Source organism: Phyllostomus hastatus, unplaced genomic scaffold (genome assembly GCF_019186645.2).
Source record: "Phyllostomus hastatus isolate PE091 unplaced genomic scaffold, TTU_PhHast_1.1 phas_scaffold_385, whole genome shotgun sequence".
NCBI lineage: Eukaryota > Metazoa > Chordata > Mammalia > Chiroptera > Phyllostomidae > Phyllostomus > Phyllostomus hastatus.
The window spans coordinates 6637239-6751569 of record NW_025334026.1 but is presented as its reverse complement, the minus strand read 5'-3'; the positions used below and the strand labels follow the sequence as shown (position 1 = coordinate 6751569).

The following is a 114331-nucleotide window of genomic DNA, read 5'->3' as shown; positions in this document are numbered from 1 at the left end:
AAATATATGTCTAGTTTCCCCTCTAGTTGAAGAGACTGTCTTTACCCTGTTTTATATTCTTGCCTCCTTGTTGTAGATTAACTGAGCATATAGGCATGGATTTATTTCTGAGCTCTCTATTCCTTTCCATTGATCTACCTGTTTTTTTGTTTTTGTTTTTGTTTTTGTTTTGCCACTACTATGATGTTTTGATTACTATAGCCTTTGAGTAGAGTTTGATATCAGGTAGCATTATACCTCCAACTTTGTTCTTCTTTCTCAAGATTGCTATTGCTATTCAGGGTGTTTTGTGGTTCCACATAAATTTTAGGATTATTTGTTCCAGTTCTGTGAAAAATGCCAATGTTATTTTGATAAGGATTGCATTGAATGCACAGGTATAGACTGATACCACTTTGGATAGTATGGACATTTTAATGATGTTAGTTTTTCCTATCCATGAGCATGATATATGCTTTTGTTTATTTTTATCTTCTTCATTATCTTTCTTCAATGTATCATACTTTTCTGAGTACAGGTCTTTTACTTCCTTGGTTAACTTTATTCTTAGGTATTTTATGCTTTGAAACAATTTTAAATAGGATTATTTTCTTAATTTCTCTCTCTGATATTTTATTATTGGTATATAAGAAAGCAACTTATTTCTGAATATTAATTTTGTACCCTGCTAATTTACTGAATTTATTTATTAGTCCTAATAGTTTTTTTTTTGGTAGAATCTTTAGGATTTTCTATATACACCATCATGTCATCAGCAAATAATGACTGTTTTACTTGTTTCTTTTCCTTCTGGAATGCCCTTTATTTCTCTCCTTGTCTGATTGCCGTGGCTAGAACTTCCAACATTATGTTAAATAGAACTGGTGAGAGTGGTTTCTTGTCCTGTTCCCAACTTAAAGAAAAAGCTTTCACCTTCCCACCTCTGAGTTGATGTTAGCTGTCAGTTCATCATACATGGCCTTTATTATGTTGAGGTATGTTCCCTTTATCCCTGTTTTGCTGAGAATTTTTATCATAAATGGGTGTTGGATTTTCTGAATCTATTGCCTTTTATGCATCTATTGATATTATCATATGATTTTTATAATTCATTTTGTTTATGTGGTGTATCACATTAATTGATTTGGGGGCATAGAACCAACTTTGCATTACAGCAATAAATCCCACTTGATCCTGAGGTATGATCAATGCTTTTTTTGGTGTTTGCTATCAGGGTAATACTGGCATCCAAAAATAAGTTTAGGAGCTTTTCTTTATCATTTTTGGGGGGAATAGTTTGAGAAGGATCAGTTTTAATTCTTGAAATGTTTGTAAAATTCATGTTATGGTCATCTTGTCTAGAATTTTTGTTTTGGTGGGAAAGCAAAAGAAATTGTGACACATTTTATTGGGATATTTGTGTTATTACAGTTGTTTGGAACCAACCCTGTAATACTTTGAAGTATGCCTGTATAAAGTGAATCTCTTGTAGATATTATTTTATTAGATTATTATTATTACTTTAATCCATTTACCAATCTGTATTTTTCCAATAGTTTATTTTTATTGTGTTTTTTCCATTACCACTTATCTCCGTTATAACCTCCTCTACCTCCAACCACTCCTCCCATCTGCTTACCCCACAGTGTTGTCTGTGTCCATGAGTTCTTTTCTTTTTTAATCAATCTTTCCACCCTGACCCCTCCCTCCCAGAGCTGTCAGCCTGCTATCTACGAGTCTGTCTCTATTTTGCTTTATGTTTTTTAAATTTTTATTTATTTATTCTTAGAGAGAGAAGGGAGGGATAAACATCAATGTGTGGTTGCCTCTTGCATACCCTCCACTGGGGACCCAGTCTGCAACCCAGGCATGTGCCCTGACTGGGAATCAAACCAGCAACCCTCTGGTTCACAAGCTGGCACTCAATCCACTGAGTCACGCCAGCCAGGGCTATTTTGCTTTTTAGTTTAGTGTGTTTATTAGATTCCATATATGAGTGAAATAATATGGTGTTTGTCTTTCTCTGACTGGCTTATTTCACTTAGCATAATGTTCTCCAGGTCCATCCATTACATCGCAAAGGGGAAGATTTTCTTCTTTTTTATAGCCAAGTAGTATTTCATTGAATAAATGTACCATAGCTGTTTTATCCACTCCTCTGCTGAAGACACTTGGGCTGCTTCTAAATCTTGACTGTGAGTAATGCTGCAATGAACATAGCAGTGCTATTCTTTCAGATTAGTGTTTCAGGTTTCTTCAGATAAAGTCCCAGAAGTGGAATTGCTGCGTCATAAGGCAGTTCCATTTTTAATTTTTTGAGGTAACTCCATACTGCTTTCCACAGTGGCTGCAACAATCTGCATTCCCACCATCAGTGCAAAAGGGTTCCCTTTTCTCCACATCCTCAACAGTACTTGTTGTTTGCTGAGTTATTGATGATAGCCATTTTGACAGCTGTGAGATGACATCTTATTGTGGTTTTAACTTGCATTTCTCTGATGATTAGTGACATTGAGCATCTTTGCAATGTCTAAGATTTTGCTGCCTATATTTTCTTCTATGACTTTTATGGTTTCAGATCTAACATTTAAGTCTTTAATCCGTTTTTAATTTATTCATTACTTTTAATCACTTTTTAATTAAAAGTACTGTCCCAACACTTTTTATTGACTAGAATATCTTTAGCCCATTGTATGTGCTTGTCTCCTCTGTTGAATATTAATAGACTTTTAAGGTGTGGGTTTATTTCAGGGCTCTCTATTCTGTTCCATTGGTCTATGTGTCTGTTTTTATGCCAGTACGATGTTTGAATTATATGGCCTTATAGTATAGTTTGGTATTAGGTAGCATGATTCCTCTAACTTTGTTCTTCTTTCTCAAGATTGCTATTGCTATTCAGGGTCTTTTGTGATTCCATATAAATTTTTGGAATATTTGTTCTAGTTCTGTGAAATATGTCATTGATATCTTGATTGGAATTGCTTTGAATCTATCATTTGCTCTGGGTAGTATGGACATTTTAATGATGTTAATTCTTCCTATCCATAAACATGTTATATGCTCCCACTTATCTGTATCTTCTTTAGTTTCTTTATTTATGTTTTATAATTTTCTGAATACAGGTTTTTTACATCCTTAGTTAAAGTTATTCCTAGGTATTTTAATCTTTTTCTAGCCACTGTGAATGGGATTGTTTTCTTAATGTCCCTTTCTGATAGTTAATTATTGCCATATAAAATGCAACTGATTTCTGAATATTAATTTTGTACCCTGCTGCTTTACTAAATTTATTTATAAGTTCGAGTAGTTTTTGGTGGAATCTTTCAGGTTCTCTACCTATAGTATCTTGTTATCTGCAAATAAGACAATTTTACTTCTTCCTTTCCAATTTGGATGCTTTGTATTTCTTCTTCTTGTCTGATTTCTGTAGCTAGGACTTTCAGTAGTATGTTGAATAAGAGAAATGTAGGTGGACACCCCTGTCTTGTTCCCAGTTCTAAAGGGAATACTTATAATTTTTGTACAATGAGTATGATGTTGGCAGTGGGTTTGTCATATATGGCCTTTATTACATTGAAGTATGTCCCCTCTAATCCCACTTTGCTGAGAGTTTATCATAAATTGGTGCTGGATTTTATCAAATGCTTTTTGTGTATCTGTTGATATGATCATGAGGTTTTTATCCTTCACTTTGTTTATGTGATATATGATGTTTATTGATTTGTGAATGTTGTACCAACCTTGCATCCCCAGAGTATATCCCATTTGATCATGGTGTATGACCTTTTTGATATACTACTGTATTTGGTTTGCTAATATTTTGTTGAGGACTTTAGCACCTATGTTAATCAGGGATATAGGCCTGTAATTTTCTTTCTTTGTAGTGTCTTTATCTGGTTTTCAAATGAGGATAATTCTGGCCTTAAACATTAAGCTTGGGAGTCTTTCCCCCTCTTGATATTTTTGGAATATTTGAGGAGAGGTGTTAGTTCTTCACGGAATGTTTGGTAGAATTCACCTGTAAAGCCATCTGGTCCAGGGTGTTTTTTAGGAGGGGGGTAGTTTTTTTTATTACTGCTTCAATTTCACTAAGTGTAATCTGTCTATTGAGATTCTCTGATTATTCCTGAGTTAGTTTTGGAAGATTGTATGTTTCAGGAATTTATCCATTTTGTTCAGGTTGTCCAATTTGTTGGCATATAATTGTTACAATACTTTGTATTTCTTTGGTGTCAGTTGTTACTTCTCCTATTTCATTTCTGATGTTATTTATTTGGGTCCTTTTTTTTTCTAGATGAGTCTTGTTAAAGGTTTGTCAATCTTGTTTACCTTTTCAAAGAACCAGCTCTTGGATTCACTGACATTTTGTATTTTCTTAAGACTCTATTTCATTTATTCCTGCTCTGATCTTTATTATTTCCTTCCTTCTACTCACTTTGGGCTTTGCTTGTTGTTCTTTTTCAAGTTTCTTTAAGAGTAAATTCAGATTGTTTATTTGAATTTTTCTTGTTTCTTCAGATATGCCTGTAATGCTATGAATTTCTCTCGTAGGACTGCTTTCCCTGCATTCCACAAATTTTGGGTTGTGTGTTCTCATATTTATTTGTTTCAAGGTATCTTTTGATTTCTTCCCTGATCTCATTGTTAACCCATTCATTGTTTAATAAATTGCTATTTAATTTCCATGTCTTTGTGTATTTTTAAGTTTTCTCCTTGTGTTTGTTTTCTAGTTTTATGGCAGTATGATCAGAGAAGATACTTGATGTGATTTTTTAAAAAGATTTTTATATACTTATTTTTAACAGAGGGGAAGGTAGAGAGGGAGACAAACATCAATGTGTGGTTGCCCCCACTGGGGACCTGGCCTGCAACCCAAGCATGTGCCCTGACTAGGAATTGAACCAGCAACCCTTTGGTTCATATAGGGAACTGGTCCACTTGGCAATGGCAAATGTAGCCCAGCCCTACTGGAAAACCAACACGTGCAAGTTGACACACAGGAGCCAGACCCACAGATTGGCTTTCCTGTGGGAAACTAGGCCTGCATTATACCTAGGCTGCTTTGAGGCTTGCTTTTGCTAAAACTCCTTCACCCTGAATTGAAGCAGCAAATGTTTACTGTATATCTTTAAAGTAACTTCCTAAAGTCTGTGCTAATTCTCCCAAGGACAGATTGTAATCAGACCAATAACTCTTATCATTCCCTTACATTTGCAACATTTTTTCTTTGTTAATCAGTAAGAAGTAATCAGCAACATCCTTTCCTTTGTTAGTTGTAAAAAGTAATCATCTAAAGCAAACCTGAGCATAATGAATGAGAACCTTCTTTGATGTATGCTATTAGGAAGTGATAAAAGCCTGTCCAGGCAAGGCTCGGGGTGCTCTCTCACTCAAAGAGTGGCTATGCTGTCCCCTTTTCTCCACAGGACTTATGTAGTTCATGTGAATTTGTTCATCTCATCCACAACATACGAACCCCGCTGGACAGAGTTCTGTCAGGTTTGCAGGCTGGTGCTCAATCCACTGAGCCACACCAGCCAGGGCTGATTTCAATCTTCTTAAATTTATTAAAACTTGTTTTGTGTTGTACCTAATCTATGTATTTTGATGGGGTATCTAATCCACTTATATTTAGAGTAATTAGTGATAAAAGAGTATATTTTGCCATTTCGTTTTTATTTTCTGTATATCTTACACTTTTTGCTTTCTCATTTAGTTGATTTTTTTTGTAGTGACATCTTTTGATTTTCTTCTCATTTCTTTTGTGCATATTCTACAGAGATGTTCTTTGTGGTTACACTGGTAATTACATAAAATATCTTTAAAAATTAAAAATGTAATTTGAAATGATACTTACCTTTAATCACATATAAAATTATTCCTTACTGATCTCTTCCCACTTTATGTCACAAATTGCTTTATTTATATCTTATGTACCAAAAATATTGCTTTTTTACATTTGTCTTTTAGATCTTGTAGAAAATAACTATCAACTTTACAAATAAATAGGAAATTTTGCTTACTGGAAGTTTTTTTAAAAATACTTACCCAAGGATATGCATATTGATATTAGTGAGAGAGGAAGGGAGGACACAGAGAGAGACAGAGAGAGAGTGAGAGAGACAGAGACAGAGAGAGACAGAGAGATACAGAGAGAGAGATGTGAGAGAGAAACATGGATCACTTGCCTTCTGTATATGTCCCAACTAGGAATTGAACCTGCGACCTAGGTATGTGCTCTGACTGGCAATCAAACCTGCAATGTTTTAATGCATAGGATGATGTTTCAACTAGATTTAGCCACTCAGCCAGAGCTGGAAGTATTTTGATTATTGATTCAATTTCATAAGTAGTCATCAGTCTGTTTAGATATTCTGCTTCTTCCTGATTCAGCCCTGGAAGACTTTATGTTTCTATGAATTCACCCATTTTTTCCATGTTTTCACTTTATTGGTATATAATTCTTCATAGGATTTCCTTATAATCCTCTGTATTTCTGTGGTGTCAGTTGTCACTTCTCTTTCTTTTCTGATTTTATTTTGGCCTGCTCTCTCTTTTACTTGATTAGTCTGGCTAAAAGTTTATCAATTATGTTTATCTTTTTGAAGAACCAGCTTCTAATTTCATTGATGTTTTCTATTGTTTAGATTATATTTCATTTATTTATGTTCTGATTGTTATGATTTCTGTCCTTATACTCACTTTGGGACTTTTTAAGTTATACTGGGTTTAAGGTTAGATTGTTTATTTGAAATTATTCTTGTTTCTTGAGGTACATCTGTGTTGCTATGCATTATCCTGTTACAGCTCCTTTGGTTGTGTCCTGTAGGGTCATTGTGGTGGTTTTTTCTTTTTTTTTTTCATTTGTTTTAAGGTATCTTTTCTTATCTGCCTTGATATCTTTGTTAACCCATTCATTGTTTAGTGGCATGTTATTTAGCCTTTATGTGTTAGTGTGTTTTTTAGTTTTCTTGTTGTAATTGATTTCTAGTTTTGTACCACTGTGAATTTCATAATGGAAGGTGCTTGATATGATATCAGTCAGAAATTTATTGAGCCTTTTTTTGTGGTCTAACTTGTGGTCTATCCTGAAAAATGTTCTATGTGCATTTGAAAAGAATGCATATTCTACTTTTTTTGATGAATGATCTAAAAATATTAATTAAGTCCATCTGGTCTAATGTGTCATTGAAGGCCACTATTTCCTTGTTGATTTTCTGTCTGGATTATCTATCCATTGGTATCAATATGGTATTAATGTCCCCTGTCATTACTGTCTTACTGTTGATCTGTTTATGTCTGTCAATACTTGCTTTATATACTTGGTGCTCCTAAGTTGGATGTCTAGATGTTTACAAGAGTTATATCCTCTTGTTGAATTGATCTTTAAAATTTTTTTAAATTATGATTTTTGAGAGAAAGAGGAAGGAGAGAGAGAGAGCTAAAGATAGAGAGAGGAAGAGATAAAGAAACATTGACTTGTTGTTCCACTTATTTATACATTTATTGGTTGCTTTTTGTATGGGCCCTGGCTGGGGTCAAGTGTGCAACCCTGGCATATCTGGATGACTCTAACCAGCTGAGGTACCAGGTCAGGGCTGGACTGACCGCCTTATCATTATGAAATAACAAAATGACCTTCTTTCTCTCTTGTTACAGCTTTTGTTTTAAAGTCTGTTTCTGTCTGATATAAGTATTACTACCCCAGGTTTTTAAAAATTTTCATTGCATGAAATATCTCTTTCCATCCATTTACTTTCAGTCTGTCTGTGTCTTGATCTGAGGTGAGTCTCTTGTAGGCAGCATATACAGGGTGGGGCAAAGGTAAGTTTACAGTTGTTCACATGAAAAATAATACAAGAATTAATAAACTTTATACAAAAATAAACTTTGTGTTTCACATACAACTATAAACACACTTTGTTCCACTGTGTATACACAACTTTAAAAAAAAATACATTCAGTTACCCTATGTCTTTTGATTGGAGCATTTAGTTAATTAAAATTTAAAATAAGTTTTGTTATGTAGTTGCATATTATTGTTTTCTGATTGTTTTTGTAATTCTTCTCTGTCCCTTTCTTATTCTCTTGCTCTCTTGTATATTGATGACTTTCTGTAGTGTTGTATTTGGATTCCTTACCCTTTATTTCTTTGAAATCTGTTGTAAATTTTTGCTGTGTGCTTCATATATACAAATCTATGTTTATAGTAGTCTATTTTAAGTTGATGGTCATTCAAATTCAAACACATTGTAAAATAACTACACTTTTACTCACACTTTCCACATTTGTTTTGTCAGTTTTTACTTCTTGTGTGTGTACTTGTGTGTATGTCTTAGATCAGCAGCCCCTAACTCTTTGACCACTTTGACCCAGGGACTGGTTTTGTGGAAGACAATTTTTCTATGGACCATGATGGGAGGGACATGGTTTTGGAATGATTCAAGTGCATTACATTTATTGTGCATTTTATATTTGTTATTACTATGTTGTAATATATAATGAAATAATAATACAACTCACCATAATGCAGAATCAGTGGGAGCCCTGAGCTTGTTTTCCTGCAACTAGACAGTCAGTCCCATCTGGGGGTCATGGGAGACAGTGACACCTGAAGTGTGTTGCTTATGTCCAGTCTACTCCGTAATCTTGCTTTGGTTGTTGTCACTGCAAAAAACCCTTCTTCAAAAAGATAGGATGTTGGAAACAGAAGCAGGCTTTTCAGTACTTTTGTGACAATCTTAGGATATTCTGCCTTGTCTTTAATCCACACCGTATGGAGATTTGAAGTTGTCTCAAACGTATTTTTAAGGCCACTGTCATTTACGACCTCAGCAGTTTATCCTCTTTTTTAAAAAAAAGATTTTATTTATTTATTTTTTAGAGAGAGGGGAAGTGAAGGAGAAAGAGAGGGAGGGAAACGTCATTGTGTGGTTGCTCCTCATGTGCCCCCAACTGGGGGTGTGGCCTGCAACCCTGGCATGTGTCCTGACTGGGAATCGAACCGGCGACCCTTTGGTTTACAGGCCCACACTCAATCCACTGAGCTATACCAGCCAGGGAAGTTTATCTTCTTCTAGCACAGACAAAGTCAATTCACCTGGCTCATTCACAAATGGGTCACGGATCCAATGCTTCCCAGTTCAGGGCTCTTTTGTGGTTGGGAAGTAATCCTCAAACTCTTTTGAAAGCCAAGATAGCTGATATGCAAAAGCTGGGAGAAAGAAGGCCCTGGCACAATCTCTTTAAAAATCTCTGCTAATGTTTGAAACATGTCAAAAATCCCAATGTTCACTCATTGCCCCCATAATTCCAGTTTGGCTTTGAATGTAGCCACTTTATCTGCTGACTTGAATACAGTTGTCATTCTCCCCTGAAGTGACAGATTGAGCCCATTGAGCAGGTTGAATATATCACACAAGTAAGCAAGTTTTGTGATCCATTCTGTGTCACAGATGTGCTGCCAGTGGTGACTGTTTTTCTAAAAGAAATCTCTGGAGTGGCTCTCGTTACTCAAAAACTCTGGCCAGTGATCTACCTTTAGAAAGCCATCTCACTTCTGTGTATTAAAGAAGACATGTGTGCTCTGCATCCATCTCCTCACAGACCTGCATGAACAGGCTTCAGTTAAAGGCATGTACTTTAATGTGGTTGATAATTTTAATCACATCCTGCCAAACGCTGTTAAGTTCAGGTGACATTTTTTGGCTAGCCAGTATTCCTCCATGGATGACACCATGCAGAGAGTCACATTCAGAAGCGAGCTCTTTGACCCGAGCAGTGAAACCAGAGAGCCGTCCAGTCATGGCAGCCACCCCACCCATGCATATACTGACACAAAATGACCAATTCAATTTTCCTGATATGTAATCATTCAAAGACTTGAATAGTTCTGCAGATGTGGTGTTGGTTGGCAGCAAAAGTGCACATAACACATCCTCATGCACATCCTCCTGAAAAATATATCGCACAAAAACAAGCATTGTTGCCTTGTTGTCAACATCGGTAGACTTGTCAACCTGGAAACATACCACAGTGACTCACTCATTAATCCTCTCTAACAATTGTGCCTCAATATCTTCTGCTATTCCATCAGTTCATCTAGTTACGGTGCTAGCTGAAAGAGGAACATGTGCCACCATTTGAACTGCAGCCTCTCCTAAAATTTCACAACAGTCCTTAGCAGCAGGCAGGATCAACTCTTAACCAATAGTAAAGGGCTTCTTAGCTTTAGCAATATGGTTAGCTACTAAGAATGATGTTGTCAGTACAGACACATTTGATGGAGAGGTGGCCTTCAATAATTGCTTCTGTTCTTCATGTTCATATTTTTTTCTTTTGAAAAACTCCAAAGGTTTGTCTTAACGCAAGGTGCTTGGTCTCCATGTGGTGAAGCAGTTTTGAAGGTTTCACAGCTTCGTTGGATAGCCAGTCACCACATATTATATAAAGTTGGACTTGGATAATGTGAATTGCCTGTTGCAATGAACCTATAATTTAAGTAGAACTCTTGGTATTTTCTTTTAAATTCAGCTTTCTTTTTGTTGGCAGCCTTAGAGTCTTCTGCTGTCTCATCATTGGGTCTTCCTCCCCTTTTCAAAGAAGCTCTCCAGTGATGTTTGATTTTTACTTGTTTTGGCGAGGGTTAGATTGTGGGCTTGCTTACCAAACTGTGACCGAGACAAGTGCATGCAAGAGGCATGGATGGAAGTGGAAAATAAAATAATGGGCAGGACATATGCAGGCTAAAGTAAATGTCAGATTCTGACTTAAAGCCCGGCACCAGATGCAACTGTATAATTGAAGTATATCAACTCACTTGCCACTATAAGGCCTGCTATCTGATGCAGCTTAATTGTCACTTGCCACTCACTGACAGGGTTTTGATATGAGTCTGCAAGCAGTTGATTTATTATGGTCTCTGTGCAGTCAAACCTTTTCGCTAATGATAATCTGTATTTGCAGCTGCTCCCCAGTGCTAGTGTCACCACCCAGCTCCACCTCAGATCATCAGGCAGTAGATTCTCATAAGGAGCATGCAACCTAGATCCCTTGCATGTGCAGTTCACAGTAGGGTTTGCACTCCTCTGAAAATTTAATGCTGCCACTGATCTGACAGGAGGCAGAGCTCAGGCAGTAATGCCAGTGATGGTGAGAAGCTGTACATACAGATGAAGCTTCGTTTGCTCACTCACAGCTCATCTCCTGCTGGGTGAGCAAGTGAAGCTCACCTTGTTCCGAGGCTCAGTTCCTATCAGGCCCCAATGGCTCAGGAATTGGGGACCCCTGACTCAGATTATTGTTGTAATCACACATAGACTTTCTACTTTTGCCTTTTAACATTTGTGCTAGCTTTATAGTTGGTTGAGCCACTGCTTTTACTGTTTGCTTTTGTCAATGAGATTTTTTTCATTTCCTATGTCTTCCTTTTTTACTTTATTTTTATTGTTGACAATGTACAGGTGTCCCCATTTCCCCTTGCCCCCTTTGCCCACCTTCACCAAGTCCCTGCTCTCCCCTTGCCTCTGGCCATCACAACACTGTTGTCTCTGTCTATGGGTTATGCATGTGTGTCCTTTGGCTAGTCCCTTTACCTTCTTTTCTTCTTAAAGGAGTCCCTTTAACATTTCTTGTAATACTGGTTTGTTATAATGAACTCCTTTAGTCTTTTCTTGCCTGGGAAGCTATCTGTCCTTTGGTTCTAAATGATAGCCTTGCTGGGTAGAGTAGTCTTGGTTGTAGATTTGAAAAAAATATATCACTTTCAATGTTTTGTGCGAATCTCTTCTGGCCTATTGTTTCTATTAAGAAATCAGCTAGTATTCTATGGGAGCTCCCATGTATGTAACCAAATACTTTTCTCTTGCTACTTTTAAGACTTTGTCTTTAATTTTTGGCATTTATATATAATGTGTCTTGGTGTGAGCCTCTTTGAGTTCATCTTGTTTGTGACTTCCTGTGCTTCCTGGACTTGTACGTCTATTTCCTTCACTGGGTTAGGGAAGTTTTCCATTATTATTTCTTCAAATTGATTTCAAATTTCTTGCTCTTTCTTTTGTCCTTTTGGTATCGCTGTGATGTGAATATTGGTACACTTGATGTTGTCCCAGAGGTTCCTAAAACTATTCTCATTTATCAATTCATTTTTATTCTGACTGTAGCAATTTGATGTTTTTTGTTGCCTTGTCTTCCAGATTATCATTTGATCCTCTGTTTAGTCTAATCTTGTGTTCTTGACATCTACTGTATTCATTTCAGTTATTGTATTCTTCATTTCTAACTGGTTGTTTTTTATGATTTCTATCTCTGTTGAAGTTCTCACTGAGTTCATGTATTCTTTCCCTATATTCGTTGAGCACCATTATAACCAGTGTCTTGAACTATGTATGTATCTGGTAGTGTCTCCATTTCACTGTTATTTTTCTGATTTTGGCCTGTTTTTTCATTTAGGACATGTTTATTTGTCTCTTCATTTTAGTTGATTCCTGTGTTTGTATGCATTAGTTAGATCTGCTATGTCTCATAGTCTTGGCAGTGTGGCCTTATGTAGTAGGTGTCCTGCAGAGCTTGTGATACAATCTTCCTGGTCACCTGAGCCAGGTGCTTTAGGGTATCCCTGTGCGTATTGTGTATGCCCTCCTGTTGTAGCTTAGCCTTGATTATTTTGGCATGTCAGTGAGTGGACTTACCCATGATGCTGCTAGGTGGCCGTGACTACTGCCGACAGGCTGTTGTGTGGGTGCTGACCCCATGGATCGGGAGTCAATTTAGTGGGGTTTTGATGATGGCTGAGTCTGCCCTTTGGGTGTGTCATTTGTGGAGCTGGTTGGTAGTGCTTGGGTGGTGCTTGTCTGAAGCCAGTCACTGGGTATGTTGTTTCTGGAGCCTCTTAGGAAGGGGTTCAGGCCAATATCAGCTGCCACTTGTGCCCAGATTGGGGCCATAGTGGAGCTACAAAGTGATTTATGTAGGTTTCTGCTTGTGCTGGACTTGGGAGAGGCTATGGTGTTTACTGAGGCAAGCTGCCACTAGTGCCAGGATTGGGACACTTTGGGGCATCACAATGTAAGATGAGGCTAGTCACCACTTATGCTGGGCTCTACTTATTTAGTTGAAGCTGTGTTCTAAGTCAATACTGGCCACACCTTATGACAGGTTTGGGCTACCTGATGGTCACTACAATGCAAGTGGTGACAAATCACCATCTGTGCCAGCCTTCTGGCTACTTAGCAAGAGGTACAGAACATGCCAAGGCCAGTCACTGCTTATTTGCAGTTGTGGACTTTTGGGATATTTTAGTCAAGTCTGTAGCATTAGGTGAAGCAGGCCCCCTGTGTGTAAAAGCTGCTGTGAAGAGGTTTGGCCTGATACATGAGTTACATGAGTTGGGATCAGAGAATCACAAGAGTGGTGTGAATGGTGTTAAGTGAGGTTAATGAAGAGCGCAGATTCTGCATCCACCTGCACCTGGTGGTTGGGTGGGAAGAGTGCTAAACAAAGGAACAGTAATGCCTACCAGGCACCTCTGACCCAGAGAGAGCTGCCCTGACCCATGCCCCTCCAGCCCTCATCCTGAAGGTTGTTAATTTAATTCTTCCCTATATGTCACTGGTGCTTTTTGAGCTGCTATCCCTGCACTGGAGCCCAGAGTGAGTGTTTGTGAGCAAGTGAGTCCACATGCAGCCTCCTCAAGAAGAATGCCTGGGACTCAGGGAGCTATTTCACTCAAATGTAATCCCTGCTGGTTTCTACAACCAGATTAGGGGGACTCCTCTTTCCAACACTGGTGTCCTGGTCTGGGACTGCTCACCTCTCTGTGGGGACCTCCACAACTGAGATATCCCTCCAAATTCTTTACCAGCACTCTGTGGGTGTGGGATCTGCTCATTCTGCATACCCACCCCTCTTATCTCTCATTGTGGCTACTTAATGTCCTTAATCATGGGAATTCTGTTCAGCTAGTTTTCAGGTTGTTCTGTAATTTAGTTGTAATTTTCATGTGGTTGTGGGAGAAGGCAAGGACAGAGTTTACTGACTCTGCCATCTTGACTGGAAGCCCAGGTATGATTCATTATTGATCTCAAAAGGTACTATATATTGTCTTTCTTGTTAAGTGCATAAGTGCATATATATGTGAGTATGCACATTTCTGTTTAATCAGATTAGAATAACCATAGTATCACTTCTTGGCCTTTTGGCTAAGATCAAGTGTAGAATAAACATAGTGTGCTGGGCAGGCCAAATAATCCTGCAAAATATTGAGCCGTATCAAGAAATAGAAAGAACTGGATAGTCCCTTAGACAAAGTAGAAAGTTGGTTCAACAGTTAATCAGCTCTAACAGTCACCTACAATAACCAAGTAGAAACAGGATTCAAAAGTTTGTTGCAAAATGAAGAAGTAGCTAAATGCTCTGTAGAGGAAAATAACAAAACTGCATTCTTCTAGAAGGAGCTAGATTCCCTTGTTAATTATACTAATGAGGCATATATAAGGTTTAAATAATGCTAGCCAAGAAGATCACCAAAATGAGAGGACAATAGGCCTGATGGTTTTAGGAAAGCTAAAGTGTCAAAAATTTAAAATCTATACAAAAGGAAGGTCTAAAAATGCCCCATGATGTGATATTTTGTTATAATAGGAGACCAAAGAAGTTATTTGATCCATGCAACTAGGTTTTATAAATGACCTAAGGATCAGCCAGTTGATAATCCATAGATTGCAACTTGATTTGTCTAATACATTATTTTTATTTTGGGTCTGATAAGATTACTAAAACCCAAGGTAGGTATACGAATGATGCACGGTAGAACAACCTAACCCTAGGAACATGTGAAAAACTGGAACCCTGGGAAAAGGAATGTTGGCTACTTAAAGAATGTCAGTTGGTTCCTTAAATTAGTAAGTTGAACATTAATCAAATACAAATAATAGTGCTTTTCTCCAAGCACACAAGCCCTTTGGATGTAAGAGAGTCTATCAACACAATGCTCCTTTAATACTCTGAGGTTCTGAGAAATAGTCCCACAGATTATTTTAGTGTTGAGCAACAATCTTTCATTTTATTAACTTTAATGTTTATCAAATATTTTCAGAGTGTTATGAAACACTCTTTTAGGCACTGTCTTTATCTACTGGATTAGGAGTAAGATAACCCATGATTGAGTGACATTTCAGTCTGAGAAACCCTTAAAAATAAATAATTTATTATTATGTCTATGCTTAAGAATCTCTTTTCATAAAGGTATGGCAATAACACCTGGTTGGATGGACCAAATGAATCAAATTACCATGTATAAAATGGTAATGTTTTGCCCTCCTAGACAGAAGTAAGTCATAACAAAAGGTTTTCGAATGAGTACTATTCCTCTGGCTCCCCTATTCCAAGCAGCAGTATTTTGATGTAATTAACATATATTTCAGGCTCTCTCCTTACCTTGTACATTTTGAAGAGAACAAAAGACAACATGAGGATGAATTCACACTAGAATAACATGGTTTACTGTACAATTAACATAAGCATAATCACTTATGACCTAAGGAATACATAATAGACTCCTAATTTACATTCCTATTTATGAAGAATTGGTAAAAATCCTTGGCCAACTGTGGTCTGATTTAGTCCAGACAGTTCTTTTCTGGGATTGTCCAGATTGTGCTGATCCTCTTCTAAAAATCCCATATTGTTATGTTTTTTGCCCATCCTGAGACAAACTGCATCCTATGGACTCCTTAGTACTCTTTTGGGAATATTTAGGTTTTTTATTCTGATTGCAAAACTAAACTTTGATCAAAGTCTTTACCAGTTATAATTAATCATCTTTTATTTAATACATACCTTTGCTGTCAGACTCCACCTTGGCTGTCAGACTCCACCTTGGCTTACTCTCTTCCTGAAATCTAGTGTCCTATACTCTGCCTTCTTATGGCAAATGAATGTTTAATGTAGTTCCTTTTGGTGAAAAGATACTTCCAGAACTGATTCACCCTGAAAATGGATCTTCGCTACAATGATATTTGAACACAAAAATACTATTAGACATCCTCCATGACTACTGTAACTCAGGGTTTTATTAAATATTTCACATCTACCAATTTGTGGGACATACAAGTATAAGTACTTTGAAAAGTTTAACTTCCATGATGAAATGAGTTCACTTTATTGATTTTTTGGCTTTCAGTGTTTTAATTTGTAAAAGTCTTTAAATCATTTTAGCTTTGGCTTAAGAACTATAAAATCTAGCCCTTCACAGGAAAGAGCACCAGGGAAGTCTTGAACTGGGAGATGTATTAGAAGAAAGGTGGGAAACCAAGGATGCTTCATTCCTACCTCATCCTCATGGCCTATTTAGCCATGCTTGAGAAGACTGAGGGAAAAATGAAAAGCTAAGAAACTCAAGCAGCCTCATAGTTACCAGCTGTTTATGGCTTATGACAGTTTACAATGCTTTGTAACATCAAAATGTGATTTTTGTCAAACAAGGTAGTAATCATAAACATTAAATTAAATTCTTTTAGGAAAAAGCTGTTATATAAATTTACCTCAAAAAGTAAAGTGATTAAGCCAATTTGTAGTACTCCCTTAGTTGCTTATATAAGACACTAAGAATCTGTCCTGGTTCTTAGCCTCAACTTTGCAACACAGCTCACTCTCTGGTATAATCTGCTACTTCTGGTCTTCCACTGTGGTGCTGGAAGGCATAGGGAGTCATAGCCCCTGGTCATTATTAAAAAAGAAGATTTTTCTCTATTCAAATCTTTGAATATAGCAAAAACAACAATTTTAATTTAAAAGTTTATCTTTGCTATAGGGAAATTTAAAATTAGAACAACAGGATAGAAAAGTACACTTCTCTGAATCACTTTTCAAACTTCATCAACATAATCTTCAGTCTCCTCTGAGATTTTTAAAAGTGATCCTAGAATTCATTTGATGAGAATAATGAAAGGATTGCTTAAAAAATCCAATAGAATATTGTCACATTCTATCACATTGTTTCTCAAATAATGGAACAGAAGATCTAAGTGATAAATCAATGAATATTTTAAAATTCAAAGTTATAGCCCTGGCTGGTGTAGCTCAGTGGATTGAACATGGGCTGCGAACCAAAGGGTCATGGGTGGTTCAATTCCCAGTCAGGGCACATGCCTGGGTTGTGGGCCAGGTCCCTAGTGGGGGCCACATAAGAGACAACCAACATATTGATGTTTTTCTCCCTCTCTTTTTCCCTCCCTTCCCCTCTCTCTAAAAATGAATGAATAAATAAAAAATTAAAAAAACAACTTTATTCAAAAAAATTCAAAGTTATATATTTACTTTGATGGAAATTAGAAAGAATATAATTAGCATATAAAACTCAGTTTTCATAAATAACACTTCCTAGAAGAAGGCTAAAACTTGAGTCCCTTTATTACGGAAATACTAAATACGGTAAAAACTACAAAGGAAGCATACAAATGACTGAAACCATTTGGAAACCATTGCTCTTTTTGGCTTATTTCAAGTTTATGTGACTGGTTACACTACATTATTATCTTGATTAAACATTGTTTATATAATTAAAAAACTTCACATCATAAAACTAACAGGTAAATAATCACAGGTTATTGCCTACAAAATTTCTGGTCATTAAAAAAGTTTTGCCCTGGCCAAGTAGCTCAGTTGGTTAGACCATTGTCTCAGTAAGCCAAGGTTGTGGATTCAATCCCAGGTCAGGGCACATACAAGAATCAACCAGTGAATGCATAATGGGTGGAACAACAAAATTGATGTTTCTCTGTCTTTCTCCCTTCCTCTCTCTAAAGTCATCAATAAATTTTAAAAAAAGTTTGTATCAGATTTGAATATGACTCCTATAAAGTCTTGTTTATAAAATAAATTACTTTCACTTTTTATAACCTCTTTTGGGAATATAATATGCTACTACTTTAAGGTCTAAATCTATTTGGTTTCTATGCATTAACTATTTGTTAATAAACTTTCCACTATGAATAATTTGATATTGAATTGGATGGAAAGATATGACAGAAAATTTCCTACAGTTATATATTCATATGATTTCACCCCCATGAGTTATGTGCTGCTGACTAAGTGAAGGACTGTGGCTTAAAACATTCTCACATTTATTATATTCATATAATTTCTCCCGAGTATGGATTTTCCTATGTTGATTAAGGTGTGCACTCTGGCTAAAGGCTTTCTCACATTCATTACATTTATAGGGCTTCTCTCCTGTATGAGTCCTCTCGTGCTGATTAAGATGTGTCCTCTGGCTAAAGGCCTTTTCACAAAAACTACATGCATAAGGTTTCTCTCCAGTATGACGTCTATGATGTTCAGTAAGGGATGTGATACGGCTAAAGGCTTTGCCACATTGATTACATTTGTAGGGCTTCTCTCCAGTATGAATCCTTAGATGCTGAGTAAAGGATGAATGCTGACGAAAGGCTTTCCCACATTCATTGCATATAAAAGGTTTTTCTCCTGTATGAATTCGCTGATGTTGAATAAGATGTATCCTCTGGCTGAATCTTTTCCCACATTCATCACACTTATAGGGCTTCTCTCCCGTAAGGATGATCTGAGGTTGGGTAAATGATGAGTTGTGGCTGAAGGCCTTCCTGTATTCACTGGGTCTCTCTTCAGTATGAATATGACTAGTACAAAGAACATGCTGATTGAAGATTTTCCCACACTCATTATATTCATAAGTATTGTTTCTTATATAGTTTCCCTGATAGTAAATCAATTCTGAATTATGTTTGGTGTTATTTCCTTGTGTGTCTGAAGTAAGGGGGATTTCAATTGAAGAAATTTGCTGATGCATAATAAGATTTGAGTTCATTTTATAGTTTTCCCCAAATCTAGTACATTCAAGGCTTCTCTCCTTTGTAATCTTTTTTTGGGTGAAAGATACTTGACCTAAATGTCTCTGCTGGTTTTCTTGGTGAAACTCTAACTGGTAATCGAAATCCCAGAGTCCTCCTAGAATGGAGTACCAGAAATTGTCTCCAGTTAGCCTCTCCATTATCTTGTCATGGGTTTGATTTTCATCAGAAAAATTCTGGGTTGGAGTTAATTTTTTGACTTCAGACCTATTTTCCCCATCTAAAAGAAATGCAGAACAAATTAAGAAGTACACATTGGTAGTTAAAAAATAGTCATGGGGATATAAAGTACAGCATAGGGAATATAGTCAGTAATATTGTAATAACTATGTATGGTACCAGGTACTAGACTTATAAAAAAAACAGTAACTGGGGGTTTACAGTGTAGTATTTATGTCTAATAACATAAAACAAAAGAAATTGAGAACATACAAATACTTTGCAGCATATTCTATGTTTTGAAACTGTTGTTGAATAATGAATTACCAAATGAAACTGACAATAATGCAAACAAGACATTTGTGGCACTGGAAAGTTTTAAAATGTGGCCATAAAACAAGTGGAAGACTATAAAAAGATGACAAGAAGCAGTGAGCTGGGGGGAAATTTTAAAGCATGTGTGGTGACTGTGAAAAGAAGAGATCACCCAGGAGTACCTGCAGTTGAAAGGAAATGGGAAGGAGAATAAGCAATATCCGAGAAAGGTCTGTGCTCAGAGGTGGAAGATATTAGAGGAAAAATTGTATTTAGAGAAGATAGGTTTCACCTGTGGATTATTCTACTATAAGGACAGCTACTTGTGTATTTAAAAAGTATTTCTTCCTATTTTAATCTTTTGTTTAAAATGATAAAACTAATACTTGCTTATAGTAATATATTCAAATAATGTGGAAATACATAAAGTAAGAATTCCATACCTTAGAGACAATCATTGTTAATAGTTTGGATCTATCTTGCCATTTTTCCTATGTTCACACAAATGTAAATGTAAACCATATTTTGAACAAGTATGACTCATGGATATGATAGAAACAAAATTTCATTTCAATCTCCTACCACTTTAAAATTTATTTAGTTGGGGAATTATTCCGCTGCTTCTAAATGAAGATTTGAGCAGGTCCCAGGACTTTCCTCCTAATTCTTATGTAATAGGTATGCCTGTTACATTGTCACAAACAAAGTCTCTACTCACTAATTAAATGTTCAGTCACATGTAATAGTCAAGACTCCAAAATTAACCTCTTTCACCTCCTCTGGGTCTGTTAGAGTCATATTTCTGCTCTCTTCCTGCCTGCCTCTTCTCCCACGCTACTCTCTTCCTGGTGACCCCTCTCCCAACTCTACTCTCTCTATGCTCGTCTTTTCTCTGACTCTATTCTCTTCTCTCACTTCACTAGTTTCCTGCTTACCTCTTCCTTCACTCACTATTGTTGTTTAGTTCCATTCTCACAAGAGTTGGAGGGTAGAAGCTGTGTGTCGGGAGGAGGGATTAGGAGATAGGACAATTTTTGTGTAACTGGGTGGCTTCATATTCTCAGCCTAGCTGATGGTTGAACAGACTCCCTTTTGGGAACTCCTGTGACTCTTGGGAGGCTCTCTCTCCTGCCATTTCCATGATCTAGATAGATACATCTCTATATTGAGTTGTCCCTTGGGAGATGCCCTAGGGCATTAGCCCTATTGGACAAGGTCCAAGATCATGCTAGCTAACTCAAGAAAAACACCCCTGATACCCTGTCCCAACACACTTGTGTAGTACTGCACACTGATCCTAACTCAACAGCTTCTCCTGGCTCATCCACCAAAGCTGTTTCATTAGTAGTTCTTGGGCCTTGGACTGCTTTAGCTTTCTCAAAGGTGAGTCATGCACTAGTCTTGGTTTTCTGACCTCAGGGAATGTACAAGCATACCTCATTTTATTGTACTACACTTTATTGCACTTTGCAGATATTATGGTTTTTACAAATTGAAGGTCTATGGCAACCTTACACAGAGCATGTCTACCAGCATTTTTCCAACAGCCCTTGCTCACCTTGTGTTTCTGTGTCACATTTTGGTAATTCTCACCATCTTTCAACCTTCTCCATTATTATTATATTTGGTATGGTGATCTGTGATCAGTTTTCTTTGATGTTACCATTGTAACTGTTTTGGGGTGCCATAAACTGTACCTATGGAAGACAGTGAACTTAATCTACAAATGTGTTCCGACTGCTGCACCGACTGGCTTTTTCCCTGTCTCTCTCCCCTTGGGCCTCCCTACTCCCTGAGACACGTGAATCTTAAAATTAGGCCAATTAACAACCCTAAAATGGCATCTAAGTGTTTAAGTGGAGGGAGGAGTTGCATATCTCTCACTTTAAATCAAAAGTTAGAAAAGATTAAGCTTAGTGAAGAAGGCATGTTGAAAGATGAGATGGGGCAAAAGCTAGGCTCCTTGTGCCAGTTAGCTAAGTTATGAATGCAAAGGAAAAGTTCTCAAAGGAAATGAAAGTGCCACTCCAGTGAACACATAAATGAGAAAGAGAAAGTTTTATTTTCTCTTTACTGATACTTCAGTAAATATCTTGCTGATACTGAGAAAGTTTTAGTGGTTTGGATAGAACATCAAATCAGTCACAAGATTGCCTAAACCACAGCTTTACCCAGAGCAAAGTCTTAACTCTCTTCAATTTTACTGAAGGCTAAGAGAAGTGAGGAAACTCCAGGAAAAAAGTATGAAGCTGTCAGAGCTTGGTTCCTGAGGTTTAAGAAAAGAGGCCATTTCCATAACATAAATGTGCAAGGTGAAGCAGCAAGTGCTGACATAGAAGCTGCAGCAAATATCCAGAAGATCTAGCTAAGATAATTAATAAAGGTGATCACAGTAAGCAGATTTTCAGTGTATATGAAACAACCTTTCGTTGGAAGAAGATGACACCTAGAACTTTCATAGCTAGAGGAGAAGTTAATGCTTGGCTTCAGATCTTCAAATGACAGCCTCTCTTGTTCAAGGCTAATGTAGTTAGTGAATTTAACATGAAGCCAGTGCTCACTTACCATTCCAAAAACTTTAGGGGTCTTAAGGATGATGCTAAATCTACTCACCTGTGCACTATAAATAGAACAACAAAGCTTGGATGGCAGCACAGTTGTTTACAATATGGTTTACTAAATATTTTGAGCCTACTGTTCAGATAAAATGATTCTTTTCAAAATATTACTGCTCATTGACAATGCACTTGGTCACTCAAGAGCTCTGATGAAAATATACCGTGAGATTAATGTTATTTTCATGCCTGCTAACACAGCATCCATTCTGCAGTACATGGATCAAGGAGTAATTTTAACCCTCAGGTCTTATTATTTAAGTATATCTCATAAGGCTATAAGCTGTCATACATGGTGATTCCTCTGATGGATCTGGGCAAAGTAGGTTGAAAACCTTCTGAAAAGGACTCACCATTATAGATGCTATTATGAACATTCATGATTCATAGGAAGAGTTCTAAGTATCAACATCAACAGGAGTTTGGACAAAGTTGATTCCAACCCTCGTGGATGATTTTGAGGAGTTCAAGACTGCACTGGAGGAAATAACTGCAGATGTGGTGAAAAACTGAAAGACGATTGGAGTTAGAAGTAGAGCTTAAAGATGTGAGTGAATTGCCCCATCTCATGAAAACTTTAATGAAGAGTTGCTTCTTACAGATAAACAATGAAAGTGCTTTTCTGAGATGAATCTACTCCTGGTGAAGATGATGTGAAGATTGCTGAAATGACAACAAAGGATTTAAAATGTTACATAGGCTTTGTTGATGAAGCAGTAGTGGAGTTTCAAAGGACTGACTTAAATTTTGGAAGAAGCTCTACATTGGGTAAAATGCCATCAAAGAGCACTGCGTGCTACAGAGAAATTGTTTGTGAAAGGAACAGTCAATTGGTGCCACAAACTTCACTGTTGTCTTAATTTAAGAAATGGCCACAGCCACCCCTACCTTCAGCAACCACCACCCTGATCAGTTAGCAGCCATCAAAATCGAGGAAAAACCCTCCGTCAGCAAAAGATTACAACTTGCTAAAATCCCAGATGATGGTTAGCATCTTTTAGCAATTACCGTATTTTTGGGACTATAAGATGCACCCCCCCCACCAATTTGGGAGGAATAATGGTTGTTAATGCTGCTGTTGAGTTGTTTACATTTATGTTGGTGAAATATTATGTTATTTATGGTATTAAATATTTTACCACATTTTTTGCTTCAAAAATTTTTCTCCTATTCCTCTAGAACCTAGGTGTGTCTTATGGTCTGAAAAATATGATAAGTATTTTTAAATTTAGTACATACATTATTTTTTAGACAATGCTTTGCATACTTAATAGACTACAGTATAGTGTAAACATAACCTTCATGTGCACTGGGAAATCATAAATTTAGTGAGACTTGCTTTACTCTGGTATTCTGGAGCTGAGCCTGCAATGACTCGGAGGGATGCCTGCATATCAAAGCTCTAGGTGTACTTGAGTACTTGGTGTACTCAAGTAGTGTACTTGAGTAGTGTCCTCAATAGGTCACTTGACAGTAGAAGAGGGTACCATCAATAGTTATGCCAGGAACTGTTCTGGAAAAATAATGTAGAAATTATACCATAATACTGCTTTATATGTTGCTTTTTTTATATCACTGCACATCATGAATGCATTTACATGTCAACAAATACATTTCCATATACTTTTGAGGCACTGTAAAATATCTAATTTTATGCATTTACTATACCAATGTATTTTTAATCAATTCCCACTTAGGTTATATTGAACTTACTATTATTAAAAACATCGAAGCAGAATAGTTTATTGGCTGAACATGAAATAAAAAAGAAAAAAGTCCAAGTCAAAAAAACTGAAAAACAGATCAATATGCTCAAAGACACAGAAAAAGATAAAAAGAAATTACTCTGGTCTAAAAATTACTAAAAATAGTGATTTAGAATATTCATTTTAAACCAATTTATTACTTGAACCAAATGATCAACTGGACCACTTTCTTTTTGGTAAAAGCTTTTATCTGCCCAGGAACTTTGGCTCTAAAATGTTTGGAATGATTGGCTGGCTCTGAAGATTGTCTACCCTGTTCTCTTAGCACCAGTATCTGTAGGCTGCAGAGCTAGCTTCTGGAACTGCCAGTAAGTATGGTGCTCTAGGCTCCTACTGCTTGGGAGCAGATGTCAGGGCACACATTCCCTAAGGCCTAGCCTCCAGAACATTTGTTTATCTCTGGAAACATGGCAGCCTGACCAACATGCTCATGGCTGCTTTTGTTGATTTCATTTTTTTGGTGGCTTGCCTCTTTGAGGGAAAAGGAAAAACTCCCTTTTTAAAATTATGATAATCTGCTAGTCTTTCTATGTATATATTAACATATTCATATATTTTACAAAAGCAAATTTACTTGCCAAGCAGATTTTTCCATTGACATCATACCTGAAATATTGTCCATGTCCTTAGATATTCTTTCCAATTTAGCATTTCAGGTGCACAGCATACTGGTTAGACATTTACGTAATTTATGAAGTGAAAACTCCTACTGCTGGTTACAGACTTGCCACCTGCTGACCCAGGAGGACTGACTGTGCATGGACTGCGCAGGGATTGCTCCCTGCTGTGGGCCCCCTTAAGACACATCAGATCTTCAGCCACAGGCTACCTATCTACATTCCGGTTGGATGCCAAGGGACAGGGCCTAGACTCCAGACTGAGACCATGATTATCTTGGGCTTCAAGGCAGTTTTGAAAAATAAACTCTAGTCCGTTTGCCCAGGTTCTCACCTAACCTAAGCCCTCATGTAGTAGACATGACTGCAACTGCCCTTAAAGGAGGGTAGGCACTGATCACGCCACACATACGGGAGCATGTGGAGATGCTACTCAAATAGTTCCCCCATTTCTATTTAGTTTTTTGCTTTGCTTATTACTGTGTATCATGCAGACTTTGGGATTTGTGTGTATTGAATGTATAAATCTTTTTAAATGACTTCTAAATTTTGAATCACGGTCAGAAAAGATGTCCCCATTTTAAGGTTACAAAAGATTTCTCTTGTGTTTTCTTCCAGGTCTCCTATGGTTTCATATTTACATTTAAAATCTCTGACACCTCTGGAATTTATTTTGGTTTAAGGGGTAAGCTATGGATACAATTTTATCTCTTTCCAGAAGGCTACCCACTATTAATTAAAAGGTCTACATTTTTAATATCAGTTGTCTCAATACCATTTATTAAGATCTCTGCCTTTCTATCCTAATTTGAAATAATTACATTTGTCATGTCATATATCATATATCATGTTTTATGTCACCTCATATCATATGTCAAAAACTAAATTCCTGCATGTATATGAGCCTATTTCTGGATTTTCTATTCTGTTCAGTAGGTCTGCTTTGTTTTAATTCATGAACTTTTACTGCATATTATCTCTAGGGATAATCCCCCCTTATTGTTCTTCCTTTCAGAATTTTTCTGATTATTTTTTAGTTTTTTTTTTTTTCATGTGAACTTTAGAATGAACTTACCTAGATCCTCCCAAAACCTTGTAGGTTCTTTTTATGAGGTTACATTACATGTAAAGTAGAGCCACTGACATCTTGGTATGTCCATTTAGTCAAGTTCATTTATGTGTCAGTCAGAGTGTCTTAAGGTTTTCCTCATGTGTATTGCACACTTTTTTTATTGTTGTTCAAGTACAATTGTCTCCATTTCTATGCCCCCCCATAGCCATCCATACTCTCCACCCTTGATCCTATCCCTCTTTGGTTTTGTCCATGTGTCCTTTATAGTTGTTCCTGAGAACCCTTTCCTTGTTCCCCCCATTATCCTCTCCCACCTCCCCTCTGGTTACTGTCAGTTTGTTCCCAATTTCAATGTCTCTGGTTATATTTTGCTTGCTTGTTTGTTTTGTTGATTAGGTTCCACTTATAGGTGAAATCATATGGTTATTTGTCTTTCACCACCCGGCTTATTTCACTTAGCATAATGCTCTCCAGAATAGGATGCAGCAAAAAGAAAGAAGGAGCTCCTACCCTTTGCGACAGCATGGATGTATTGCACATTTCTTGCTGAATGTTTATTTCTAGATGTCTTATCTTTTTAATTGTTATTGAACGAGGCTCTTCTTTTCCATCTTATTTTTCTAACTGGTCGTTGTTTGTGCATTTACCTTCACTCTTCAACAATCTACTTACCTGGCTCGACAGTTATATTCTAACTTTGCTCCATTTAAGAAGTCTCAAACTCAGTGTCACACCTTCCTGCCCAGTGAGTGGACCATGCCCTATTCACATTCTACTTGCTTTCTGACCTCATCTAGACCTCTGTTTCTTTGGCTCTTTTGTTGTCTTTCAGTTTTCAGTCCTCTTCAGACTTTATTTTACTCCTTGCCACTTCTTGGGGTCTAGGTCAAACCACTTGAATTAACTAACTCTCAGTTTTCCTCCTTTAGTTCCACTAGTCAAACATGCCCTCAATTTAGGCTCTGCAAACCTATTCCAGTGATGAATATAACAGGAGAAATGTCATACACATGGAAATTAGAAACCACATATATATTGAAAAAACTCATTTGGGTCCCTGAAGCTGCTCAGTAATCCCTTTACTATTCTTTGACCAGCTTCCATTGACCTAAGTGAGCTACAACAAGTGCTCCTCAAGATCTCTCCTTGGCCTCCCAATTCCTTTACATTCAATAGAGGATCTTGTCTTCCACTTTGCCAAGGAAATAAAAATCACCATGTGTGAACTCACCCAAATTTGCCACAAACTTATTTCTGTACAAAATCACCCTAATCTCTTTATCTCCAATCCCACTCCCATGTCTTCTAGAACTGTAATCCATCTTTTGTATCTATTTCTCCTTACTCTTTCTATTGCCTCCTTCCCTTCAGCATTATAAACACGCTAAAATCATTCCTGCTTAGAACAATCTTCTTTTGACGCTACCATCTTATTCTAGCAAATATCCTCTTTATTGTCCTTTCTCATTCTAGCTTCTTGTGAGAGGACTGTACACATACTAGCTCTACATTTTTTTTTTACCTCTGTTCACTTGACAATGTACAAATTGATTGTTCTTCTAATCAGTCCTCTGTCATTTCTCTTAATATAATTATTAACCTCTTTGTTGATAAATCCACTGGACACTTTCTAGGTCTTATCTTAGCTAGGAAGAGATTTCTAAATAAATAAATATCAGCAGAAGTCAACCATAATGAGGTAGGTAATACCCCAGAAAATACATCAGAATTAGTTCAGAAAAGCCAGATCATTCTATGTGTCCTTTTTAAAAATGATATATTTGATTGATTATGCTAATACAGTTGTCCCATTTTACCCCCTGTACTCCCCTGCACACCCCCTCCCACCCACACTCCCCTCCTTTAGTTCATGTCCATGGGTCGTAAATATAAGTTCCTTGGTTTCTATATTTCCTATACTATTCTTAACCTCCCCCTGTCTATTTTCTACCTACCATTTATGATACTTATTCCCTTAGTACCTTTCCCCCTTCTATCCCTCTCCCACTCCCCCACTGATAACCTTCCATGTGATCTCCATTTCTGTAATTCTGTTCCTGATCTAGTTGTTTGGTTAGTTTGTTTTTGTTACTGTTTCTTTGTTTTGAGGTTTGGTTGTTAACAGTTGTGAGTTGTCATTTTACTGTTCATATTTTTTAATCTTCTTTTTCATAGATAAGTCCCTTTAGCATTTCATAAAATAAGGGCTTGGTGATGATGAACTCCTTTAACTTGACTTTATCTGGGAAGCACTTTATCTGCTCTCCCATTCTAAATGATAGCTTTTCTGGATAGAGTAATCTTGGATGTAGGTTCTTGCCTTTCATGGCTTTGAATACTTCTTTCCAGCCCCTTCTTGCCTGTAAGGTCTCTTTTGAGAAATCAGCTGATAGTCTGATGGGAACTCCTTTGTAGGTAACTGTCTCCTTTCCTCTGGCTGCTTTTAAGATTCTCTCCTTATCATTAATCTCGGGTAATATAATTATGATGTGCCTTTGTGTGTGCTTCCTTGGGTCCAGCTTCTTTGGGACTCTTTGATATTCCTGAAAGTGTATTTCCTTTGCCAGATTGGGGAAGTTCTTCATTATTTTTTCAAATAAGTTTTCAATTTCTTGCTCTTCCTCTTCTCCTTCTGGCACTCCTATGATTCGGATGTTGGAACGTTTAAAGATGTCCTGGAGGTTCCTCAGCCTCTCCTCATTTTTTTGAATTGTTGTTTCTTCATTCTGTTCTGGTTGCATATTTCTTTCTTCCTTCTGCTCCAAACCATGGATTTGAGTCCTGGTTGCCTTCCTGTCACTGTTGGTTCCCTGTACATTTTCCTTTGTTTCACTTTTCATAGCCTTCATTTTTTTCTCCATTTTGTGACCATACTCAACCAATTCTGTGAGCTTCCTGATTACCAGTGTTTTGAACTGTCCATCTGATAGGTTGACTATCTCTTCATCTCTTAGTTGTATTTTTTCTGGAGCTTTGATATGTTCTTTCATTTAGGCCATTTTTCTTTTTTTGTCTCGGTGTGCCTGTTATTAGTAAGGGGTGGGGCCTTAGGTGTTCACCAGGGCAGGGCAACACACATCACTGTGCTGTGATGCTGTATGTGGGGGAGGGGTCAGAGAGGGAACAGTGATACTTGCTCCACTCTCTGCCAACTTTCAGTCACTTCCCCCACTACCCACAAGCAAATTGGGCCCTTCTGGTGCTGATTCCCCCGGTGGGTGGGCTTGTGTACATTTTAGGACCCTGTGGGTCTCTCCAACAAACTCTCCTGTGAGGCTGGGAGTTTTTCCTGATGCCACAACCCTCACAGGTTTTTTTCAGTCAGAGGTTTTGAAGCTTTATTTTCCCACCCTGGGACCCTGGGCAGTGTGGTCTGTCTTACTCTGAGTTCTTCCTCCTGGTTATCCACACGCAGATGTGGGACCACCTGCTCCACTAGCCACCACCTTGCTGTGAGTCCTCTCTGCCTGGCTGCCCCTCTCTGCCCTCCTACCAGTCTGTGTGAATTTTTCTTCTTTAACTCCTTGGTTGTGGGACTTCTGTATGGTTTGATTTTCTGTAGGGCCATAATGGGAGACGGTGTGGACCCTACATATGGCCCCGCATATGTACCCACTGGATAGAATAGCTCTGACTTCTGCTGTAGGTGCCTATCCTGACAATTCACCTGAAAAGGGAGTTTTTAATTTCTTTTCTTTAGTTTCCTACTTACTGGGATTCAGGGTGTGTAGGTTCATAGAAATAATGTCACCCACTCTTGTCAAGGGAAGTGCTAGGGGTTCCTGACAAAATGCTTTTATTATTAGCCTCTACCCATGGCATGCCAGCGCTGGTCAGGCCAAAGTTCAGGTTCAAAGAAGCTGAAATAGGAATAAAGTTTCCTGCCTAAGATAATCTAGAGCACTAAAAGCAAGAAGGACAGCCAAGTCCAAGTAAAATTGAAAAAGCAGAAGTTTGAACGAAACAAAACCAAGTCCAAATGATGAAGCAAAGTGCCAGGACAAAGAATCAGAGTGGAAAATTAGACAGAGATGGGGCAGGTCAGGCTTAATCAACCAGAGTGTAATACAGCATACAAGTAGCAGTCAACTATTTGCTGATATAACCCAGGCAGAGCATTGTAGGTGTTATGCTAACAACAGAGAGCTATGGAGGGTTTCTTTGGGTTAAGAAGTCTCATATTTAGTGAAATGTTTTAAAGGAGAGAGTAGAAAGTCAACAGGTCCAGGCACTAAAATGCAGTGCTTAATTAAATAAGAGCATGCTATTCATAAATAAAAATATAATCTAAAATCTGGAAAGACAATGTGGGTGAAATACTTAGACTAGAAATGGGGGAAACTGACGTATAAGGCTATTTAAAATCATAGTACCACAGAATGGAACTCTAAGTCCATAGAAATACACACCTTTAGAAGACTAAATATGGAGAGAAAGAGTACAGGAGCAAGTAAAGATACAGGAGAAAAGCTGAAAGAGGCAAGTACAGTGTGTATCACAAGCCAGGGTAGAAGAAAATTTCAAAAAAGTAAAGTCAACACAGTCAGTACAAGGTCATAGGAGACAATAACTATGGTTTTTTAGTCACTGGATATGACTGGGAGGAAATCAGTGGTAATCTCTGAGAAAACAATTTTAGTACCAAGTAAGGTACATCACAAAGGTGAGCATGAGAACAACAACCAAGGCCATGGCTTTCAGACAAGTTTGAAGAGTTTGATAATGAAAGGAAAAAGAAAAAATGAAAAGTAGGTAAAAATGACAGAGGATTTTTGATATGGAAAAGAAAGACTTAAAGAATACCAAGAGAGAATGTGTGAATAAAAAATAGAAAGTGCTATGAGGAGATCTGCAACATCAAGATATTTATGGACATCAAACTAATATCTTCAAAATAACTTTTGTATTGTGTAAAATTTAAAATAATAAGTATATATTACTTGTTTAATCAGAAAAACAAGAATGCCATTTCCTCTTTGGGAAAAAGTCAAATATGGACCAGATTTTTAAAAAGTCTTCAGTATTCTTTAAATCCCAGAGAGAGATCTTATGAGTACACCCAGTTGAGTATTTCCAAAGTGACTGTGTCCCTTCACCCAGTAGCAAATACTAGAGTGCTTGCTTCTCACCTGGATGAGCGTCCAATGGCCTGTCTCTTTCCATCATCCACTGCTCTTCTTCCTCCAATTGAATGATCACCTCTGGCTTATGAAGTTGATGCCCTATTCATGGGGAAAAATGTATCTAAGAAGTTTATACTGGAAACAAAAAAAATTTCTCTCAGAACTCATTTCCAAACATTTTTAGTCTTTTTTTTTTCACAACCAACCTAAGTTATTTATTTAAGCCATCTCCTGCCCTAAGCAAAGAGACAAAAGATTAGTATACAGTAGTCATCATTTGGTATTAGAAAAGAAGATCACCTTGAGTCCCACAGTTTTCTGATCTGTGTGTACAGTAATGGTGCAAATCTTGCTCTATCTCACTCTATTCCGCCCACGAAGGGAATCACCCCTCAGTCCAGCATATCAACACTGTAGTGTAGAAACTCCAAGCCAGTCAGTCACACAGTAGCCATCCTGGTTATCAGATTGACTGTGTTAGTATCTAAGTGCTTGTGTTCAGGCAACATTTATGTTACATTATAATGACCCCAAAGCACAAAAGTAGTGATGCTGGCAATTCAGATATGCCAAATAGAAGGCATAAAATGCTTCCTTTAAGTAAAAAGTTCAAAGTTCTCAAGTTAATAAGGGGAGAAAAAAATTATATGCTGAGGTTGTTTAGATCTATGGTAAGAACGCATCTTCTATCCATGAAATTGTGAAGAAAAAAGAAATTCATGCTAGTTTTGCTATTGTACCTCAAACCACAAAAGTTATGGCTGGATTTTGTGGTAAGTACTCAGTTAAGATAGAAAAGGCATTAAATTTTATCACAAGTATGTATGAACAGGAAAAAGCATAGTACATGTAGGGTTCAGTACTATCCATGGTTTCAGGCATCTCCTGCTGATAAGGGGGGACTACTATAAACCCATCAGAATGATCTCCAGTTTTAGAAGGACACAACAACCCATACCAAGTGCGACCAGATTCCTATAGTTCTCCAGCATCACATCTCGGTAGAGGTTCTTCTGAGCAGGGTACAGCTGGTCCCACTCCTCTCTGGTGAAGTCCACAGCCACATCCTGGAATGTCAGTGACTCCTGAAACATCAAGTCCATCCCTGCTCAGCCAGAGAATTTTTTTTTTAAACTGGAGCCCTTAGGGGAAGGGGCAAAGGTACAGCAGTAGACAAAGGTTAGGATGTTTAAGCAGCTATTGTGCTGAGCATCTTCAGGGCTCTGAGTAATGTAGGTTAAAATTTTTGAAACAACAATCAGTGCCTGTCTTGCTAACATCTTTCAAGACATATATAAAAACACACATGAAATAATGCTTGCTTTTAAGCTTTTCATAACCTGTTGCAGGGAAAAGAATCTCATATCAGCCAAACAATTAAAAACAGCAATGGGAAATTCATGTTATATGATTTCAGAAATGATAGAATTCAGGATATACTGAAACAGTGAAAGGTATGGAGTTGGTACATCTTGTGTGATCCTTAAAAATTTTTAAGCTTTGTACAGAAGAGGAGAGAGAATATTTCAGTGGGTTATACCCAATAAATTCAATTTTTTAAAAATGAAAGCAACAAGGGCAAACAGGTTAAGAGTAGAAGGTACATGATACATGTTGAGATCAGTAAAAGAAACTGCCTTGAAACAGGTAAGAACATCAAATAAAAAAGGGTAACTGCTACATTTCCTCCATTGTCAGTGCTTCTTAAAAACTGTTTTGCTTTAAGAGATGCAGACTTATAGACATAGACATACAACCAATATATACACCTCCTTCTCCATCTTCACTACCTAACACCCTCCCATACTTCATGGGTACAATAACCCCTCGGTTCTTCAGAATGAGTAGAGTGTAGTGTTCTAAGTAAGTGCTCTTTCCCATAATTTAAGATTCAATATTTAAATACAATATTGACATTTCATTTAAATTAATTTTTATGTTTTGATAACATATCTTTCTAAAATATATTATAATTCAATGATGTGGGCAATTTAGAGATGAGTCACTGAGGCTGGAAAATTATCCAAGGACATACAGCTAGTAAATGGCAGGAACAGAACTTCATCTTAGATCTTATTCTAAAGCCAAGCTCTTTCCATCATATCACAGAGATGTCTTCTCTGCTTCTGTAATATCTTTCCTTCTGTGATTTTTATTTCTAATTTCCACTCAATTTTCCCCATGCTTTTTAAGCACCAGGGTGAGGAAAATTATGAATTACAGTTTACATTCTTTAATATCCACATCTGTATTTCTTTTTGGCTGGTTTAATCAGTACCTTGCCTGTAGTTTCTCCTTCCTTCTATTCTTTCTTATGATCTTGCACTTGTTCTCTATTTATTATGTTCTTTTTTCTTTATTTTCATATACTTATTTGAATTCTATTTCAAGGTAGATAATATATTAATATGGTGTAGAAACAAAGACATATTAAAAAGATTTAGTAAAAGTCATGTCTCTCAGGCTTCTTTCATCTCTGTCCAGCTCCTAGAACCAATGGATAATCTCTACTTAGAGTTTTTGTATTTTTCCAGAATTATTTTTTCTGCAAATATGAATATGGATTATCTGTCACTTTTTATTTTTATCTCAAAGGTAATATTTTATATACTGCTTTTTAAAAATGATTTTATTTATTTATTTCTAGAGAAAGGGAGGGAGAAAAAGAGGGAGAGAAACATCAATGTGTGACTGCCTTATTTGCACCCACAACTAGGGACCTGGTCCACAACCCAGGCATGTGCCCTGACCAGGAATCGAACCAGCAACCTTTTGGTTTGCAGGCCAGTGTTCAATCCACTAAACCACACCAGCCAGGACTATACACTGTTTTTTAACTTAACAATTAATGCTGGAAATTTTTCCATCTCAGACTTATTAGGACAGAGAGAGCTACCTCATTACTGTTTTTTAAACGTAAAAAATTTAGACATAATTTCAGACTTTAAGAAATGTTGCAAGAATAATGAAAGAAATTCTTCCCTCTCCTCTCCCTTCTTCTCTCTTTCTATAACTTTTCTGGACCATTTAACAGTAAGTTGCAGACATGATACCCCTTTATACCTAAAAAATTTGGTATTTATTTCTGAAAAAAACAAGGACTTCTCTTATAATAACAGTACAACAATGAAAATCAGAAAATTAACACTGGTACAGTACTGTTGTCAAAACTGTACAATTATTCAAATTCCACTAAATGTTCTGATAAGGTCTTTATAACAGAAGAATATTCAAGGTCATACACTCCATTTGGTTGTTTTGTATCATTTGTCTCCTTTAACCTGCAACAGTTTCTGTGCCTTTCTTTGTATTTCACAACACTGAGATTTTGAAAAGTACAGGCTAGTTCCCTAGAGAATAAACCTTAATTTGGGCTTGTCTAATGTCTCCTTCTGAATACATTCACGCTATGTACTGCTAGCAGAAAGAGTACACAAGGGGATGCTGGGTTCCCAATGAATCATGTAGGAGGCACACATTGTTGACTAGTTCCATTACTGGCAATGTTAACTTTGATAATTTGGTTAAGGTGGTTATCTACCAGTAATTTCCACTAGAAAATCACTACTTCCTCCTATAAGTAATAAGTATCTTGTATAGGAGATACTTTGAGACTGTAAATATTTTGCTCCTCCTCCAACTTTCATCCACTGGTTTTAGCATCCACTGATAATTCTTGCCTGAATCAATGGTAATTATGATGGCTGCTAAATGGTGCTTAGTTCAATTTCCATTATTCTTTGTATCATTTTAGTTGGCTTTCTACTGTGCTGAAGACATTTTACTTCTCGTTAATTCATAAATTTATATCAGATGGATTTATATACTTTTTATTCAATAAATTATAAACATTTATTATCACTATTTCTTTTTTTTTTTACTTAAAAAAATTTTTTAACATCAACGTGTGGTTGCTGGGGGCCGTGGCCTGCAACCCAGGCATGTGCCCTGACTGGGAATCAAACCTGCGATACTTTAGTTTGCAGCCTGCGCTCAATCCACTGAGCTATGCCAGCCAGGGCTTCACTATTTCTTTTAATGCTCAGATTACCCTAGGTTTAGCCAGTAGGAGTGTTCATATATATATATATATATGTGTGTGTGTGTGTGTGTGAACATATACACACACACACATAAATATATACATATATATATGAACACACATACACACACACAAATAACTCCATATCCATTTCTAAATGTAACTATATGTATTAATACTGCATGGATGTTAGGCTGTCTAAGCTGTTGTGCTAACAGTCTTCAGAGCTCTGAGCAATCCAAGTCAAAAGTTTGAAACAACATAACTTTCAGCCAAGATGGAGGTATAGGTAGATATACTTTGCCTCCTCACATACCACAAAGAAGGACAACAACACATTAAAAACAAAAAATAACCAGAACTGTCAGAAAATTGAACTGTATGGAAGTCTGACAACTAAGAAGTTAAAGAAGAAACATTCATCCAGACAGGTAGGAGGCGCGGAACTAGCAGCCAGATGGAGAGGACTTGGGGCAAGGGGGCAGCTGGTGGACTGGGAGAGGTGGTGGCTGGCAGACCAGGTGGTCCCACATTTATATGCTGATAAACTGGGAGGAACAACTGGGGAGTGAGGCAAACTGGGAAACCCAGGGTTGCAGCATGGAAAAATAAAGCCTCAAAACCTCTAACTGAAAAAAACCTGTGGGGGTTGCAGCAGTGGGAAGAACTCCCAGCCTCACAGGAGAGTTTGTTGGAGAGACCCACAGAGTCCTAGAATGTATCATGTAGTCCTAGAATGTACACAAAACTACCCACCCAGGAATCAGTCCCAATTTGGTTGTGGGTAGTGGGGGAAGTGTCTGAAAGTTGGCCAAGAGCTGAGCAGGCAGCATTATTCTCTTTCTGATCCTTCCCCCACATAGAGCACCACAACGCAACAACGTGGGTTGCCCTGCCCAGACAAATACCTAAGGCTCCACTCCTTAGAATGTAATAGGTGTGCTGAGACAAAGAAATATGGCCCAAATGAAAGAACAGATCAAAGCTCCAGAAAAAATATGACTAAGTGATGAAGAGATAGCCAACCTATCTAATGCAGAGTTCAAAACACTGGTAATCAGGATGCTCACAGAAATGGTTGAGTATGGTCACAAAATGGAGAAAAAAGTGAAGGCTATGCAAAGAGAGATAAAGGAAAATGTACAGGGAACTAACAGTGATGGGAAGGAAACCAGGACTCAAATCAATGGTTTGGAGCAGAAGGAAGAAATAAACGTTCAACCAGAACAGAATGAAGAAACACAATTCAAAAAAATGGGGAGAGGCTGAGTAACCTCTGGGACAACTTTAAACTTTCCAACATCCGAATCATAGGGGTACCAGAAGAAGAGGAAGAGCAAGAAATTGAAAATTATTTGAACAAATAATGAAGGAGGAATTCCCCAAGCTGGCAAAGGAAATAGACTTCCAGGAAATCCAGGAATCTCAGAGAGTCCCAAAGAAGTTGGACCCAAAGAGGAACACACCAAATCACATCATCATTAAGTTACCCAAGATTAAAGATAAAGAGAGAATCTCAAAAGCAGCCAGAGGAAAGGAGCCAGTTACCTACAAAGGAGTTCCCATGACTATCAGCTGATTTCTCAAAAATCCTTGCAGGCATGAAGGGGCTGGAAAGAAGTATTCCAAGTAATGAAAGGCAAGGACTTACAACCAAGATTATGTGGGAGAATGGGAGGGCAGATAAAGTGCTTCCCAGATAACGTCAAGTTAAAGGAGTTCATCATCACCAAGCCATTATTATATGAAATGTTAAAGGGACTTATCTATGAAAAAGAAGATTAAAAAATATGAACAGTAAAATGACAACAACATCACAACTATCAACAACTGAACCTAAAAAAAACAGTAACAAAAACAAACTAAGCAAACAACTTAAACAGGAACAGATTCACAGAAATGGAGATCAGAAGGAGGGTAATCAGCAGAGAGGAGGTGGGAAAGATTGGGGGAAAACGTACAGGGAATAAGAAGCAGAAATGGTAGGTACAAATTAGAGAGGGGGAGGATAAGAATAGTATGGGAAACTGAGAATTCAAAGAACTTACATGTATGACCCACAGACATGAACTAAGTTGGGGGAATGCTGGTGGGAGGAGGGGTACAGGGTGGAGGGGAATAAAGGGAAGAAAAAATGGGACAACTGAAATAGCACAATCAATAAAATATATTAGAAAGTTTTGAAACAACAATTGGTATCTGTCTTTCTATCATCTTTCAAGACAGACATTCTGTATTTTGCCAAGTATAATGCATACTTTTTTGCCCAAATTTTTGAGGGAAATATAAGGATGTGCATTATACATGGACATAATAATCCTATGTATAACGTGCACAAAAATGTGGTTATGCATTATACATGGTAAAACATGGTACAAATGTGCATAATAGAATGCTTGCTTTTCACCTTTTTACAATTTGTAATGGGAAAGACTCTCATATCGTTTAAATAACTAAAAAAACAATATTGAATAGATGTCACTGAAGAGGTGACATTTGAGGAAAGCCTTGAAAAGTTATTAGTACAAAGGTCCTTAAAGCAATAGTGTGTGTGGCATAATCAGGGAAGAAGAATGAGGCCAGGGTGGCTAGAGTGTAGTGAGCAAGGGGGAAAGGAAATGATAAAGTCAGAAAGGTCCAGATTCAGCAGTCTGTAGGTCTTACTTGGGCCATCATAATGACTTCAGGTTTTACTCTGAGTGAAATGGGATCTACACATTTCGAGCAGGAGTGACATAATTTGATTTATCATTACCCTGCCATTTCCTGGGATACATTTTTTTGAAATCATCTTTTTTCTTCCTTTGCCTTTATGCTTCTTGCTAATACCTATTTCCCAAAGCAAAGCTCTCAAACCCATGTATTTCTCTCCATCTTCTAGTTTTAAGCTACTATTTCTGTCTTCTAGAATACAGAAGTGTGATAACTTCCTAGGTAGTTCTGTCCCCTTTCCATTCTTGCCTCTCACAAGTCCACTTATTACATACTACACCCCAGGGTGATTTTTTTTAAGTGGAATTCAGTCACTTATTATGTTAAATCTTGCTTAAATTCCCTCAAAGGCTTTTCACTGCAGTTAGAATAAAACCCAAACTTCTCATTGTCAAAGGTACTGCATACTTGGCCCCTATGTGCTTCTCTAAGCTTACCCCTAGTGGTAAGAGTCCTTCCACTCCAATCACACTGGCCTTCTTTTAATTTCTCAAATATACCCATGGTTTTTACACTTGATGTTTATTTCCCACATGCCTAACGTGCTCTCTTCCACTTCCTTTTATAAATTCTACATACTCTTCACGTCTCATGTTAAATTTTGCTTCCCCAGAGAATTCTTCCCTGATTCCTTAGTGCACATTCACAGCACATTAGTCTTTATTTTGTATAATATACATATAAATTTTATTAGTATATTTGCTGAATGTCTGTCTCTATTAGACTGTAAGTGTTTTTGGTTTAGGACCATGTTGGTTTTGCTCATGGATATATATCTAGTGCCAAGCATAATTTCTGATACACAGTAGTAGCTGCTCAAAAAATATTTGTTGAATGAATGAACTATCTTCTCTCTTAATACAATAAATGGTTCTGGAAAATTAAAACAAATTCCTCTGGCTAGAATGCCAAGAGGCACATGTGCCAAATTAGTTCTCACTGTCTTTTTACTCCTGTCTGTGGGAGCCTTACAATTAAGAGTTAACTGAAAGATTCCCTAGCCAGGTAGCTCAGTTGGGTAGAGCATCATTCTTATACACCAACGTTGTGGGTTCAATTCCTGGTCAGGGCACACACAAGAGTCAACCAATGAATGCATAAATAAGTGGAACAACAAATCAATGTTTTGCTCCAAAACATCTCTCTCTCTCTAAAAGATCAAATAAAAAAAAAGAGTAAACTGAATGAATCTATTCCTTGCAGACCATGGATCCCAAAAAGCTAATGTACCAAATAAATGCTCAGCTCTAGCTGACGGTATTGTCTCATCTCTTTCTCAAGTATTATTTCCTGTTGGCAATGGTTTAGTTTTCTCTCAAATCCAAACCCTACCTGGTATCAGCACAAATTCAAACTCTACCTTCTTTGTGAAGTCTTCCCTCATCCCTCCAGTCTCAAACAGATTTATCCTTTTTCTAAGTACATCTTTTTTTAAAAATAATTTTTTAAAAAGATTTTATTTCTTTATTTTTAAAGAGAGGGAAAGGGAGGGAGAAAGAGAGGGAGAGAAACCTCAATGTGTGGTTGCCTCTCACATGTCCCCTACTGGGGACCTGGCCTGCAACCCAGGCATGTGCCCTGACTGGGAATCAAACCTTTGGTTTGCAGGCCATGCTCAATCCACTGAGCCACACCAGCCAGGGCTGAGTACCTCTTGTATTTGTTGTATTTCACATTCATAGCAACATCCAACATTATACTTATACTTTTTGAATATTGTGTTATATAGACTTTTAAAAATCTCCCCCAATGAGTTTATTTGCTATGTACAGATAATGATTACCTCATAGAATTTGGAATAATAGAAGTCTTCCTGTGTGAAGCAACTAAGACTGATGTCTAGTGTGTTATGCAAAACTCTGGTTAGAGATCCATAAAAGATATCAAATATTTTATTTTAATTTAAAATATGTAGATGTATGCTCATTGGCTCATCTTTTGATGTAAAGCTAAGCTTTTTCTATGAGAGTGATTTTAATGACTGAGTGTCCATATCCATAATACATCAGTTTCTGTTTTATTAAAGTGGAACAAGCAAATGACACTTAGGAAATAATGTAGGTGTAGAATCCTCTGAGATTTTTATGATTTTCCCATCAGTGTTTTGCAATTTTGCTCACACTTAATTTGATAGCAATTTTTTAAAAATAGCATTTACTGAATCTTTCTAAAATATCCAACTAGTTTTCATAGAAACAAAGTTACATCTTTTCAGTTTATATAACACTCAAATTACCGAGTTGTACCAGCAGGCTTAAACAGGTTTTGGAAAAGATATAGTAGGTTCTGGATAAAAATTAACTTGTGGCAGCAGATGTCCTCAGGCATACTTAGTAATGCCATTAGTTCCAAGCAGTCACAGTGACCTGGGCATCATTCATTGCTTACAGTGTGGTTTGAATTCTCGTGAGCTGTGTAAGTGAAGGGTGATTATAAGATAGTTTATGGCTTTTTTTTTCTTTCCTTTACAATATCTAGCACCAACGTGAGTATTTGACTGGTAAAAATGCTGGAGAGGAAAAGAGCTATAAAGGGCTATAGAAGGTGAATGGGAAACATTTAATTGAGATTATCATCTGTCACAAGAGTTTCAAGGGCTTTGGCATTTTGGGGTTTAGCACTTCTGAGAATTGAAAAATAACAGTACTCACATTCTGAGAACTATAATATCATTTTAGAGAAGAGTATAGCTAAACTTACCTGGGACTTGACTATGTGTGATCCATCATTCATTTCCTTCTTTTCCATGTTCCCTTCCTTAAAAAGTATAGCATTCTGGGAAGGCATAACTGAGGAAAAGAAGAAAAAAATAATCTTGTCAATGCATGGTATTAAGGTTGAACTCAAAACTTGGAACTTTTGCTTTGGGTTAGGATGGCACTTTAGAGAGAAGTCTTCAAAGACATAAGTTTTAAAGGTTGGATGACTTAATTGTGACATCCTTATTCTTCTATTACATTGAGGAATTTAATGCAGGACTTCTCTCTTCTGTGGTACAACTCCACTTATTGTGGTATATAGCAAGTTCAAGAGAGCTCAGTGATTTTTAGCCCTAGCTTCATACTTGGGGATATTTAAAAAGATGCCAATGTTCAGCTCCAAGTCCCAGAGATTTGGTTAAATTCAGTGTTACTGAAATTGGTGTAAGGCCTTGGCCAGGTAGCTCAGTTGGTTGGAGTGTTGTTCCCATACACCAAGGTTGCAGGTTCATATGGGAACCCACATACAAGAAGTAACCAGTGAATGAATGAATAAGTGGAATAAGACATCGATGTTTCTCTCTCTCCCTTCCTCTCTCTCTCTCTTCTCCCTTCCTTTCTCTCTATCTCTAAAAATCAATCAATAAAATTTTAAATGGTATGGGCAACAGCATTTTAAATTCTAAAGTCTTCAAATTATTCTGAGAGGGAGATGAGAGCCACTGAGATGAGGTGATGCAGAGAACCTCTGTTGAGGGCTTATTCTTACTCTTTAAGGGAATAAATTCAGCCCCAAGCTCAAACTCCGGAGATCTCTCCTCTGCTCTCTTTAAGATGACCCTTCTAACTGGTGTAAAGTGGTATCTCATTCTGGTTTTAATTTGCATCTCTCTGATAGCTAGTGATATTGAGCATCTTTTCATGTGTCTCTGGATCCTCTGTATGTCCACCTTGGAGAAGTGTCTGTTCAAGTCCCTGGCCCATTTTTTAATTGGCTTGCTTGTCTTCTTAGAGTGGAGTCGTGTAAGTTCTTTCTATATTTTGGAGATTAAACCCTTGTCTGAGGTATCATTGGCAAATCTGTTTTCCCATACAGTTAGTTCTCTTTTTATTTTAATATTGTTTTCTTTAGCCATGCAGAAGTGTTTTATTTTGATGAGATCCCATTTGTTTATTCTTTCCTTTATGTCCCTTGCTCTAGGGGACATATCGTAAAAACATTGCTGCATGAAATATCTGAGATTTTCCTGCCTATGTTCTCCTCTAGGACTTTAATGGTGTTGCAGTTTATATTTCAATCTTTTATCCAATACCACTTTACACCAGTCAGAATGGCCATCATAAACAAAGCAACAAACAACAAGTGTTGGAGAGGTTGTGGAGAAAAGGGGACCCTAGTCCACTGTTGATGGGATTGCAGACTGGTACAACCACTATGGAAAATAGTACAGAATTTTTCTCAGAAAGCTAAAAATGGATCTGCCTTTTGACCCAGAAATTCCACTGCTGGGACTATATCCTAAGAACCCTGAAACATCAATCCAAAAGAACCTATGCACCCCAATGTTCATAGCAGCACAATTTACAATAGCCAAGTGTTGGAAGCAATCTAGGTGCCCATCAATAAATGAATGGATCAAAAAATTATGGTACATTTACACAATGGAATTCTATGCAGCAGAAAGAAAGAAGGAGCTCTTATCCTTTGCAACAGCACGGATGGAACTGGAAAGCATTATGCTAAGTGAAATAAACCAAGTGGTGAAAGACAAATACCATATGATCTCACCTTTAACAGGAACCTAATCAATAAAACAAACAAGCAAAATATAACCAAAGACACTGAAATAGGGAACAGGCTGACAGTGTTCAGAGGGGAGAGGGGAGGGAATTTCAGGGGAGTTTCAGGGGAAAAGGGGAAGGGTTTACAGGAACAAGTATAAAGGACACATGGACAAAAACTAGGAGGGGGTGGAAATGGGAGGGAGGTGGGGAGGGCTGGGCGGTGAGCCGGGGTGGGAGTAAAAGATAGAAAATTGTACTTGAACAATAATTAAAATAAAGTTAAAAAATTAAAAAAAGATGACCCTTCTAATATACAAAGGAGATTTTACTGTTTTCATTTTTTGAGAATGTTCACTTTTTGAGTACCTGTATGAAGTCCTCCACTAGGATCACTACACTTTGCAGTTCTTAAGCTGTAATGTCACCAAAGCTTTGTTCACTTCTAGCAGGACAATCAGGAAATATACCAGTACTAATAGCTTCAGTATTCACGTCAGTCTCTGAAAGCTGTTTTTTTCAGTGCCTTATGGGGAGCAGTCACTCCCAAGTATTAAAGGTGCCTCATCTCTGATGAGAGCCCCAGGAACCAATGGATAGCAACAAGAATGATTTCTGCTTCCATGAGGCAGCCAGCCACTCTCAGAAAACTGCTTTGTTCAAGTTGGCTGTTACTTTTTTTTTTTTTAACAAAAAGAACCCTTCCATCATCTACATATTTCACTATGACTTCAAATCTGCCTCCTGGCAGGAATCTTGTAAGACACAACTTCAAGTTGAGCACCTATAATGACATGCACCAGAATAAGCAGAAAAAATCCAGCTGTTTCAGTCACCTGGGGATCTATAGTTTGTAAATAAACATATAAATTATTTATTCATGAAGAGAGAGCACAGTAGGATATAGAACTCTTTTTAAAAAGAATATTGTTCTTCAGTTATAATTGTCCCACCTTTCTCCCCATTGCTTACCTCTATTCATGTTCCTTTGTAACATGTTCCAGGCAACCCTTCCTGTTCTCTCCCCCCTTCCATCTGGTCACTCTCAGTTTGCTCTTTATTTCCAAGTCTCTGGTTCTATTTTGCTCATTTGTTTGTTTTATTGATTAGGTTCCACTTATAGGTGAGATCATATGGTATTTGTCTTTCACCCCTGGATCATTTCACTTAGCATAATGCTCTCCAGATCCATCCATATGCTGCCATGAAAGGTAGGATTTTCTTCTTTTTTTCTGCTGTGTAGTATCCAACTGTATAAATGTACTACAGTTTTTTGATCCACTCATTTACTGATGGGCACTTAGGCTGTTTCCAGCACTTGGCTATTGTAAATAATGCTGCTATGAACATTGGGATGCATAGGTTCTTTTGAATTGGTGATTCAGGATTCTTAGGGTATAATCCCAGCAGTGGGATCATTGGATTGGAAGGCAGTGTGGAATTCTTTAAAAGAATCAAAAAGCACTTTTAGAATTTCTCAGATTCACAGATTACAAAAAGCAGAGATGTATAGATGCATCAACTACAACAAACTTTAGCACAATCCTTTCCTATTCCCTTCTTAGGATAGAAAACATGTGGTCCTTCCCCAGTGAGTTTCAGAAACACCAACAACAGAGTGAAATGTATTGATTTGCTAATAATCATGAAAGAATACATTCTTTTTCTGTTCATAAAAGTTGGCCTGAAAAGTTGTTCTGGTGGAGAGAGGACAAAAGCAGACTATAGCTACATAAAGACAGTCTGGGGTTGCTGGCTCTGGGGAGAGAACTGAAGGGTCAGCCACCAGGATCCCTGTGCTCAGTCATCCGCCCATACTACAGAATCCATCTCTCTCAGGCAACACACTCCCATCCATGCAGCACCAGACTGGGGTGGGGAAAGCAATAGCCCCACCAGGAGGCATGTCTCTTACCCTACCCTGTGAAGCTTAAGTCCTGCTGAGGAGTACAGCCAGAGATTCTTTCAGTGATTATGCCTAACAGACAGCCTGCAGGCAGAGGTGGATCTCTGGGTCCTTTGAAATTTTAGCTGACCACTACCCCCAGGCACAGTGCTGGCAAAAGCTGGCCTGGGTGAACAGTTTGGTTCTTTCTGCATGCACCCAGGCCCAACAGAGTGAGCCACAAGCTGTGGATCACTGACAGCTCCAAACAGGTTACCCAGGGCCAGTCGCAGAAAGTGTCTGACAGAGGTCTGTGCAAGAGTCTGTGCAGATCTACCTAAAACATAGAAACAAACACAAGGAGGCAGCCCAAATGGGAAGACAAAGAAACAGGCACCAAATGAAAGAACAAGAGATTTCTCCAGAAGAAGAGCTAAATGAAATGGAGGCAAGCAATTTATCAGGCATAGGGTTCAAAGTAAAAATTATAAGGATGCTCAACAGCATGAAAAAAGACATAGAAAACATAAAAAAGGACCAGTCATAAATAATGCAATATCTGAAATAAATAATGCAATGGAAGGAATAAACAGTAGGTTAGGTGAAGCAGAGGATCAAATTAGAAATTTGGAAGATGAGGTAGAAAAAATACCTTATCAGAGCAGTAAAAATAATTTTAAAAAATGAGGATAGTTTAAGGAACTTTTGGGACAATAAAAAGCATAACAACACCTACATCACAGCAATACTAGAAGAAGAGAGAGAGCAAGGGTTCAAGAACCCATTTGAAGAAATAATGACAGAAAAATTCCCTAACCTGGTGAAGAAAAAAGACACACAAGTCCAGGAAGCACAGAGGGTCCCAAACAAGATGGACTCAAAGAGGCCCACACCAAGACACATCATAATTAAAATGGCAAAGATAAAACAATGAGAGACTCTTTAAAGTGTAAGAGAAAACCAAGTAGTTATCTACAAGGAAACTCTGATTAGACTGTTATCTGATTTCTCAACAGAAATATTTCAGGCCAGAAGAGAATGCTATGAAATATTCAAAATGATGAAAAGCAAGGCTTTACCCAGCAAGGCCATCATTTAAAATCAAAGCAGAAATAATGAGCTTCCTAGACAAAACACAGCTACAGGAATTTGTTACCACCAAACTGTACTGCAACAAATGTTAAAAGGTTTTCTTTAAACCTTTTAAGAAGAAGAGCCCTGGCTGGTGTGGCTCAGTGGATTATGGCATACGTGGGTTGTAGGTTGTGGGCCGGGTCCCCACTCGGGGGCATGCGAGAGACAACCAATTGATGTATCTCTTGCATATCGGTGTTTCTCTCCCTATCTTTCTCCCTCCCTTCCCTCTAAAAATAAATAAATACAATCTTTAAAAAGTAGGAGAAAAAGAAAAAACAGAAGAAAATACTTAAAAATAAAATAGCAACAAATACATACCTATCATTGATCACTTTAAATGTATATGGCTTTAATGCTACAATCAAAGGGTAACTGAATGGACAAGAAAACGTCACAAATGAAATAGAAGAGGTAACAACTGATGCCAAAGAAATAAAAAGGATTGTAAGAAAGTATTATGAACAACATACTAATGTTCCAAAAACTTCAGGAAGAATCAGAGAATCTGAATAGACAGATAACAACTAGCGAAACCGAAGCAGTAATAAACAAAACTCCTAACACACAAAAGTCCTGGGCTATATGGCTTCACAAGTGAATTTTACCAAACTTTCTGAGAAGAACTAACACTTCTGCTTCTCAAATTATTCCAAAAAATTCAAGAGAAAGAAAAGCTCCCTAGCTCATTTTATTAGGCCAGCATTATCCTAATTCCAAAACTGGATAAAGGCACTACAAAGAAAGAAAATTACAGACCAATAACCCTGATGAACATAGACTCTAAAACCCTCAACAAAACATTAGCAAACAGAATACAGCAAATACATCACAAAGGTCATACACCATGATCAAGTGGGATTTACTCCAGGGATACAAGGTAGTACACATCTGCAAATCAATAAATGTGATATAATACATAAACAAAATAAAGGATAAAAAAACACATGATCATGTCAACAGATGCAGAAAAAGCACTTGATAGACTTCCAGCCAAGACGGAGGTGCAGGCAGACATACTTCACCTCCTTGTACAACCACAGAAAGGATTACAACTAATCTCAAACTCAAAACAACCAGAACTGCCAGATAATCTAACTATATGGAAGTCTGACAATCAAGGATTTAAGGAAGGAATATTCATCCTAACAGGTAGGAGAGGCAAAGAAGATGCAGTGTGGCAGCAGCAAGGCTGTGGCGGAGGCAGCTGGCAGAATGGATGGTCCCACATCCAAGTGTGTGGTGGATAAAAACCTGGAGGAACACCTGGGGAGTGAACGATCCCAGCCCCAGGCCACGCCACACACCCCAGGATTCTAGCATCAGGAAAATAAAGCCTCATAACTTTTGACTGTAAAAACCAGTGGAGGGTTGGAAAGTGGAAGAATCACCAGTTTCTCAGGAGTATCCATTTAAAGGACCTACACAGTCCTAGAATGTATATAAACCCACCCACTCTGGGATTCAGAACCATGGCCACAGCTAGAAGGGTGCCAGTTGCATAGAGGAAGTAGGAGAAGTGACTAGAAATGGGGTGAGAGCCAAGCAAGTGGCATTGCTTCCTCTCTGACCCCTACCTACCCAACAATTAACTCATTTATTTAACACCCTTAAAGGGGACCCTGATCTTAATTCCCCCAGAAAATTATCCCCTGAGGCTCTACAAGAATTAACTATAGTACATCAACATATGCAGCAGTGGCAACTAACTAAAACTGATCTAGTTTCCTGTCCAGCTTTTTTGCTTCCCAACCTTAGGCACCCTAGTGGGCCTTAGAGAACAGCTGTCACCCTACTTAGCTATGATAGAGTGGCTTTTCCTGTCTCATCAGCCACAGTGCACTATTACCACCTATATAACTGCGCGGTGCCATCTTATTATAAAAGGGTGTGAGTGGACACAGTGCTTATTTGGATATTATCCTGCCTTTATTCACGTCCCTTTAACTCAGATTTATTTACAACAATTAACAGCTCAATCTTTAGAATTTCAGTGTGCTATAGCTGACTTTGTAGGAGGGCTAAAAATCCATCTTCCCTCAGACAGATTGCTTCAAAACATTCCATACCTTCAAATAAGGCTAGCAGAAAAAGTCAGCCCAACACCAGTACCTGGGGGGAAAACTGTGTTTCTTTTTGTTTCTTTTTTTTTCTTTAGATTTTATTTATTTATTTTTAGAGAGAAGGGAAGGGAGGGAGGAAGGAGGAGAGAAACATTGGTCTGAAACCCAGGCATGTGCCCTGACTGGGAATTGAACCCACAACCTTTTGGTTTGCAGGCCAGGTCTCAATCCACTGAGCCACACCAGTCAGGGCTGGAAAAACCAGATAGCCTGCTATTGCCTGGCAAGAAGGGAGAAACTGGAGAAATTTTGTATCCTCAAGACATTCCTCTACTCAAAGGGCCAAGCATTTCACTGTAATCATGGCCCTACAGCAATGGCCCCAGGAAGCTCTGAATATAGTCTGTGACTCAGGATATACTATTTATACTATTCTACATCTAGATCAGGCATAATTAAGACTTCTATTGACCCCAATCTACTTAACCTATTTTTGACTCTGCAGTTCCTTCTTGACAAGCGGGAACACCCCCTCTTCATTACTCATATTGAATCCCATTCAGGACTGCCTGGCGGCCCCTTGGTGGATGGTAACAATAAGGCAGATGCCTTAGTGTTCTTACTGCCTTCTAGCAGGCAGCAGCTTCTCATCAGTTTTTTTCATCAAAAAGCCAGGCACTCTGAAAGCAATTTAATATTCCTCACACCCAAGCTAGGCAAATTATTAAAGAATGTCCTGACTGCCAAGCCCTTACCAAGGCACCTCCATCAACAGCAGTTAATCCTTGAGGACTAAGTTCTCAAATAATTTGGCAAACAGATGTCACTCATTACCCTCCCTTTAGAAAATTCAAATACATTTATATTTCTATTAATACTTATTCCGGTGCCTTATATACATCTGCTTTGACAGAAGAATCTGCAAAAAATATACAAGCCCATTGGCTTGAGGCCTTTAGTCATTTAGGATGGCCTCAGCAAGTTAAAACTGATAATGGCCCCAGATACCCTGCCCATTCTACTTAGGTTTTTCTTCAGCATTAGAGTATCCAACATAAAACAGGAACACCTTACAATCCAACTGGTCAGGCAATTGTAGAATGGGCTCATCATACTTTTAAAAATCTTAAAAAACAAAAAAGGGAGTATCAAGAGTCCTCCCCCCAAATTTTGACTATGTTATCCATGTTTACCTATAATTTTCTAAATTGTGATCAATTGCTCTGTACTCCAATTGAAAAACATTTTCAGACAAAAGAGTCAAAACTGCCTTATCCTCAGGTTTTATATAGAGACTCACTAGGAGATGGCAATTGGCAGGGCACTGTAGATCTCTTAACATGGGGAAGAGGGTATGCATGTGTTTCCATTACTACAGGTCCTGTAAAAGTAAAGCCTTATCATGAGTGGGATATACGTCAAGCTCTGCTATCAGGAGATGAGAATCAATCAACTGACAGATCAGATGGCCCAGTTGACACTGAACAACCAGAAGGAAAGTGGACACCCATGGCGTCACACAGGTCTGGGCCTGCCAACAGAGGAGGATGGGGCCTGCCCCAGTGACAGGGGCTGAGGCTCAGATGCCTCCTGCAGAGGGCAACAACCCCCCAATGGCCCATAATGTTCCCTTCAGGTGTGTCCCCACTACATGGGGGAACATCAAGGCTCTTAATGCTTGAGCCAAAGAAATTGTTGCTGAAACAAGGGTAGAAGACACCCCAGAAAACAGGTTTACCGCTTACCTAGCACTGCTGTCAGCCAATTCGGCTAAAACTTTGCTTTTAATTGCCATTATACTTTGCCAAGAGGGGCAGGGCTTAGCTACTAAGGTTAATTCCTCTTATATCTATTGGGACCACATTATTGATCCACCAGTATTTTAGTTGCATACCTGGTGGAATGTTGAGCCTCCCTTTTCCACTAACGATACTCAGTGGACTGGAGGAGTGTGGATGTCCCCTGATGGCCCACTAGAAGAAAACAAACACTGGTTACTAGTGCCAAAAACTACTGTTTATGTTGCTGAACATTTACCAGTTTGTTTTTCTGTCCTTCTTAACATTTTGTGCTTTCCTTTAAAAGAGCAACTTTATGCTGCAAACAAAGAGCAACACAGTGATTACTAACAGCTTTCCATGGTAGCCACAGTTCGCTTGTGTACCCATGAGGGGTCTACTATATTTTCAATCCCCCTCCGGTTCCTCCTTGTACCTTAGACACTAGTCATAAGGACTCAGTCTTCTTGTTTTTATGTCAAGGACCAAATGCCACCATCGCTTTTCTCACCAAAAGTCTTTTGTAGTAGAGAATTGGGAAGCTAACTGGAAATATTAGCTAAGCCTGACACAACAATAGTTCTGGCTCAGCCTCAACAACTAGATACTAAAATGTGGTGGGAGGGGCCCGGCACTGGGGCACCTATTATCAGAATTGTTTCTCCTAACCACATTAGCCCATGGCATTATAACTCTTGGAAAATGGGCTTACCTTTTATTACTAGGAAGCATCTGTATATAAAAATTGGTTGTGACCCTAAAGGTGTCTTGGGATGTTGCTACCAGATTGACCTTCCAGAACAGGATTGGGTCACGGTTTGTACTTCTCACCCTTACCTGTCTTTAGCAACCCCAGGGACAGCCCAGGTCTTTTATAATGAATCAGCAAAAATTTATTCTCTGCATATCCCTGCAGGCTCCATATATGCCAGCTGCCTTACCCATCTCAGTATTACTCAGCTAAACCTCACTACAGTTTATATATAAACTGTAGTTAGAAGACAAACTCAAGTATGGGTGCTGGTTGATGTAACCAGAGAATGAGAGGATCCCAATGGCATAATAGTGCTTAACAATGCGCTGTCCTCCTTAAGAGTCCCACGGTCTCGGTCGGCACCCTAATTGCATTCATTGTCTCTGCTATAGTTGCTGCAGCTACTGCTGCCATGGCAACCACTGCCCTCGTTGACTCAGTTCAAACTGCTCATACTGTTGATGTTCTCTTAATCAACACTACCTTAGAAATGTTTCAGCAGGCCCAGATTGATCAAGAGATCCTGACTTGCCTTTCTGCAGTCGAATCAGCACTTGACTGGATTGGCGAGCACCAGGACACATTAGTGACCTGCCAACAGCTGACCTGTGACCCTGGATTCTCCAAGCTGTGCATCACCTTGCTCCAGTGGAACTCCAGCCAGCACTTCTGGACTGATATTCAACATCACCTAAGAGAGGCTTTTTTTTTTTACCAATTTAAAGGGACAAATTGATAAATTGCAGCTAGAGCTGCATCAGCAATTACGGGACATTCAACATGACCAAGCAGGAGGTTTTCCAAACCCTCCATGATAATCTTGTCTGGCTAAATCCAAAAAATTGGTTTGATGGACTTAACCTTAGAATGTAGGTTTTTGGAGCTGCCAGTTGATTATTGATTCTAATAATGCTTTGTATACTTTGATGCATTTGCAAATCATTTTCCCAGAGTTGTATAAGACACCAGCAAGTAGCAAGCTTTGTGGGAGTCCTAACTAAAAAGGCATCAGGCCCTGACTGGTATGGCTCAGTGGGTTGGGTGTCATCCTGCAAACCCAAAGGTCACTGGTTCGATTCCTGGTCAGAGCACATGTCTGGGTTATGGACTATGTCCCTGGTTGGGGGAGTGAGAGACAACTGATTGATGTTTCTTTCCCTCTCCTCCTCCCTCCCTTCCCTTCTCTCTAAAAATAAATAAAATCTTTTAAAAATAATAATAAAAATAAAAGTATTTTAAGAACCACTTCTTTATTTCACCATGCTCTATAAAGGTCGTACTATCTAAAGAACGAGACGGAATTTGCCAAAATGCCTTGATGTTTCAAACCCACTCATCTCAAAACTATTTATTTACAACAACAAAAACCACAATTACCAAGTTAGGCAGAACAGGGTTTCTCCTTCTATGTGCAAAACCAAGAGGATGAAGAGCATGTCAAATATATTATGTATTGTATGCAAATATAGTTAATGTGAGAAATTTTATGGCAAGTTGAAGATCACAGAGCTAAGCAAGAGGGAGCTGGTTCTAGAACCCAGGTCTCCTGATGCACAGTCTTGGTTTCTTCTAATATACCCTAAAGTCCTTCTTAGTAGTTGTTCTATACCCTTTAAAAAACTTATCCCCCTTCTTCTCATAATATCCCTTTATTCCTGTATTGGAAAGAACAACAATAAGAAGAAAACCAATCCCCATCCAAACTATGTGGCTTTTTTCATATAACACCCATGTGGACTTTTCCAGAGAAGCCTTTGGGATTGCCATAATCTTTTTCAAGAAAGCAACCATGATGTTTGGAAAGTAACTAATTCACTTGATTGCCTAAGGAAAACTACAATTATAATAAATTCAGAGGACAAATTACTTCAGGCTTACTAGTTTTCTTTTTCACTCCAAGGTCTTCAAAAAAGCTGAGTGATCTTTACTGACCACATAAAAATCCCATGTAGTGGTTATGAATCTGGGCTGTGCATTAGACTCAGCCTAGATTAAAAAATATATAGATGTAAATATATACATGTCCAGGATCCACTCAAGAACTACTAAATCAGAATCTGTTGAGGTAATGTCTGGCATCTACATATTTTAAAATGACCTACAAGTTTTTTTTTATGCAGGCAAGTATACAAACAGCTATTAGAACTTCTCATTTCCTTTACTTCCTCCATCCCAATTGAATTTCACCATCATTCTACTTTAGTCCCCCACTTCTAGAGCCACATCACTTCTGATATCTTTCTTACCTTATAAACACTAGACCATGAATCACAAGACCCAGATTCTAGACTGTATGGAAAAGAAAAGAAGATAGGAGTGGCTTAATAGATGGGAGAAAATAGAAAAAAAAAGAAGTGTTTCTCATATTGTGGCCTAAAGATCACTTGAATCATGATATTTCTTGAAAACAGATCCCGGATGTAATGAAATAGTATGTCTAGAGGGGAGTATCGGCTCAGAATTTGCATTTAAAAGGTATTTCTTCCCTGGAATCAGTTCATTCTCCCCAGCCTCCCTACAGGCCTGAATCTAGCACATATCTTCTTACTCCTATATCATCAACTGTATCTTTCACTTTTATTGACTCGTTCCTATGATCACTTAAAATCATTTAATGTCTCTCTCAACATTAAAAACCTTCACTGGCTATACACCCCTTTGCAACTACCATCCTTTCTTTTTCAGAGCCAACTTGTTTCTCTTCCTTACTACCAACTGATTTTTCTTTTTTCTATTTTTTGGGGGAGGTGGTGAAGAAGGAAACTTTATTCAGTACAATCAGCTCAACAATGATACAGCATAACTATGACAACAGCATCACCATGACAACAGCATCACCATGGAAGAGCTCAATTTGATACAGTGAGCTTGTAAAGAGTATGGCTGTGAAGCTGCCCCAGGGCTAGACCTCTCTTCAGCTGGGCAGCTCTTCTCTGCTCCAGTGAGACATCTTCAGTGTTCAGCTCAGTCAGGAAGACACAATCTTCAGTATTTTGTGGAAAGGGAAAGTGTGCTCCCCACTAATTTTTCAATTCTCTATAATTTTGCTTCTGTTCTACAGTAAGGACTCCATTGAAATTTCTCTGGTTGGTAATATAGAAAGCCTTTATGTTGTTCTTGCAATGTACTTCATTACTTCTTCAGTGCTGAAGGTATCTGATATTGCTGCTGACAGTTGTGTCTTGCTTTACTCCCATGGTCTCTCTCAATGGGCTTTGATCTAATCCCTTTTCCTCTGCCTACCATTTATGTATTGTTGTTCTTTAAAATTTTCCGAAATCTATTCTTGTCCCCTTCACAGCTGAAGGAAAGGAATCTTTAAAAGATATAAACCACACCTGAAAAGAAGATTTCACTTCCTCGAGTTCACTTTCTCAAGGGTAGAGAAAAATGATCAGGTACATGAAAAACCCTGGTAATAAATTAACGTAGGAAGAAAATAAAAACTCTCCAGACCAAACTCAAAAACACAGAAGACTGTAACTTAAATGATAGAGAACTCCAGATTGCAGTTTTGAAAAACCTCATTGAGATACAAGAAAACTTAGAATAGTAGTTCAATAAACTCTGGTATAAAACAAATGAATAAAAGAAGTATTTTACCAAACAGATTGAAACTATAAAATGAATCAAACAGAAATACTGGGGCTGAAGAACTCAATAGATGAGAATAAAATGGATTATAGAGCATGAGAAACAGAGAGGACCAGATAAAAGATAGAAGAGAGAATTAGTGAGCCTCAATATAGAAATCTAGAAATGACTCAGGTGGAAGAAGACAGAACACTGAGAGTTTAAAAAAATGGGAAAACTCTATGAGAACTATCTGATTCCATTAGAGAAAGCAATATGAGAATAATGGATAAACAAGAAGGAGAAGATAGGAGAAAGGAGGAGAGAGTCTACTCAAACAAATAATTGATAAGAACCTACAAAACCTAGGGAAAGAGCTGGATCTTTGCATTCAAGAGGCTTTCAGAACACCTAATTTTCTAAATGGAAAAAGACCTTCTCTAAGACATATTATATTAGGACTGTCAAAAATTAATGACAAAGAAAGAATTCTCAAGGCCGTCAGGGTAAAGAAGACAGTAATCTATAAAGAAAACCCCATTAGATTATCATCACATTTTACTGACTATGTTTCTTTGTGTGTGGTATGAGGTGGTCTAGTTTCATTTTTCTGCATTTATCTGTCTAATTTTCCCAACAGCATTTACTGAATAAACTGTCTTTAACCCAAAGTATGTTTTTGCCTCAATCAAATATTAATTGACTATGAAGGGGTGGGTTTATTTCTGGGCACTCTGTTCTGCTCCATTGATCTATGTGTCTGTTTTTATGCCAGCACCATGCTGTTTTGATTACTATGGCTTTAGAATATAATTTTAGGTAGTATGATTCCTCCAATTTTGTTCTTTCTCAAGATTGCTGTTGCTATTCAGGATCTTTTGTGATTACATATAAATGTTTGGAATATTTGTTTTAGTTCTGTGAAATATGTCATTAGTATCTTGATAGGAATTGATCTGAATCTATATATTGCTTTGGGTAATATGGGCATTTTAATGGTGTTAATTCTTCCTATCCATGAACGTGGTATATGTTCCCACTTATTTGTATCTTCTTTAGTTTCTTTCTTCATGTCTTATAATTTTCCAAGTACAGGTTTTTTACATCCTTGGTTAAATTTATTCCTAGGTATTTTTTTTCTTTTTGTAGCCATTGTGAATGGGATTGTTTTCTTAATTTCCCTTTCTTATATTTCATCATTGGTGTATAAAAATGCAACTTATTACTGGATATTAATTTTGTAACCTGTTACTTTACTGAATTCATTTATCTGTTCTAGTAGTTTTTTGTGGAATCTTTAGGGTTCACTACATACAATGATCATGTCATCTGCAAATAGTAAGAGTTTTATTTTTTTTCTTGTCTGATTGCTGTGGCTAGGATTTCTGCTGCTATGCTAAATGACAGTAGTGAGTGGACATCCCTATGTTGTTCCTGATCTTAAAAGAAATGGTTTTAGTTTTTGCCCATTGGGTATGATGTTGGCTGTGTTTTGTCACATGTGGCCTTTATTATGTTGAGGTATATCCCTCTAGGGTATATTCCACTAGACTGAGTGTTTTTTTTATCATAAATGGGTGCTGGGTCTTATTAAATGCTTTTTCTTTATCTATTGATATGATCGTGTGGTTTTTAAACTTCATTTTATGTGGTGTATCATGTTTATTGATTTGCAGATATTGTACCAAGCTTGCCTCCTCAAAATAAATCCCAATTTATCATTTTGTATTAAATTTTTAAAGTATTGCTGAATCCAGTTTCTAAAATTTTTTCAGGATTTTAGCATGTATGTTCATCAGGAATATTGGCCTATAACTTTCTCTTTTTTGTAGTCCCTTTATCTGGTTTTAGAATTAGGATAATGCTGGTCTTGTAAAATGAGCTTGGCAGTTTAACTTCCTCTTGAATTTTTTGGAAGAGTTTGAAAAGATAGGTGTTCATTCTTCTTTGAATGCTTTTCCTTTCTATTTTTATGGCATATATATTTTATTGCATTTTTATGTTACAATTTATACCCCCATACCCTCCTCCACCTCCACCTACCACTTATCCCCCCAAATCTCCAGAATGTTGTCCACATCCATGAGTTATTTCTCTTTTTTTCTGTTTTGCTAAATCTCTACCCTAGAGCCACTTATCCTTTGTTTGGTTAAAATCACCTGTGAAGCCATCCAATCCAGGACTTTTGTTCGTTGGGAGTTTTTTAACTACTGCTCAATTTTGCTAGTTTTAATCTGTCTATTTGGATTTTATGATTTTGCTGGGATTGCGTGTTTCTAGGAATTTATTCATTTCACCTAGATTTCCAACTTGTTGGTATATATTTGTTCATAATATTTTCCTACAATCCTTTGTATTACTTTGGTGTCATTTGTTACTTTTCTTTCATTTCTGATTTTATTTGGGTCTTCCTTTTTTTTTGATGAGTCGAATTAAAGTTTTTTCAACCTTGTTTATCTTTTTAAAGAACTATCTGTTGGTTTCATCAATCGTTTATCTTTTTTTAAATTCAATTTCATTATTTTTGTTCTCATTTTTATTATGTCCTTCCTTCTACTCATGTTGGGCTTTGTTGTTTTATTTCTAGTTACTTTAAGTATATTGTTAGATTGTGCATTAGAGATTTTTCTTGTTTCTTGAAGTAGTCCTGTAATGCTATGAATTTCCCTCTTAGGATTGCTTATGCTGTGTCCCATACATTTTGGGTTGCTTCACTTTCATGTGTTTCAAGGTATATTTTGATTTTTTATTTGATCTCATTGTTAAGCCATTCATTGTTTAGTAACATGTTATTTAGACTCTGTGTGTTCATGTGTTTCAGTTTTTTTTTCAGTGATTGATTTCTAGTTGCATAGCATTATGGTCAGAGAAGAAGCTTGATATTTTGCTCTTCTTATATTTAAGACTTGTTGTGTGTCCTAACATGTAGACTATTCTAGAAAATATTCTATGTGCACTTGGAAAAAATGTATATTCTGCTGCTTTGGAGTGAAATGCTCTTAAGATATCAATTAAATGCATATGATCTAGTGTGTCATATATGGCCACCATCTCCTTGTTAATTTTCTGTGTGATGTATCTATCCATTGATATCAATGTGGTGTTAAAATTGTCTACATTGACTGTATTTCTGACAGTCTTTCCCTCAGGTCTATCAAGATTTGCTTTACATATTTAGGTGCTCTGATGTTGGGTTCAGTACCATTTGCACAAAATATCTTTTTCATCCCTTTACTTTTAATTTGTGTGTATCTTTTGTTCTGAGGTGGACCAGTTGTAGAAAGCATATATATGGTTCTTGTTTTCTTATCCATTCAGCTACTCTATATCTTTTGATTGGAGCACTTAAGCCATTTACTTTTAAAGTGATTATTTTAAGTATGCATTTATTGTCATTTTATTCTTTATGACTTTGTTTCTCTTTTATTTTTCTATTTATCCTTCTTCTTATAGACAACTCTTTAATATTTCTTGTAATAATGGTTTGGTGGTAAAGAATTCCTTTAGCTTTTACTTATATTGGAAGCTTTTTATTACTCCTTCAATTTTAAATAATAGCCTCATAGGGTAATGTAGTCTAGGTTACAAGTCCTTTCTTTCCATCACTTTGTATATTTTGTGCCAATCCTTTCTGGTCTGAAATATTTGTTTTTAAAATCAGCTGTCAGGCCCTAGCTGGTGTGGCTCAGTGGATTGAGTGCCAGCCTGCAAATCAAAGGGCTGTGGGTTCCATTCCCAGTCAGGGTACATGCCTGGATTGCGGGCCAGGTCCTCAGTATGGGTGGGGTGTGTGAGAGGCAACCACACATTGATGTTTCTTTCCCTCTCTTTCTCCTTCCTTTCCTCTCTCTCTAAAAATAAATAAAATCTTTAAAAAAATCAGCTGTCAGTTTTATGGGAGCTCCCTTGTAGGTAGTTGTCTTTCTCTTGCTGCTTTTAAGGTTCTCTCTTTGTCTTTAACCTTAGCCATTTTAATTATGATGTGTCTTGGGGTGGGCCTCTTTGAGTTCATGTTGTTTGGGACTCTCTGCACTTTCTTGACTTGTGTCTCTTTTTCCTTTACTAGGTTAGGAAAGTTTTCAGTCATTATTTCTTCAAATAAGTTCTCAATCCCTTGTTCTCTCTCTTTTCCTTCTGGTATCCTCATGATGCCATGTTGTTATACTACATGTTGTCCCAAAGATACCTCAAACTATCCTCATTTTTAGCAATTGTTTCTACTTTTTTGCTGCTCTTACTGGGTGTTTTCTGCTATCTTGTCTTCCAAATCACTAATTCAGTCCTCTACTTCATCCAACCTACTGTTTATTCCTTCTAGTGTATTTTTCATTTGAAATATTATATTCTTCATTTCTGACTAGTTTATTAATACAGTTTCTATGTCCTTTTTCATGTTGTGGTAGTTCTCACTAACTTCCTTGAGCATTCTTATTACCATTTTTTTGAACTCTACATCTAATAAATTTCTTGCCTCCATTTCATTTAGCTCTTTTTTTTTTTTCTGGAGATTTCTCCTGTTCTTTCATTTGGGGCATATTTCTTTGTCTCCCCATTTGGTTGCCTCTTTGTATTTGTTTTTATGTATTAGGTAGATCTGCTATGACTCCTGTCTTGGTAGGGCGATGTTTTGTAGTAAATGTCCTGCAGAATCCAGTGGTACTCTCTCCTTGATCCCTTAGCTGGGTGTTCCAGGAATGTCCCTTGTGTGGGTTATGTGGGCTCTCCTGCTGTAATTGAGTCTTGATTGCTACTGGTCCACTTGTGCATGAGGTTGACCCTCAGGCTGGCTAACTGTGAGAATCAACCCTAACCACAGTGTATGAGGTGCTGTGCAGGAGCTGACCACATGAAGAGAATTTTGCTTTAGCAGCATCTGGTACCTGTCAAGATCTCTCTTTTGATATGCCACTTGTGAACCTAATTGGATCCTGTTTTGATGTTGTCTGAAGCTGACCACTGGATGTGCTGGTTCTGGGGCCTCTTGTGAGGGACTCAAGTTCAGACCAATGTCACATGTTACCTATGACTGGCCCTGGGCAACCTGAAGCTACAAAGAAATATACAGATTGTGGCCTCCTCTGCTGGGCTTGAGTGTGTGTGTGAAGGATCACACTGCACACCAATGCTGGCTTTTACCTACACCAGGCCCAGGGACAGGTTAGCGAAAGTCCCAAGATACCTTGAGATCCACCTCCTCCTGCTTCCACCTACCTGTTAGTCTCAGTCACTAAACTAGCCACTGGTGATACTGGAGTTGTATTAGGTAGGTTCTCAGTGAGTCAATAGTTAGGGGTGAGTGGTGTTCACCAGATTAATACAGGTCCAATCTCATGCCAGTGCTGGGTCTGAGGTAACTTGGCAAATGTCCCAGGGTATACCAAGTCTAGCTGCCACCCTGTGGTTGCTCACACACCATTGTGTTGGGCTTGGGTTTCAGGGAGTCATTAGTGTGAGGCCAGTATAGTTTATCAGGCCTAAACCAACCAAGCTTTGTCTGTGTGAAGGGATGGCTCTGCATGGTTGGGTGTGCAAAGAAAAATTGTTCCCTATACGAGAGCCACACAACTCACTCTGTCCCAGATTCTTCCGGGGAGACCAGTCTCAGCAGGGCAGGGCTTCTGGGAATCAGGAGGATGGGGCTAGTGGATCTCCCACAAGGGGGATATGTTGGTCATGCTTGGGGGAAGTTTGAGGTAGTGGCCCCTGGCCCAGAGCCACACAACTCAGTCTATTTCAGATACTGCCCAGACCTCCTCAGTACACAGTCTCCAGGAGTCAGGAGGGTGAAGCTGCTGGGAGCCCTGAGAGTGGGGTTAGTGGATCTCCTATGAGGGGGAGCTGCCAGTCAGGTTCATAGGAAGGTGGGAGTAATGTCCCCACTCCCAAACCACACAACTCAGTCACTGGTACCCCCTGAGTCTACCCTGACCTCTACACCCCAGCCCAGACAGCTGACTCCTCAGCAGGGTGCCAGTTCTGCAGGGTCAAGAGTGTGGGTCTAAGTGTCGCAGGCTCGATTCCCAGCCAGGGTACATGCCTGAGTTGCAGGCCATAACTCCCAGCAACCACACATTGATGTTTCTCTCTCTCTCTCTATCTCCCTCCCTTCCCTCTCTAAAAATAAATAAATTAAATCTGAAAAAAAAACCTGTCTAAAAAATGGCTACACAAAAATTAAAAAAAAATAACTTAAAAAAAAAAGAGTGTGGGTCTATTGCATTCTCTCAGGCTTATACCATAGGGAGTGCTCCACTCAAGAAAGACAGTGTCTGTGGTATGGGAGAGTGACAAGAATTCTGGCAGCTGTCACTTCAAATCTCTCCTCATGCCACTCTCTAGTCTACTTCACCTTTCCTCTGCCAGAATGCAGGGTGAGTGGCTGTGAACTAGATTTTGTGCAGTGGCCCTTTAAGAGTGTGTCTGTGTCTTTACCAGACCCTTATCTCTTCCTGGCAAACAGATTCCCTGCTGATATGCACAGCCAGGTGTTATGTGGGTGCCTGTCCCCAGCTCTGGTGGTCTGGTCTGGGGATCTTGGCTTGGGGTTGAGACCCAACTTTTCATAGAGGGAACATCTGCAGCTGACATATCCCTCCAGAATCTCAGCTTCTGCACATGGGAGCAGGACCAGTCCTTTTTATGTCTCTGTCTTTCCTACTTGTCTTGATGAGGTTTCTTCTGTAAATCCCTGGTTATAAGGCTTCAGCTAGTCTTCAGTTGATATTAAGGGTGATTATTCTACATTTTAGTTTTAATTCCAGTTTGGTCCTGGAGAAATGAGTGTAGCTTCTACCTACTCTGTCACCATCTTGGATCTGCTGTATGATCTTTTTAATATATTCCTGAATTCATTTTGCTAATATTTTATTGAGGATTTTTGCATCTATGTTCATCAAAGACACTAGCCTATAATTTTCTTTTTTGAAATATATTTGTCTGGTTTTGAAATCAGAGTATTGCTGGCTTCAGTATTGCTGGCTTTCAATACTCAGAGTATTGCTGGCAGAGTAAATGAGCTTGGGAGCTATCCCTCCAATTGTATTTTTTAAAATAGCTTGGTAAAATTCACCTGTGAAACCATCTGGTCCAATACTTTGGTTTGTTGTGAGTTTTTTTAAAATTATTTATTCAATTTCGTAAATAGTAGTTGGTATGTTCAGATTTTCTTTCTTCTTGATTCAGTCTTGGAAGATTGTATGTTTCTAGGGATTTATCCATTCTTCTAGATTGCCCAATTTGATGGCATGTTTGTAGTAGTTTCTTATACTCCTTTGTATTTCTGTGATGTCAGTTGTCACTTCCCTTTCATTTCTAATTTTATTTATTTGGGTCCCTTCTCTTTTTCCTTGATGAGTCTAGTTAAAGATTTACCAATCCTGTTTATCTTTTGAAAGAACTAGTTCTTGGTTTCATTAATCTCTTGTATTGTTTTTATAGACTTCATTTATTTTTTATGTAATTTTTATTTTATTCCTCTGTTCACTTTGGACTTTGTTGTCCTTTGTCTAGCTCCTTTAGGTATAAGATTAAATTGTTTATTTGAGATTTTTCTTGTTTATTGTGGTAGGCCTGTATTGCTATGAATATCCCTCTTAGGACTGCTTTCACTGTGTCTCATACATTTTGGGTTGTTGTGTCTCAAGATATCTTTTGATCTCTTCTTTTATCTCATTGTAAAACCATTCATTGTTTAGGATTTCATTTAGCCTCCTCGTGTTTGTGTGCTTTTCTTTTTTTTTCCCTTGTAATTGATTTCTAGTTTCATATCATTGTGATCAGAGAGATGCTTAATCTTCCTAAACTTATTGAAACTAGTTTTATGGCCTAACATGTGGTCTATCCTGGATAATGTCCATATGTGCTTGAAAAAAATGTATATTCTACTCTTTGGGCATGAGATGTTCTATAAACATCAATTATATCCACGTGGTCTAAGGTATCATTTATGTCCTGTTTCTTTGTTGATTTTCTGTCTGGAAGATACACTGATGTCAATGGGGTGTTACAGTCCCCTAAAATTACTGTATTACTGTCAATCTCTCATTTTATGTTCATCAATATTTGCTTTATATATTCAGGTGCTCGTACATTTGCCCCATAAGTGTTTAAAATTTCCTTCTTTGTCTCTTTTTATAATCTTTGTTTTAAAGTCTCTTTAGTCTGATGTAAGTATTAATACCCCAGCTTTTAGTTCCCATTTGCATAAAAATCTTCTTCCATCCCTTTACTTTCAATCTCTGTATGACTTTTGATCTGAAGTTTGTCTTCGGTAAGCAGGATATGTGTGGGTCTTGTTTTATTATTTGTCCAGTCACCCTATGTCTTTTGACTGGAACATTTAATACATTTACATTAAAATGATTACTGCTCTGACTGGTGTGGCTCAGTGGATTGAGTGCTGGCCTGCCGATTGAGAAATTGCAGGTTCAATTCCTAATCAGGGCACATACCTGGGTTGCAGGTCAGGTCCTCAATTGGGGGTGTGCAAAAGGCAACTGATCAATGTTTTTCTCCTTTTCTTTCTACCTCCGTTCCCCTCTCTCTAAATGTAAATAAGTAAAATCTTTAAAAACATATAAAAAATAAAGTGATCACTGATAGGTACATAGTTGTTGCCATTTTGTTATTTACATTTATGTTCTTTTTTCCCCTTCTTCTTAAAGAAGTCTCTTTAACATTTCTTTTGACACTGGTTTGATGGTGATGAACTCCTTATCTTTCTCTTGTCTGGGAAGCTCTTAATCTTTTCTTCCATTTTATCTTATTAATTTTTTACTTTTTCAAAATAAATATTTTACTTTTTGGTTTTATCAAAGGTACATATGCACAAAGCTACACATGATCATTTTAGTCTTCCTTTTTTCCTTATTGGTAACTTCTTTCATCAACAGTGAAGAACTGTTGTCTGTCATTATCTACAATATAGTTGCTTCTTTAGTCAATGTTGGTATATATTTAAGCAGCTTCAAAATTTCTAACTCATACCCCTTTGAGAAACATATTTACTGACTTGATTATATTTATGTAGAGTTCTCTTTATATTTAGACTTACAATATCCAGTCAATATATTTCCTGAAGTTCGGGTTTTTTCCCATTTCCTTCAGTATGGTTATGTCATTCATTCATAAATAGTTAAGACCATTTGTGTTTGCATTTGTTCTACTTTTATTCTATCTACTCTCAGGTGGCTTTACCCATTGCCATAGCTTCACTGATCACTTTTTCTGAGCTACATAACCATATGCATACTTAACCACCTTATTGGACATCCCCATGTAGAGGTCTCTCAGATTTCTTAAGCTGAACATGTTCAAAACTCATTCTCTCTTAAGTCTCTTGCCAGCTATTCACCATAAAGTATCCAGACTGATCGGGTTTGATTCTTGACTCCACAACTTGCTAGCTACGTGAGTTTGGTTGGGTTACTCAACTTTATGCTTCAATTTCCTCACCTGTAAAACTGGGAATAACAGTACCTACTTTGTGGTTGTAAAGGTTAAGAAAGTAAATATCTATAAATATTTAGAACATACTGCATAGTTAGCTGTATTTATATATAACATATTATTCTTACTCGTCTATCATGGTCTCTATCTCAATAAATAGCACCACCAAACCTGAAACCTGAATGTCATCCCTGACTTCCCATTCTTTCCCTCATTTTCTCTCCCCAATCAAAAGTCAAATCCTTATGAATCTACCCTCTTAAATATGCAGTGAAAGTTCCATCTTCACTTCTATTACCTTGATTCACGCCACTATCGTCTCTCAGTGAAATTAGTGCCACACCCAACTAACTGGTCCTGATGTTAGTCCAAATTTTTTTTCACACAGCTGTCAGAGTGATCTTTCTCCACACTCCTTCTCTACCATAGAAACACCTTCATTTTATTTTCTGACAAATGTTCGAACAAAAGTTTTACTAAATACAGAAAAACACAGAGAAAATAAACTGTAATGTCATTACTTGGAGATAAATGGTTACATTTGGGGAGTATATCCTTTCAGGCTTTACTATGCATACACGCACACATTATTATATGGCATATGTCATTTATTATATGCATAATTTTCTTTTTGAAACCTGATTTTAATTGATTAAATTGTGTCTATCACTTCATGACAGAAAACAAAATCTAAATATTCATTAAAAATAGATTCACAGTATATTCCATTGCATGAAATACCCAAATTTTTAAAACAAATTCATTAAGACATTTAGGGTTTTTCTTTCTTTTAAATTTTTTAATTTTATTTTTGATTTTAGAGAGAAGTGAAGGGAGGGAGAAAGAGAGGGAGAGATACATCGATGTGAGAGACACATTGGTGGGTGGCACTGTATGTGCACCCTGACTCAGGATCAAACCAGCAACCCAGGCATGAGTCTCAACCGGGAATGAAACAGGCAATCTTTCAGTTTGCAGAAGGATGCTCAACCAACTGAGCCATACTGGCCGGGTCTTGCTTGCTTGCTTGCTCCCTTCCTCCCTTCCACAGTTTTAGTAAAATTTTGTTTTTTCCTTATGATAAATTTTTAGAAGTGAAACTACTGGCCAGAAACTGCTGGGCCAGTATATCTCATACACTGTTGATAGACCTGCATCAACAGTATGTGAGAATGACCATTAGCCAGTGTTAGGCAGTGTTAAATTCTTTAAAATGTAATAAATAGCCTTGGCCAGTGTGGCTCAGTTGGTTGGAATGCTGTCTGTGGACTGAAGGGTCACAGGTCAATTCTCAGTCAAGGCACATGCCTGGGTTGCAGGTTTAGTCCCTAGTCAGGGCAAGTATGAGATCAATGTTTCTCTTTCACATCAATGTTTCTCTTCCTCCCTTCCCCCCTCTCTAAAATCAATAAGCATGTCTTTGAGTAAGGATTTAAAAAATCTAATATATAAATGGTATTTAACTGCTGCTTTAACATGCAATTCTTAGATAACATGTGAGGCAGAGCTTTTTATATTTTTAGCTTTTATATTTTTTCTTTTATAAATTACCCTTCCATGCCATTTGTCTACTTTTCTACCATACTCTCTTTTTCTTATTGATTTGTAAGAGTTTATTATGCCATGATGGATTAACTGAGCAGGTCCAAATTCTGCACATTTCAAGGAAAGGTTTGACCCTGGCCTCGCTCCTGGCAGATAACCCATTAAGCTCTTGGAACATCCTGCCTGTAAGAGTGTTTCTGTTTACTTGAGGTTTTAGGACAGGACAGAAAGTTTATGCTAATAATGGGATTTATGGTGGAAACCTTGGGCCATGTGGTATCAGCTTGCCCTCTGAAGGAGCTAACATGGGTGGTCAGCCATGCTCACATGACCAACTTCCAGTAAATATTCTGGATGCCATTATTTGGATGAGCTTCCCTGATAGGCAATACTGCATATACACTGTCACATCATTGCTCGGAGAATTAACCCTGTGGAGGTCGTGGCTGATCTGAGAGATACAGACTCTTTTCTTAAGTATTGTTGCATATATTGGGTGCATAGGTTCAAGGTCATGACTAGCTGAACATTTGTACATACACATTTGTACATGTACATTTGTACATACTAACACAAATTGAAGGAAATTCTAATGACAACAGAAATATGGCTTCCTCAACAAGCAGGAAAAGAAAAAGATGTGTTAGGTGTTTTGCATCCAAAACAAATCACTTATCAAAATATTTTTGCAAGTGTTGTAAAGAGTATATTTATGCCTTGAAGCACAGCAATATTGTCTGTGATGACTGTTACAAACATTTTGCAAGACCAATTATTGAAGATTCTGATTAATTAATGTTAAAGACTTTTTTTGGTTGTATTTTTCAGCATATCCATGTCTTCATTTTTTGAAAAGAAAATTTTTTCTTTATGCTTTTATATTTCTTTAACAATTTCTAGATTGTAGGTGAAAATAAGTTAAAAATCGTGTATTTTATTATGTAAATAAATGTAAATTTGCAGTGTTTTTTATTTTATTTTTCACATTTAAGTACATACTAACAATGACTATATTTCTCAGATACATGTGACCTACACTATAATTTTTGGACCTCGACCTCAGCAGGGTTAAGCCCTATCTGTACAACTCTATTTGAGAGAGGACAACTGAAAGCTTGCACCTGGTCTCTGCTGGACCCCACCCTATTTTTGTTGCTGATTTTAATCTGTATCCTTTCACTGTAATACTTGTTATTGTAACTACAACAGTTTTCTTGAGTTGTGTGAGTTTTCCAGCAAATCATTGAACTTGAAGGTTGTCTTGGGTATCCTTGAACATGAATAGTAATCAAAAACTCCCTCATCATAGCATAAATAACAATTATAGCTTCCATTTTATCATTTGCATTTTATTTTTGCTGCTTTTTAAAAAGAGTTAATTTAAAAAATTTCTGCATTATAAAATCCAGGTTTTAGTCCCTTAATGTGTGAGAGGGTTTTTCTTTTGTTTTGCTTTCTTAGACAGTTATACATGTTAACAAGTGTTTTACATATTCTACATGTAAACATGAGCACACAAAACATGGGAATATACAGAGTAAAATGTTAGTGCCCTTCAACTCTTCTACTTCCCTCCCTGAAGGTAATTCACTGTCTGTCACTTTGTGTACATGCTTTTCTGTGCATTTACAGACACATATAACCACATACATATTTAACATAACACACACTGGACTATGTGCATTGTTGTGCAACATCCTTTACTCACTAAACGTCTTAGAGCTCTTTCCCTGTCTGTTAACTTGATAATAAACTGCCTTACTGTATTACATAGCAGCATAGTATTCCACTGTATGGATCTACCATAAGTAACTATGTCCCTAGGCAACATTTGGCCTCCAGCAATTTCTCACAATTAGAAATAATACTGCAATAAACATCTTTGTATATATATCCTTGTATACCTGTGCAAGTATTTCTGCATAACAGATACTACAGTGGAATTTTTCAGCCACAGACTAAATTCATTTAACATTTTTGTAGATATAGTCAAATTCCCACTCAAAATGATCTTCTTCAACTTTACAGCTGGTGCCCTTCTTATTCCCTCCCCCCACATTTTCCTCAATACTTTGTATCATTAATATAATTATTTATATTTTGTCAGTCCAGTGGGTAAAAAATATCTTTGTCTCCATTTGTATTCTTTGGTTACTTATGAGGTTAAACTTTATTTTTGTTCATTCATTAGCTGTGTTTCGTCTATAAAATGCTGTGTATATCCTTTGCCTACTTTCTTTTTTTGTTGTTAACAGATGTTCTTTACATATTATAAACATTAATCCTTTATGTCTTACATATGTTGCAAATATTTTCTTCATGTCTCTTATTTTTAGGTCTTTGTTCTTTTAAAATAGTGAAATTTAAAATTTTGATATAATCAAGTTAATGAGTTTTCCCAGAGTTTTGTGTCCTGTTTGAGTAGCTTGGGATGGCTAGAGCATAGAGTTGCAAGGGTAGAAGGCAAAGCAGTATGCAATATTAAAATTATAAAGGGCTTTGAAAGCACTGCTAAGAAACTAAAACATTATACTGAAGGCAACAGGGAACCATGTAAGTTTTCAACAATAGAAAGATTTTCAACAAACATAATTATCTACCTACTAAGTGCCATCATCAAATCTGTCTCTTAGAAAAATATAATTTTTGTATATTTTACATTTCACACAATTTATAAGTTAAACATAGATAATATGTCAAAGGGTATAGTTAAGGGGAGTTTGCTATACTACATTATTAAAAATATTTTAAATTAAAACAAAATGGTATCAGTGCAGAAATTGTCAGAGCAGTGAAAGAAACAGTCTTAAAACAGGTCCGGCTCTGGCCGGGTGGCTCAGTTGGTTGGAGGGTCGTCTGATCACCAAAAGGTTGCGGGGTTTGATTCCCGGTCAGGACACATACCTACGTCGTGGGCTTGACGCCTGATCGCGGGGCAGATACGAGAGGAAACTGATCAATGCTTTCTGTCTCTCTAAAATGAATAATAAAAAAATATCCTTGGGTGAGGATTAAATTAATATGTATTTACAAACAAGCCTGAGTATATGCCTACCTACAGAATATAATGTCATTTCAATTCAGTGGGAAAACAGCAATAGATGACACTAAGGAAGGTGTGACGATAAGGGATATACAAGATAGGGTCACTTTAACTAAGCTCCTAAAATTGTTAACATTACAAGCTTTTAGGCATGAGGAAAAGCTATTCTTGTTCTAACTAGCCTGAGAACTTAAGAGCTTTTGAACTATCCAGTCCTGCATCAATGCCTAGATATACCTGTATTTTGCTGTGTATACTGGGCACTTTTTTGTGCAAATTTTTGAGGGAAAAATAAGGGTGTGCATTATACATGGGCAGTGCCTGAAATACCTTGTATCTACTCTTGTGTTTTGTAATTGTTACATACCATTTCTTGTACCATAATACGTTAAAAAAATAAATGCTAGAATTCCTTTATAATACAAAAAGCAAGTAAATATAAATAAAAATTGAATTAAAAATTAAAACAAAATATTTATTTCTTGGAAGTTGGGGCCAAAAACATGGGTGCGTGTTATACAGGCCAAACTACAGTACATCTGGACCTCCAGATAACCCTTTATCCCCGAAATAATTATTCAGATCACCTAATTATTTTCTGAAGGACTCACATATGCATCCACCTGACATCTATTATCCAGACCACGTGACATAACCAGACCTCATGACCCCCACCTTCCTGATCACCTGGCATCCTTATCCTGCCTGTCATCTGACTGATAACTGTCCTGGACCAATCCTAGGGTTAAGAATGCAGGGTTGAAAAATTCTCACGAATGTCCTTTTTTTCTATAAGAACTTTAAACTTTTCTTTCTTTTTTGGAACAGTTCTGGATTTTTGGCTAGCTGTGTTTCCAGTTGCAAAGTCTAAGACCCTTAAATAATGCCCAATAAAACATAAGTAAAAATGTAAAAAAGGTGGTTTTTTTAATCCTTCATAAGTATAATGGTGATTGTTTTAATAATCTTGACTTGGGGGGAAACTCCAAAACATGATACCCACCCACGCCTACATAAAACTAAATCGCATAAGATATTAAAGGAAAACACATTTAAAATCTTTAGTTGGGGAAGGCCTTCCTATCAAACAAGGGACACAGGGTATCGGAGAAGGCTGGGGCGCCGCTGAGGGGATCCGAGTCGAAGCGTGGTGGCGGCTTCCGCGTCCAGGGTGCCCTCGGACCCCGCCTGCCCTTCCCAGAGCCCGCCGTTGCGTTCCCGGCCGCTGCACTCACCAGACAAAGGGCCGTTCGGGTTGCTCCGCCCCCTGACACCGCCTCCGCGCTGCCTCCTCCTCCCCCCGCCCAAACCCGGGCGGGAGCTGGTGTGAGTGCCCTGACGCTTGAACCAATGACTCCCAGGGACTGGGCCCCTGGGGCTGGACCAGCCCCCAGAGCCAGGTAGACTCTGTTGGGAAAACCCAGCAATGGCGACTGCGCCGTGCTGGCTTCGGCTCTCCAATACGCATGCGCCAGCGGCGTCCGGGGCAGACAGCTTCCCACCTGCTGGTTCGGACCTGCCACCCGTTTTCCCAGGTCTGCTCTACACCAGGGCCCGCAACCCCGGAGTCCTGAGACTTAGCCCGCGACCCTCACAGAATTTCGCGTACTGAGAGGGAAGAGGCGGTGGCGAGGACCCTTCCATAATCCCTGTCAATTAGAAATGTTCCACTGTCAGGCTGTGCGCGGTGTCGCTGCTCCGACCCCTAGGCGGCTGGACGAGACCCCGCTCTCCTGGGTTCCGGAATATCGCTCCCAACCCCTGCCTTTTTATACCGACGAAACTGTAAATATAATAATAATGATTGAATACAACTTTTTGGGAACACAGGTCTACTGATGAGAAGAATGGAATTCTTTTAAGAGGGATAAGATTTTACTTAATTGGGGTTCAAAGTTAGTTCTCCAGCACCAACATGGACTGCGAAAGTTCATCTGCTAATGGTAGTCTGTAATGAAATCTTATATATTTCCATCTTTGAAAACCTTTCAAATATATAGATACTTCAGATACTGATGTTCATAAGCACATGATTTACATTGAACATATTCATTGCTTGGAAGACATTTATAAAACTACATTATATTGTCTTGATGGGATGTCCTTAGATGTCAGATTAATCACTCCTATTGTAAATAAAGGTTAAGTAGCAGCTCTGCAGCTGCATAGTTAAATGGATTTTGAAATACGGAAATGCCCTTTGCACTTGCACAGAGGTCTGAAAATGCTATTGGAACAATAGTTTGCACTTGAAAAAATACATCCTCTGCTAATTTTGTGAGGGGATAGGGCTCTCACTTCTTGTTTTACCTTTTGACAGCACTACAAGTATATAAAGCAGCTTAGCATCACTTGTGATTCAAACAATATTAGTTGTCATCGAAATGACTTTACTGTAGTACAAGTTATATGCTATAGCTGTTTTACCTTGTAATTTTAGGTTGGCTTCATTAAGAAACATGATCAAGTTTGCAGAAAAAGCTTATTTCCAAATCCATTCAGTATTTGATAAGTGACTGAGAACAGTTCTCATTTAGAAAAATTTAGACCTTGGCGCTGAAGTCAAATCTTAATAAAATTTTAACACACACACACACACACACACACACACACACACACACACAACCTTACCGCTTTTAATCCATCAAACTTCTGGCTATGTAGTAGGGTACATCAGGATACTTAATTTCTATATTTTTGGTGAAAATTTATGAAACTAGCAATGGTTAAATCCATGAGAAGAAATAAAGTTCACCATTGCCATTACTATTTTAATAATCCATGGTAGATTCAAATATTTTCCACAAAGTACCTACTTAGCAAATTCCACTCAATGAGTACTGAATTAGGGTTTTCTCAACTTGTTTGAAAATATCCTTTCTTGAAGTTGTACATAGACTATTCACAAATGCTAATTTTTCAGTCACTTCAAAATTGGCATTGACTCTTGAATAAAAAAAACAAACACTGAACAGTATCCATAATATGTTGACTCATCATGAGCCAAGCAAACTTACTTTGGTTGCAATCTTATCCTTATTTTTTATCTTTGTGAAGAAATTCTGGTGTGATGATATATTATTTCCTTTTGAACTTTCTAATTATTCTGACCATTGCTTTCTGACACAATTACTATGGTAATATCTGGCCTGTATTCAGCTTGCCTGTAAGATCCAAAGTGAATAGCTGGTTTGGCAGGTTCTTTGTCATTTACAATTAACACACTAGTAGTTCTTTAAGGCAAAACTTCAGGTATAGTTTCATTCAGCGGGGCTCTCTCAGAGTCTTGCAAGGCTAAAGTTAAGATGTCAACAGGGCCATGCTCCATTCTGGAGGCTCTGGGGAAAAATATACTTCTCATCTTACTCAGATTGTTGGTTGAATTTAGCTCCTTGTGGTTGTAGGACTGGGGTATCCCTTTCCTCTTGCCTGTCAGCGGGAGCCAGTCTTTACTCCTAGAGTTTGTCGGTATCCCTTTCCTGCCAGTTTTATTTTATTTTATTTTTTAAGCTTAAAGGTGAGTTTATTAAGTTCATTGATGAAAGCTTCAGAAGAATATTCTGAAAATTATTTTTTCTCAGAGAAAAATGGAAAATCAACATTCTCTCCATAAAGCCAAAGATGCTGTGTCAGTTAAGCCTCTCTACAGACGAGGATGGTCGATTGATTGGTCAAGTCACTCTCTGGGTCAGCAGAATTATAGTCTGGATCATCCTCATCATCTTCTAGCTCCAAGTCATCCATTTTCTGGAACAAAGATTCATTTACTTCTACATTATTTCCAACATCCTTCAAGAACTGGGTGTCAGATGTGCCAAGATTATAATCTGTTTCAAATAGTTGTTTCCCGCTCATTTTTTTCCTGCTTGTTCTTTTATTTTTATTAGTTTCTTTTTAGTTTCCAAGAGTTCTGCATCAAATTTGGCTTTCTAACTTAAGAAATTCTCGATTTTAACTAGTGCCATGAAATAATTGCTTTTCAGCTTCTTCTTTTCTTTTTCCTTTTGTTTCTTTTCTTCTTCTCTTCTAGTTTTTATTTGATCCATTATTTCATTTATTTTTTCTGGCACAGCTGTCATTAATGATCATCACCATACCATGTTTTCTTTTTTATTAATGCTAATAACTTTTAAATGCCTGAGACATCCTTATCTTCCAGATTTTCTTCCAAATTTTCTTCCAAGATTATCTTCCAAATTCTGAATTCCAAGATTATCTTCCAAATTTATATATTTATATATTTATAAAGAGGAGCTTCATCAGGGTATTTCTCAGTGTATGTAAACTTGAGGATAGCCTAGATGATTTCAAAATTTTCTCCAGCCTCAGATGTCACGGTGATGGTGAATCTGGGAGGATTCTCTGGTAATACTGTAAAGGAGTCGAGGTAGATGGACTCCAGAGCCTCCAGCTCATTGTGCTGCTCCTCACTGTAATCTGTCATTACGGCCCTTGCCACTGCCCATTGATTGCCCAGAGACCCAGGCGGCACGCTACAGCCAGGGCCACGCTGCACTAGGAGAGCAGGCAGTGGCCTGGCGGGTACAGGCACAGAGTCCCCAGGTGGGAGACCTGGGGCCCAAAGCTAAGTCTCCTGCCATTTTATTTTCCTATGTATTTGCTGAAGTTCAAACTGGGTCCATCTGTTCTTTCCCTAAAGTCACTGAACATTTGTATAACCAGTGTTTTGAAGTCAGATTCCTTGTCTCATTTCATTTAGTTATTTTTCTGGAGTTTTGTCTGGTTCTTCATTGGGGTATGTTTCTTTGTCTTCTCATTTTGGATGCATTTCTGTGTTTGTTTCTATATATTAGGTAGATCTGCTACATCCTCTGGTCTTGGCAGAGTTGCCCTATAGAGTAGGTGTCCTGTGGTGCCCAGTGGCACAGTCTCTGGTAACTTGAGCCAGGTGCTCTAGGAATGTCCTTCATGTGAGTTGTGTGTGCCCTCCTGTTGTAGTTGAGTTGTTTAAAAACAATTTTGCATCTTCTTTTATGCATTTGAAATAAAGGGCGGGGGCGTAAGGAAGATTACATGGAGGTGGACGGAAGCAATGTGGGACTGGGACTACAGTGTAGTTAACAAGATTATGTGCTCTCTTGAGGGTGGTTACAGCTTATTTCAAAGTCTTGGAGAGCATTATGTTAAGTGCAATAAACCAGGTGATGAAAGACAAATACTGTATGATCTCACCTATAAGTGGATTCTAATCAACAAAACAAACAAGCAAGCAAAATATAACCAGAGACATTGAATTAAAGAACAAACTGACAGTAACCAGAGGTGAGGAGGGAGGGAGCTAATGAGGGGAAGAAGAGTTAGGGTCATCAAGGAACATGAATAAAGGACCCATGGACAAAGCCAAAAGGAGATAGAATTGAGGGTGGGAGATCGGGGTAGGTAGGGCAGGGGAGAGTGGTGGGGGGGAAATGGAGACAACTGTACTTGAACAACAATTTTTTAAAAAGTCTTATTAACCTAGATGCATAGAAATAATGGATGGCATTTTGCTTAAGGCAAAGCAGGTTAATTCACATATCCATCACCGTATATTTACCATTTTGTGTGTGTGTGTGGGTGGTGGAACATTTTATATCTACTCTTGTAGAAAATTTTAAGTATGCAATACATTATTATTAACTATAGTCATCATGTTGTACATTAGATCTCTAGAACTTTGGAGTCTGCATAGCTGAAACTTAATACTCTTGAATTTATAGTAACTTATTTTCAATTCTGAGAAAAGATAAGTATAAGGAGTCAAGAAGCAACGCTTTTTCAGTAGTTTAAATGTTTATTGTTGATTGCAGTTAAAGACTGAAAATCACTGCAATACTCACTGTTAACATTCTGCTAAGTAATTCAGAACCTCTATATATACTAGACTAGAATAAACCATACCATACAGCAGAACACTATCTGTATGAGAAAACACTATTTACCATTACAGAAAAGTGAGATAAAGTATATAGTGGGATAATCCTCAGGATATATCAAATGAAGAAACCATTGTAAACAGAGCCATTCTTTAATTCTGTTTGCTTTTCTCTTTGCCATAGCCATCTGTAATATTTTCTTTTAAATTGTGCCTCATTTCCTCTGTATCTTTGTGCCATACTCAAAAGTAGGATAGCATGTCCTTCAAAGGGAGCTCTGCTTATAAATCAGCACAACATGTTCTCTTGTATCTCTCCTCCCTTGTTCCAAACAGTTTCAAACCCAGCGAATATTTGGTCTACAAATATCAAGAACACCAGCTTTGGAGTCAGTACAGACCTGTGTCTGCTGCATAGCTGAAATCTTGGGCAGGTAAGTTATTTAATTTCTCTGAATCTGAATTTTTTGTTCTGGCATATGACAATGAAAATACATGTATCTCATTGATGCATGGTCGTGAGGACTAAAGGAGGTAGAGTACATAAACAGCACAGTACTAGGTACGTAATAAATACTTCAGAAATGACAGTTATCATTCATTTAGTTTGGCGTTTAACAGACTTGTTTAAATGTTATAAACTCTGCTTTCCCCATTCTCCTTCACTAAGCACACTCTAATCCTCCAGCTTCTTCTGGTAATCTACTCTGGAAAGGTAAGTACTTATTAAGTGTCTTTCTGGTTTTTAAAGCAAAATTCTCTATTTCCCTTTCATGTCCAGAGAGCCCTTCAAAGAAGAGTATTCTTTGTCCTCTTGATTTCAAAAGGGAGTTAACCTTTCTTTAGATGCTTTTTGCATGTTTATGGTTAAATGTAATATTGTACATTGTAAGTTAAATATAGAAGCTATATTTGCTATATAGAAGCCTGTCTAGCAAAACAGCCACAATTAATGAATAATTTTCCTTTGCTCACAGTCTTTTTATTTTTAAATTATATTTTACTGTTTATGTTAATGCAATTGTAGTAATTTTGCCCTCTTTGCCCCTCTCCACCCAGCAACCCCCCACTCCCTCAGGCAATCCCCCTGCCGTTGTCCCTGTACATGGGTCATGTGAATGTTTTTTGGCTACTCTATTCCCTGTGCTGTACTTTACATTCCCATGACTATTCTGTAACTACCAATTTGTACTTCTTATTCCCTTTACCTTTTTCACCCTTCTCTCTGATCCCTCTCCCATCCGGCAACCATCTCTGTATCTATGATTCAAAACAACCACAATTTAAAACAATAATAGTGTGGACTGAAAGCCAAAACCTGGGATAATGTCTATATTAGACTCCCTTATTGATGAAACTATATTGTAGAAATATTGTCTTTTACATTGATTTTTAAAAGGGTTTTTTTGTTTTGTTTTGTTTTCAGCTCTTTCAGTCTGGCATGGCAGAAAAAGCAATGTGCATGTCCACACAAATACCCGATGATGAAGATATAGTTGAGTACATCTTTCAAATAGAACTCTTCATTCTATACTTCAACAGGATTGTGTAGTTTCAAAATATTGGCTCAGTAAACTGAGATAAACCTAGATGATAAAGGCTTATGCTTGGACATGAATTAACTTTCATACTAATTAGAGTTAAGTATTATGAAGGTTTAAATAATTATTGCGTGTTTTTTTAGTCTGAAGACTTTTTTCATAGTGCAAGAGATCATTCCTATTTAATACCAAAGAATAATAAATTAAAACTCCAGGACCTCCTCTTAGGTAACAAGAATAGTGCTATTTTGAAGTATATGTTTATGGAACTTCATGTACTGATAATACATAACTTTTAAATGAAGTTTACTTTAGGAAGTAGTTGGGTGGCTGCTTGTTTATTACTTCACACTGAGCAGGAGATTGGATCAAGTTCCATATTAAGATGAGCTTCTGTTCTAGGGAAAGCATATAGTAATTGATGTAAAATTTATACTAAAAGAGAAAATAGTATGTCTGAATGGGTGAAAACTTGGTTTTAGAATTCTTTTTGACTAAAATGTCAAATATATACATGAATATTGAGCTATGTTAAATAGCGTTCATTTATGTCTTAATAACTAAAGGTTCTCTTCCTGGTGTTCTCTCTTTTCTCAAACGTGTGTTTCTCTATCTTAGTTTTAACGACCAAATTATCTTATTTTTCTCTTTTCCTTCTCATTGTTACTCCTCTGGAGTGCATGGATTATTCAACTGTTTTGTTCTGGCAATCATGCCTTTCAAATCACACTTGACCTGCCTTTCATCCTCACTGCTTTACTGACACTACTATCAGTCATGTCTCAGTGACCGAACCTCTGGCTTGTGCCCATTCCATACAGTTTTTGGCCCCTCTTCTGCATTAAATCACAGTGAATGCTTGTTTGTTTATGTGACATTAAAATCGTCAAGTGTTAGAATTAGAAGAGACCTCAAAGGCCAGTTCATCAAATTTTAATCTGATACATAAATGCTTGCTACAGACCCTTTAGAAAGTAATCTTCCAACCTTTTTTTGAACTCTAGTACAGTTAGCAACTTAGTTTGTTTCTTTTTAAGATATTAAAAATGACATTCTCACATTATTAAAAGAAAAACTTAAACAATACAAAAGAGAAAACACTCCTTTCAAGCTAGGTTTCTTTCTTTTTTTTTAACCACCAACAACTAATCTTTGGACAACTTTTCATGTGAACACATCCAGATACACCTTTTTAAAAAACAACTCTTTACTTTTGCTCTTATGAAAGTACTTTTCTTCAATAATCAGTTGCCTTTTGGTGGCTATAAAGTACTTTCTTTTTTTCTTTTTGCTATTCTGTACAACACTGCATTGAATATCCTCATATCTAGTTTTTCATGTACATGTTAGAATATCTTCCTAGAAATGAAATTGTTGGGTTAAAGAAGATATGCAATTGTTTTATTTGATGGTAATTAACAAATTATTCTATAAAGATATGCTAATTTATACTCAAACCATCAATATGTGATGCCTGTTTTGTTTTTTCCTTTATCTCTCTCCTGTATTAGAATTCAAGGCTTAAGTAGTTCCATTTAATTTTGGGATAACTTTCATTATAAGAAAATCCTTCCCATATGTTGTATAAAATTAGACCCTTGGAACTCTTCCTCCTCTTGCAATTCCATTGAGCACCACAAAATAAGTGCAACATCTTTTTCAAATGAATCTTTATTCTTATTTCCTCACACTTAAAATATTCAGTTTTCTCACATAAGGTCTTTAAAATTGAGATATAATTGACATATAATATTGTATAAGTTTAAGGTATACAACCTAATGATTGAATGTATGTATATATTGCAAAATGATCACTGCAATAAGTTTAATTAACATCCACCACCACATGTGGTTACAATTATTTATGTTGTGATGAGAACTTTTGAGGTCTACTCTCTTCTCATGTAATGTTTTAACTTAAGTTCTGTTATTAGTTTCCTTTTGTGTTCCTTCCTTTGCTGTTCTCATCTCCTCTTTGTCTTCCTTTCGTTCTCCCTTCCTCTATTCCTTCCTATCTTCCTCCCCCCTTTCCTTCCAGGCTATTAAATGAGCACCAACACTGTACCAGGATCTAGGCAAAATGTGGACTGATGTACAGTGTTCTAATGTCCCTCTTAGAGTTAAAGATGAATCTCCAAGAAAGGTTTGACCACCAGAGATAAGTTCAGACTGCCCATCTTTTATCTGGATACACTGATCCTCATAGGTTTTTTCCCTGAAACTACATTACAATATTAAATCTTTACATTTACAATGAGCTGCATTTCTTGTTTCTCTTCTCTCTTTATGCTTTTATTAAACTTAATTTGCCATTCAGCCTTGGGCTGTACATGCAACATAAGTATGTTTATTTATTTATTTTTGGGGTTGCACCTAGTTTTCTCACCTAGCACAATATTTTCAAAATTGACACTGTGTTGATTTTTTTCTCTCTCCCTGCCTGGCCATTCCTCATCTCCTCTTTAGGTTCATTTCTTCACCTCCTGAGAGTGGACATTTCCCATGTCTCATTCTTGAACCTTTTGTTCTTCTTTATCTGCATCCAAGTCTCTACTGTTCTCAAATGTATCCAGTTGCCTTCAGGCCATTTCTATACTTTTCTTAAAATTAAAATTTTAAAAGAAACTTATTTTTCTCTCCAACAAAACAATACTAGCTTTCTTTTTGCTTTTTTATTGCTTATCATAGTATCTGATTAGTTATCAAGATCTTCTGATTCTTTATTTCACAACATTTCTCTCAAACACTCTCTTTTTTCATTCACACCAGTAATTTTATCACCACAACTTTTATTAGAAGATTGTCCCCACAACTTTGATTTTCCCTCCAGGACATTTTGCATAGCAGTGCCTTATTCATCTTTTTAAATGCTTTTTTCTTCTACCATTCCCTTACTCAAAAGCTCTATACAATGCTCATTACCATTTAGATAAAATCCATATTTCTTACACTCATACTCAAAACTCTGTATTGTTAGGGTCATTTTTATCTTTTGAATTTTCTCTTCCTCAGTTTCCTAAGTTAAGTCTTTCCCTTTATGTGTGAGTTCCTTATTGTGCAAGGGCACATAGTCCATAATTCTGCCTTTAAGCCCTTTGCAGTCTTGTCTCCTGTTCATAATACTTACCTACTCCATAAATATTATCCTGTCTTCAAGAGGCAATCTGCTATCTGCAATCTTAATGAATTATCTTTAACTACTTCATGACACAGTCATCTATCCTTGTTCCAAGTTCCTACATTATTTATTGACTTTTCTATAAATTTGGCACTTGGTATGACATTAACAAATATTTTAACCTTTTCTGCATGGATTTCATTCTCATTAAAATTGTAAGCTCTTCATAAATAAGACTCTTGACTATTGGAATATTAGGGTGTGAAAGAATTTTAAACTTACCTAGTTAAATGTTCTCAATTTACAGAGAGAACAGAGGCAAAAGTGACTGCCTGAAAGGCTCACAATGACTCGTGAATTTTCTTATTCAGCCAGCTCTTCCCAGTGCCACAGGGAAACAGTTCAGTGAGTACAGTTTAAGCGTCAGGGCTTGTCAGTACTCGTATGCACTTTCATAGTTTACAGACTATGAATTGATGTACCTTACCCATTTTCTACACGTAATCTGTGTACACTTGTTATCCGGGATTAAAATAATCTATGTTTTGCACCTCAGTTTCATGTGAATACACAGGAAATAATTCTTTTAATAGTAGGTTAAACCTTACATTTTTATGCACCCACTTTGTTTACTTCTTACTTCTTTTACTTGTGTATGGTGCAAAGGCGAATTCAAGAACAAGACTTGAATGATCACAAATTCCAAATTACTAGAATGTGAAATACTTGTTTTCTACATAGCTATTGGCATTTTATAAAAATAAACAGTATAAAAAAGAACTTGTGGCCCATCAGAAGACATTTGTTAAGTAATAGTGGTGAGGCTATGGGAATGTCTGCTTGCTCTATTTGCTCTGTGGTAAGAACTTGGTGCTAATGAGGCCAAGGTTTCAGGTCCTTTTTTCATGAGACAATGGGCTGTATTTTGTTCTGTTGACACACATCTCCCTGAGCTACAGAGTTAAAAATGAGAAAGCTCTGTTATAAGGGAGTGTAGGGCAGAGAGGACAGTGGAGTGTCCAAATCTATTCTTGTTACATTAAAACAATCTTCAGATGCCGTGGATCAAGGTGTTCCCTTTATAAGCAGAGAAGAACTCAGAATTTACCACATAGACAAAACTCTACCTTCTAAGAGAACAAATAGTGAGGAATTAAAAATTTCTATTTCTTATTTGATTATATTTCAGTTTGGTATTGTTAAATACACTCTCTGTAAATATGAAATCCCAGTGGAATTTCTATCAGTTAATCTTTGGTGGTTGATTCCTGGTATGTAGGGCTCAAGTCCTCTCCCTATTATTTACTGTTTATTCAACCAGCAACTATTGAGAACCTCTTGGGATCTTAACCTCTTATTTTGACAAGAGAAGAATAGTTAATTCTGATACTAATCATAGTGATACTACTAAGTTAATACAAATGTTCTCCTTATATCTGTTATATCCATTATATTATGTTATAGTATATTGTATTATGTCTGTCAATATTTGCCTCGTATATTTAGGTGCTACTATGTTGGATGCATACAGGTCTACAAGAGTTAATATCCTCTTCTTAGATTGAGCCCTTTACTAGTATGAAATTACCTTCTTTGTCTATTGCTGCAGCCTTTGTTTTAATGACTATTTTGTCTGATGTGAGTATTGCTATTCCGGATTTTCTTTTATTTCCATTTACATGAAATATCTTTTTACTTCTTTACTTTCAGTCTGTGTGAGTTAGTGATGTTAGCTGGTCTCTTGCAAACAGCAAATGAATGGGTATTTTAAAAAATCCATTCAGCTAAATTATGTCTTTTAATTGAAGCATTTAGTGTATTGACATTTAATTGTTGGTAGGTATGTAGTTATTGCCAATTTATTAATTGTTTTCTGGTTGGTTTTGTAGTTCTTTTTTTATTATTCTCTTGCTTTCTTCTCTTGTATGTTAATGACTTCTATAGTGTTGTGTCTGTATTTCTTTATTTCTTTTATATGTCTGGTAGATACACGTCATATATACCAACCTATGTTTATATAGTCTATTTTAACTTGATGGTTGCTTAATTCAAAACACATTCTAAAATCACTACAGTTTTTACTCACCACCTCCATGGTTGTTTTGTCATTCTTTTTTATTTCATATGTGTGTATGTGTGTGTTTGTGTGTATCCCCTAGTTTATTGTAATTATACATGGTCTTCCTACTTTGCCTTTTAATCATTATACTAGTGTATGGTTAGTTGGTTGGCCCACAACTTTTCTAAGTGTTTGCCTTTGTCAGTGAGAATTTTTCTTTCCTATATCTATTCATATTTTTAATCTATTCTTTTTTTTCTGAAAGAAGTCCCTTGAACATGTATTGTAAAAATGGTTTAGTGGTGATGAACTCTTTGAACTTGTTCTTGTCTGGGGCACTATTCTCAATCCAAATGACAGCCTTGCTTGCCATCACTTTGAATATTTCATACCAGGCCCTTTTAGCTTGCAATGTTTCTGATCAGAAATCAGCCAATAGTCTTATGGGAACTTCTATGTATGTAACTAACTGCTTTTTTTCCTGCTAATCTTAAGATTCTGTTTTTTTCTTTAACCTTTGGCATTTGATTATTTCATTAAGTTATTCAGGTGACATTGGTTAATAATAATATATAACTTTCAAATATTTAAGTCTTTAATACATTATCTGTATATTGTATTGTGTGCTCACCACTTAAAGTCAAGTCTCCCTCCATTACCATATATTTGAACCTCTTTATTCCCTTCAAGGCCCCCCACCCTCTTTCCCCTCTAGTAACCATGATACTGTTGTCTTTGTCTCTGGGATTTTGTTTGTTTCTTTTATTTGTTTGTTGCTTTCTGTTTTATATACCACATATGAGTGAAATCATATGGTTCTTGTCCTCTTCTCTCTGACTTTTTCACTTATCAGGATACTCTGAAGATCCATCCATATTGTAACATATGGCAATATTTCATCATTTCTTATGGCTGAGTAGTATTCCATTGTAATAAGGACTACGTCTTCTTTATTCAATCATCCATCAAAGGACACAGGCTATTTCCATGTCTTGGCTATTGTGAATGATGCTACTGTGAATATAGGGGTACATACATCTCTATGAATAAATGTTTTTGCCCTGACAGGTGCAGCTTAATTGGTTGGATGTCATCCCACAAAGCAAAAGGTCGTGGGTTCAATTCCTGGTCAGGCATATGCCTGGGTTGCAGGTTTGGTCCCCTGTCAGGGCACATATGAGAGCCAATTAATTGATGTTTCTTTTTTACATAAATGATTTCTCCCTCTCTTTCTCCCTCCCCTCACCTCTCTCTAAAAATAAATAAATACAATCTTTTAAAAATTAATGAATGTTTTCAAATTTTTCAAGTAGAAACCAACAAGAGGGAGTGCTGAGTCATTTGGTAGTTCTATTTTTAGTTTTTTTTAGGAACCTCCATATTGTTTTCCATAGTGGCTGTACCAATTTACATTTCCACCAGCAGTCTATGAGAGTTCCTTTTTCTCTGTCTTCTCTAGCACTTGTTATTTTCTGTCTTGTTGATATAGTCATTCTAACAGGTTTGAGGTGGTATCTCATTGTGGTTTTGTTTGAGTTTCCCTTATTGCTAGTGAAGTTGAGCATCTTTTCATATATCTGTTGACCATTTGTATGTCTTCTTGGAAAAAGTGTATGTTCAGATCCTATGCCCATTTTCTAATTGGATTTTTTGGATGTAGAATTGTATGAGTTCTTTATATATTTTGGATCTTAGCCCCTAACCAAAGGTATTTTTTGCAAATATCTGCTCCCATTAGGTTGGTTGCCTTTTTGTTTTGATGGGGGTTTTTTTCTGTGCAGAAGCTTTTTAATTTGACATAGTCCCATTAATTTATTTTTGCTTTTACTTCCCTTGCCTTTGAGCTTAAATCCATCAAGTCCTCTCTAAGACCAAGGTCCATAACTTTAGTACCTATGTTTTCTCTTATGTATTTTATTGTTTCAGGTCTTATATCTAGGTCACATTTAGATCCATTTTGAGTTAATTTGTGTGTATGATGTCAAAGAGCAGTCTGGTTTCATTCTTTTGCATACAGATTTCCAGTTTTCCCAGCACCATTTATTGAGGAGGGTTTATTTTCTTTCTTTCTTTAAAAAAAATCTTCACCTGAAGACATGCTCAATGACTTTAGAGAGAGTGGAAGGGAAGGAGAATTTGATGGAGAGAAACATTGATGAGAGAGAGAAACATCAGTGGCCTCCCATATGCACTCCAGTGGGGGACTGAACCTACCACCTAGGTATGTGCCGTGACCAAGAATCAAACCTGTGTCCTTTTGGTTTATGGGATGACACTCTAATCAACTGAGTCACACTGGCCAGGGCAAAGAGTGTTTCTTTTCTTCATTGCATGTTTTTGGCTCTTTTGTGGAAAATTATTTGCCCATATACATGTGGGTTTATTTCTGGCTCTCAATTATTTTCCATTGTTTTATGTGTCTGGTTTTTTTTTTTCAACAACATATTGTTTTTATATGTTGTTTGATTGTAGCTTCGTAGTATTGTTTGAAGTCAAAGAGTGTGTACCTCTGGCTTTCTTCATTTTTTTTCCTTAGAGTTGCTTTGGCTGTTCTGGGTCTTTTGCAGTTCCATACAAATTTGATATTTTTTTTGTTCTATGTCTTTGAAAAATGCTGTTGGGATTTTGATTGAAATTGCATTAAATCTGTGTATTGCTTTGGGTAATATGGCCATTTTATCTATGTTGACTCTTTCAATCCATGAACTTGGAATATCTTCATTTCTTCAATTTTTAAAAAATAGTGTCTTGTAGTTTATAGTGTGTAGGTCATTCAGACTCTTGGTTAAGTTTATTCCTAGGCATTTTATTCTTTTTATTGGAATTTAAATGGAATTCTTTTATTTCTATTTCTATTTCTATTTCTGAAATGACATTGTCAGTATACAGGAACACAATGGATTTTTGTGCATTGATTTTGTATCCTACAACTTTACTGTATTTGTTTATTGCTTCTAATAGTTACTTGATAGAATCTTTAGGGTTTTCTATATAAAGAATCATGTCATCCGCAGGAAGTGACAGCTTGACTTCTTCATTCCCAATATAGATGAAACTCATGTAACCTGGGAAAAACCTGAACTCTAAACTCTGTCCCCTTCTGTCTTCACTGGACCACTTCTGAAATATCAGCTCAGAACTTTCAGAATGACAACTCTTCTCTCAGTTGCCACTGGTCTCTTTGTCATCTTGTTTGCACATGTAAGCTAAGCATTCTAAAATTGGCAGGTTTGGATCTCTCCCCTCTGTGGCTTGCTCTTCCAGGATTTCTTTCTCAATATTCTAGTATTTTGACAGCTCCAATCTCTTAGCCTTTGCAGCCCAAGATCGTCCCTTTCAGTTTGTTCTTTACTTCCCAAGCACCTCATTTACTGGGCAGTAGATGCAGGAGAATGTGTGCATATATGCAATTTTATCTATTATGCTGCCCTTCTTTCCAGGGTTTTATTTCTTCCTGTTTTGTCTGCTTTTTCTTTCCCTTCCAGTGCTTTCAAACAGTTGTTTTAATTGTTAGTGTGAGAAGAGGGGCTACAAGTTACTCTGGTGTTACCATGAGCTAGGAATGTACACACAATTTTATATCTTGCCTGTTTAACTTAATATCTTCACATAAGTAGTTTTCAACTTACTAAAGTATTCTCCATAAATATCTCTAATAACTTAAGAATGCCTTAATATGTGAATAATCATCATTTACTTGTATATTCTGTTACTTCAGGGAGTCATACATTTGAATGTTAAATAGAGAGCTACAATAAACACTTTTCCACATAAACATTTGTGAAATTTTCCACATAAACATTACGTGAAAGTTATTTGGGAGAGGTTTACAAGGGTTAAAGTAATATACATTGTTAAGCCTTTGAATTTTTTTCACCATTTAAAAATAATCAGCTGGTAAATTTATGTATAATATTTATGGATTTCTAGTTTTCTAGGTTGGTATTATTAGCATGGCTGCCTTTAACAATTTGATAGAACACAGGTTCTCAGAGAGCATATGGCAAATTAAAAGTCAAAGTTTTTGTTGCCTTTTTTAAAATTTCAAATTGACCTTGGTTTTCTTAGACATATTAACATATATTGAGTTTCTTAAATATATTAACACACTGAAATAGAATAAAAGGATGCTAATTTTTATTTTTTTTCCATGAAAAAATACTATTTTCAAGTAATACACTGGACTTTCTTGTGGTATTTTTTAATTTTCTATTTTTTTATTTCAAAATACAATCTGTTTGAATATGGTCACAGATAGATTCACTATTTATAAAAATGAGAGCAAAATCTATGTATCTGGGCATAGGTTTCTTTGCTCCCAAGTTTACTTCATTTGCGGCTTGCCTGAGGTATGATAATAATTTCAATTTCTTAGAAACATTATAATTATGTTTTCAAATGATATTTCCTATTCTAAACAAAATCTTTTAACTTGTGTTTTCTTTAAGCAAAGAGAAAATAATGTCCGTGGTTTAACTATGCTTGGTCATTTTGGTTTTGAATGTTTGCCTCATCAGTTGGTGAACAGAGCTATTCAAAAAGGATTTTCTTTTAATATTCTCTGTGTGGGTAAGTGCCAAACTTCTCTGAATTACAACTTAATTTTTCCAAATGCTCATTTCAACTTATCTTCAGCAGTAAAAACTGGCATCGTTAATTCAAAAACCTATCTCCATGTTTATATTGGTTTCCATCTTCTTAGCCATATTACTTAAACATTTTTTCTTTAAATGTTTCAGCATTCTTCAAAATCTGATACAGCTTTGTGTATATTTTCTTTCTACATTATGTTAATGGCTAAAGGTGTCAGGGGTAGCATGTATATTTGCAAGGATGTCACTGTCTTTGAAGTGTTTGGGACCCTTGGAACCACTCTAGGGGTTAGAGTGTTACTTCTTCTCCACCATCTGAAGTCTCTGTATGATGTATCTGTGTTTATTACAGGGGAAACTGGACTTGGAAAATCAACACTGATTGATGCATTGTTTAATACGAATTTGAAAGAAAAAAAATCCTCACATTTTAACTCAAATGTTGAACTTAAAATTCGGACATATGAACTCCAAGAAAGCAATGTGCAGTTGAAGTTAACTGTTGTGAAAACGGTGGGATATGGTGATCAAATGAATAAAGAAGGCAGGTTAGTGCTGTAATTAAACACTAGTGTTAGTATTTTAATTAAAAGTTCTTCTTTTTCAAGGAATTTGCCTTCTTTCTCCATGCACCGAATTGTGGTCTTCTAAGGAAATTGAAACCTTTCCTCTTGGATTTTAATTTTCTAATTAACTAATGTTCTCTTCTTATTATAAAATTGATATTTTGTATCCAGTTGTCTGGTTTCCTTACAATATTTTTAAATTATAGCAAAATTTGTCGATGCAGTTTCTATGAGTTCTAGCTTATTTCCTTATTTCTCCTCTGGTATTATGATGACATTTCATAGTTCCTGTATCAGATTTAATCTGTGTAAAAGGGAAATAAATTAGACAAAGCAATAGCTCTAGGGTTTTCTCCTTTTTGGAATAGATGCATATTCAGTATTATATGTTGCAGTTCTAGTTAGTTAAAGTTAGTTACATAAGAGTGAATGTATTTTTCATATATTGACTTGTCTTGTATGACTTAGTTACATGTAGTGGTGTGCTGAAGCTGGCTCATACAAGTTTCTAAGAGCATACTGTATTAATCTTTTGTCAGTTGTACATTCAACAGCATCATTCAGGCAACTTGAAATAGGCCAGGTGGGAGTATTCACACCACAAAAATCAGTCAGTGCTACAAATCATTTTTTCCTTCCAGAGAACCACACTTTAAACATTCACCAGAATACCACTTGATAAAGACAAACTTTTAAACAAATACTCAGGTTCTAATTTAAACTTGAAAATAATTTGTGTGAAATTTATAAAAAGAATAGACAGTAGAAAAGGAATATCATCATAGTACTAATAGTCACTACTTCTGAAAGTATTTTTAAATATAAGATTAAGCTTAGGATCAAATGCTTAATGTATTATATATATTATGCTGTGTTGTAGAAAAAGACCCACAATAGGTGGTGCTTCCTGTATTAATTTCCTGCATTTACCATACCAAATTACCATAAACTGGGTGGTTTAGAGTAACAGCAATAGTTGAGGAGGGTACATTCTATCAGGTGGCCCTAGGGGAGAATACTTTCTTGCTTTTTTAAACTTCTGTTGGCTATTGGCATTTTCTATGGCTACATCAACCCCAATATCTGGCTCCATCTTCATGTGGCCTTCTTCTCTGCTTTTCAAGCATCTGTTTTAAGGACATTTGTTGTTGGATTTAAGGTGAACCCAGGTAATCCAGGGTAATCTCACACTGAGTCTCTTAACTTCATTATATCTATAAAGACTCTCTTCTTTTTCTTCTTCAAATAAGACCACATTTACTAATTACAGAGATTAGAATGCAGACATATCTTTTGGGGATCATTATTTTTAAAATGTTATTTATTTATTTTTATAGAGAGGGGAAGGGAGGTATAAAGAGGAGAGACACATTGTGAGAGAGAGAAACATCAATTGGTTGCCTCTCTTATGTACCTCAACCTGGGAATGGACCCACAACCTAGGCATGTGCCCTGACCAGAAATTGAACCAGCAACCTTTCACTTTGCGAGATGATGCCCGACCACACCAGTCAGGGCAGTTTCTTAAATATTTTTAAAATTGATGTTCCCCATTTACTTACTTGTTGGATTCTTTGTTTTCTATTAACTATCCCAGTCATAAATGAATTTATTTCTGTGAAAATTTCAAATAACCCAGATGAAATGAAACCCCCCTTAGACAAACTTAAGAACTTTGCACCATTTATTTTTCCAAAAATAACCATTTATTATGAGTTTAGTAGGTGTTCTCTCAGAAATCATCCTTTATGCCATTATTACATTTTATAATAATTGAAATGCATTTGTAATACTACAGAACACATTTCTTTAAAATACATTATACATAGTCAAAATGCATAAAATGTTTATGGGCAAGTTAATACAACAACACCTTCCTGTTCAGGTTATGATCTGCTCCCCACTGCCTTTGGGCATTTCTCTTTTTTGAAGCAACCCATAGAAGCAGAGTGCAAATTGTTGCCGGCGGTTGGAGGAAGGAGAAATGGGGAGTTGCTGCTCAATGAGTATAAATTTTCTGTTGTGCAAAATTACTAAGTTCTAGAGGTGTTCTATAGAAGACAGTGCCTATATTTAACAGCACTTCATTTTGAATTTAAATACTTGTTATGAGGGTAGATCTCGTGTTAACTGTTCTTACCACAATTTAAAAAATTATAAAATGCTGCAAAAGTATTGCTTAGTGGGAAATTTATAACATAAAATCCTTATATTAGAAAAAAGAAAAATCTAAAATCAATAGTGTAAAATTCCACGTTAAGCTATGAGACAAATAAGAAAAAATTGAACTTAAAGCAGGAAAATGAAAAGAAAAATTATGGTAGAGCAGAAATTGATGAAAAGAGAAAAAGGTCAGAAAATCAATAAAACCAAAGGCCTATTATTTGAAAGGATCAATAAAATAAAAAATCTATTTTGTTTGCAAGACTCAGCAAGCAAAATTAGTGAGAAGGCAAACACCACGAATATCAGGAATAAAAGAGATATTATTACTGCTCTTATAACTATTAAAAGGATAAGACAAGTACTACAAACACTTTAATGCTTATATATATAACAATTTAGATGCTAGCCATGGACTTTTCATATATGGTCTTTATTGTGTTGTGATAAATTCCTTCTATAACTAGTTTCAAGAATTTTTGTCATGAAATGGCAGTACATTTTGTCAAATGCTTTTTCTGCATATATTGAGATGGTCATATGATTTTTATATTCTTAATCTGTTAATGTGTTATGCCACATTATTTTACTTGATTATTTTGAACCCTCCTTGCATTAAGGGAAAAAATCTACCTGCTCATGGTGTATGACCCTGTTAATATGCTGTCAAATTCAGTTTGCTAGTATTTTGTTGAAGATTTTTGCATTTAAGTTCATCAGGAATATTGGCCTGTGGTTTTTCTCTTGTGGTGTCTTTATTTCTCTTTGGTATCAGGGTAGTTCCAACCACTCAAAATGAGTTTGGAAAGGTTCCCTTTCTTCAGTTTTTGGACGAGTTTAAGAAATATTGGTGTTAATTCTTTAAATGTTTGTTAAAATTCAATACTGTAGCTCTCCTGTCCTCAGCTTTTTGTTGCTGGTAGACTTTAGTTTTTGTTGTTGTTGTTACTGACTTAATCTTATTCATTATTGATCTACCCAGACTTTCCATTTTTTTCATAAGTTAGTCTTGGTAGGTTGTGTGTTTATTGATATTTCTTTATTGTAGATGATCTAATTTGTTGGCATCATATAATTGTTCATAAGAGTATCTTATGATGCTTTTTTATTTTTGTGGCATCAGTTTTAAGGTTTCCACCTTTTATAATTTTATTTGTCTAGCTAATGGTTTGTCAACTTTGTTTATCAAACCAACTCTTACTTTTGTTGATGCTTCCTATTGTTTTACTATTCTGTCTCATTTATGTCTGCTGTAATCTTTATTTCCTTCTTTCTCTAAATTTGGGCTTAGGTGGCTGTTCTTTTTCTAGTTCTTTGAAGTTAAAAGTTAGAATGTTTAATTGAGATCTTTCTTTTTAAAAAATCTAGGCATTTTTTCACTATAAAATTCCCTCTAATTACTACTTATGCTGTTCCCAGTGTTTTGGTATGTTATGAGTTTTTGTTGTTATTATTTTGTTTGTGTGGAGATATTTTCTAATGTCTGTTTTGACTACTTCTTTGACCCAAGAGTGTGTTTTTAAATTTTCCCAGTTTGTGAATTTTCTAATTTTCCTTCTGTTCTTGACTTCTAGTTTTATTCCATTGTAATCAGAAATAATACATGGTATAATTTCAGTCTTCTTAAATTTGTTAAGACTGTGGGCTTACATATTCTGCTGCTGTTGGGTGTAATATTCTGTATATATCTGTTAGGTTCATTTTTAATATAATATTACTCAATTCAGCTATTTCCTTACTGATTTTCTGTCTGGATGTTCTACCTATTGTTGAAAGGTATTGAAATCTCTTACTGTTTTCATGTTGCTGTGTACTATTCTCCTCAGTTCTGTGAATTTTTGATTTTTTGTATTTAGATACACCATTGTTGAGTGTGTGTGTGTGTATGTATATATTTGTCTTGCTAATGAATTGATCCTTTCATCATTATCAAATACTTTAGTCTCTTGTGACAATTTTGATTTAAATCCTATTTTGACTGGTATAAGTATAACCACCCCTACTCTCCTGATCTTACCATTGGCGTGGATTATCTTTTTCATTCCTTAACTCTCTTCCTATGTGGTCTTGATTCTAAAGTGGGTATATTGTAGACAGCATGTAGTTGGATACACACACACACACACACACACACACACACACATTTGAAATTCATTTAGCCACTCTATGTCTTTTGATCGGACAGTTTAATCCATTAAAGTACTTATTATATGTGGCATATAACATATAAAATATCACAATACATATAAGTAATTATTAATAAGGAATGACTTACTATTGTTATTTTGTTAAATGTTTTCTATCACATAGTTCTTCTGTTCCTATTTGCCTTTCTCTTTTCATTCTTTTGTATTTTGTTGACTTCTTTGTAGTAATGTTTTTATTCCTTTGTCTTTTTCTTTTGTGTATCTTCTATAGGTATTTTCTTTGTGGTTTGCTGAGCACTTACTCCTTTCCCCTGTGGAGAGGTTGCTGCCAGCTATTTTAGCTCCAGGCTATGCTGCCTTGAAGGAAGGCAGATGCCAGCAAAGTTCCTCCTACCTTCTCCAGTGCATCCACATTTGTTCTTTTTTCCATGTTCCAATGGAATCTGCCATCTTGATACTGAACTTCTGCAAATGTCTTTTATCTGTTGGTGTATGTTCAAGAAAACACTCTAGTTTTTCCCTGACTGCATGAAAGAGGGGTTGGGCAGGTTTGCTGGCTTCTTCTGGTTCCACAGCTTGCAGGGAGGTGTGTCTGCCTATTACCAGATGTGCAGTTGAGCAAAACTCCTCCCAGTTCCCTGGCATATGGTACTAGGTTCCACAGATCCCACAGAGGTACCTTTATTAGTAGAGAGATCAGATTACAGTTGTTAAAAAGCAGAGAAGTATTCATTGCCACGATTATGATGTCACTCTTCTGAAATTTTTCATACTATAAAACTTACTTTTATGGTGTATATTTCTGTAGGTTTTTTAAAAAAATGAACTCATTTAGGTGACATTTGTTAATAAAACCATATGGGTTTCAAGTGTAGGTTTTTAAGTTGCATAGAGTTGTATATCCACCATCTCAGTTGTGACATAGAAAAGTTCTATCACATTCAAGAATTCTCTTGTGCTTTAGTCTATCTATTCTTGTGCTGCTACCACACTGTATTATTTTACTTTCATAATGAGACATGACATGTGAAGGATATATCTTCTTGGTTTTCTTCATATGCCTTGGGCATTCTTGGTCCTTTGCACTTCTGTATATATACACATGTACATATTAAAATTTGGTTTCTGATTAGGATTACATTGAGTTGACAGATCATTTTGCCATTTCTATAAATAATGTAAACCATGGCCCTTTATTGCTTTGTAATTGTTATCTTTGTAAGAACATGTTATGTACTTTTTTATATGACAAATTATACATACATGTATTAACTATTCGTTAAATGGTAAAAATGTAGACTTCAGATGTTTTTACAATGTTATGCTGAATGTTTTCCAGTTACCAACCAATAGTTGGCTACTTAGATGCTCAGTTTGAGTCCTATTTTCAAGAAGAATTGAAAATTCAACGTTCCTTTGTTGACTACCATGATTCTCGTGTCCACGTGTGCCTTTACTTCATTTCACCTACAGGACATTCTCTGAAGTCCCTTGATCTATTAACCTTGAAGAGCATTGACAATAAGGTGTGTTTGGTAAATCCATTAACCTATCAAGATTTGATAGTTATTTTGAAATAATACATATCTTGAAGGCATTCTCACACAATAACTTATTTTGTAATATGTGTATAGTATATGTCATATTTATTGTGTTAATTTTTAAAGCATTTCTATTAGGTTCCTAAGAATACCACTGCAAAACACCACAGACTTAAGGGTTTTAAACAATAGAAATTAAATTTCTCATAGTTCTCAAGGCTAGAAGTTCAAGGTTAAGGTGTTGACAAATTTTGTTTCTTCTGAAACCTTTCCTCTTGGGTGGCAGATGGCTGCCTTCTCTCTGTGTTCTCACATAATCTTTCCTTTACAGACACATCTGATGTTTCTTTTTGTGTCCAAGTTTCCCCTTCTTATAAGGACACCAGTAGGATAACATTAGGGCCCATCCTAATGGCCTTATTTTAACATAATTACCACCTTAAAGATTGTATTTCCAAATACAGTCACATTTTGAGATAATTGAGGGTGTTAGGGCTTCAGCATATGCATGGGGATAGGGGAGAAACATATTCATCCCATAACAACATTTGATAAATTTCAACCTTACCTTGCTTGCTAGAGAAATTTAATTAGAAAATACATAGGGATAATGAGATTCAGGTAAAAAAATAAAAATAAAAATTTGGGTTTTCTTGATTAAATGATAATTCAGATTGTGGTTATTTGTCCATATTTTTGAAATTAAAATTACTCTATGTTATTATAAAGTTATTTAATTAACATTTATCTGGCATCACTGATGTTTTAAAACACTCCTGGCTACCAGTCCTATCAGACAGGATGCATAATGCAACATGTACTTTTTTCCAACAGAGGGTCAAATTATTATTATTATTTTTTAAGATTTTATTTATTTATTTTTTAGAGAGGGGGGGGGAGGGAGGGAGAGAGAGAGAGAGAGAGAGAGAGAGAGAGAGAGAGAGAGAAACATTAATGTGTGGTTGCTGGGGGTTCTGGCCTGCAACCCAGGAATGTACCCTGGCTGGGAATCGAACCTGGGACACTTTGGTTCCCAGCCCGCGCTCAATCCACTGAGCTACGCCAGCCAGGGCTGAGGGTCAAATTATTAATGAAAGAAACTTGTATCATGAGATCATCTTCTGCACTCAACCCTGATTAAACTAATGTTTTCAATTTTATTTAGTTGAAGAGAGAAACAGTTCTAAAATTGTTTTTTTAATAAAAAAGTCCTGACTTTTGCTATGCATTGTTCAAACTAGAAATTTTGTAATCTCATGTATCACCAAGTAGTTTAAAGAAGTTATATTTTTAGTTAAAATTAGAAGTTACCTTAATTTCTCAATTTGTAGTATATTCAATAAGCAGGAACACACAGTTTTATTTTTAATTTTAAGGGCATCTGTAATCATCAAGCTATTTCCAGATGCAGGAAACAGCTCACTTTTGCAAAGACCATTGCATAAAGGGACGGGCGAGTGTGTGTGTGTGTCTGTTGTCCTCTCTTCCAGGCTGACCAGCTCTCCTTGCACTAAGTGACTTTTGTTCCTCAAAAGGAACAGCTAAGGAATTATTAACATAAAAATTTTTTAATTTTTATGTTTAATGATATACTATCACTAGAGGAAATCTTTTCTTAGCTTTGTCAACAATAAAACCCAGTACAGCTATCTTAGCAGCTGTTGGCTTTTTACTGTGGAAGCTATTGTTTAAAATTATTAAATTAGACAAAATTTTGAATATATATAACATTGAAACCCTAGATTTGAACAAGGATTTTTTTCTAAAAAATGTACTTTGAAGAATCTACAATTAAAGCAATATATTCAAAAGTGACTTTTACACATTCCTACTATATCACAGAACTTGACATTGTATAGTTATGCTTTAACAAAGTATCTTACTGTAATTGTAATAAAGCACTTTAGCCTTTTTTATAAATTACCTTATTGTTCAATTACAGTTGTCTGCATTTTCACATTTCAGAATTTTATATATTGTTATTTTCTACAGAGTTTAATCATTAAGATGTAAAAACAAGGAGACAGGAAAAATTATATTTTAGAACTAGGAAGAAAATATTCTTAATAAATTTCAGCCCTGACTGGTGGGGCTCAGTGGACTGAGTGCTGGTCTGTGAACCAAAGGGTCACCAGTTCGATTCCCAGTCAAGACACATGCCTGGGTTGCAGGCCAGGTCCCCAGTAGGGGGCAGGGTGTGAGAGGCAACTACACATGGGTTTCCCTCTCTCCCTCCCTTCCCCTCTCTAAAAATAAATAAATAAAATATTTTTAAAAACTATTAAAATATTAAGAAATAAATTTCAACCTTAGCTCTGCTTTATGAAAATAATTCCTTTTTACAAATTACAAATAAACACTTGTTAGCAAGGTGCCATATATTTGCCTATCCACATTCAGCATTTAGAGTAAGGTAACAAAAAAGTCTAATATTTTTAGGTGGTCTTTGGAAAACACAAGCAAATCTATCTGCAAAGACATAAAGGTAGAGCAAGGATCTATTCAACTGCAACATTAAGATGAATTTATGAAGAAGGTGATGAAAGTGAATGACAGGTAGAGAACAAGTTGTTTTATAGTTTTGATGAAAGTTCTCTTCTCCTTTTTTAGAACTCAGTTAAGTGAGAAATCTAATTGTTAATGAATTAAATAAACTATATCATCTGACTACTTCTGTTTTACTAATTCCTGATGTGTTAGAAATATAAGAAAGCTTAGTGTCAGTTTGTTCTTTATTTCTGTGTCTCTGCTTCTATTTTGCTTGCTTGTTTGTTTTATTGATTAGGTTCCACTTATAGGTGAGATCATGTGATACTTGTCTTTCACTGCCTGCCTTATTTCACTTAGCATAATACTCTCCAGTTCCATCTATGCTGTCACAAAGGGTCGGAGCTCCTTCTTTCTTTCTGCTGTGTAGTATTACGTTGTGTAAATGTATTGGTGGGGGGCAGAATAACAGTGAAAAGGATCAAGTGAAGGAACATGTATAAGGGACCAAGAGCAAAGACAGCAGGTGGGAGAATTGAGTGTAGGATGTGGGGAGTGGGTAGGACAGGGGAGAGTAGTGGAGGAAAATAGGGACAACTGTAACTGAACAACAACGAAAAGTACATTAGTACCTCAAAGGGTTCCTACATGATGAAATCAGAATTGAAAGTTCCATTTGGTATGGAATAAGTTGTATTCTATCTTCTTTGGCTGTCTCAGTGGGATAATTTGAAGCTGTGAATTTTGAAGGGTGTGTACAGACCTAATTCTAATTCAATCCTACAAGTAAGGTTAAAATGATGCTATTGTTTAGGTTGTATGCCACAAACTTAGATGAACCTTTTAGAATGAGTGTTTTTCCTATAATGACAAGAAAACCTGATTAGTACATTCCCATACCTTTATGTTTTCCTATAGGTCTTTATTAATAACTTATCCTTTCTATGAGAGTGCAGTGCAAATGTTCACTAATTAGTTTTTTCCTTTTTATTAACAGCTAAGCAATTTATTGAAAGTAGTGTGTATTGCCTAATACTCAAATACAACCACATGAGAACAGTGTCTTATATAAATTTCCTTATAGATAACCCCTACAGTTTCTTAGTGGGTGACTTTATATACTCGTCCTCTAAAAATTACAGGGAATAGCATCTAGGCATGAATATGTAATTTAATATGAATTTGAGTTTTTATCTTCAGCTTATACCTTTGCCCTACTAGTATGACTTCTGAGGTGAATACAAGAACAAGAGCAAATGACTGATTTTAGTGAAGTGTAACAAGGATTTATGAGTTGGTCATAGAGCTGAGGACTGATCTTACCTACACAATTGGTTTAACTTTACATAGTAAAAAGAAAGCATAGCAAAATAAGTTTCATTAAGTACATTTGATCAATTCCTCTTGTGTTCTGAAAACAAAAAAGAAATATCAGAAAGTTTGAGAAAGGAACAAAAATTAAGACTTCTAAACCTGAACTCTCATAAAAATTTATCTTCAAAAGTACTGAGTATTTGGAAAGCAGTTTTATGAGGAAGGCATGATAGTGAGTGATTATCTAGCAACAAATATTTATTGTTAAATATTGTGAGGTTTTGACTATAAAAATCTTGGGATCAACAACAAGTCCTCAATGGTGACATTTTGTTTCCTTTTTTCTTAATAGGTGAACATTATACCACTGATTGCCAAAGCTGATGCAATTTCTAAAAATGATTTACAGAAATTTAAGTATAAGATAATGAGTGAATTGGTTAATAATGACATCCAGATATATCAGTTCCCAACAAATGATGAAAGTACTGCTCAAATGAACTCCTCAATGAATGTAAGCTTCCACTGAATATTAATTCTGTTTTACATGTGGGAATCAAATATAATTTTATAAGTCACAATATTAGTAATATACTGTCACTTGTATCTGACCAAGAGACTATAAATATGGTTCTCCCCCAAATCCAATGTAGAAAATGTTTTTGATTTTGAAAAGTGTTCCTGAGAATCAATTCTGGTTTTTGACAGCATTTTTGAGATATGTTACATACCTATAGTTCACCCATTAAAATATACAATTCAATAATTTTTAGTCTACTTACAGATGTGTGCATCACCACAATCAATTTTAGAACATTATTATCATCTCAAAAATAAACCTATATTTTCAGCCCCTGTCCCCTACTGCCTGTGAGCCCTCCTGTCCACCAACCCTAAGCACCTACTAAACAAGTTCTTTCTCTGTAGGTTTCTCTGATCTGGACATCTAATATGAATGGAATTGTATGATATTTGGTCTTTTCATATGCTTGTTGGCTATTAGTGTATCTTTGTAGAATATATGTTTGCTCAGATCTTTCTCTCTTTTTTCAATAGTGCTTTAATCTAATTACTGTTGAGTTGTAAGAGTTCTTGATATATTCCAGATACAAGTTCCTTATGAGATAAAAGATTTGCAAACATTTTTTCCCAATCTATTAGTCATTTTTCATTTTTTGGTGTCCATTGAAACACAAAGTTTTAAAATTTTTATGAAGTCTAATTTATCTTTTTTGTTGCTTGTGCTTTTGATGTCATATCTAAGAATATTTTGCCAAATCCATGATAATAAAGATTTACTTATATGTCACCCTGGCCAGGTAATTCAGTTGGTTAGAACATTGTCCTGATACACAAGATTGGGAGCTTGATCCCCAGTCAAAGCACTTAAAGAATCAACTAATGGGTCCATGAATGGATAGAACAACAAATCAATGTTTCTTTCTCAAATTAATAAAAAAAATTTTTACAAATTTACTTACGTTTCTTTTTCTAAGCGTTTTTTAAATTGTGGTAAAATCCATATAATATGAAATTTATCATCTTAGACATTTTAAAGTGTATAGTTGAGTGGCATTATAAAGTCACATTGTTGTGCAGCGATCATTTTCATCTTACAAAACTGAAACTCTGTATCTAGGATTCCTGGTGAACAAGTGTTTTTTTTTTTTCCCCTACACTTGAACACTTTAAATATATTATCCTGTGACTTTCTGGCATTCATGTTTCTGTTGAGAAGTCAGCTGTTCATTTTATTGGGGTTTCCTAGTATTAATGAGATTTTTCTTTTGTTGATGATCTGTATGTTTACAATGATGTCTCTGTTGGTGAATCTGTTTGCATTTATCTTGGTGTTTGTTGTAATTTTGGATGTGCAAGTTATTGTTTTTTAATAAATACTGGAAGTTTTCAGCCAACATTCCTTTGAGTATTTTTTCTTTTCTTTTCTCTTTCCTCTTCTTCTGATATTGCTATTACCTGCATGTTGATGCGCCTAATGGTGCCGACATTTCTCTAAGACTCTGTTCATTTTTTTCTTGTTTCATCCTTTTCTTGCATAATCTCTATCTTTATGTTTATTTTTTCCTCTGCCAGATCAGATAAACTTTGGAGCCCCACTACTAATTTTTTTATTTTCCATCATTGTACTTTTTAAATGCAGAATTACAATTTGCTTCTTTTTAGTAATTTCTATTTCTTTATTAATATTTTGTTACATGCAACATTGTTGTCATACTTTCCTCTACTTGTTTTTATCCTTAAGTATATATACACATGTATTTATTGTAATCATTCAACTTTTTAAACTAAAAACAACTATTGATATTTAATATTCACAACTTTATGCTTTTGGAGATACATATGTATCAGTGCAACCATCACAGCTATGACTCATATAAACTTATTTGACACTTCCAAAAGTGTTCTCTCCTTTTTCTTAATAAATCAAGCTAAGGCTTTGATTTTGAAGATCTTGTCCAAAAACCACCTCTAAGTTTTTATAATTGTTTTTCTACTCTTTATAATTTATCTATGCTATAATCATTTTTATTTCCCTCCTTATGCTAACGTTAGTTTTAGTCTGAGCTCCACCCTTGCCTCCAGTTCCTTGAAGTGTAAAGTTAGCTTGTCCATCTGAGATTTTTCTTCTTTTTTATGTGAGTTCATTGCTATAAACTTCTCTGTTAATACTTTTTTTGTTGTTTCCCACTTTTTCTCTCCTTTATTCCCCTCTGCCCTGCAACCCCTCCCACCAGCATTCCGCACCACCCACCTTAGTTCGTATCCATGGGTTGTACATAGTTCTTTGGCTTCTCCATTTCCTATACTATTCTTAACCTCCCCCTGTCGTTTTGTACCTACCATTTATGCTTCTTATTCCTGGTACGTTTTCCCCTATTCTCCCCCTACCCCTCCTACTAATAGCCCTCCATGTGATCTCCATTTCTGTGACTCTGTTCCTGTTCTAGTTGTTTGCTTAATTTTTGTTTTTTAGGTTCAATTGTTGACAGTTGTGAGTTTGTTGTCATTTTATTGTTCATATTTTCTGTCACCGTTTTCTTAGTTAAGTCAGTCCCTTTAACATTTCATATAATAAGGGCTTGATGATGATGAACTCCTTTAACTTCATCTTATCTGGGAAGCACTTTATCTGCCCTTCCATTCTAAATGATAGCTTTGGTGGATAGAGTAATCTTGAGTGTAGGTCCTTGCCTTTTGTCACTTTGAATATTTCTTTCCAGTCCCTTCTTGCTTGCAACATTTCTTTTGAGAAATCAGCTGATAGTCTTATGGGAACTCCTTTGTACATAACTGTCTCTTTTTCTCTCACTGCTTTTAAGATTCTCTCTTTATCTTTAATCTTGGGTAATGAAATTATTATGTGCCTTTGTGTGTGCTTCCTTGGGTTCAACTTCTTTGGGACTCTCTCTCTCTTTTTTTTTTTTTTGGCTAGATTGGGTATGTCTATTTCTTTTGTCAGATTGGGTATGTTCTCCTTCATTATTTTTTTCAAATAAGTTTTCAATTCCTTGCTCTTCCTCTTCTCGTTCTGGCACCCATATCATTTGGATGTTGAAATGTTTGAAGTTGTCCTGGAGGTTCCTAAACCTCTCCTCATTTTTTTTGAATTCTTGTTTCTTCATTCTTTTTTTCTCGGATGTTTATTTCTTCCTTTTGTTCCAAATAGTTGATTTGAGTCCTGGTTTCCTTCCCTTCACTGTTGGTTCCTTCTACATTTTCCTTTATTTCACTTTGTACAGCCTTCACCTTTTCCTCTATTTTGTGACCTACGCAACCATTTCTGTGAGCATCCTGATTACCAATGTTTTGAACTTTGCAGCTTGTAGGTTGGCTATCTCATCATTGCTTCGTTGTATTTTTTCTAGGGCCTTGATCTGTTCTTTCATTTTGGCCATATTTTTTTTTTTTGTCTCAGCATACCTGTTACAAAGTAAGGGGCAGAGCCCCTTAGGTATTCAGTAGGGCAGTGCACATTGCTGCATTGCCATAGTGGTGCTCTATGTGGTGGAGGGATCAAAGGGAACAATGGCACTTGCTCAGCTCTCTGTCAGCTTTCAGTCACTTCCTCCACTACCCACAGTGAATTGGGCCCTACTGATGCTAAATCCAAGGTAGGTGGGTTTGTGTATGTGTGGGTCTCTCCAATGAACTCTCCTGTGAGGCTGGGAGTTTTTCTCACCACCGCAACCCCTGCAGGTTTTTTCAGTCAGAGGTTTTGAGGCTTTATTTCCCCGCACTGGAACCCTAAATAGCTCAGTTTGTCTCACTCCTCAGGTGTTCCTCTCGGTTTATCCATACAGAAATGTTGGACCACCCAGTCCACCAGCCATCACCTTGCTGGAGTCCTTTCCACCTCATCTGTCCATCTCTACCCCTCCTACCAGTCTGGATGAATGTTTTTCCTTTAACTCCCTGGTTGTTGGACTTCCATACAGTACAATTTCTGGAAGTTCTGTTTTTTGTTTTAATGTCTTGTTTTCCTTCTTTTGGTTGTGAGAAGAGGCAAAGTGTATCTACCTATACCTCCATCTTGGCTGGAAGTCACAAAATCTCATTTTCTTATTAATAGTTCATTTTTATTGTATTTTCCCATTTTCATTTATCCCCCATACTGTCTTCCACCTCCACACACTGCCCACCCTGATCTCATTTTTCAATCTCTTTTTTAATGATTAAGAATGAAAAAATAGAATTACTTCACCTATAAACAATTTTAACAGCTTTTAAAGATATAATTGATATGCAAAACACTGTACATATTTAATATATACAGTTTGGTGAGTGGATATATACAAATGCCTGTAACCCATCACCACAATATTGGTTTAAACAAAGGCAAAACTTCCCAAAGACTCCTTGTGTCCCCACCTGTTTTGTGGTAAGAAGACTTAACATGAATTTACCCTCTCAACCAATTTGGAATTGTACAGTGTTGTGATACTTCCCCTAACTCTCATCATCAAGTAATTAATATGACCCTTTAATTGTATTTAGAATTCCTATATGTACATCTATGAATATGTGTATATATATATATATGAAGCATTATTTATTAATATACTTTATATTGTATGTACATTAATTATTATAGTTATAGTTAGGCTTAATACTTTTGTATTTTAACTTTGTACTAGAGTTAAATGTGATTTGTACATTATTTTTTCATATTTGTGTTTCAGGATAAAGATAATGTGAGAAAAAATGATATGTCTACTAAAAATCTTTTCTCTTTGTAAATATTTCCCACAGCATAATGCCTTGGTTCAGATTCTACTCAGTAGATAGTTTTCAGGACTTGACACTAATGCTTGCAGAAATCAATTTGCACATATTTACTGCCAAGTCATAAAATCTGAGGCAGGGTATATCCCTTGTTTGAATAAGCTTAATTTATTATTCCTGTCTGTGTTATTTCCATAACAACATATGTCATGTTGGTATAAGGGAACATGATTAAAATTGTTCTTCCTTTATAGAAACACTTACCTTTTGCTGTAGTGGGGTGTATAGATGAGGTGAAAGTTGGAAAAAGGATGGTCAGAGGCCGACAGTACCCTTGGGGAGTTTTACAAGGTAAATATTATGATAGCAAGTAGGCTTGCTGTGAACTGGTTATCTGTGTGTATGTGTATATATATGTCTGTCTGTATACATATGTTGTATATACAGTATATATAGTATATGTACATTATCATAGTCTCAAAATGTCATTTTAATTTGAGCCAAAATTGGTACCTGTTGCTAAAGAGTAAATTAACAGTTACTGATAAAGAGCACAAATTTTGTTTCATTTAGGCTCATGCTTACTTTGATTATGATTTTTTTCTCATAGGAGTTTGTTGGATGGTGCTTTAGGCAAAAATCCACAGAGGCTGGACAGAACCTCCTCATTTATCCCAGTTTTCCAGCTGCATATTTACTCCTTATGCTGGAAAGTGCTTTGAACAAAAGAACTTTGGTCATAATGAAACCTAAATATTGGTCTTTAAAACATATTACATGAATTAAACACTAACCAATTTATAACACATTTAAAAGTGGTCACAAGAAAAAAGAATGGTAAACTATTTTAAAAGTAAAGAAACATAATTTACCTTTGGATTATACCTAGACATTCATATTAGTTATCTAATATCATGATGAGTTAGAATATTATAATAGCCAGTTATTTATTGTCTAGTTAATATGCTTGTAATACTAGTTATTGGGGATTGGGTTATCTATACCTGTAATAGTTTCTGAATGTTGTTTTTAAATTGACATATTAGAAATTTTTAAATTTATGAAACATAGTTAAAAAGAACATATTTTAATGAATATTAAATTTGGGTACAATATCAAACACAGTACACAGTATGTTGAGCTCAGTTTCTGGATGTGACAAACAGAGGAGAGAGCCATATGGTGTATTGATTTATTTTGAATATTAACTAATTCAGTCCCATAAGTGTCTTGTATAAATAGAATATGATAACTTATGCATATACAGTTATAATAATCTTTATGTTAGCAAAATTTAATTTAATGAAATTATTTAGTGAAATTATATTAATTCTTTGTTAGCACTTTATAAAATAATTTGAGGGTAGTTTGTAAAATACTAATATAATTATCAATGAAAACTTACACCATATATTAATAGCATATGTTATTTAACTGTTTCATATTTATTCTTTGGCTTATAAATTTAAAGCAAATTTTCTGGTTTATAAATAAAGCCTATCTATAATTGGAATGTACCATATAATCATAGTTAGATGGTTAAAATAATTGTAGTTATTAACCAGAATGATCTCTTAGCTGTTAATTTAAATGTTTTTCATGCATACATTTATTCAATAAAACTTACTGAGTGCCATGGATTGATCATGTGTTGTGGCTTTATTATTTCTCTGTCTAGTGGACAATGAAAATCACTGTGACTTCGTTAAGCTCCGGGATATGCTCCTTTGTACAAATACAGAAGACCTGAAAGAACAAACCCATACCCAGCACTATGAACGTTATAGGTGCTTCAAACTGCAAAAAATCGGCTTTACTGATGTGGGTCCAGACAACCAGCCAGTTAGGTGAGTAGAGATCTTGCTAATGGGTGATTTACAAAGCCCCTATGGTTATGAGATACAACTAGTTGGGAACGAGAATAACTGTATGTCTCATATCCTGCTTTATTCTGAACACTGTTTTCAAATTGTCTTCAGACTTAGAGAACATTTGTAAGAGTAACATAATGCAAGGGCTTGTTTATATGCTAAAATATGTATATCCAATATGTGTATATATTAAAGTGTATACCCAAAAGAGAAGCTCAGGAAGTAAATTGACAAATATTAGCAAAGACTGACAAAGGTTGGCAAAGGATTTTGAGAAGGATGAAAAGAATATTGAGGGCTGGATGGAGGAAAGAGGAAAAGCAGCAGTGTAATATGGAAGTCAAGTGAAAATAGTTGGATGGCACATGTGTTTAGCTATATTGAAGAGGAATAGGATTTGTACTGCACACGAATGACAGTTGTATTAGTGTTGGTACTTTGAGGACAACCAAAATTGAACTGGTTATCTTAAATGAATCAGAGTTTGAAAGATACCTGGTTTTATTTTAATTATTTTGAGAACCTCATAAATCAGAGCTTCCTCCAAATTTTATTGTGAAAAGATGTTGAATAAGTGTGATATAATAAAAAGTGGTGGGAGCAATAAATCACTGACATAACTGTTTTCAAAATTCTAGTACTCTTTATGTATACTCTCTATATACTCTTATATTCAATATTGTACCTATCTCATTTTTACATCTCATGATGTGGAAATTTCCATTTCTGTGCATGGAGAATATTAGTACATGTTCTTACATGGGACTGAATATATAATATGTATATTACATGTTTACTTATATTTTCATTTAATTATGAAATAATAAAAACTCCTTTTTAGTTTTCAAGAGATCTATGAAGCTAAAAGACAGGAGTTTTATGATCAATGCCAAAGGGAAGAAGAGGAATTGAAAAAGAAGTTTATGCAGAGAGTAAAGGAGAGAGAAATAGCATTTAAAGAAGCTGAAAAAGAAGCAAGTATTTCTAATTTGATATAATTTATATTAATTTTTAGGTATCCTAGTAATTTGGGATATTTAGTCTCAATAAATTATTTGATGTTTTTGAAGAATACTTACTATTTTTCAAAAAGTAGCTATTAACCATATAGATTTTGAATGCAGCCTTTAAAAATTATAGGTTATTTTTCAGATCATTTGGATAATTTTCTTTTTTTAAGTAATTTTATTGATTATGCTATTATAGTTGTTCAATTTTTCTCCTCTTTATCCCCCTCCACCACATGCACCCACCCTCCCTCCAGCATTCCCCTGCCTTAGTTCATGTCCATTGGTTGTACATAAAAGTTCTTTGGCTTCTCCATTTCCTATACTATTCTTAACTTCCCTCTGTCTATTTTGTGCCTACAAATTATGCTTCTTATTCCCTGTACCTTTTTACTCCACTCTCCCCCTCCCCCTCCCCACTGACAACCCTCCGTGTGATCTCCGTTTCTGTAATTCTGTTCCTACTCTAGTTGTTTGCTTAGTTTGTTTTTGTTTTTTAGGTTTAGTTGTTGATAGTTGTGAGTTGTCATTTTACTGTTTGTATTTTTTATCTTCTTTTTCTTAGATAAGTCCCTTTAACATTTCATATAATAAGGGCTTGGTGATGATAAACTCCTTTAACTTGGCCTTATCTGGGAAGCACTTTATCTGCTCTTCCATTCTAAATGAAAGCTTTGCTGGATAGAGTAATGTTGGATGTAGGTCCTTGCCTTTTATGACTTGGAATACTTCTTTCCAGCCCCTTCTTGCCTGTAAGATTTCTTTCAAGACATCAGCCAATAGTTTTATGGGAACTCCTTTGTAGGTAACTGTCTCCTTTTCTCTTCCTGCTTCTAAGATTCTCTCCTTATCTTTAATCTTGGGTAACTTAATGATGATGTGTTTTGGTGTGCTTCTTCTTGGATCCAATTTCTTTGGGACTCTCTGAGCTCCCTGAACTTCCTGGAAGTCTATTTCCTTTGCCAGATTGGGTATGTTCTCCTTCATTATTTTTTCAAATAAATTTTCAATTTCTTGCTCTTCCTCTTCTCTTTCTGGCACCCCTATGATTTGGATGTTGGAACATTAAGGTTGTCCTAGAGTTTTCCCATTTTTTTGAATTCTTGCTTCTTCATTCTGTTCCATTTGGGTATTTATTTCTTCCTTTTGTTCTAAATCATTGATTTGAATCCTGGTTTCCTTCCCTTCACTGTTGGTTCCCTGTATATTTTCCTTTATTTCACTTTATGTAGCCTTCATTTCTTCCTTTATTTTACAACCATATGCAATTTTTTCTTTGAGCATCCTGATTACCACTGTTTTGAACTTTGCATCTGATAGATTGTCTATTTCCTCATCACTTAGTTCCTTTTCTGGAGTTTTGATCAGTTCTTTCATTTGGGCCTTATTTCTTTGCCTCAGCACATCAGCCTGGATAAATATTTTTTCTTTAACTCCTCAGTTTCTGGACTTCCATTTTGACTTACAGTTTGGATTTTCTGGCGATTGACTTCCATCTGGACTTACAGTTTGATATTCTGGCAATTCTGGTTGTTTTTGTTTTAAAACTGGTTGTTATCCTTCTTTTGGTTGTGTGAGGAAGCAAAGTGTATCTATCTACGCCTCCATTTTGGCCCTCAGTTGAGAATTTTCTTTTTAATAAGCCCTAAAATAAATATGTAAACCTACTTATCTCTTTTAAAAATATTTTATATATTTATTCTTGGGAAGTGAGGAAGGGAGAGAGAAAGAGGAAAGAAACATCTATGTGAGAAAAAAGCATCGATCAGTTGCCTCTAGCACAAGCCCTGACTGGGGACTGAACCAGCAACCTTGGCATGTGCCCTGACCAGGAATCAAACCTGTGACTTTTTGCTCTGTGGGCTGACACCCAACCAACTGAGCTGCACCAGTCAGGGCAAAACCTATTTATCTTTATTTTATTTATAATTTAAATTTTCATGCATAAATTTTAATTTATAACAAATTTAAGCTATTGATTTCTGTGAAGTCATGTACTTTCTAATATTACTACTGCATTAGAAAATTTCCTACATTTTTAAAAGTAAGCAGGTAAATATTGATTAATGCAAGCCTTGATTGATTGAAGAACTTTTAGCTGGTGAACTTTATAGGTTACTTTTTCATTTCATTCCATTCTGTTTCCAAGGAAATGGAAAAAGAGTTTACTAATATATTTTTTATTATTTGCCACGGATAGATTTTGACAAAGGAAACATAAATATTTTTCTCTTAAGTGAGTGTGGTTTCAGCTTAAGAGTATTTGGTTTTATTAGGTATATTAGAATATGAACTTCTTTTTTAGTAGAGACAAAGCAGTGATTATGTGCTGTATACCAGATGTCTCAGTCAAGGGCAAGTGAACTGTAATAGAAATTCCATTAGCTTAGGTAGAAAGGGATTCTTATTTTTGCATGTGGATGTTCTCTTGTTCCAGTGCCACTTGTTGAAGAGACTATTTTTCCTCCAGTGATTGCTTTTGCTTCTTGTCGAAGACCAGTTGGCTATGTATATATATATCTGTTTCTAAGCTATTGTGTTGCATTGACCTATTTTTTTATTCTTTCACCAATACTACATTTTTTGATTATTGTAGCTTTTGTCAGATTACTATAGCCAGTCTTGAAGTTGAGTAGTATCAGTCCTCCACCTCTGTTCTTCTTCAATATTGTGTTAGCTATTCTGGCCCTTTTGTTTTACCATATAAACTTTAGAATCAGTTTATCAATATCCACAAAATAACTTGCTGGGATTTAGATGGGGATTGCTTTGAATCTTTAGTTATGTGGGAAGAATTGACATCTTGACAGTATGTAGTCTTTCTGTTCTTGAACGTGGAATATCTCTCCATTTATTTTGTTCTCTGATTTTTAAAATCAGAGTTTTGTAGTTTTCCTCCTATGGGTCTTGTGTATATTTTGACAGATTTATACTGAAGTATTTTGTTTTGGGGAGCTGCTCATGAAGGTGGTATTGTGTTTTAATGTCAAATTCTCCTTGTTCAATGCTGATATGTAGGAAAGCAGTTAACCTTTGAGGATTGACCTTGTGTCCTGCAACCTTGCTGTGATCTCATTAGTCCCAGGAGGGTTTTTCTGGTCAACTCTTTTGGATTTTCTACATTGATGATCATGTTACCTGCGAAAGTGACAATTTTATGTCCTCCTTCCCAATCTGTATATATTTTATCTCCTTCTGTTGTCTTACTGCATTAGCAAGGACTTCCAGTATAGTGTTGAAAGGGAGTGATGAGAGGGGATAGCCTTGTTTTGTATCTGTTTTGTGGGAAGACTTCAGGCTTTTCACCAGGGTAGTTAATATTTGAAATGTTTATATACTAGGATGAAGTTTAGCTTTCTCTGATTTCTACTCTCACCCTCCCATCTTTAAGAGAAGCAATTTCTCAGTGACTTTTGCCATTACTTACAGATATCACACTCTCACATCCCCAGCATTCCCAGTCATTCTTTGCCATGGCATTTAGATGCTCATTTACTTGTCACAGCTGAAGATGTAATTCCAAGAGACATCTGATTCCAGGGTAGGAAAATATAATCTTTATTTAGAACTATGGATCTTAACCTTAGTTGCATACTAAAATCACCTGGGGAATTTTTTAAACCACTGATGCCTAGGCTCCGCTCCACATAGTCTGATTGTAATTGATCTGTGTGCAGCCCGAACACTGAGAGATTATTAAGATCAGTGAACAATTCTAATGGACAAATAGGGTTGAAAACCACTGGTGTCAGCTCTGTGTTTGTGTTCTTCACAGCCACGTACACCAAATAATTAATATTGTGGCAGTAGAGTCCCTTGGCTTATCTGTTTTTCAAAAAGTTAAACTGCAAATAAACTTGTCTTTTATAGTTTTATGCCTTACAAGCCATAGCTTTAAAATGCACACCTCCTCTGATGCACACAAACAATCCTTATGTTGTTGAATAAAGTTGTGTCAAAGACCTTGGCCCATCTCTAATAGAATCCAAGGTGATATCTTTTTAAGACGGCTAATTTCATTTATTTTAAATCCCACAGATTAAATGAGACCTCACAAGTAAATAAAAAGTAATTGAATGAGGTCCTTGAAGACTTTCTTTTCTTTCTATAAGTATGCTGATTTCACTTAACAAGAAAATTATGACTTTCTTTCAAAAGGTCTTTATCAATTAAAGTCTCAACAATTGTTTCATAATGCATGCTATATTTTAATGTATATATTTTTAGTGAGCATTAATTTATCCAATTTTATTTGAACAGATTTGTGGGTAACTGTAGAGTGAGAAAATACCTCATTTGGAAAAACAAGGTATTTTAAAAATTGAGTGTTGTTTATAGCTGTAGGTTTTTTTACATTTGGTTCAATGGGGACACTTTTAAAATTTAATTGATGAAAAATTGCATACCTGAATGTTTATTTTAAACATAAGTGTTTGAGTTAGTTATTCAGATCAAGCTCTACTTTGATGATTAAAGTATGTTTGATAACCAGAAAAAAGGCGATCGTGTTCCTGGGGATATGCTGCAAGCTGTGCTTTGAGTCATAGCTGCATCTTTGTTTCACAGCTACAGGACAAGTTTGAGCATCTTAAAAGAATCCAGCATGAGGAGACAATAAAACTTGAGGAGGAGAAAAGACAATTGGAAGAAGAAGTAATGAATTTTTATAAGATGAAGGCTGGCTCTGAAACGCTGCAGACTCAGGGTTACACCAATATAAAAAAGGACAAAGATCGTAAGAAATAGCTCTCTCTTAACCATTCTCTGTTGTAGAGCCCTGTCGCCCTTTACCTTATCTTCCTGAGATTGTTTTCATACCTCTGATGAAAGTTCTACTAATTTTTAAAATTTGCTTATTGTGCATTTTCTCCAGCTCTCAAGAGCAGGTGCCTTGTTAGCTGCTGTATCATCAGCATCTAGTTAGAACAAAGGTTACCACAGAGTTGGCACTCAGTAATGTTCAATATGCTAAATGAAATCGAATCAAAGAAATATATGGCACAGTGTAAAAACTGTTGATTAGCATAAAAATTATTTTAGCATAGCATTGCCTGTGGCTCACATATACAAGTACAGTTACTTTGTTTTTAATCTAAGTAGAAGATTTGTAGGGGGGTCATAGGCATAAAATATTTTTATAAAAAGATGCTTCTTAGAGATCATTCTCCTTATCAAAATCTACTGATAATTATTTCTTGATAGTTTTTATTATAATAAAAGATTAAGTTTTTGATTAGAACTATACTTTGATATAGTTCTTATAAATAGTTCTTTATAAGGATAGTCAGTCCTTATAAAACTACAATATGCAGAAGTTAGAGCCAGAGAACAATGAGAAACCATAACTAACATTTTGATGACATTGTGCCTTATAGATTTTGGAAATGTGTTAAAACACAAGTTAGCAAAGTATCAGAAAATAAGGTAATTTTTTTGTAATTTTAAAAATTTCCTTCCAGCATCAAAACCATACCAGTTCTATAATACATATAGTGTAGTGTTGTGAACACTTGTAAATAACATGTTACTAAAAACACACTTGCAGGCTGCATTGAGCACAGTGTTGTTTCAATGACTGGAAGTGATATTATGTTCACATATAATAAAGATATTTCTAAGTACACTTCTCTATGCTGCATTCATACTGTATAGTTTTATATCCATGGATGGAAGTGATAGTCATTATGAATATTCATTTAGTGAGGTGTTTAAGAAGAATTATCATAAAGTTGTTACTAAGAATGCCACTTGCTATCTGCTTTCAGTTGATTGTTAATAGCACTGAATGAAAGTGATCTTTATTTTGTAAAGCATGTAGTAAAGTGTTTAAAAACATTTGTAATGAAGATACATGTGTTTCTATAAGCACTACTTGCAGGTTGTGTTCAAACCAGTTATATTACTGAATAAAAGTAATTCCTATTTTTTTAATGAACATAATGAAGTGTTTAAGAATGATTGTAGCAAAGCTGTTTCTAAAAACTTTAGTGCAAAATACATTCAGAACAGTTTTAAACAAGTGAATGGGAATGGGCCCTATTATGTAATGTATGAAGTAATTAAGCACGTTTGTAGTAATGATGTTTGTGAGACTGCCACTTGCAAGCTGCATTGAGAATTGTGCTATATCAGTGACTGGAAGTCACTGCAATAATAAGTGTAGTGATGTAATTCAGTCCACATTGTATGAATATGTTTCTTGAGACTATTATTGGGAAGCTGATTTCAGACCAGTGTTATGAAAGTGAATAGAAGTGATCCCAGTCTCTAATGTATATAGGAAATTTGATAACATTTGTAATAAAAATGTTTCTTAAAATGTTACTTGCATGCTGCATTCACATAGGGTTCTATCAATAAAAGGAATTGATCCTCATTCTGGTAGTAACTTGTTTAAGAACGCTTGTAGTAAAGATGTTCTAATTTTGGTATTTGCATACTGCATTCAAACCAGCTTTATATCAATGAATGTAAGTAATCTCCTTTCTATACTGTAGGTAGGGTAGTGATTCAGAATATTTGTAATAAGCATATTTCTACAAGCACAGCTTGTAGGCTCTGCTGTTCCCATATTTTATCAGTGAAGGGAAGTAATCCTCATACTCGCCTATATGTAATGAAATGTTCACACACTTGTAATGAAGATGTTTATAGTGAATTGCTACTTGCAAACTGCATTCAGACCCTTGTGGTGTCAGTCAATGTAGGTGACTCCCTCATTCTATATGCAAGTATTGAAGTATTTAAGTGTACTTTAGTAAAATGGTTCTACAAATGCCACTCACCAGCTAGGATTAGATCACCGTGCTATGATGCATTTTATATCAGTAATAGAAACACACTCTAGCCCTGGCTGCTGTGGCTCAGTGGACTGAGCACTGGCCTGCAAACCAAAGTATTGCTGATTCGATTCGAGTCAGGGTACATGCCTGGGTTGTGGGCCAGGTCCCCAGTATGGGGCATGTGAGGGGCAACCACACATTGATGTTTCTCTCCTTCTCTTTCTCCCTTCCCTTCTCTCTAAAAATAAATGAATAAAATATTTTTTTAAAAAGAAACACACTCTAATGAATGTGGTGATGATAAAGAATACTTCTAATGAAGATGTTTCTAAGAAAGCCCATTGTAAGCTGCATTCAAACCAGTTCATCAGTGTATGGATGTGATCCCCATTGAGTAATGAAGATAGTGGTGATGTTATGACAAATAATCATATTAGACACACTTGTAAAATGCTGCTTTTAAGCTTCATTCAAACCAGTGTTTGAGAATATGGGAGAATAAAAATGATCCCCTTCCTGTAAGGCATATAGTAAAATGCTTATGAACAGTTGTACTAATGATGTTTCTAATAATACAACTTGCATGCTGCATTTTGATTACTGTTATTTCAGTAAATGAAAGCAACACACATTCTGAAATTCATAGTGTTTAAGAACACTTGTTTTAAATATGTTTCTAAGAATGCTACATACAAACAGTTTGAGGACAGTGTTACCATCAAGAATGCCAGGGACACTAATTTTGTAATGAATACAGTGAAGTAATTATGATCTCTTCAAATACATATATATCTAAGAACAGTGAAAATATAAATTTTAAGTTTTATATGTTAAAATTTAGACCAGTTGTATCAGTAAATGTTGTATCAAGAAAGTTTCTTAAATATATTTTATTGATTATGCTATTATAGTTGTCCCATTTTTGTCTCCCCTTTATTGCCCTCCACCCTGAACTCCCCTCCCTCCAGCATTCCCCCACTTTAGTTCATGTCCACGGATTGTACATATAATTTCTTTGAATTCTCCATTTCCCATACTATTCTTAACCTCTCCCTATTTCATACCTATAATTTATGCTTCTTATTCCCTGCACCTTTTTCCCCCATTCCTCCCTCCCCCACTGATAACCCTCCATGGGACCTCTATTTCTGTGAATCTGTTCCTGCTTTATTTGTTTGCTTAGTTTGTTTTTGTTGTAGTTTTTTAGATTTGGTTGTTGATAGTTGTGATTTTGTTGTCATTTTACTGTTTGTATTTTTTATCTGCTTTTTCTTAGATAAGTCCTTTTAATGTTTCATATAATAAGGGCTTGATGATAATGAACTTCTTTGACTTGACCTTATTTGGGAAGCACTTTATCTACCCTTCCATTCTAAATGATAGCTTTGCTGGATAGAGTAATCTTGGATGTAGGTCCTTTGCTTTCATGACTTTGAATACTTTTTTCTAGCCCCTTCTTGCCTCCAAGGTTTCTTTTGAGAAATCAGCTGATAGTCTTATGGGAACTCATTTGTAGGTAATTGTCTCCTTTTCTCTTGCTGGTTTTAAGATTCTCTCCTTATCTTTAATCTTGGGTAACTTAATTATGATGTGCCTTGGTGTGCTTCTTCTTGGATCCAACTTCTTTGGGACTCTCTGAGCTTCCTGGACTTCCTGGAATTCTATATCCTTTGCTAGATTAGGGAAGGTCTCCATTATTTGTTCAAATAAGTGTTTTTTTGGAGGATAACAACCAATCTAAAATCAATAAACAACCAGAAGTGCCAGAAAATCATACTGCATGGAACTCTGACAACCAAGGAACTGAAACAATCAACCAGAACAACCAGACTGGTAAGGCAGTGGATGGAGAGACCCAGACCCTGGTGAATACCTAAGGCCCCACCCACTTACAACTTAACAGGTGCTCTGAAAAAAAGAAATAAGGCCCAAATGAAAGAACTGAGCAAAACTTCAGAAAGAGATGAGGAGATAGCCAACCTATCTGATGGAGAATTTAAAGCCCTGGTAATCAAAATGCTCACAGATCTGAATGAGCTTGGTCAAAAAATGAAAGAACAAATGAAAGATGCCCAAAATGAAATTAAGCAAACTATTCAGGGAACCAACAGTGACAGGAAGGAAACCAGGACTTAAATCAACAATTTGGAACAAAAGGAAGAAATAAACATCCAACCGGAACAGAATGAAGAAACAAGAATTCAAAAAAATGAAGAGAGACTTAGGAACCTTTGGAACAACTTGAAACATTCCAATATCTGAATTATAGGAGTGCCAGAAGAAGAACAACAGCAAGAAATTGAAAACTTAATTGAGCAAATAATGAAGGAGAACTCCCCCAATCTGACAAAAGAAATAGACTTCCAGGAAGCCCAGAGAGTCCCAAAGAAGCTGGACCCAAGGAAGCCCACACCAAAGCATATCATAATTACATTATTGAAGATGAAAGGTAAGTAGAGAATCTTAAAAGCAGCAAGAGAAAAGGAGACAATTACCTACAAATGAGTTCCCATAAGACTATCAGCTGATTTATCAAAAGAAGCCTTGCAGGCAAGAAGGGGCTGGAAAAAAGTATTCAAAGTCATGAAAGCAAAGGACCTACATCCAAGATTACTCTATCCAGCAAAGCTATCATTTAGAATGGAAGGGTAGATAAAGTGCTTCCCAAATAAGGTCAAGTTAAAGGAGTTCATCATCACTAAGCCCTTATTACAGGAAATGTTACAAGGACTTATCTAAGAAAAAGCAGATAAAAAATACAAACAGTAAAATGACAACAAACTCACAGCTACCAACAAATGAACCTTAAAAAAAAAGAACAATGAAAAAAAACTAAGCAAACAAATAGAACAGGAACAGAATCAGAGAAATGGACATCACATGGAGGGTTTTCAGTGGGGAGGGGGAAGGGAGGAATGGGGGGAAAAGGTACAGGGAAGAAGAAGCATAACTGGTAGGCATAAAATAGATGGTGAGATGTCAAAAATGGTATAGGAAACAGAGAACTCAAAGAACTTATATGTACAACTCATGGACGTGAACTAAGGGGAAGAATGCTAGAGGGTTGAGGGGTGCAGCGTAGAAGGGGGATAAAGGGGGTACAATTGGGAAAACTGTAATAGCATAATCAATAAAGTATACTTAAAAAAGAAAGTAAGAACAATCTGACAGTAACCAGAGGGGAGGTGGGAGGGGGTAATGGGAGGAAGGGTTTTCAGGAACAACTATAAAGGACACATGGATAAAACCAAGGGAGGAGTGGAAGCAAGGGAGGGAGGTTGGGATGGCTGGGATTGGGGGAATGGGGGAGTAAATGCAGACAACTGTAATTGAACAACAATAAAATAATCTTAAAAAGAAAAGAAAGCAATGTCTTGCTTCCATCGATGTAATTGTTCCCTTTCATTGATGTGGTTGTTTCCCTTCTCTCTCTCATAAATACCCTTTGCCTTTGCTTCCTACATGGCTTGCTGCCTGAATCTGAGCTCCCCAAATAGCTTCTTTTTAGATCTCAAATAAAGCTTGCTGCCTCTCACTTTGAGCTTTTATTTTTAGGTTAACATATTTGGTGTCAAAATTGGGACCTAAAGAGGCCTCACCTTCACGGGCTGGTATCCCCAGGAACTGGGTATGGTACCTACATAGGGTCTTTTGCTCTCACTGCTTCCATGGTCCATTGCTTTCCCAACTGTGAAGTCCCCTGGGTTCAGATCTCCCTTCTTTTGGTTGAGGTCAAGTGTATTTGAGATCAGGAGGGGTTTTCCTTCAAGGGATGCAATTGTCCCTGGGACAATTGTCCCAGTACTGGCATGCAGTGGGATGCTGTGGGAGTTTGCTACTGGATGAGAGGTTTTTCCCTCAGATCTTCCTCACCTATGGAAGGTTTCCTGGAAGGTAAGCAACATGGAGCTTGCTGCCACGTGAGCACCTTTTTTCCTCTTGGGACTTCCCGTGCTCATGAAGGGTGCACTGTTAGGTGAGCCGCTCTCAAGGATTTTTCCCTAGTGGGTGAGTACTTGCATAATTGTGCAACATTGTGTTTCCTTTTCTTGTCTCTGCTATGTTGTTTGTCATAAGAAAGAGATTTCATAGTGGAGAATACCAACATAAATCCTGTCTTCTGGGCCAGGTCTCTCCCTCCCCTTCCCCCTCCCCCTCTCCAAAAGGAAAGGATTCCAAACCTCTCAGGGAAAATGGAATGTGTTCTTTGATCAATATGCAGAAGTTTCTAAAAAACACAGTGACTTCTCTAGAAGCATCCTAAACACACACACACACACACACACACAAACTTTGACCATCTGAGTGGGTGCTTTAAAATTTCTTACTGTTTGTCTGCCAGAACCTGACAAGATATTTCAAAGAGTTAAATGTTTATATGATCAGAAATTTAGCAGAATTAAAGGTCTAATAGACTTTTTAAAGCCCCCTCAGCATTTCCTGAGTTTCTCCAGCAACTAATTAGAAATATAAACACAGCCCACAACTGCTTGAGACTAAGCAAACCAAAGAAAAACAATGAGAAAGAAAAGCCTTTTAAAAACACAAGTGGCTGAAGTTTCCCTTGCTTAGGTAGCACCCCTAGTTTTCTCAAATATTGTTTATCAAGAACAAATACAAGTTTTAGAATTCTCCTTTAAAAATAACAAAAGTTTTAACCATCTGAACAATTAAAATTAGCTTATTTCAATTGTTTTAAATTAGTGGGTTTTCATGCTATTGTACTTATATCATAGCTGAAATTCTTTTTAAATGAAATATCAGGCCCTGGTTGCATCTGTCTGTACATATGCATGTGTATGCACACTACCTCCCGAGGATTAATAACATTGGTTTATAAAGAGCTCTGCTTAATTGACTTAAAGGAATCATTTACTAATTCAAGAAATATTACAGAAATTAATCCAAATTTTTTCAGGGTCTAGAAAAATATTTGGTATTAAGCTAAACTAATTAAGATAGACCTGTCTTTTAAATTATCAGTATTAAGTATACTTTTATTCTCTCTAGGCTTACAAATTTATCAGCAAAAAT

General features: G+C 36.4%; 2 protein-coding genes and 1 pseudogene across 3 annotated transcripts; 1 reads left to right on the top strand and 2 right to left on the bottom strand.

Moving 5' to 3' along the window:
* Nucleotides 1–17397: 17397 nt before the first annotated feature.
* On the bottom strand, nt 17398–68484 carry ZNF713 (zinc finger protein 713). The gene is made up of 5 exons (XM_045819684.1): nt 68226–68484; nt 39988–40076; nt 31492–31618; nt 30540–30632; nt 17398–19086 (listed from the first exon to the last, which is right to left on the bottom strand). Exons 2-5 carry the CDS (start codon nt 40072–40074, stop codon nt 18029–18031), a joined length of 1365 nt encoding a protein of 454 aa, XP_045675640.1. The 5' UTR covers nt 40075–40076; nt 68226–68484; the 3' UTR covers nt 17398–18028.
* On the top strand, nt 68405–108882 carry SEPTIN14 (septin 14). Of its 2 annotated transcripts, XM_045819685.1 has the most exons (11): nt 68405–68525; nt 73202–73299; nt 74292–74360; nt 84032–84152; nt 84528–84723; nt 90391–90577; nt 94746–94907; nt 99892–99988; nt 101316–101484; nt 102350–102482; nt 107082–108882. In XM_045819685.1, the coding sequence occupies exons 3-11, from the start codon at nt 74307–74309 to the stop codon at nt 107259–107261; spliced, it is 1299 nt and encodes a 432-aa protein (XP_045675641.1). In that variant the 5' UTR covers nt 68405–68525; nt 73202–73299; nt 74292–74306; the 3' UTR covers nt 107262–108882. The 2 variants fall into 2 exon arrangements, with proteins under 2 accessions (XP_045675641.1, XP_045675642.1); XM_045819686.1 differs by lacking the exon at nt 102350–102482 and having other exon boundaries at nt 107082–107242.
* On the bottom strand, nt 70624–71434 carry LOC123806287 (annotated as a pseudogene).
* Nucleotides 108883–114331: the final 5449 nt, after the last annotated feature.

Coding starts and splice junctions, on each gene's coding strand:
- ZNF713 (XM_045819684.1), bottom strand. CDS start 40,074: ATGCCTTCCCAGAATGCTATACTTTTTAAGGAAGGGAACATGGAAAAG. Junction 31,619..39,987: donor CACACATAGTCAAGTCCCAG/GTAAGTTTAGCT, acceptor TTGATGTTTCAG/GAGTCACTGACATTCCAGGA. Junction 30,633..31,491: donor TAGGAATCTGGTCGCACTTG/GTATGGGTTGTT, acceptor CCCCATGAATAG/GGCATCAACTTCATAAGCCA.
- SEPTIN14 (XM_045819685.1), top strand. CDS start 74,307: ATGGCAGAAAAAGCAATGTGCATGTCCACACAAATACCCGATGATGAA. Junction 74,361..84,031: donor TACCCGATGATGAAGATATA/GTTGAGTACATC, acceptor GTTTTCTTTAAG/CAAAGAGAAAATAATGTCCG. Junction 84,153..84,527: donor TTTTAATATTCTCTGTGTGG/GTAAGTGCCAAA, acceptor TGTTTATTACAG/GGGAAACTGGACTTGGAAAA.